The sequence below is a fragment of the Oryctolagus cuniculus genome, chromosome 20, assembly GCF_051225735.1.
Source record: "Oryctolagus cuniculus isolate XC-2025 breed Fujian yellow rabbit chromosome 20, ASM5122573v1, whole genome shotgun sequence".
NCBI classification, from domain to species: domain Eukaryota; kingdom Metazoa; phylum Chordata; class Mammalia; order Lagomorpha; family Leporidae; genus Oryctolagus; species Oryctolagus cuniculus.
In genome coordinates, this window is record NC_142886.1 from 27,303,614 (window position 1) to 27,442,027 (window position 138,414).

The following is a 138,414-nucleotide window of genomic DNA, read 5'->3' on the forward strand; positions in this document are numbered from 1 at the left end:
AGTCCTGTCTGCCTAGGGGGAGACTGAGGCACACGGAGCCGGGCCTGGAGAGGAAACACGGCTGGCACCTCCAGCATGGTCTCCCCAGTGGTCCAAGACACGCTTAAGGAGAGGAATTCTCGGGGCCGGCGCTGTGGCGCAGTGGGTTAAAACCCTGGCCTGAAGCACTGGCATCCCCTATGGGCGCCCATTAGTCTGGCTGCTCCACTTCCAATCCAGCTCTCTGCTATGGCCTGGGAAAGCTGTAGAAGATGGCCCAAGTCCTTGGGCCCCTGCACTGGCATGGGAGACCTGGAAGAAGCTCCTGGCTCCTGACTTTGGACTGGTCCAGCTCTGGCCATTGCGGCCATCTGGAGAGTGAACCAGCGGATGGAAATCTCTCTCTCTTGCTCTTGCTCTCTGCCTCTCTGTAATTGTCTGCCTTTCAAATAAATAAATAAATCCTTAAAAAAAAAAGGAGAGAAATTCTCCTGCTGTAGCTTCCTCAGAGGAGCCAGGGCTGTTTCAGGAACAGGCACAGGGAGGGGACCCAGAGCTGACAATTACCGGGGAGAGGGGCCGGTGTCGCGGCGCAGTGGGAGTACTGACTGGCTCGAGTCCCAGCTGCTTGGCTTCCGATCCAGCTCCCCACGGATTCCCCTGGGGAAGCAGCGGAGGATGGCCCAAGTGCTTGGGCCCCTGCTTCCCGAGTGAGAAAGCTGGAAGAAGCTCCTGGCTCCTGCATTTGGCCTGGTCCGGCCCTGGCTGTTGCAGCCATTTGGGGAGTGAACCAGCAAGTGGAAGATCTCTCTCTGTAACTGTGCCTTTCAAATGAAAGTAAATAAATCTTTTTTTTTTAATGGCATAATGGGTAGGCTTAGGATGCCCACATTCCATTAAAAAAGCTAACACCATGAGAGAATGAGAAACGTCTTGCGTTCACTCCTTTCCCAGCAGGTGGGTCAGCTGCCTCAAGACACGGAGCTAAGGACCGAGAAATCAGGGAGGTGGAGACTTCTGCTGTTTTCAGGACAGGCGCTTCCCCATGGCGCCCATCCCTAGGAATGCACACACACACATGCACGCATGCGCACACATGCACACACGCATACACATGCATGTGCACACACGGACACACATGCATGTACACACATGCATACACGTGGGCACACACGCATACACGCGCACACATGCACACTCGTGTACACACGCGCACACGCGCACACACGCACGTGCACACACACACTGGCCTTCCCCGTGCATGCATCCTGCATGGTATCAGACTCCCCCCATCGTGTCCAGGCTGCTGCTCTGGGTGCTGAGGATTCTGTGGGACCAAACAAAACCGTCTGGGCTGCCGATGAGCTTTTGTGGAGGAAGGGAGGTGGACAGAAAAGCAGTAAACACAGAGTGGGCATTGATCCTAGCACGTGAGCCACACCCCCGTCCCGTATCCGAGTGCCGGGTTCGAGGCCCCGCTCTGCTTCCAATCCAGCTTCTGCTGATGTGCACCCGGGGAGGCAGCAGTTGATGGTTCCTGCCAGCCACAGCCAGGCGCCTTTGGCTTGGCACAGCCCTGGCTGTTGCAGGCGTTAAGGCAGCGAACCATAGGATTGAACAATCTCTCTCCACCATTCAAATAAAATGAAAATAAATTTTGAAAAGCAATCTAACGAGAAGTACAAAATGAAAGGGGTGATTTCGGAGAGTGGCCCACGGTGGGAGGGCACTAAAGCAGAATCGTGGCACAGAACGCGTCCGGCAGAGCGCCAGCCTCGCTGAGGGCGTGACATTTACGCTGGCCTTGGGCAAGACGAACGCGCTAGGAGCCGAGGTGCCAGGACAGCCGGCTGCACCCACGTGGCCCCGCTGAGGTTTTTAGTAGCTCTGCCTTTCACTGTCAAGGGTGGCGGGGCAGAAGATCAGTTACTGCGATGAAGGCTTGAATTTATTCTCGGAGCAGCGGGAAGTCAGGGGAGGAAATGATGTAATTGATGTTTTGAGAAGATCTCACTGACTGCATTCGATGAGCAAGAGGGAGGCAGGGCCAGGCTGGGACGCGAACATGCCCAGTTCGCAGTGGGGGCCCTGGCGGGTGGAGAAGAACCTCCAACAGGCACCCCCAAGGATCTTCCCCACCCCACCCGCCAAGACTGGGCCACACTGCGGAGGGCAGCCCTCACCTCTGCTGCTCCGCGCCCCCCCCCCCCCACGCCACGGTGGGCGCCCAGCCCCTCGCAGCCCAGCGCCTCCCTGCAGGAAGCCGGCTGGCGGCGCCTGCTGCGTGACCTTGGGCTGCGAAGTCCGGCATTCGCAAAGTCAAAGCGAGCCACTTCCTCCTCCCCAGCGAGCTGGCGGGCGGGCAGCCGGCCGCCACTCCCTGCCCCCTCGCCGCTGGCGCAAGGCGGGCGCTGGCGCGAACGCGCTCCGCATGCTAAGGGCTCGCGCCCGTGCCCGGCCGCCCGGAGGCGCGTCTGTCACCCGCTGCTGACTCAGCACTTCTCGGGAAGGCTTTCCCTGCGCTTTGGAGGAGGAGGCCCGGAAATGAGGCTGCGGCTCCTCCTCCTCCTCCCCTCGGCCCGCAGGGGCACGCGCCAGCGTGTGTGTGTGTGTGTGTGTGTGTGTGTGCGCGCGCGTGCACGTGAGTATTTGCTGAGTCCTGGGTGTGTCTCTGATGTGTATTTATGTGTGTGCCTGGCCCGCACGTCTTTGCATGTGTGTCCTGGCCACCTGTGCCAGCCTGTGCGTTTGTGTGTGTCATACATGTGCCTGGGAGCGTGTGTACATCAGCTCCTTGGCGCTTCCCTCCTCTCTCCCTCAGTCCTTGCTTCCTCCCCTGTCTTCACCTTGACCCCCAAGGTGACCCTGGGGTTTCTGAGGCCACAAGCCACACATCTTCCTCCCGGGCACCTCCCGCTCCTGCCGCACAGTCTGCCCCCAGCCCTCAAATCGCAGGGGCTCAGAGGCTAAAGGCGCAGACTCTGGGGTCAGCCAGATCTGGGGGACAGGCCCAGCTCTGCACCTGCCGGCGTTGACCTTGAATGAGATGCCCACCTTTCCTGAGCCTCACGTTCCTCGTGCTTGGGGCCATCATATCTCGCTGGAACATCCTCAGAGGATGGAGTTCAGCACGGCACAGCGCGCCTGTCGCTTAGGGCCAGGGCCAGTGTCAGGCCCACAGCCAGGGTCCGGGCAGCAGCCCCTCAAGGACAAAAGTACTGCACAGCAGCTGACTTGGCTGCTGGGGACTGTGATTGGGAAAGGGGCGGGAGCTTCCTGCCTGACAGCTTCTGCCGGGAAAAACAAGTGGTGACCTGATTTAGTGTTTCTTGAGCGGCTGGGAGGGAAGTCACAGGTGAGGGGTGAGGGGCTGCCCTCGGGGCCTCCAGCTCCGCCCAGCCTGCACCCTAGAGCAGTGTGCGGTGTCCCTGGGAGAAGGTCCTTTTGTTCCGTCTGCTTCAGCCCGGGAAGGAGATTCTCAGCAGCTCCATTTTGCAGCTGGGCACAGGGAGGCCCTGGAAGGCCAAGTCCCAAGGTCACAGGGCTGACACACAGCAGATAGAACCCTGGCGCATCAGCTGTCCGTCAAGCACTCCCGGATGTGGACACCGCCCGCCAGCATCAGCATCCCGTACCAGAGTGCCTGGGCTCCAGTCCGGGCTCCGTTCCCGCTTCCAGCTTCCTCCTGTGTGCACCCTGGGAGGCAGTGGTGACGACTCAGGTAGCTGCGTCCCAGCTACCCACACAGGAGACCCCCGCTGAGTTCCGGGCTCCTGGCTTGGGCCTGGCTCAGCTGGCTGTTTAAGGCATCTGGAGAGTGAGCCAGCAAATCTGATCTCTCTCTCTCTCTCTTTCTCCCCTCTTTCTGCCTTGTAAATAAAATAAATAAATATTTAAAACAGAAGAGAAAGGAAACTGCAGTGGCAGGGCGTGCCACAGAGCTTCCTTCATGCCCACGCAGGGACCTTAGCGCTGAGCTGGAGACGGGACCAGGGTTCCCTGCTGCTCAGCTCCGGCCTGGACCCTTGGGTGAGGCCAGAGCTTTCAGGGCCTGCGCACGGCAGAGAGAAAGGGGCGACAGCGTCTCCGGCCTTCCTGAGTCACAGGGCTGCCCCGGCATGCAGTGGGGCCTTTGCAAAACAGACGTGCCCATTTCTGCCCTGACAGCGCCGGGGCGCGCAGTGGGCAGCTGTGGCCTGTCCCTACGTGGGGGTTAAAGTGGCCCAGCTACGGTGACTCACCCACTTGCCCAGCCAGCTGAAACCCTGGCCCAACCCCGCTACTCACCAAAGCCCCTGGGCCTGGCCGTCTAACCAAGAAGCATGAGAACTCTGGCTGGGACAACAGGAAATAAACAGAGGGCCACAAGACAGCCTCATTGGCAGCTTGGGAACCACCTGCCTCTGGGCTTCCGAGGGTGTGACTTTATTTATTGAAGTGGTTTGAGATAGGTCTTTTGTTCTTGCAGCCAAAAGCAACCCCCCCCCCCCAGGTGTGAAGGGGATATAGGCCTGTGGCCTGCTGGGGCTGTGATCCTTAGCTCAGGTGGTCTGCCCAACACTGGGCTCTTTGCACCTCTCCTGGAGGACTCTGGGGGCCCGGGGTGGTGGTGGGGGAGCAGAGGAAGCCTGTTGAGAGCAGGTGTGGAACCTGAAGCTGGTGGGTAGCACGCCTGAGTGAGGAGAACCCAGAAGGGGGCCTCCCCAGGAGAACGGGGCCAAATTCCAGCTGGGGTGGAAAACCCTGCAGAGCACACAGCTTCTCCAGAACGGAACTTTTCCATTACCAAAGAGCTTGCGTGGATGCGAGAGATTCACTGCTGCTATGTCCAATGCAGGCCAAAGCCAGGAACTGGGAACTCATCCAGATCTCCTCTGTAGGTAGCAGGGACCCAAGCACGCGGACCACCGCCTGCTGCTCTCACGGTGCCCGAGAGCATGAATGGAGCCGGGACTCCAACCCAGGCACTCCCATACATCTCAAGTGGCGTCCTAACCACTATGCCAAACTCACACCCCAATTTTATTTAAAAAAAAAAAAGGAAACAGAATAGGAATGAAAAAAATATATACGTGTAGGTTGCACACCGTCCAAAGGGACGTGCAGTCTGCAATGCTTCCGCACCCATCTCTGCGCAGCGGTGCTTGTCTGAGTAATGGGCTGAGATGGGAAATGCATTTCTCAGGGTGAGTCATGATTTCAGACGTGTGAAAGCTACAGTTCTGGAAAGCAGACGGATGAAGACGCGAAGTGCACCGTTTGCGAGTGTGTGATGGGGGGGGGGGGTCTCTGTCCTAACATTTAAAGCCAGCCTCCCCCCCAGTATCTGAGGGGCAACAGTCGACCTTGACCCTGACCTTCACTCTGCCAGCCCTTCACACCTCAGTGGACTCCAGTCCTTCTTGCTCCTTTCACGGGGGGAAGGCAGGCGGGTGGCTTTTCCCAGCTTCACCATCTCTGGAATATCCTCACGGTTCCCGAGAACCTCTGCGGTGTGTGTTGATCCAGATCCTTGGATTGAGTGGCAGGTGGCATCCTGTCCCCTTACTGGTCACTGCGACACAGTGGGTGGCAGCAGGAGCTGGGCAAGGCGCTTGGGTCCCTGGGAAGAAGGCTTCTGTGGATGTGTTTTCCTCCCACTTTCTGCAGTAGACAGAATCTTGGCGACCACGCAGCTGGACCAAGAAAAAGCTAGAAAGCCACCAGGGTCAGGGCGGAAGCCCCGCTGCGGTCCCAGTCCCCTGGTTCCTCCCCGCCCCCGCCCCAGGTTAGCCCCTGCTGGTCTCTTTGCAAATCCAGTCGACCCACCTGCAGGGAAACTCCCAGCCTCACCCCGGGGCAGCACTGACTAATTGCAAAACACATTTTCTCCTTTTCTGTCAGGCCCACAGTGGCAGCCCCCACCTCCCTCAAGCCCAGCCCCGCCTCCCCAGACTTCACCGCCTGGGTTCTCGCCTCTGCTCTCGGCTGTACTTTCACTTTCCTATCACTCTCACTTCTCCGGCAGCTTCTCCCCTGGGGAGCTCAGAACTCTGGCCTTTTCTCAAAGGGTTGCCAGGACGATGCCCTGGGCTTTACCCTGTGGGCCAAGGGTTGATCCAACAACAGTCCCCAACGCCTTCTGTCCCAGGCTCTAGGTGTAAAATCACAGCAAGACTAAGTTCTGTTCATCCAAGCTTCTAGAAGCCTGCGACACAGAGATACACTCAGACAGACAGCCGACAACAGTGGACAAAGGCCCGGCGTTAGAGAGGCCGGCAGAGAGGGACAGAGAAGGCAGCCTCGGGGAGCCGAAAGAGGTGCCCTTGAGGGACAGAGGTCCGGACCAACCCCTGAAGGGTGGCTTGGATCCAGCCTTAGCCAGGTAAAGATAGGAAGCGCCTGGCAAAGACAAAACAGCCTGGCGGGTGGTGCATTTTGGTGAAGTTGGTACAGAGTGGGAGGTAGTGCCGGGGCTGGGGTCCCCAAAGATCTAAGGAGAGGTGAAAAGGCCTGCTACGCCATGAGGATTTTGCCCCGAGGGTGCTGGGGAGCCATTGAAGGGTCTTTTTTTTTTTTTTTTTTTTTTTTTTTTTGACAGGCAGAGTGGACAGTGAGAGAGAGAGACAGAGAGAAAGTCTTCCTTTGCCGTTGGTTCACCCTCCAATGGCCGCCGTGGTCGGCGCGCTGCGGCCAGCGCACCGCGCTGATCCGATGGCAGGAGCCAGGAGCCAGGTGCTTTTCCTGGTCTCCCATGGGGTGCAGGGCCCAAGCACCTGGGCCATCCTCCACTGCACTCCCGGGCCACAGCAGAGGGCTGGCCTGGAAGAGGGGCCACCGGGACAGAATCCGGCGCCCCGACCGGGACTAGAACCCGGTGTGCCGGCGCCGCTAGGCGGAGGATTAGCCTAGTGAGCCGCGGCGCCGGCCATTGAAGGGTCTTAAGCCACTCTGCTGGTGCCCAGAGTGGACACAGACCAGCCAGAGGCTGGCAGGTGCAATGGAAAGATGTGGATGGCCGGGAGACAGAACACAGCGTTGGGTGGGTGGAGAGGTGAGAAAGAGAGGTGAGGGTGAGCCTCAGGTTCCACATGAATGCTCGCTCCCTTCTGTTCGTTACAGGAGGAACAGTGGACAGGAGAGAGCGGGAGCGAGAGAGAGAGAGAGAGAGGCGGCATTCCAGGTGTCTGAGGAACACAAGGCCATTGACCACAGTGCTCTGACCCCTAACAGGGGTCTGGGGTAGAGATCCACCTGCATGCGGGTGGCATTGAAGACGAGGTGTAGAGTGGGATGGTGGGAGGGCAGGAAGGCCTGGACACAGTGGAGAAAGGCAGCACGGCGGCCGCAGGCAGACAAGGAGCCCCGCCAAGGCCGGACACCCAGCAGCAGCCGGCAGAAGTGGCCACCTGGGAGCCAGGTGGTGGCTTGGGCTGGGAGGCCGGGCAGCTGCAGACAGAAAAGCCCGACTGAGGTTGAACACAAGGAAGAGCAGAAGTGAGAGCAGTTTCAGTGGTGGTGGCAGAGGGAGAAAGTGACGAAAACCAGTTCTGTTCTGAGTCTGGGAACAGTAGGCCAGGGCAGCAGCAGCCCGGGGCAGCTCACAAGCGCTGCATGGGCCCCAGGTCCTCTCCTGTGGGCTCTCCTTCATTTTTGAACAAGGTTTATTTTATTTATTTGAAAGTCAGAGTTACAGAGACAGAGAGGGAGAGAGAAAGGTCTTCCATCTGCTCATTCACTCCCCAGATGGCCACAACGGCCAGAGCTGCACCGATCCGAAGCCAGGAGCCAGGAGCTTCTTCCAGGTCTCCCACATGGGTGCAGGGGCCCAAGCACTTGGGCCGTCCTCCACTGCCTTCCCAGGCCACAGCAGAGAGCTGGATCGGAAGAGGAGCACAGGGGCCTGTCCAGCCCTCCACCAGCTCGGAGCCAGCCCAGGAGAGGCCCAGCAGCTGCGTGGCTCCCATTCTATGGGCCCTTTCCTGCCACCCTGTGCCTCCTGGGCCACACCACCCTCAGTCACAGAACTCTAAGACAGGAGGAGAGCCTGAGGTCCTCTCTGTCCTTCTAGTCAATGACCTAATTATGCAGCTAGAGTGGCCAGGTCGAGCCAAGGCTGCAGAACCAGCGACTGGCAGATGAACACAGCCCATAGAATCTACAAGCTACGGAGGACACATTCTGCTGTCTCTCAGAGAATGTGGGTTGAGGATGGAGATCTGGAATTGTGGCAGCCTTATTGTCCTATGCAGGAAGACCCTAGAACTGTGGTGAGGTGGAGGGAGCAGGGCCTGGTAGTGTGGCACAGTAGGTTAAGTCACTGCCTGATATGCCAGCATCTCATATGGGTACGGGTTTGAGTCCCAGCTGCTCCACTTCTAATTCAGCTCCCTGCTAACAGCCTGGATAAGCAGCGAAAGGTGGTCCAAGTACTTGGGTTCCTGCACCCATGTGGGTGATCCAGAGCTCTTGGCTCCTGGCTTCAGTCTGGCCCAGTCCTGGCCTTGGCAGCCACTTGGGAGTAAATCAGCAAATGAAAGACACCCCCTTCTCTGTGGCTTTCCTCCTCTCTCTGTGACTCTGACTTTCAAATAAATAAATTAAAGAAAGAAAAAAGAAAGGGGGAGGGAGCAAGCACAGAGTGGAATCCGGAGACAAAGGGAGCAGTGAGGCAGGGCTGTGGGGACCCTGAGAGGCGAGATCGCAGTCCGTCAGGTGGGCCTCACGTTTGTTTATTCATGGAATGGCTGCACTCAGGTTCTTGTCTCTGATATAAGAAAAAAATTCAAGGACCCAGGCAGAGGTTAGCAGGAAAAAAAGATGGATTTGCATGCACAGTGTAAGCACACACGGGAGAGGGTGTGCGGGTGTGCTGGAGCGTGGGCTGTGCTCGGGAGCTTGGGGGGGGTATGACCCTTTTACATGATCTGGAGGCTTAGCAGGTGGTGTCTGGGGCAGGGTTTACCTGGAGTTTGGGGCAGGGCTTGAGTATCGCCCATTTCCCTGCCCTTTGTTGAAAAATCAAAAGTGTCATGGAGTCAGGTGCATGATGGGTGTAGGAGTGTCAGCCATGGTCATTTTATTTATTTTTAAATATTTATTTATTTATTTAGGAGGCAGAGTTACAGAGAGAGAGGGAAAGATGGAGAGAGTAAGAGATCTCCTATCCACTGGTTCATTCCCCAGATGTGGTGGCTTAACCCGCTGTGACACGGTGCCCACCTCCTACCTTCACGTCCCTTTGGCCACCGTCAAACTCGGCCCCACAGCCACCTACAGGGTGGCAGCCCCAGCCAGGGTTTCCTGGTCTTCTACCTGCTTGCTCATTGCTGGCCAGAAATCACCTCCCTTTCCCTCCCCACTTTTTCTCACCTGGGGAGGCAGCAGACTTGAGGCCCAAGGAGAGACCCAGGGGATTTCAGAGTCGTTGCCCCACTGTTTACCTAGGCTGTAAGCCCCGTTCACAGTCCCCATGCACACTGGGAAAAATGCAAGGGTTAGTAATGCCTAGGCCAGCTGAGTTCTAAGGCTCTGAAGGCTTTGGGGGGACAACTGGGTATAATCCACCCATGGAAGGAGGCACGTGTTCTCAGAACTAACCATTCCTCTTTCCTCCATGCGTTCTCAGGGCTACCTGACCAGGTCCACCGGCTGCAGCATTCCTGAGAAGTGATTACAGGTGGTGGATTTCTAGGGAATACAGGAGGGGTTGGCACAGTGGCATAGCAGGTAAAGCCGCGCCTGCAGTCCGGCATCCCATTGGGCGCCAGTTCAGGTCCCAACTGCTCCACTTCTGCTCCAGCTTTCTGCTGTGGCCTGGGAAAGCAGTGGAAGATGGTCCAAGTCCTTGGGCCCCTGCACCCACATGAGAGACCCGGAAGAAGCTCCTGGCTCCTGGCTTTGGATCAGCCCAGCTCCAGCTGTTGCGATCACTTGGGGAGTGAACCAGCGGATGGAAGACCTCTCTCTCTCTCTCTCTCTCTCTCTGCCTCTCTGTAATTCTCCCTTTCAAAATAAATAAATAAATCTTTGAAAAAAAAAAAAAGGAATTACCCAAGCTGTGATTTGTGGACAGGCACAGAGGATGCAGCCTGCTATCCTGTTTCAGAAAGAAGCTGCAAAATAATACATGCTGTATGACCCATGGGTTTAAGTTTTGTACAATTATTTTTTTTAAGATTTTTTTTATTTATTTGAAAGTCAGAGTTACAGACAGTGGGGAGGAGAGACAGAGAGAAAGGTCTTCCGTCCGCTGGTTCACCCCCCAAATGGCTGCAATGGCCGGAGCTGCGCCAATCTGAAGCCAAGAGCCAGGAGCTTCTTCTGGGTCTCCCACACAGGTGCAGGGGCCCAAGGCCTTGGGCCATCCTCCATTGCCCCCGCCCCCCGGCCACAGCACAGAGCTGAACCGGAAGAGGAGCAGTCAAGACCAGAACCGGCGCCCACATGGGATGCTGGCCCCGCAGGAGCTTAACCTATTGTGCCACAGCGCCTGCCCAATTCCACAATTATTTTGAAAATTGTGTTTGTTTTCATTTTATTTCCAAGACAGAGAGAGGAAAAGAGGGGGAGATCTTCTATCTGCTGGTTCATCCCCTCAAATGCCCACAACAGCCCAGCCAGTGCCAGGCCAAAGCCAGGAGCCTGGAACTCCTTCCAAGTCTCCCCAGTGGGTGGCAGGGATGTAATCACTTGGGCCATCATTCGCTGCCTCCCAGGGTGTGCATTAGCAGGAAGCTGGATCAGAAGCAGATCCAGGACTTGAACCCAGGCCCTCTGCATGGAATGTAAGTGTCCCAAGCAGCAACTTAACTCACTGGGCTACAACACCTGCCCTCGTTTTTAAAAAATTTAGTAGTTAGGGGCTGGCGCTGTGGCGTAGCAAGTAAAGCTGCCACCTGTGGTGCCAGCATCCCATATGGCTGCTGGTTCAAGACTCGGCTGCTCCACTTCTGATCCAGCTCTCTGCCATGGCCTGGGAAAGCAGTGGAGGATGACCCAAGTCCTTGGGCCCCTGCACCTGCATGGGAGACCCGGAAGAAGCTCTTGGTTCCTGGCTTCAGATCGGTGCAGCTCCGGCTATTTGGGGAGTGAAGTGGATGGAAGACCTCTCTCTCTGTCTGCCTCTGCTTCTCTGTAACTCTGCCTTCCAAGTAAATAATTAAATCTTTAAAACAATCAGTAATTAACAAATGAACTTTTCACAGCCCAAGCATCCATTGGCCAACAGTCCCTCGTCCCTCACCTCCTCCTCCCGCTCCTTCTACCCTTTGCTGTGTTGGGACTTCAGACTGCAGAGCCCCTCCAAACCCTCCCTAATCCCCGTGGCCAGCTGCTCAAACCAGCCGCGGGCTGCACCCAGGAGGAGCTGGGCAGGGTTTCTGCCCATGATGCACGGAGAAGCAGCTGGGAGCTCGAGGCCCACGTGCCAGCCTCTGGTGTGGGCCCGGCCTCTGCTGCGCACATGCCAGCCTCTGGTGTGGGCCCGGCCTCTGCTGTGCACATTCTAAGGGCTGGGTGGGCTCCAGAGGTGCTCTTGCCCAGCGGTCTAGTTTACCGGCGTGAACACCAGGCCAGGCCTAGCCTTCGACCTGTTTGCCACCTGCATTCCTCCCAGCACCAGCTCTGTCCCTCTACAACTTCAGAGTCCGCGCGCACTCTGGTTCACTGCTCAGCAGTGCAGCCCCATCAGCAAAGCTGCCATTTCCATGCCAGCACCTTGCTCCTCGGGGGACAGGTACAAACCGTGTTACCTGACTCCTACCCTAGGGACTCTGGTTTCCTTCTTTCTTCTTCCTTTCCTTCCTTCCTTTCTTTTTCTTTCTTTCTTTCAAGATTTCTTTTTATTTATTTGAAAAGCAGAGTGACACAGAGAGAGAGAGAGAGAGAGAGAGAGAGAAAAGAGGATAAAGAGGTCTTCCATCCTCTGGTTCACTCCCCAAATGGCTGCAACAGCCAGGGCTGGGCCAGGCCAAAGCCAGGAGCCGGGAGCTTCTCCCAAACACTTGGGCCATCTTCTACTGCTTTCCCAGGTGCATTAGTAGAGAGCTGGATCGGAAGTGGAGCAGCCAGGAGGAACCTGCGGGAGGCTTAACCCACTGTGCCACAACTCCGACCCCTCTGACTTCTTTTAACCGGAGGGTGGCCTGAACAGTGGGGTTTTGTGACTTCCCAGGCCTTCCCAATGTGTAACCACAGTGAGAAGCACTACACAGTATGTGTACACAGAAGCTGATTCCATACGTTGAGGAATGCCAGAAAGTTCATGGGAAAGTGGAATTTAAATATGAATTTGGGTGCCAAAAAATTAAAATCCATGCGTAGTTTTATCATCATATACCTTTCCTACATATTAAAACCTGTTTTTTTGCAACAAAAAATCCTCTTGAGTGGGGGCAGGCATTTGGCCTGGTGGTTAAGACATCCAGATCCCATCTGAGGCCCCTGGGTTCTACCCCGGCTCTGGCTCCTGACTCCAGCTTCGTGCTCATGTGGACTGTGGGAGGCAGCGGTGTTGGGTCAAGTAACTGGGTTCCTGCCACCCACGTGGGAGACCTGGGTTGAGTTCCTAGCTCCTACCTTCAGCCCGGAGTGTGTATTGGCTCCACAATCACATCCATCTTTGGGCCCTACTGGCCTCATTTCTATCCCCTCCTACCTGCCTTGGAGGTCCCAATTCTTGTTCAGAAGCCCCCAGGCCCACCACTGTGGACCTAACAGCTCCAGGCCACAGCAGGGGAAATATCCCTGGGCCTTCCCCCGAGACTCTCAGCCCAAGCTCTCAAGCTGGAATGGTCCCCCAGTGACCTGGCCCAGGGCCCCCAAGCAGTCATGGCAGGCTGGGATGATGCCTCAGGAAAGTTCTTCCAGGGACACCTGGGGCCTGCAGCACGTGCCACAGAGGGGGCGAGAGGCAAGAACGGGTGGGCAGCGGCAGCTGGTGGGGGAGGGCCCAGAGGCTCTGGGACAGGTGGAGAGCCAGGCCACAGCTGAGAAGGGGCCTGGCAGAGAACAAATGTTCAACCAGCAGCCGCTGAATTCTACCTCTGTTCCCAGCCTCGCCAGGGACAACTGTCAGCCACCAACCGGGGCAGGAAGACAGAAGCAGGCCTCTGCTCTCTATAGTCGGAGCCTCCGTGAGAGCAAATGCGTCTCGTCTGTGTCCCCAGGGCCTGGCACAGATGTAGTAGATGCACAATAATGCCTGCTGCGTAAAGGCACCCAGTGAGCTCTATTCATTTTTTTTTTTTTTGGACAGGCAGAGTGGACAGTGAGAGAGAGAGACAGAGAGAAAGGTCTTCCTTTTGCCGTTGGTTCACCCTCCAATGGCCGCCGCAGCCGGCGCGCTGTGGCCAGCACACCGTGCTGATCCGAAGGCAGGAGCCAGGTATTTATCCTGGTCTCCCATGGGGTGCAGGGCCCAAGCACCTGGGCCATCCTCCACTGCACTCCCTGGCCACAGCAGAGAGCTGGCCTGGAAGAGGGGCAACTGGGACAGAATCCGGCGCCCCGACCGGGACTAGAACCCGGTGTGCCGGCGCCGCAAGGTGGAGGATTAGCCTATTGAGCCGCGGTGCCGGCTTATTCATTTGTTTTTACATTTATTTGAGACGCCAAGAAACAGCCAGACAGAACTTCCATCCTCAGACTCCATCTCCACGTGCTCCCAACCCAGGCTAAAGCCAGGAGCCAGGAACCCAATCCAGGTCGCCCAGGTAGGTGGCAGGGGCCCTAGTATGCAGGGTATCATTTGCTGCCTCCCAGGGTGCACATTAGCAGGAAGCTGGAACCAGGAGCAGAGCTGGAACCCAAGCCCAGGCCCTCTGACACGCATCCCAGCCGGAGGCTTGACTGCTAATCTAAATGCAGTGTCCATGGGGCTGGCACTGTAGTGCAGTGGGTGGAGCTGCTGCCTGTGATGCTGGCATCCAGTATGGCCAGCAATTAAAATCCCAGCTGCTCCACTTCCCATCCAGCTCCCTGCTAATGCACCTGGGAAAGCAGTGGGAGATGACCCACGTTCTTGGGCCCTGCACCCACAAGGAAGACCTAGATGGCGTTCCGGGCTCCAGGCTTCAACCTGGCCCAGCTCAGGCTGTTGCAGTCATTTGGAAGAGCTGTGTGTGTGTGTGTGTGTGTGTGTGTGTGTGTGTGTGAGACCCTCTTTTCTGTAACTCTGCCTTTCAAATAAATAAAATAAATCTTGAAAAAAATATTTTAAAAAATGCTTGTCCGTGAATGAACTTTAAATGCCAGAGAGGGAAACTCTCTCACAGCTGTTCACAATGGCTTTCTCGGTCTTTGGGTTTCTTGCACAAAACAGAGGGTAAGAGTGACGCTGGTGCCAGCCTTGTGGTGCAGCAGGTTAAGCCACCAATTAGCACTCAGCATCCCATGTCAGAGCGCCAGTTCAAGTCCCAGCTGCTCAGCTTCTGATCCAGCTCCCTGCTAATACCCCTGGGAAGGCAGTGGATGATGGCTCAAGTACTGGGGCCCTTGCCACCCATGTGGGAGACCTGGATGGAGTTCCTGGATCCTTCAGTCTGGCCCAGGCCTGCCTGTTGTGGGCAGGTGGAGAGTGAACCAGTGAATAGAAGAAAGCTCGCTCTCTCGCACTGTCTCTCTCTCTCCTTCTCTCTCTCTCTCTTTTTCTGTCTCTCTGCAACTCTGCCTTTCAAACAAATAAGTAAATCTTAAAATAAAATAAAATAAAATAAAATAAAATAAACTGGGAATGTGTTTACTATGGTTTTGGAAGCTGGGCAGTTCGAGACCCACACCCAGCAGGTTCACCTTTCCAGTCCACAAATGGGGCTCTCTCACTGCATTCATGGGCAAGAGCGTTCCCTGGGGCTTAGCCCATCCCCTACCCACCTCATCAAAGACCCGAACTCCTAATTCTATCACTTGGAGAGGCTATGCCAGCTGTCACAGCTCCTCCTCCAGGAGTAGATGTAGGGGTGGGACACTTGTGGAGACACAGGCATCAGCAACACAGTATCCTCCTTCTGTCTCTGTGGGTGCCTGCTTTGGAGAGCCCAGTGACCTGGGGGCTGGATCCCGTGTGTGTGTGCTGAGGGGGGGGTGCCTGTACATGTGAGGCTACAAGGACACAGATGGCCAAGGTCTGGGCCGCTCATGGGCTGACGACTGATGGCTGCCACCTTGGGAGAAGGGGGACTGTGGCTGCAGGTGAATGTGGGTGGGAGCTCTGGGGAGCTGTGTGTGTTCTAAGCAGGTGCACAGCTCACTTTCAGGCCATCTTTAATGAGCACATTGAACTGTCCATCTCCGGGCACTTGAGCCCACTCCCATCACAGCTGAGGCTCCCGTGAGAGCCTGCCTGGAACCTTACACCTGCCTGAGCACACAAAGGCATTTGGGAGGCACACACAGCCCCTCGCACCTGTGAGGATTTCGTTGAGACATGGATGTGCTCAAGGCAGATAGAAGGGGAGGGGAGGCCGGAGGTGGTGCCCACCAGAGGCTGCCTAAGAACGGCCGGTCCTGCCCCACCTCGGCCACTGCGCCCTCTCCCTGCCAGCTGCCACGGCTCCTCCCCAGGAGCAGGGATCGGGTGGGACACCCGGCAGGCGTGAGTGCTTATTACAACTCGTGGTGTTTCTGGGACGGAGATCGGTTTAGGAGAGGAAACGTTCTTTTCAGTGCCTCTGAAGTCATCTCCGAACACGCTCTCCTCATCTCGTGCAAGGCCCACCTGCTTCCTGGCCTGGACCTTCTCAGACTGGGGGGACAGGTGCACGGTGTCTCAGGACTGGGTGAGGGGGATGTGATGGGGGCCTTTGGAATAGGAGTGAGGACTGTGCTGTGACTCAGCAAGTCCAAGGGCGAGCGTTTGAAAGCTCCTCCCCGGGGGAGGACAATGGGGGAGGCGGCCGCTGCCTGCAGAGCCGGAGACCCCTGTGTCATTCTCACGGGCAGTCATCTGCTCACTGTGTAGCTGGAGAAACCCATCCTTATCCTCCGCGGGGCACTCAAGGCCCCTGAGACGCTGTGTGCCTGCGTGCAAAGTGGAAACTGTTACCTCTCCCCCCCCCCATCCCTGCTGGCTGCTGGGCCTGCCCAGGGGCAGCCAAGCCTTGGAGAGAAATGTGCTCCCTGCCAGAGGAGGCCCCACCGCGGGGCCCAAGCCGGCTGGTGAAGCCAGGCCGGGGTGGAGCTTTGCCTGGGGTCAGGCAGAGCCCGGCCAGTTAGAGTAGCAGGGTGGTCCTGGCATCCAGGAGGAACACAGCAAAGCAGAAACCAACCCTCGAGGCCGGACCTGCATGGCCTTGTTCTGTGGCCTGTCCCGCGTCCTGCTGGTGCTGTCCCAATTTCAAACCCGGCCCCGTGGCCGGAATCCAAGCTCAGGTCACTTCTCCATGAAAACCATTCCTGCCCTGAAACCTTCTGCGCAGACGCTAGAATCAGACAAATTCGGCCTGAGACTCACTTCCACCACGGTGGGCATGTGAGTAAGCCTCAGTGTCCCCATCTGTAAGGTAGGCATAGGGAGTCATCTCCATCTGCACTCGCGGCCTTGGCAGGATGGAACCCATCCAGTCGTTTATTCCACAAAGCCTCATTCCGCAGCTGGCTAAGCCGGGCACTGAAGACGCAGCTGTGGGTGCAAGACAGACAGAGGGCCGGGCTGCGTCCTCCCAGGGCGATTAGGTGGCGGTTAGCCCACAGCGACCCCCAATCTATTGACTGTGCGTGCGGCGGAGAAAAAGTGCGTGTGGGGTAGGCAGTGCTGTGAGCTCCATTTTGAAGGATAACTAGGTGTGATCTGTGTCATCGAATCGAAAACGCTATCGATTGTCTGCACCGTTAGTTTAGAGAATACAGAGAAAGAAAAACTCAGCCAATTAGCCATGACCCGGAGCCTTCTGACCCTTAGAAATGGGATTCTGTGCTCCCTGAGAGAGCGCTTCAAGACTTTCTCCAGCCACGGAGGAGCTTCCTGTCTCCCACCCAATGTAAGACAAAGAAGGGCCTGCAAGGACAGAAACCAGGAGAACCCCGCCCCCCGGCCGTGCAGCAAGCTGGCGTGGTGGGAACCCCCGAGTCTGCAGCTGACATGCTGGGGGGACTCTGGCCCCCGTGGGCAGGGGAGACAGGACAGAGGGTCATGCAGGCTGGCTTGGGGAGAAGGCTGGGGTGGTCACGCCTGGGTTTGGCCCCTGGTGGAGTAGAAGAAGGGCCAGGAGGAGAAGAGCTGAATGCCAGGCTGGGACGACCTGAGCCGCCATCCTGCTGTGAGAAAGCTACAGAAACAGGAGCACCTGCAGCGGCTCCACGCCCTGGTTTCTAAATGCCGCTCTCCGTGGAAAGGAACCAGCGCAATCTGGAGAGCTGCTAATTCCACCAATGCCCAGCTCAAGAAAAACACAAGAACACTTGACAAAGCTCGTGGAGGGGTGGGCATCTGGCACAGCAGTTCAGCCGCCAGGGAGTAGGCCACACAGGAACACCTTGGTTTCCTGCCTGCCTGCACCTCCCGACTCCATCTTCCTGCTAATGCAGACCCTGGGAGGCAGAGGTGATGGTTCAAGTGATTGGCAGCTATACTGACGCTGAACAGACTTCTTGTCTTGCCATTATCCTCTAAGCCACATGGGGTGGGAGTTTGGTGCAGTGGTTAAGGTGCTGCTCGAGGGAGCCAGCGTTGCAGCGTAGCAAGTAAAGCCGCCCCCTGAGATGCTTGCCTCCCATAGGGGTGCCGGTTGCTGGTTCATGTTCCAACTGCTCCACTTCTGATCCAGCTCCCTGTTAATGCATCTGAGAAAGCAGTGGAGGATGGTCCAAGTCCTTAGGCCCCTGCGCCCACATGGGAGAGACCTGGAAGAAGTTCCTGGCTCCTGGCTTCAGTCTGGCCCAGCGCTGGCCATTGCAACCATCTGGGAAGTGAACCAGAGGATGGAAGACCTCTCTTTATCTGTCTTGTCCTCTCTCTCTGAAACTCTGACATTCAAAAAATAAATAAATCTTTTTAAAAATGATGCTGCTTCGTACGCTGGCATCCCATATCAGAGTATCCTGGGTTCAAGTGCTGGCTTGCTCCCAACTCCAGCTTCCTGCAAATGAGCACCATGAGAGACAGCAGATGATGGCTCAAGTACTTGGGCCCCTGCCACCCTCCCACCCCCATGAGAGATCTGGATTCACTTCTGGGCTCCTGTCTCTGGCCTGGCCCAGCCCTGGTTGCTGCAGACATTTGGGGAGTGAACCAACAATAGATGGAAGCTCTCTCTGTGTCTCTACTTCTTTGCCTTCCAAATAAATAAAAATGAATGAATAAATAAAATTTAATAAATAACATAAGAGTAAAACATTTGCATAGCATTTGTATTGTATTGGCGTCACAAGAAATCTGGAAGTGATTTGAAGTAAGCAGAGGACGTGTGGGTAACACGCAAACTCTACCCCCCTTCCCGCAAGGTGCTCCAGCGTCCGTGGGTTTCGGTATCTTCAGCGGGCCTGGGACCACCACCCCCAGCCCGACCCCGGCAGATACTGAGGACAACCCTGTGTGAACATTTCGGGCAGAGGTACCTGCTGTGCAGGTGCAGAAGCCCTGAGACTGGAGGGAGCACAGGGCTGAGAGGTGAGCCACAGGGAGGAGAAGCCAGCGAGGCCCGGCCAGCGGCAGGTATGGGGACAGTGGCCTTGTTTCCATTTCTCACTCTGGCCCGTAACGGACTCTCAACGAACACTGGCCATCGATTCGGCCCTGTCTGTTGACTCCGATGGCCCCTCCCCAGGGGCCTTTCTGCTGGCTGGGCGCTGGCAGCGGCGGACAGTACCCAGGCTGCAGGTGAGTTCTGAGCATCCCAGCCCGGCCCCACCACCTTCCGTTCCCAGGTCAGACCTGTGTGAGGCCACACGGACCCGCCCCTTCCCCATCAGCCTCCTCCCACCTGTCTGGCCTTCTTATTCCTCTCACCCTGGCAGTCTCGCCTGGAGGGGGCTGAGCTCAAGGTGGAATGAATGGGCTGTCTGACGGGCATCTCCAGGGGCAACCTCCGGGCCTGGTAGTTTGAGCTGCTGTGGGCTTCCTTTTCTCTAGATGAATCACAGTTCTGTGTCTGTGACTGTGTGTGCCTTCCCCTAACAGGGCCTCGGGGGCCCTGCCTCGAGGAGTGGACAAACTGGCCATGTACACGTGACACTGACCCCAGCTCCTCCTAGGCGGGAGCACGAACCAAGGCCAGAGGGACTGGCGCCGAGCGCCGAGGCTCCGACCACACTGTCGCATCCATATAGCAGGAGGGTAAGCTGACCCTCACAAGGCCTACTGCAGTCTTCACACAGCCCATGCATCTCGGGCCCTGGGCCACCGAATCTCTGGACATCAGCATGTGGAGCATCCAGGCCACACGTGGACAGGTGTTCTAATGGCTCTGCTGTGCAGGAAGGGGTTAACCGGGATGCCCTCAGCCAGCCCTGGCTAGGTGGGAGGCGGTTGTCATGGCAACAGCCAGGTTTGGGGAGGAGGGAGGCCTACATGCAGAATCCTGCGAATGGCTGGCTGTCTGCAGGGCCCCTCTGTCTGTTCTGCGGTGAAGCCCTCCCGGTGTCTTGGGGGCCTGTGCGTGGCCACCAGGAGTGGCTGTGGCAGGAGGGGGTGAGGGCGGGGTTCCCTGGGCAGGCACAGGCCAGCCGGCCCTGATGCTGCTACGCCCTCTCTCTAGGAGTGCACCCACCAGCACTGCCCAGGCAGCCTTTTCCACCTGGAAGATTCAGGCTCCTGCTTGCAGCTTGCAGCCCCCTCGACCAGGTAGAAATCAAGAAAGAGCAAGCATACGGGGCCCTAGGAGGCGGTCAGTGTTCCATTGACCTACTCACTGACCGGTGACCCAGTGCCCACCAACAGCACACCAGTGCTGCGTCCTGGGCTGGCAGCGGTGAGCCCACCACGCTGCGCACTCACCGAGCTTCCCTTCCGCCAGGCCCCTCTCTCTGGGCTCACCTGTAAAATGGAGCCAAACATGCGCACCTTGGAGGGGTGCTGTGTGGACGAGAGGCCGTTTGGGAAGCATTTACCTGAACGCAGTAGGGTCAGATACGCAGCTTATCCATAAACAACGCTCACCTTTTCCTCCCGGGTCAGAAGGCGCCAGGCGATGGTAAGGTTCTCCATGAGTCCATACCGATCCAGTCAGGCAGGTCCAACTCTTTCATCAGCCGGCAGGCAGCCTGGCTCGGCTTGCTCATCTGTAGTACAGGGATGACCCACCAACACGTACGCGGGCGGTGCGCCTGAGCTGGTGGGCAGCACCGGCGTGGGCTTCTCTTCCTCCGTCTGAGCCACCCCAGCTCAGAAAAAGCCCGGAACCACCCGATAAGGCCCAAGGCCACGACCCCCAGCTATCTGTTGATTCAAATGTGCTTATTCCAAGCCTGGCTGCTCCCACCAAGGACAAGGTCTCATCCCTGGCCAGCTGGGGGCTGCTGTGCCCCAGAGCAGAAGGCAAGCCCGCCCACCTTGTGGAGAAAGCACTTGACTCCAGGCCCCTTGCTTCCAGGCAAGGACCCTTCAGGTCCTAGGGTTACCTCTGCACCCCAGCACAGGGCAGGCGGCCCAGCTCGGAGGGAGAGCTAATTACAGCTCCAAGCGGCGAGCACACTAAGCCCACACTCGGGGACCCAGCCAAGAAGGAGAAGCCATTGAAGCAGCTCATGTCGTGTATTTCAAATACACGGAAGACTTCAAAGCAAGCATCATGGAAAAATTCAAAATGTTGAAGGGCTTGCTCACGCTCACGAGGGCTGGTGGCTCAGAATCGACTGTATTTTGTATTGCTCATGGGGGCGGGGCGCCTTCATTTTTGCAGAGCTTAATGCCTCTGACAGTCTTAATCAAGGCTTGGGAAATGAAGTGGGGTGCACAGTCGGTGGGCTCCCCTCAAGGCTGTTCCTCGTGACAGCTCCGCCCCTGGAGGGAGGGGCGGGAAGATGTTTTTCCTCTTGCTGTAGTCTGGCACGGGAGGAGGCGAGACGAAGCTTGGCTGGAGGTGGTGCTAATGAGTTAGCCAGGATTTTCTTCTGTCTGCAGCCTTGAATTTGCTTCTCCTCAGTTGGGTGGCAGAGTACGAGTTTAGACCAGGGCAGGGCTTAGCTGGCATTGGTTTATGAAATTCCCTCTGGAAGATCAGTGGGTTGGCAGGAAGCTGCGGAACGGAGGGGCCAGGTCGGGGGCGAGGGGGTCGAGGCAAGGTTAGCATAGGGATCACAGTGACCCAGAAGCTTCCAGCTGGGCTGCCCCCGCCCCCCCGCTGGGAAATCAAAATTTGAGGCAGCCGTAGAGGCAAGGGGCAAGCGACCAGCCACTTAGGGAGCACACACGGTCATGGGAGGGCGGTCCCAACTCCGGGCGGCAAGCAACCAAGCAACGGACGCGAGGGGAGGGCATGGGGGGGCCGGCAGCAAGTCCACAGCTCTCATTTCTTCCCTTCCTTCCTGTCCTCTTCTTTGTTTAATGGAGTTTTTATTTCTAGACATTTCCCATACACTCCTCACCCCTACGCCTACGTAACCCCCCGTCATCATCCCCCAGCAGACTGGACCTTCTGCGAGATCCCCTGAACCGACACTGACACACCGTGCTCACCCCAAGCCCGTGGTTCATACCGGGGTTCACTCTGGGTGTCGTTCAGGGTCTCTGGTAAGTGTGTGATGACCGGGACCTACCACTGCGATGTCCTCCAGAACACTGCCCTAAAAGCCCTCCGAGTCCCACCTGCGCCCCCTCCTTCCCGCCGGCCCTGGCAGCCAGCCTCTCCCAGAGTGTCCTGTCGCTGGGTCCCACAGTACAGGGCCCTGTCAGACCCGCTTCTCTCGCTTCGTCACAGCCTTATGTTTCCTCCACGTCTTTTCTTCTCAGATTTATTTATTATTTACTTGAAAGGCAGAGTTACAGAGCAAGAGTGAGGGGTGTGGGGGGGCTTCTATCTGCTGGTTCACACCCTAAATGGTCGAAGCGGCCAGGGCTGGGTCAGGCCAAAGCTAAGAGCCAGGAATTCCAACCGAGTCTCCCACGTGGGTGGAGGGACCAAGCACAGAGGCCATCTTTTGCTTTCCCAGGCACGTCAGCAGCGAGCTGGATCAGAAGCAGAGGAGCAGGGACTGGAACCGGCGCTCATTCCGGATGCTGAAGTCGCGGGCGGCAGCTTCCCCTGCTGTGCCACCACCCAGGCCTCGCTCCACGCCTTTGCATCACTTCAGAGCTCATTTCTTTTTTTTTTTTTAATATTTATTTATTTATTTGAAAGTCAGAGTTACAGAGAGAGTTGAGAGGCAGAGAGAGAGAGAGAGAGAGAGAGGTCTTCCATCCGCTGGTTCACTTCCCAGATGGCCGCAACGGCCGGAGCTGTGCCGATCTGAAGCTAGGAGCCAGGAGCTTGTTCCACGTCTGCCACGCAGGTGCAGGGGCCCAAGGGACTTGGGTCATCTTCCACTGCTTTCCCAGGCCATAGCAGAGAGCTGGATCGGAGCAACCAGGTCTCAAGCTGGCGCCCATATGGGATGCCGGCGCTTCGGGCCAGGGCATTAACCCACTGTGCCACAGCGCCAGCCCCCAGAGCTCATTTCTTTTTGGGCCTGAATAATACGGCTTTATCTGGAGGTACCATCATGCGTCCACTCACCTGCTGGAGGACCCCTCGGTGGCTCCCAAGTTTTGTTAATTCTGAAGAAATCTGCTGTAAACACATGTGTGCAGCTTTTTGCGTGGACCTGAGTTTGCAGCATAGTTGGGGAAACACCAAGGCGGTGGTTCATGGCTTCTGTGGTAAGAGTATGCTTAGTTTTGTTCGGAACAACCACACCGTCTTCCAGTGTCTGTCCCACGTTGCATTTCCCACCCGCAACGCCCGAGCGCTCCTGCTGCTCCGTGCTCACCAGCACTGGCTGTGGCCGGGCTTTGGCCGGCAGCCCCTCTGGCAGACATGCCTGTGGCTCGGTGCTAGTTCAACAGCTCCCTCGGGGCACGGCACGGAGCACCCCTCCGCGGGACACCTGCTGCCTGCACTTCTCCGTTGATGAGGTTTCTTTCAGGTCTTCAGCTCATCTTCCAATCTCGTTTGTTTTTAAAAATTCATTTACCAAGTGTCAGAGAAAGAGGAAGAGACAGGTTTTTTTCATCTCTCTTTTTTTAAAAGTTTATTTATTTATTTGAAAGGCAGAGTTACAGAGAGAGAGAGAGAGAGAGAGAGAGATCTTCCATCTACTGTTTCACTTCCTAATTGGTTGCAATGGCCCAAGCTGGGCCAGGCCAAAGCTGGGAGCCAGGAGCTTCTTTTGAGTCTCCTACATGGGTGCAGGGGCCCAAGCACTTGGGCTGCCCTCTGCTGCTTTCCCAGGCACATTAGCAGGGAGCTGGGTAGGAAGTGAGGAAGTGGAGCAGCCTGGACTCGAACCAGCTCCCATATGGGATGCTGACACTGCAGGCGGTGGCTTTATCCACTGAGGCACAATACAGGACCCAATTTCTCTCCCTTTTAAAAGATTTTATGTTGTTACTTATTTGAAAATCAGAGTTTCAGAGACAGAGAGATTTTCCATCTACTAGTTCACTCTCCAATGACTGCAACAGCCAGGAGCAGGCCAGGTCAAATTCAGGAGCTCCATCTGGGTCTCCTGTGTGGGTGCAGGGGCCCAAGTACTTAGGCCATCTCCTGCTGCTTTCCCAGGCACATTAGCAGGGAGCTGGGTCAGAAGTGGAGCAGCCGGAGGCCGGTGCCGCGGCTCACTAGGCTAATCCTCCGCCTTGCGGCGCCAGCACACCGGGTTCTAGTCTCGGGGCACCAGATTCTGTCCCGGTTGCCCCTCTTCCAGGCCAGCTCTCTGCTGTGGCCAGGGAGTGCAGTGGAGGATGGCCCAAGTGCTTGGGCCCTGCACCCCATGGGAGACCAGGAGAAGCACCTGGCTCCTGCCATCGGATCAGTGCGGTGCGCCAGCCGCAGCGCGCCAGCCGCAGCGCGCCAGCCGCGGCGGCCATTGGAGGATGAACCAACGGCAAAGGAAGACCTTTCTCTCTGTCTCTCTCTCTCTCTCATTGTCCACTCTGCCTGTCCAAAAAAAAAAAAAAAAAGTGGAGCAGCCAGGGCTCAAACCAGTGTTCTTATGGGATGCCAGATATCTGCTTTAGACCTGGTGCTGGGGAGAAAATAAAATAAAAATAGAATTAAAAAAGAGAAAATAAGTCGGAGTGATGCCACAGAGAGGGACTAGGGGGTCATTTTATACTGGGAGGATGGGCAGGGTGTTTGGCCTGGTAGTGAAGATGCTGGGGGCACCCGAATCCCATGTGATGGAGAGCGCCTGGGTTCAGGTCCAGGCTCTGCTGCTGAGCCCAGCTTCCTGTTAATGTGCCCCCAGGGGGGCATCAGGTGCTGGCTCAAGAATTTAGGTCCCTGCCACCCACGGGATCCATTGCCAGCTCTCTGCTTCAGTCTGGCGCAGCCTGCCTATTGCAGACATTTGGGAAGCGAATTAATGGATGATGGAGCGCTCTCTCTCTCTCTCTCTCTCAATTAAAAACATCTTAAAAAAAAAACAACCTGAGAGATCAAGAAAGCTCCCAAACAGTGCCACCACATTGGGCTGAAACCTAGAGCCAGGACAGAGCCAGCAGCAAAGGAATCCGAGAGAGGAACAGCAGGTGTCGGGGCTGTGTGACTGAGGCAAGAGGCACCCCAGGAATGAGAGGAGCTAAGGCTGCAAAATCGTAAAGATTGGAGTGGGAGGCACATCCTGTAGACCCAAGTCAGGAGTCCGATTTATTCCAAATGCAACGGGAAGCCACTGGAGGGTTTTCCACTTAGGAGTGACGCTGTGGGATTTGCATTTTAAAAGCTCACACTGGCTGCTGGGTGGAGAACGGATTACAAAGGAGCAAGAGGTGGCAGACGGGTGGGGTGCTTTGTTGCTTTGTCCATATAAATATCCCAGCACAAATGACTTCTGCCCTGCACTGGCCGTCCTGATGGCTGGGCTGCAGAACGCCATCCATGCTCACCGCCGGCTCACACCCTACTCCCCCACACTCTCCTGCATACCTGGGCACACACGTGCATCCAGGTGCCCCACACGCATGCTCACACACACACACTGCTGGTACAAGCTTCAAGCACACTCGCTCCTACACACGACTCTGGGATATTTTCATGCACACGTAAGTCCATGCACTCCTGTTGCTACACTTTTCCACCTGCATATGGGAGACTTCATGCTCACGCACACAAAGAGCCACACTCCTCTACAGGCAGCTCCGAGGCGGGGGAGGGGCCGTGAGAAGGAGCCTAGGGGGCTTAGGAGAGGAGGGGGTCATTGCAAGCCTACTTAAAGGAAGAAAACGCTGAGTAACTACGTTACCCTAAGTTGCACCTGGTGGTCAGCCAGCCAGGTACTAGGGCGACTGCATCAAAGCCTGCACTGAGCCTGTTGAGGGCGGGGGATCTGCAGCTCCTCCTGCTTCAGTCACTGCTGCCCACCTGCCCACCTACCACTCCCAGAAATTCACAGGTGGCCCCACGGCTCAGGGGAAGGAAGGAATGGTGGAGGAGTCCTTTCATGGCCTCACCTGCCACAGTGGGCAGAGGGCAGGGTGCGGGGGACCCAAGGGTGCTGTTTGGAAACTCTGAGCCCTCCAGAAAGGACTTTTCTAGGTGCAACAGGACAGCCCCCTCTGCCTCTCCCCACACACCCACCCTTCCCTCCCCCAGGACCCTCTCCCTTCCAGCTCCAAGGCCAGCCACAGGGGCCTGCTTCAACGCACACATCCAGGGATGCATTTGGTGCAGCAGTTAAGATGCTGCTAGGGGAGCCTGGCATTATGTGGCAGGCAGTGGGTTAAGCCTCCACTAGCAACTGGCATCCCATATGAAAGCCCTGGTGGAGTTTTGGATACTCCACTTCCAATCCAAGTCCCTGCTGATGCACCTGGGGAAAGCAGTGGAAGATGGCCAAGGGCCTGGGCCCCTGCACCCACTCCACATCGGAGTGCCTGGGTTTGAGCCCAGGTTCCCTTCCTAACTCCAGCTTCCTGCTAATGCACATCCTGGGAGCCAGTGCTGATGGCTTAAGTACTTGGGTCCCTGCCATCCACATGGGAGACCTGGATGACGTTCCCAGCTCCTGGCTTCAGCCTGGCCCAGCCCAGGCACTTGGCTGGCACTTGGGGAGTGAACCAGCAGGTGGGAACTCTCTCTGGATCTCCTACCTTTTATTATTTTTATTTTATTTTACTTTACTTTTAAGATGTACTTATTATTTATTCAAAAGGCAGAGTTACAGAGAGGCAGAGACAGAGAAATCTTCCATCCACTGGTTCACTCCCCAGATGGCCGCAATGGCTGGAGCTGTGCTGATCTAAAGCTAGGAGCCAGGAGCTTCTTCCAGGTCTCCATGTGGGTGCAGGGGCCCAAGGACTTGGGCCATCTTCTACTGCTTTCCCAGGCCACAGCAGAGCTGGATCGGAAGTGGAGCAGCAGGAACTCAAATCAGCGCCCATATGGGATGCCAGCACTGCAGGCGGCGATTTCACCTACTATGACCTCGTGCCAGCCCCTCTCCCTACCTTTTAAATAATAAAAATTTCTCTCTCTCTCTCTCTCTCTCTCTGCATAAGCTGCCTTGACTGTGCTGCCTGGAACAGCTTCCTTCTCCTTCCAGACACGGCGTGGGAAAGTCTTCTCTGATTATCCCACCTGAATGACCGATCCCACCCACGCTCACCTCCACCCTCACTGCTCTACCCACACCTCCTGGCTGCACCTGTCTCCCCTTCAGGGCACAGAGCACGTCTGTTTTGTGCACTGCTTCCTGGCACATAGCAGGTGCTCACTAAATCTTTCTTGAATAGATGCATCGCCGAAGATTCCTGGACGTGCACAGGAACCAGAAAGGAGGGTGTTTGGGAAATCTTTCTTGAATAGATGCATCGCCGAAGATTCCTGGACGTGCACAGGAACCAGAAAGGAGGGTGTTTGGGAGGAGATTCCTTGCCCCTCTCACTGTCCCTGTTCCCCCAGAGTGTGCTGCTAGACCAGTGGCAGAGTGGAGGCAGGAGATAGCAGGGGCGCTTGGGGAACGGGGTAACACAGAGTGGAACGAGGCAGTGCCATCCCTAATTCCCTACCAGGTACTCTGCAGAGAGGTGGTGAACATGTGTGTGTGTGTGTGCGTGTGTGCCCGCGCACACCACTGTGAGCTGTGTGTCTGTGCCTACAGGGAGGGTCAGGCTGGGCATCTGGGGACCAGAAAAGGCTTCGGGAGGAAGAAAACCTTTCAAACAACCTGGATATGGCTGAAGCTGCTAATTAAAGGAAAGAGATGCCTGGGGCATCCACACTCCAGAGAAGTCTGTGCAGAGCCAGAGAGGTGGCTCCCTGACTCAGGACCTGGGCACTGCAGGTGGCAATGGACCCTGGACAAACACGATCCTGGCCTTGCTGACCCCAGCAGAATTCCACTTCCCTTCTCAAGAGCCAAAGAAATATGAAAACTGAGAGTCATTGTTTAGTGTCTACTACAGAGAAGATAGACACGCCTGCTGCCGCTTCCCAGTCTGCACCAGGACAGACATCACTCATCAATCACGAGTGCACCCGCCGCCCCCAGGCCAGGAGCTGGTGTGGGAATTCTGCTCAGCACCGTGCTCCGAGGAGCCACTACCGACAAATGAAATGGAAGCCAGCAAGTAGAGCGTCCCTAAGTGCCAGGTGCGCACAACAAATCCATGAGATAGGGATTATTTTCTCGACAAGAACAAGGGCTTGGCATGTTAAGGAGTTTGAATGAGTTCACGCAGGTAATGCAGGTGGGGCCGAGAACCCAGACCTTTCTGGGCCTTGGCTGGGACTCTGCTGCTTCCCCATCTTCAAACTCCCTGTCTCATTTGGGGTCCCAGCAGGGAACAGGTGCTACCCTCCAACAGGGTCATCAAGGAACCCTTGCAAAGGGAACTGTTTTACAGGGCAGGGCTCAGGGAAGCAGCGCTCAGGGAGAACAGCAAGGAATGGGTGAGGACTCTGACGGGACAGGGAGGAGGGGCTGGAGCAGAGAGAGCCCGAGCTGCAAAGGAAAGGGGGGACGGGGGAGAAATGCCCCAGCCTGCGCCCACCTGCCCTCCATCTCCTCCAGGAGCACCTTCCACTGGACAAAGTCAGCATCCAGAAGGCAGGGGGGCTGGGCCCATGCAGGCCACCCTTGAACTTCAAGATGACGGAAAGGACGGAGCCACAGACTCAAAAAGTTCCTTTCCTGTATGGGGGCTTGGAAGGGGGCCGTGTTCTCCCTCCAGAGGGTTCTTTATGCATAGAGACCCTGCCCCTCCCTACAGAAACAAAAGCTGGACATTCTGCCCCACCCCCACCTGCTGGCAGCCAGGATGTGAGCTGTGAGTTTGACTCAGCCTATCAGAAACTCTTAGGTCTGAATGTCAGAGAGAAGTCCAAAGGCAGAGTCCGTTTGGAAGTTGCTCCTGGGCTGCGGCAGAGGGTTCGGCTCACAGTGGCAGAGAGGTAGTGTCACACAGACATCCTCATCAGACTGCCCTGTGCCGCGACCTGGACGGCGATGTGGACGGCCCAGCAGCCCTCAGAGCCTGCCCACTTCCCAAGCCGGGTCTCCAGTCTTCCAGTCAATGCTGTAAGCACCCCCAAGTTCTTTCAGTCAACTCTCTCTGCTTAAGGGTGCCAATGTCTTTCTATTTCTTTTTTTTTTTTTTTTTTTTTTTAGGACTTACTTGTTTATTTGAAAGGCAATTACAGAGAATGAGAGAACCTTTTGCCGGTTCACTCCCTAAATGGCTGCAGCAGCCTGGGCTGGGCCAAGCCAAAGCCAGGAACCAGGAGCTCCATCTTGCTCTCCCACATGAGTGCCAAGGGGCCCAAGCACATTTTCAGGGAGCTGGATCAGAAGCAGAGCAGCTGGGACTAGAACTGGGTATGGGATGCCGGTGTCATAGGCAGGAGACCAATGAGCTGCACCACAAAGCCAGCCCCTCTTTTCCTTTTTTTTTTTTTTAAAATAAGCATTTGAAATTTCATTTTTTATGAATTTTTTAAGAGATACAAGGAGGGGGGATTGGAAAAGAGAAACAGAGAGAGAGAGAGAGATCTTCTACCCACTGGTTTACTCCCTAAATGCCCAAACTGGCTAGGGCTTGGCCAAGGCAAAGCCAAGAGCCAAGAACTCAATCCAAGTCTCCCACATGGGTGGCAGGAAACCAATTGCTTAAGCCATCACCACTGCCTTCGAGGGTCTGCATTTGCAGGAAGCTGCAGTCAAGAGTGAGAGCCAGGACTTGAACCCAGACACTGGGACATGTGACGTGGGTGTCCTAACCAGCATTGTCAGGGCTAAGCTAAACCTGCTGCTTGGAATGAGACCCCTGACTGATGCAAGTGCCCAGGTCAGACAAGGTGATGAACAGGGCGGTGGGTGGGAGTGCAGCAGGGGAGGGTGCATCCAGGCTACAGCCAGGAAGGGCCGCAGGGAGCCTCCACCCAGACCCCTGCAGAACCCCAGGGCTCTGCTGTTCACCAAATGGGGCAAGCTGTGCTGAGCTCAGGTGCATGCCTTCAGCTCAGCGAATCCTATTGTGTGTGCGGATCCCAGACGTGGTGGCTGAAGGGGGACAGCATACCCACCCCAGGAGTTCTCTGCAGGAAGCCCGCAGCTGCGTCTGAGCTGAGCCACCTCCTCCAGCCCCAGCCATGCACCCAGGACCCACTTGTCTCTCTGGATGTCCAATATTTGCTCAGGGAATCAGAAGGCAAGCAAAGTGGCAATTGCTGGGGTGACAGGCTAGGGCCCGAGGTAACCAGGCAACACCAGGCTGGGGTTTCCGGAGTGGGAATCTAGGAGTGCCCAGCCCCAGGGGGCAGCCTGAGGGGATAAACACGAAGTCCCAGTGGGTCTGGCCTCAGCCTGTGGTCTGCAGAAATCAATGCCCAGTGACCCAGGGCCAGAGCATGCAGTCAGCAGGCAGCACTGACAGCAAAGCACTTAGAGCAACCCTCAGGCATGCTGGGGGTGGGGGCGCAGGTGCACAAGTGCTCAGGTGGGGAGTGGAAGGGAGGCATGGGCACGTGTCAGGGCTGCCTGGAACCAGCTCCTCTTGCTGAGACTTCCGCCCTCCCCTTGCTCCTCTTCCTCAATGTAGCTCCTGCGGATTCAGAGAGGCCCATATCTGGGCGCCCATGTGTCCCCCTCGCCTCCTCCCATGCCCTCTCTGCAGGGCTGGTGATACTGGTGACAGTGCTCGGGAGATGGTGCAGTGAGACCCAGGGTGCCCCTCCCCAGCTAACAGGCTGTGTTCCCTCTCTGGGGATGGGGGCTCTCCCAGTCCCACACGCAGCCTCCTCCACACCTGGCTTGGTGGTCTTTGCAGATGAGGCATGGAACAAAGTCCCAGCCTAGAGCTAGGGAGAACAGAGATGCAGGAATCGCTGCCCCATGGTCCAGGGATCGCTGAGGGGCTGGGCCTTCTTTGACCTGGCCGCCAGCAGTAGCTATCGTGCCCAACAGGCCCGCCTCTTGTCAGAGGCCACAAAGTGGGAGCCCCAGGCAGGACACACACCTTCCTCCGGCCCTGAATCACCCAGGTCCCCCCGCCAGGCTTCGAGGCTCAGGGTGCTTCTGGCAACCAAGGAGTGAAAGCAGGCATCCGAGAGCTTCTCTCCTCTCTGGATCCCTTGAGTCAGGAGAGAGGGCCTTGGGGTGGGGGGGCCACGTGGCCCAGCGGCAGGCTCTTCTCTGGACTCTGGGAAGCAAAGCTGCCCGCAGCCCTGAGCGGGCTGGCATGGGCGTGCACCCTAAGTCTTCCTGTTGCTGCGGCTGGGCCTGGATTCTTGATAGCTGCAGGCTTGCATTTCCAGCACGCAAATATCACACAAAGGGAAAGGTAATGAAATCTCACCTCCCCTGCCAGTCCCTGTCTCCAATCTGCGGGGCTTCCCAGAGCGTGGGCGTCTGCAGCATGCGTGTGAGAGGCCGCCCTTCAACCCTGCGGGCTCCCTCCGGCAGCCCCGCTCCTGTCACTCACACCTGCACCTCTCGGTGGCCATGCACGCCCCAGACAGCCCCTCCCGCCCTGTCTGTCGCACGCACGCACATGTTTCCTCCCGGAGGCAGGCAGTTCTGAGCCGCCGCGCTCTCCCCTCGGCTCACCCTGCGCCCGCAGACGCGCCCCACGCACCCGTGCCCTCTCCCTCGCCGCCGTCTGCCTGCGTGACTCACCACCTCCCGCCCTGTCAATGAAGACGCCACACGTTCATTACCAGCCGTGTCCTCTGCCGAGGCGCATCAGCTCCTTGTCAATCGTGGATGGAAGTGTCAGCTGGCATTCGTGCCGCTCTGCCTTCCAGAATCCCCTGGGCTCTGCCTCCCATGGGGGACCCATGGGGTGGCACGTGGCGGCTAGGACATGTGGCCCTGGGCTTGACAGCCCCAGACACAGGGCAGACACAGCCCAGGCTGTGCCTGCACCCCGCAGGAAGCAGTGTGTAGGAATGCGGTGTGCAGGTCCCGCACAGGGCTACCAGGTAGAGAGCCGAGCCCCACCTCGCTGGCGGTCTGGCCCTCTGCCCTCGAGGCCCACAGAGGAATGATCAGACAGGAATGGTCTGCAGTGCAGCCCGGAGCCCACCCAGCTCACCTCCTCACAGCCCCGGTGGTGGGGTCCTGAGTGCAGGCTGCAAAACGGTGGGGGCGGGGGGCGCTGGGAGGCTGGTCTGGCAGCTCACCATTAGGAGCACGCCCTTTGTTTTTGTTTTTAAAGATTTATTTATTTACTTGAAAGGAGACAATTACAGAGAGGCAGAGAGCGAGAGAGATTGAGATTTTCCATCCGCTGCTTCACTCCCCAGATGGCTGCAATGGCCGGAGCTGGAACAATCCAAAGCAAGGATCCAGGAGCTTCCTCTGGGTCTCCCACATGAGTGCAGGGTTCCAAGCACTTGGACCATCTTCCACTGCTTTCCCAGGCCATAGCAGAGAGCTGGATCAGAAGTGGAGCAGCCGGGACTCGAACTGGCACCCATATGGGATGCTGGAACTTTAGGCGGCAGCTTTACCCGCTAAGCCACAGCGCCGGCCCCTCCTTTTTGATCTTGAATTTCACCTGGTTTGGGGTATTATTCACTCTAACCACCTGTCAATGTTCTGAAACAACTTTTATTAGATCTTTTTTTCCCTGAAATCTTTGCTTAATATCGATCTTTCTGCAAGTTGAAGCTCAAAAGTCCTCTGATTCATCCCAAGGACTCGGAGGGCACACACAGCCTGCTTAGGGGTCGAGGGTATTGATCTATGGGGGAAGGCTAAGAAGAGGGACTCTTGTGTTGATACCCTGGCTCTGCCAGTTTTTAGCCTGTAACGTGGGAGTGGTAACAGCAGCCGGCACACACAGGGCTGTCAGGAGACTCCAAGGCAGTAACACACCCAAAGTGCTTAGAACAGTGACTGACACGATGTGGGATTTTGTGCTGATTTTTCTGGAGAATACAAAGCAAGCCCCAGGTCAACCCCAGGTACTGACCCAATCAAGCCCAGGGCCCAGACCCACCCTGCCCCCTTCCAGGAGGTGTTCTGCCCGTGCCCAGCTCCAGCCGTGGGCCCCGGGTCTGGCTCTCTGGGTGAAGGCAGCCCCTCCTCTGTTTCGGGCACGGCTCCTGCGGCAGGCTCGGTGTGGCACAAGACCTTCCAGAAGGGAGGCTGGAACACGCAGACGGCACTGAGGCAGATGCAGAGGGGACAAAGATGGGAGAGCACCACTCGTTCTCCCAGGGAGGTGACCCCAGCCGCAGGCAGCAGGATGGGCAGGCGGGGGGAGAGCTGAGGCACCGGTTCAGAAGCCAGTGCCGACCGGTATCAGAGGCCCTGGGGTCCAGCCCAGTCTGCCCCTCGCTCCAGCTCCCTGCTAATGCACACCCTGCAAGGCAGCAGGTGGTGGCTTGGGTGCTCTGCTGCCCACCTGGGAAACCTGGATTGAGTTCCCAGCCCCTGCTCCGGCCTGGCCCAGCCCTGCAGGTTATAAGCATCGGGGGAGTGAACCAGAGAGTGGGAGCCCCCTATCTGTCCTTCTGTCTCTCAAAAACAGAAAAAAGTGGGTGCAGTGCAGTGAGATTATACTGGTATCCCCTGGCCTCGTCACTATCAAAGTGAGGCAAGCGGGGAGCGCAGTCGCTCCGGCAGGGTATGGCAGCAGGGGCGCTGGCGTCGTCAGGGCCAAGCCTTCTGTGGACCACTCCGTCCTCCCAGCTCCATCGTCTTCTCTCACACGCCCCACCCCAGCTGCACCGGCCTCCCTGCTGCCTGAGGGCCTTTGCACTGGCCGCTCCCTCTCGCCCCATGTGCCCATCAGGCCTCTGCTCTGACGCCCCCTTACTTTGCAGGGCCTTCCAGGGCCATCTGTATAAACTCATGCTCTCCCCAGCCTGTCAGTCACTCTGCCCCCTTCACAGCACCTGCCACACTTCCATGCACTTGTCTGTTGTCGGTCTGCCCACCAGAACGTAAGCTGCTTGAGAACAAGACCAAGTCCGGAATGGCACCCAGCACGTAGCAGGTGCCCGGTAGGAGTCTGTCCAGTAAAGGAACAGTGGACAAATGCCACTGTGGTGTCTCGGCTGCCGCATGAACAAACGCTAACGTGGAAAGAGATCCTATGGTCACCGGACACACTTTATGCTCTTCCAAAGATCCGTGCAAGATCAACGCAGCTCAGACCAAACCCCTGCAGGGCTCTGTCCTTCCTGCCACTGGTGCATCCAGTCCTGGCAACGGTGACCACGGCCTCCCCCAGGTCGGAGTGGGCGAGGACCTGTGTGCAGGCAGCGGGTTTGGGCCGGCCTCTCCCTGAGTTCCTGAGGCCCGTGGAAGCAGACTGCGCACAGTCAGACCTGGTGAACCACTGGAGGTGACCGGGAAGGAGGTTAGGTCCTGAGCCACGGAGCCAAGTCCGAGGTGCAGAAACAGCAGAGTGGGCCTCTCCCGTGTCTGCAGGGCGAGAGAGCCAGGGGTATGGTCCGGGCAGGCCAGGGGCTGCGAACAGCAGAGAGACTGGCCCATGCCCGGAGGGGGCGAGCGCTGGGAGGCCTCTCTGCCTACTGTGCCTGCCTCCCCGGCCTCCCCGCCTCCCTCCGCCTCGGGCTCCCAGCTTCCGGCGCCAGGTGGTTCAATCAGAGAGAGGATCATGGTTTGGGCCAACTTTTTCTTCTAACTGAGCCTAGGGAGGAGCTGCAGGCCTGGCCAGTGGGTGGGGCCCAGATTCCAGCAACGAGGACATTACACCGCCCCACCCAGACCAGCCTCATTCCTGAGCCCTGCTCTCCTGGAACCCCAGAGCACCTCCCACCTCTCACTGGTTCTGCAGAGACAGGCTCTTATCTCACCCCAGTGGATAAGTGAGCCTGGGGCAGTTTTTCCAGTCCTGCTCCACGAACTCCTAGTCACTTGTCAAAACCCAGGTCAAGTTACCCAAGCTACAGCGATTGCCCTTCCAATCCCAAACCATATGTTTCTGGAACTCTCTCTCACTAGCCTATAACCCTGTCAACCAGGACTTCGGCGTATTTATGATCCTGTTCTCAACACTGATTAGATGACAACAGACCCACTGCCCCAATAAAGCGAGTCCATGATTCCTGGTTCCCATTACATCCCCACAACTTGGGAGTCTGCTCGGCTAGGGGGGAAGGGCATTCCAATTTGGCAGGGATGGTTCCAGGTCTGGATGACCTGCCGCCAGCCACCAGGCTGGTCTCTCTTCCAAGCCAACGTGGTGTACACTTTGCCGGAGGCTGCCGGCAGCTGTTCAGCCCACGGCAGCCCCTCCCCCTGGAGCCCTGACACCTGCCTTGGTTTCCGGGCAGGTGCCTTCCACACCTGGTCTCCAGGCTCCAAACACCCGCCCAAGCGGACTGGTTCCGCTTTCCACTTGGGTCAAGGAGCCCCTCCTCCTCTTTGGGGCACCCTGGGGAGCAGCAGCTGGGGAGACATTGTCACCACTGTGGCTGGTCCCAGGCCTGACTCACTTATCCACAGCTTCCCTGTCCACAGCTTCCTCCCCGCCACACCCTGTGACCCTCGGAAGATGACAGCGCAAGCGCACCGCTGTCCACCACTGATCATCACATTATACTCAGGCTGGTCTCCCATCCCACTTCATCCCTTTTGTCACGCCTTTAAAAAAATGTACACATTTATTTTCATTTTATTTGAAAAGCACAGAGACACACAGAGAGATCTCTTACCTGTTTGTTCACTCCCCAAGAGAGAAGTAACAGCCGGAGCCAGGGCCAAATCCAGGAACCTGAAGCCCCATCTGGGTCTCCCACATGGGTACCAGGGACTCAAGGACCTAAGACATCACCTGCTACCTCCCAGGATGTGCAGTAGCAGGAAGCTGGAGCGGGGAGTGGAGCCGGAACTTGAAACCAGGGCCCGGATGTGGGATGCAGGTGTCCTGCACCCACCCTCTTGTCCACCTCCGCTTGGACAGAGACACTGTTGTTGCTTCCCACCTGGCAGAACAGGCATTCACAGCTCCCAGGGACCTGCCAGGACCACCACACACTCACTAGGACGGGAGACAGTGGACCCTGCTGCTGTCCAGTCCCAAGCCACACACGGCTCTGTATTTGACAGCCTTCTCTCCGGGAGTACTTGCTAAGGAGGGAAACACACACACCTTCGATCCCCCGGAAGTGAGCGGGCAAGGGGGCAGAGAGGAAGACCTCAGTCTGGACTCTGGGCCCTGTGCTCACTCCCTCTCTCCTCCACCTTACCAGAGTGGCTGTCAGTCAACTGCGCGCACCCCAGAACCCACAGCCCAAGGCTGCTGGCCAAAGGCACAAGGGGCCATGGGCGTTGGAAGAGACAAAGAAGGCTGCACACAAAGGGACAGTTGGAGTGGAACTTGGACACGGGAACCCGGGCGTCGACACTGGGCTGGGGTTAAGAGTAAGGGCCTGGGGCAGAGAGCCTTGGATTCAAATTCCACAGGCACTTCTTCCTGGGTGGGGATATAGTCCCTTAACTGCCCTGTGCCTCTGTGAAAAGGGGACACTAGTTCCCACCTCTAGGGTGCTGGAGGAGGAAACGCGCCCCTGCTCGGATGGTACTCTCTGGGTAGGGACAGAGGGACGGGGTCCAGGGCTGAGGGGCCACACCTCGTGTGCTGTGCTGTCCCGAGGCCTTCAGTCAGTTCCCTCTGCACACTGGGGGAAGCTGATGCTTGGGACACCCCCATCTCATATCACAATGCCTTGTTGGAGTCCCAGCTACTCCTCACTTTTTTTTTAAGATTGATTTTATATTTGAAAGGCAAGGTTACAGAGAGAGGGAAGGACAGATCTTCCATCCACTGGTTCACTAGCCCAAATGGCTAAAACAGCCAGGGCTGGACCAGGCCAAAGCCAGGATCCTGGAGCTCCATCTAGGTATCCCATGTGGGTGACAAGAATTCATGTACTTCGGCCATCCTCTACTGCTTTCTCACGTGCATTAGCAGGAAGCTGGATCAGAAGTGGAGCAGGGGCCGGCACCGTGGCTCACTTGGTTAATCCTCCACCTACGGCACCAGCATCCCACATGGGCACCGGATTCTGTCCCGGTTGCCCCTCTTCCAGGCCAGCTCTCTGCTGTGGCCGGGGAGTGCAGTGGAGGATGGCCCAAGTGCTTGTGCCCCTGTACCCACGTGGGAGACCAGGAGGAAGCACCTGGCTCCTGGCTTCAGATTGGTGTAGCTCCGGCCATGGTGGCCATTTGGCCACCACAGCACAGCACACGAGGTGTGGCCCCTCAGCCCTGGACCCCGTCCCTCCATCCCTACCCAGAGAGCACCATCCGAGCAGGGGTGCGTTTCCTCCTCCAGCGCCCTGGAGGTGGGAACTAGTGTCCCCTTTTCACAGAGGCACAGGGCAGTTAAGGGACTATATCCCCACCCAGGAAGAAGTGCCTGTGGAACTTGAATCCAAGGCTCTCTGCCCTGCAGTGGAAGGAAAACCTTTCTCTTAGTCCCTCTCTCTCTCTCCCACTGTCTAACTCTATATTAAATAAATAAAATAAAATTTTTTAAAATTTTTAAAAAAGAAGTGGACACAGGCACTTGGGGAATGAAGCAGCAGGTGGAGGAACTCTGTGTGTGTGTGTGTGTGTGTGTGCGCGCCTCCCTCCTCTGTCACTCTGCCTTTCAAACACGTGAAGTAGATCTTTTTCTAAAAGGACTCCCAGCCCTTCAGTCTCAGCACGGAGTATGCCTGGTGCTTTGCAGGACTGCTGGAAGGCTGGAAACCGGTGCGGGGAGGAGCCCACACGTGACTGGAGCTCCTTCCCCTCTCCCGCTCACATTGAGACATTTCCTCCTGGGGACATGGAGCCTCCCGGCTTTGGCTTCTTAGCAAGGAGGCCAAATGGCACTTGCTGGGCATTCAGTAACTGTTCCCTCGGAGGGGCAAAGGGAAGACAGGAGAAGAGTGGGCAGGGGGTGGTGAGGATGCATCCGGACTGCCTGCCGGGGAGAGTTTCAGCAGGGGGATCCACAGCAGGGCGGCGGGGGGTGGGGGAGAGGGCGGCAGCAGCCAGAACCAGGCCGGGAGGGCTCTATTCCACCTGCTCCTTGTTCGCAGATGCCCTTGTGCACACCTTGCCCGGGTCTGGCCTGTTGCCTCAGCAGAATAAAGTGCTGGCGCAGGTGCCGCCCACCTGGAATTGTCCAGAGTGCTCCGGCACAGCCGCTTTCTCCATGGCTCTCCACGACTGTGCCAAGGGGGCCTGGTCCTCCTGCTGGCCCACAGCGCCCTGCCTGCACGCTCTGGCCCCCCGTCACCGCAGCCTCCTGCCCTGTCCTTCCCAGATACGCGGCTATATCTAACCAGCGTTTACAAGCAGGATCAGCACAAGCCAGTTTGCGGATGAGGTCGTGGCCCTTGCTGGCTCCCTCCCGCACGGTAGGAGGTGCAGTGGCTTTGGGCAGTCCTTGGCTTGGATGGAGGCGGGGGAAGGGAACCTGCCCAACAGGTGTGGGTGAAGGGCAGCCGGCCTGGGTACTAACTCGGCCCAGCCGTGCTTAGCCAGCTGGAGGACTGGAAGGAGGCCCAGGCTGGCCCTGACCGCTCTGGCGGGGGATGGGGGAGGAGCCCTATTGGCAGGGGCAGAAGCAGCGGAACCTTCTGGGCTTGCCTGACGTCAACTCCCTGGCAGGGGCTGATTGGTCCAGAGCTCCCCTCTCCCCGGGGGAAGTCTCTGGGCAGAGTGGCCCAATGCCCTGGTATTGCAAGCCAGGCTTCTGCCCTGCTCTGGCACCAGGGAGGGGGCAGGCGAGGCCAGCTTACCCAACAGGCAGCTGAAGCCCGCACAGAGGCCTCCAGCAGTGAAAGGGCATCAGCAAGGTGTTTGGGTTTGCTTTTTTCAAGGCTAACACTTAGTACTTCAAAAACAGCAAGGAAGGTAGTCATCCTGGGAAAAATCAGGACTTTGTTGGACTTCCCGGTCCTTAGTTGAAGGTTTTCGGATGTCCTCTACTTTGGACTGGGGTGTGGGTGAGTGGGAGGTGCACCCTAACCTTGCAGCTCTCAGGGCTGCTAAAGGGCAAGTCAAGGATCAGAAAGCAGAGGAGGCAGCCGCTGCTCTGAGCCCACAGCGGCATCCCTTGGAGGAGAAACTTCTGGGCTAGCACAGCCAGGCTCTGCACCTCACCCCTGCTCCAGGCCTCTGCACCGACAAGGCCTCCGGCTCCCCACTGCTCTACCCAGCCTCGCAGCTCTCCACTTCTACCAGGGGCAGCTGCCGGTGCCAGCATAAAGCTTCCAGCATTTATCGTGGGCCAGGAGACAGACAAGTGCCCCAGGCCCCAGAACCAGCACTGGCTACGTCATTTTCAGGGCCCAAGGTGCAAAATGAAAATGCAGGGGCCCTTGTTCAAAATGATTAAGAATTGCAAGTTGGAGGAGCGGGAGGTGTGGCACAGTGGGTTGGGTCACAGCTTGGGATGCTGCATCCGGTATCGGAGGCTGGCTACTCCACGCTTCTGATCCTGCTTCCTGCTAATGCGCCTGGGAGGGCCACGGAGAATGGCTCAAGTACTTGGGTCCCTGCCTCCCACATGGGAGACCTGGATGACGTTCCTGGCTCCTGGCTTCAGCCTGGTCTGGCCCCACCTGTTGCTGTCATTTGTGAATGAACCAGCAGAAGAAAGATCTTGCTCGCGCTTGCTCGCTCTCTCTCTCGCTCTCTCTGCCTTTCAAATCAATCAACCAATCTTTTCAAAAAGAGCTGCAAGATGGTAACCGCTGAACCATCCTCTCTGAATATGGAACCTGCCACGCCCACAAAGCCAGCCCTGCCCAATCCACGTTATCCCCCAAAACACACTCGGAGGTCAGATATCCCAGACAGCAGTCACGTGGGTGTGGTTTCCAGGGCCCCAAGAGTCCTCCACGGAGCCCGAGGCCTCACCACCCACTGACCCATCACCTCCCAGCTTGCGGGTCGCATGGCGAGTGACCAGGAGCCACCCAGAGCCCCCACCGCCTCCCCTCTTTCTGCTTCTGACCAAGCTCACGCTCACCATTTCATTCTAGAACACAGCCTGGCCTGCTGGGAGCTCCTTCAAGGTTTGCATGGGAGGAGGAGGCAGCTGCTCTGTGTCACTTGGCGCCTGGCTTTGAGCCAGGGGTACCTGACCACACCCCTGATCTTATTCAATCCTCAACACAGCCCCTTAGGGCCTGGGGAAAGTTAAGTCCCTTAGAGTAACCTGCAGAAGGTTCCAAAGCTACAGAGTGAAAAGACCGGGGGGAGGGGCCCACAGGCACCTTTGGCTCTGCCATGCGCTGTTCCTCCATCTGCCCGCAAGGAGCCCTGGCTGGCCTGGGAGAGACCCAGAGTAGAAGCACACTGTAGCACAGGCCATCACCCCATGCCGGCCTCTTCCCTCCACTCCCAGAGCAGTGTCCTGAACCAATCCTTCACCTGTGTTTTCTGTTTTTATTCATTTTCTCAAAGGTGTATTTATGTATTTGAAAGGCAGAATTGGGGCCTGGGGAGAGATCTTCCACCTGCTGGTTCATTCCCTGGGAATGCCACGTCTCCCGTATGGGTGCAGGGGCCCAAGCACTTTTTGGGCCATCTTCTGCTGCTTTCTCAGGCACATCAGCAGGGAGCTGGATCCAAAGCGGAGCGGCCAGGACTTGAACTGGCACACTGATATGGGAGGCTGGCGTCACAGGCAGTGACTGAATCCCTGCCCACAGTGCCGGCCCCACCATGCTGTCTGTGTGCCAAGCCCCGTGCTGAGAGTTCCATGGGCACTGACCATGAATGGGCACCGTTCCCATGCCCATCGTCCCAGGGGAGACCCACGGGACCCAAGGGTGAAGCAAGTTGGCGAAGGAGCCGGGACGGGCACAAGGCAGTCTGGCTCTGAATCTGTGCTCTTGGCCAGGACACATCTCTGCAGACTCCTTGCCTGGCACGCCAGCAATGCCCTCTGTGAGCCGCGTGACTTTGGGCAGCTCCGTGACCTCTCTGCGTCTGGCTTCTTTCACCTGTGGAATGTTAGAACCCCTTCTTCACAGGGTTGCTATGGGATTGGGGGGTTCATCAAACGCTTGGAACAGTCCCCAGCACATGGTCGGCGCCCTATAAGGTAACTTACAAACATGATTTTGCCGTTCGCTGCACTGCCGTTCCCGGAGGGCGCCTACCCTCTTCAAGGCAGTCAATCCATTGCTTACCATCTCCCTTCTAATAAATGCAACCTCTCTTTCCTACCTTGCATCTAATCAGCTCTCCCCCACCCACCCCACCTCATCTCCACCTCTGGCTGCCAGGTTCTCTCCCCCCCTTCAGAGCGAAGACCCTAACACGAGCTGGTCTTCCACTGTCTCCATACTTTACCCCCTGTCCCCGTGACCCCCGGATCTGAGCTGCTGCCCCTGCCCCCTGCATTCTGCGGACACTTCTCTGATCCAGATCTCCAGGAAGCTCCCTGCTGCCCGGTCTGTGGCTATCTTCCCGGCCCTGTCTCCCTGTACCTCGCCGGCGCCCGGCCCCATCTGTGACCTCGTCGGCAGGTCCCCTTAGGCAGGTGGGTCGCTACCTCCGGTGACGGCCCTCCCCTCGCTGCTGCTGCTCATTCTTTAGCAGCTCTTCTTCCTGCAGCCCTGGAAGGTCTTGCACCTGCTCACTGCATTCTGTCTTCTCTCTATGAATGTCTCCCTCAGGGACCTCAGCCATATTCTGGCTGCCACCCACCAAGAGGACAGCACCTTGGAGCTGCCATTTGCCACAGCTTTTTTTTTTTAATAATTTATTTTATTTATTTGAAAGGCAGAGTTACAGAGAGAGAGAGAGAGAGAGAGAGAGGTTTTTTTTTTTTTTTTTTTTTTTGCTGTTGGTTCACCCTCCAATGGCCGCTGTGGCCGGCATACCGCGCTGATCCGAAGCCAGGAGCCAGGTGCTTCTCCTGGTCTCCCATGGGGTGCAGGGCCCAAGCACTTGGGCCATCCTCCACTGCACTCCCGGGCCACAGCAGAGAGCTGGCCTGGAAGAGGGGCAACCGGGACAGAATCCGGCACCCCAACCGGGATTAGAATCCGGTGTGCCGGCGCCGCAAGGCGGAGGATTAGCCTAGTGAGCCGCGGCGCCGGCTAAGAGAGAGATCTTGAATCCATTAGTTCACTCCCCAAATGGCCATAATGGCCAGGGCTGGGCTAGGCCAAAGCCAGGAGACAGGAGCTTCTTCCAGGTCCCCAACATGGGTGGCAGGGGCCCAAGCACGTGGGCCATCTTCCACTGCTTTCCCAGGCCACTAGCAGAGAGTTGGATGCGAAGCGGAGCAGCTGAGCTATGGGATGCCACCAGCGCCAGCTGTTCCTGGCTTCAGCCTGGTCCAGCTCCAGTTGTTGTAGACATTTGAGGGGTGAACCAGTAGATGGATGATCTCTCTCAGCCTTTCAAATAAAAAACAAAATAGGGCCGGCGCCGCGGCTCACTAGGCTAATCCTCCGCCTAGCGGCGCCGGCACACCGGGTTCTAGTCCCGGTCGGGGCTCCGGATTCTGTCCCGGTTGCCCCTCTTCCAGGCCAGCCCTCTGCTGTGGCCAGGGAGTGCAGTGGAGGATGGCCCAGGTGCTTGGGCCCTGCACCCCATGGGAGACCAGGAAAAGCACCTGGCTCCTGGCTCCTGCCATCGGATGAGCGCGGTGCGCCGGCCGCAGCGCACCAGCCGCGGCGGCCATTGGAGAGTGAACCAACGGCAAAAAGGAAGACCTTTCTCTCTGTCTCTCTCTCTCTCACTGTCCACTCTGCCTGTCAAAAAAAAATAAAATAAAATAAAAATAAAAAAAAAAAAATAGGAAAGCACACTCATTTCCTGCCCAGACAGTCTGGGGAGGCCAGACCTGCATGTCTACCTGCTCACCTGGTGTCTCCCCCCACCCCAGCTCAGCGGCCCATGGCACCTCAGGCTAGTGTCCAGAGCTCACGTCTTGCCTGTTAGTCCTGCCCCAGCTGTCCCCACGCTGCAGCCAAACCAATGCAGCTCCCAGCCCCTGTGCCGCACGTGGCCCTCCTGCCTCCTGGGCTGTACCTCTACCGGCAGCCCCCTTCCTCTCCTCTCTCTCTTTCTTTAGTAGGCCCAAGCTTCCGGGAAAAGTCTTTCCCCGCAATGCCCCTAGCTGTGCTGCTGTGGGCCCATGGTCACAGCTCTGGCCAACAGTAGCGCGGTTGTTTGTTGCTTGCACATCCCCTCCCAGCACTGATGGTCACGGTGGCGGGGGATCTGAGCCAAGTGAGAGCAAGGGCAGAAGAGCGGCTCACCTGGGCCAGGCACACGGTGCAGCCGTTAAGGCGCCCCTGGCAACAGGTGGGGACGGAGCTGGAAGGAGAAGGCTGCACGCTCTAATTTAGCTGGTTTCCAGGGAGAAGGGCTTGGTCTGGACCAGGCAGAACTGAGAAAAGGGAGGTGGTGGGGCCGGCACTGTGGCACACCAGGAAAAGCCACCACCTGCAATGCCAGCATCCCATCGGGGCACCAGTTCAAGTCCTGGCTGCTCCACTTCGGATCCAGCTCCCTGTTAATGGCCTGAGAAAAGCAGCAGAAGATGGCCCAAGTGTTTGGGCCCCTGCACCCACGTGGGAGGCCTGGATGAATCTCCTGGCTCCTGGCTTCAGCCTGGCCCAGCCCTGGCTATTGCAGTCATCTGGGGAGTGAACCAGAAAATGGAAGATCTCTTTCCATCTCTATCAAATAAATAAATTAATCTTTTTTTAAAAAATTAAGAAAAGGAGGTAGAGGTTGTCCCCCAGGTACAGGTGCTATGGCTGGCGGACACCTGCTGCCCCTCCCTGGGGGCAGGGGTGGGTGGGTGGTGGGGGGAGGCCAGGCCAAGTAGGTGTCACCAGCCAAAGATTCGCCCCTGAGGAGCTGCAGGTGGCCTGGAGCTGTAGTAGCTGCTTCCTGGCAAGCAGCCTGGCCAGACAGTTTAACTCCGGGTGAGGCAGGGGCCCCTTAGCGCCTCCGCGGGCTCCCTGCTGCCGCCTCCCTCTCCCACTGGGGAAATGGTCCTGGTCCCAGAGGGCCGGCACCAGAGTGGACAGGTTGGCAACTCCCCAAATCGGAGAGCGGAGCGCGGCAGGCAACAGCTGCGGGCAGACAGGGGGCGGTGGGGAGTGTGGGAGGGGTCACATGACCGTCTGGGCCGAGACCCAGGGGCACAGAGTTAATTCCCTCGGGTGCACGTGGCCCGCATTCCACAGCCGCCTCTCCCAGGACGCTGGCCCCATGTCCCCAGACACCTAAACCTGTTCCCGGATGTAGTCGGACCTCCCCAGAGCCATGGCCCGTGGCCCTGGACCTCAAGGGCTCACTTCTCCCAAGGCAGAGTCGGAGTCGGTGCTGGGGAGTGTGAGCTGGGGAGCAGGGAGTGAGGGCAGGTGTGCCTGTCCCCCCCTGGGTGGGGGAAGCAGAGCGGCCAGGCAGGGGCTGGGAGTCTCCGCGGCCTCACTGTAAGGTGGAGTCAGTGATAACAGCTCCTGGTGCATTTCCTGTCTAAGGAGAAGAACAGGCACAACCCCTGGAGAATTCACCGTGACCCAGGAGGCCCTGCACATGAGGACGCTGGCCCGCTGTCAGACTCCGAGGCCCGTTCAATACTTCCTCTCCCTCCCCCCTTCCTTTCAGCCCGGCTTCACCGGCCTACGTTTGTGGTGGGAGAGGGAGTGGGATGTGGCTGTCAGTGAGGAAGGCTCTGGACACCGCGGGGACAGCTGGCATCCAGGGCACCCTCTTCCCCCCTTTCCTTCCAAAGAACCCCAAGCCTTCCTTAAGGACCCCAGCTCACAGGTAGTGCAGGTGCACTCACTGGGCATGGCCAAGGGCACACACCCCTCCCAGCCCAGGAACCATGGCGAACAGGAGCAGATCCTTGGCTAAGGGGGAGGCTGACTTTGCGGAGTATCACCTCATGCTCCTTGATTTCTTTTTCTTCGGCCGTGCGCACGAATGCTTCTTACAAATTAAAATAGCCTCCTCCTGCCGTGGGGAGATGGTGGTGAGCTTTGCTTGCTGTGCTTGGCAATTTGGATTCTATGCTGTAGGCAGCGGGCAGCCAAGGGTATGCAGTGCTCAGATGTGCAAGAGAACTGATGGCTACACAGCCAAGGCCTGAAGTGGGCAAGGGCCAGAGTCAGCAGGACATCAGTAGGGAGGCAGGGACACTTCTCTGAGCCTAAAGTAGGGGCTCACAGGTACAGCTCCCAGGTAGAGGTGAGCTTTCCTGGATTCAACCCCAAGACAGCACACAGGCTGTCCTACCTGGTGAAGCCATGCATGTGGAAGACGTGGATGGAGTTCCAGACTCCTGGCTTCAGCCTTGGCCATGTCCAGCGGTTGTGGTTATTTGGGGAGTGAACAAGCAAATGGACGATCTCCATCTCTCTCTCTCTCTCTCTCTCTCTCTCTCTCTCTCCCCGTAACTTTGCCTTTCAAGTAACTAAAATAAAATGAATCTTTAAAAAATTTTCACCTAACATCTATGAGTAATAGTCAGAACTCTAGAAACTTCTCTGAACTTCCCCTTCCCCAAAAGTACGGCTACAAGAGACCAAGGGTCAAATGCTCGGTCCTTGTGTTCCAAAAGTAATAAAAATAATGGGCTTCACCCCACCAGGTACTCACTCTTCTTTTGTCCCGCTCATCAGCATCCCTTCTCGAAGAAGGCTCTGGTTAACACAGTGACCTTAAATTTTTCCATTACAGTTGTTTCTTAAAAGAAATCCAGCTCAGACTCCACCACTGTGTGACCAAGGTCAAGTGACTTCGTCTCTCTGTGCCTGGGAGTCCTTACCTTCACAAGGTGGTGGACTAGACTTGGGTTCTTTTGTTTGTTTTTAAAAATTTATTTGTTTATTTGAAAGGCAGAGTTTCAGAGAGAGAGAAGGAGAGACAGAGATAGTGAGATCTTCCACTGGCTGCCCCAGGCCAAAGCTAGGAACCTGGAACTCCACCTGGGTCTCCCAGAGGAAGCTCAGGGGCCCAAGCACTTAGGTCATCTTCCACTGCTCTCCCACGCACATTAGCAGGGAGCTGGATCAGAAGTGGAGCAGCCGGGATTCAAAACTGGCACCCCGATGGAATGCTGGTGTGGCAGGTGGTGGGTTAAACCGCTGTACCACGACTCCCAGGCCCTAGACTGGGGTTCTGACTTCAAGTTCCATGGATATATGTAAGTTCCTTTAGAAATTAAGCAACACTGGTTGCATCCCAGTATCCTGAGATGTTACAGTTGTACTGTCATCCCCCATTGCATCTCTTGGATTTCAAGACAAAGGGATTTATTATCTAAGTTAGAATACATACAGGGGCATTTGGCCTAGCAGTGAAGATGTCCCCCCCCCACCCTGCCCCATCCCATATCTGAGTGCCTGCTCTTCCTTCCCCAGCTCTGCCCCAGGTTGCAGCTCCCCTGCTAACGCATATCCTCGCAGGTGTGGGAGACCCGGATGCAGCTCCCACCTCCCGGCTTCTGCCCGACCCCTCTATGGCCATTGTGGGTATTCAGTGTGGAGCACAATCTCTCTGCCTCGCAACTAAATAAAATAATTTTCAAAAGAGATACATGGAATGCATATTAATGAAGAAAAAGGCATGTGCATTCACATGTATGTGGGTGCCTATATTTTCCTGGGAAAGCTGTGTAATTTCTTATTAATCCCAGGGTGTCTCCGACCCTAACAAGTCTAGAAAACACCTCACTAGATGACTGTTCCACATTTGTGGTCATCCTTCCCCGTGGACTCTGAGTGTGCCTGGGTTTGGATCACATCACAACCTGGCGTTCTTTGTTCCTGGTTCCCACTCCCTTGATTTGACGAAGTCTAAAAGAAAACCAAAGTGACTTTCAGGACTCATTCCATCAGCCAGCGCAGCCTGGATGCACACAGAATGCACCTGGAAGCCTGCGCTTCGGCCTGGGCGTGGGAGCAGCCTTTGCTGGTGTGGCCCGTGGCTCCTCCTGTTCTCTCGAAGCTGCTGGATTGAATCCTCACGGTCCCACCCCATGGCTTGGATGCGCTGCACAAACGATGCCTGCAAGTACAATGTGGGTTTTAGAACATCTTGGCTGAGCGAGTGAGATGGAGAAGAGTAGAGCCTGGGATCACCCAGAGGCCTGGCCCTGAATCTGAGAACCCACGAGACTCCTCTGTGCCCGGCGAGGAAAATGCTCCCGGAGGCTTCCAACGTGGAAACCGTCAGCGAGGGATCAAAGCAAAACTGGATCAAGCACCCAGAACATGGGCCAGAGCAGAGCAAAGTCACGTGGTTCAAAAACACGGGGAGTGGGGGGCACCACTTTTGTTCAGTGCCCCTGGCTATGGTAAACTTTAATTAACTGCACCATTAGACTTCACTTCCAGCCTGAGTTCTGCTCTTTCCCTCCCATCCTCTCCCTCCTCTCTCCTCAAGTCAGGCTTCTTCATTGAAACCCAACTGGCCACCTCTGCTGGAAGCCTCATTGTCACAACCACCCGTCTCCTGCTAAGAATAGCACCCAGCCGCAGGGAGGGGCGGACATCGCTCTTACCGGCAGGTCCCCTTCCTTACCTGTGTGTCCCAGTGGTCATGGGCCTTGCAGTCCTAGAAGCTGCTGAGCACCGTACCAAACAAAGCAAGGTGACAGTCACAGGCCAGCACCAGTCCACATGCACATGGAGGCAGATAACAAGGCAGCCTCCCAGCTGGAGCCCTCGGACACCACTCCCAGGGTCCGCTCCCAGACAGGTAACGCACACATCTGCGTTTCTCCAAACCGTTCAAGGCCATGGCTGCACCACTGTGCCCTCCTCCAGCAGTGGTTAAACAACGCCCGCCTGTGACCCCCTCTCTGATTCTCAGGCTGTTGAGCGTTCCCCATGCTCAGAGCATGTGCGCTGGGAGCATCTTAAAGGCTCTTCCAGGCGAAACAGGCTTGGTTTTTATTAATGAGCTTAAGAGAAAAGCCAACCCAGACCTTCCAGTGAAATGTGTGATTGGTAGCCAGGCGAGGATGGATTTTGGAATTAACTCTTCCGGCAGTCTGCTATGCATTATCACCCCAAGTTAATTACCCCTGGAGGATGAAAATAGGTTTCATGACTCATAAGCACCAATACAACACTTGGCAAAAGATGAAAATGCAAGGACGCATTTGCAGGAAGCTGACACGAAGATCTATTTATAAGCGGGGAGATTCTTAAAGAGGTGAGGCAGGTACCTCCCCTGCACCAGGACTAAGACTGCACACACACACACACACACAGGGGCCTGGTTTCCACCACTTGGGGGACAGTGGCAGCAAAGCAGGAACAGAAACCGAAAGGCTGTTATTAGCAGCAAGTCCCGACACCGGCCTAACTTCCACCGGTGTTCTGGGCTAACCGGTGATTTTTTCCCCAAACGTGCCTGCGCCCATCCCCAGCCCTCTCCCTCCTGCTCCTTCTGGGATGGGAGTGGGGCGGGGGCGCCAAGTTTCCTCCCTCACTCTCCAGTCTGGGGATCACCCCGCCCAATAATGGGGTGTGGCCAGGAATGGTTTCAGATAGGGTTGCCCGGTTTTGTTTGGCTTCCTCACTCTTCCGTCTGCCTCCCAGGAAAAGTCCAAGGTTCAAAACAGGTTTGCTTGCCTGCCCCTGGTTCGTCTGGGGTCAGCCCAGGGGGCACAGCCTGAGCACGCCCTGCCTGGCCCTTCCACCTGCAGCCACCAAGTGGAGTAGGTGCACAGTTGCACTTCTGCACCTGGGGGGATGGGTTTCACTGTCACAGGTAACCCAGGCTTCAAGAACTGCCTTTGGGTTTCTCCTCTTCTCCTCCCACCAAGCCTCCTGCCTCTACACTATAAGAAGCAGGACAGAAACACACTTGTAATGCACAGGTGAACACGGCTTGGCCGGTGTGGCTGGAAGCAGCTGGGACCCTCCTGGCTGTGTGCCTGCCTTGCTTCCCAGTTGCCCACACGGCTGGGGGCCTCCAGTCCCCTGGGATTCCCCTTGTAACCCTGCAGCAACAGTGAATCCTGCCATACCTGCGAGGCAAAGCACCCTGGCTTTTCTTCCAGCTCTTTCCCCCCTCCCTGGGCATCGGCGACCACTCACGCTCCCAGGTCAAGGCACCCAAGAGCACCCCCGCTGCTGCCAATCGCAGCTGGGCCTCCAAGAGTAAACAGAAACCGCTTAGTCAGCAATTGTCTCCCGGCCAGCCGAGGTGAGTGTGCCGAGGGGGAGGGGCGGCCGCCGCACAGGCCCCTGCCCGAGCCCCCCCGCGTTTGCGCTCCGCGTTGGTCGCGGGCAGGCTGTCCCCGCCGTGGGAGCTGCGCGGGCTCAGCCCCGCAAGGACAAACTTGCTGACTCGCGGCCCAATTCATATCAATTGAATTTATTACAAGTTACTAAGCTCCAAGGCACATTACAGTGTTGTGTTAACTACAGAAATGTATAAAGGACAAACGGCAGATTCTCCATGTCTAGCATTTCGCTCTACTGGTTCAAAAGCATCCGTGCATCGATAAAGCAAAAACAAAACACGGTGAGGACCCAGCACATTCAGGTCAGCAGAAACAAACCGAAACATTTCCCCCCTCCACGAACTGGCAACAGAAAACACCCATCCCCCCCAGCACCCCCCTTACCACTGTTGCAAACTAAACAGGAAAACAAAACAAAAACAGAAATGAACCAACTAAAGTGAAGACTTCAACACTTGGGGCTGGTTAGAAAGAAGCTCTCACCATTGTATAACATATATATTTTTTCTTTTTAGGCAGCAACACTGGCCTTGGCAAAAAAAAAAAAAAAAGTCTTTTTCTTTTGTGTGTTTTTCCTTTCAGAGAGTGCATAACATTTACAAAAATACACACCAGCAGCAGTCGTTGCTAAGGGCTATTAATTCTGTACCTAGGCAAACATTCTGCCACCAAATCAACGCGAACCAACGTGATGGAAATGATTCAACCGATATTATACTGCTGAACGCAAACCAGTTTATCCTCCAAATGAAGAAGCTACATACCTTTGTTTCAAAATATAGAAACAGACGACGAAAATAACGTCTATACAGAAGACTAACTTTTTGCAGTTGTTATATTCACAATTCTACACCTGGGGGGGAGGGGCGGGGCGGGGGAGGGGCCCTCCGGATCGCGAAAGAGCCGGTCTGGGGCGCAGGGGGCCGCGACCCCGAGGCTCAAGGGTCTCTTTCCTTTTTCACTTTGACATCCCCCGCTAAGATAGTCGCGATTTCGCCCTGCATGAAGGCCCACGGTACGTTCGACCCAACCAGGGGGCACTTCTCTCCGCTGGGGCAGTACACCTCGCCGGTGGCCCCCTGGGCCTTGATGCTCTCTCTGGAACAGGGGAAGCAGAACTTGTGGCTGGGGACGGATGGGCACTGAACGAAATGCGTGTCCTCCAAGCGTTCGTGGCAAATGGTACAGCACAGGGGTCCGCTGTTGGCCATGGGGGAATCCGGAATGTTCTGGGGGTGCACTTGGTCCATGCCCGGGTGGGCGGCAGGCGGCGGGGGCGCCACCTGCAAATTCAGGTCCCCGTTACGCGACGCCAAGCGGCGTTGCCCTGGCACGGAGGCCGGCGACACTGGGCTGCTGCTGTTGCGCCGCGCCGAAGCAGTGGTAGAATGCACCGAGCTGCCGTCCTTGGGCGAGTGCGCGGTGCCCAGCGTGTCGGCCACCGACATGAGGGCGGCCATGGGGGACGGGCCGTTCTGGGGGGCCGACTCGGGCGGGGTGGTCCGGTTGGAATGGGGTCCCAGGGGCGGCGGCGGCGGGGGCGGCGGCGGGGGAGGGGGCGGACCCCCCGCCGCGTGTCCCGGCGCCGCAAAGCCCCCTGCGGTCATGGTGAGCTTCAAAGCCTCGCTCTGGTTCGCCATCCACTGCTGCCTCTGCTGCTCCTCGCCCAGCTTCAGCGCGCCCTCAGCCGAGTCTGGGGGCTCGGGGGACGCCTTCCTCTTGCGAAGGCTGGCGGCTGTGCCCCGGCCCGAGGGCGCGGCTGGCGGCAGGGCCCCCGTCCCCGGAGGCGCGCTGGGGGCCCGACTCAGACTCACGAGCGCCGTGGGCAGCATGGGGCAGCTGGCGTCCAGGTAGGGCTGGGGCAGCATGTCGGCGCCGGGCACGCCCTCTTTGAAGAAGCGCACGGCCTCGGGCAGCAGGTCCCCTAGCAGGCGCCAGTCGCCAGAGCCGTGCTTCTTCTCGTACTCCAGGTACTTGAAGCCGGAGGAGAGGCCGCGGCCGAAGTCCTTCATGCAGTCCTGGTACATCTGCTTGGCCACCCCGGACGCGCTGGAGTACACGTTGCCGGAGCCCGTGGGGTACTCGATGAAGAGCTTCAGCTCGTAGTCCATGCCGGGCTTGGAGACGGCGTCGAAGGCGAAGACGCGGCCCAGCAGCGAGTGGTCCTTCTTGAAGCGCACCTCGTACGGCGTGCAGCCGGCCAGCGTGAGCAGCGTGTCGCGCACCATCTTGGGCTTGCTGGCCCACTCCTCGGCGCGGTTGCGCAGGCTCTCGCTCAGCTCGGCCAGGGCCTCGGCGTTACGCTGCTTTTCCTTGAGCTCCCGCTCCTGGTCCGTGCTCGACACCGAGCCGGGCCTCTTGGCGCCAGCGCCCACGCCCACCTCAGCCACAGACGACGAGGTCGAGGACGACGCTGAGGACGACGCGGCCGCTACGCCCGCGGCGCCGGCCAGGCAAGCGGGGCCCCCGGGGGCGCCTGGGGGCGCGGGCGTCGGGGGTCCCCTGCTGCCGAGTCCGTGGGGCGGGGGCGGCGGCAGCACGGCGGCGCTGGTCGGGCCATTAAGCAGCGTCTGCGGCAGCAGGTTGGGGGGCACGGTGAGCTGGGGCCCCCCGCCACCCCCGGGGTTGGGGAGCCCCGTCACCAGCCCACTGTGCGTGCCACGCCGAGACGCCGCCGACGCCGCCGCCGCCGACGAGGAGTTGGGGCTCTGCCGGTTCAGCTCCGGGGGTCCCTCCTCTGGCGCCGGCTTGGGGAAGCCGTTTGGGCCGCCCAGGCCGTTGGGCAGCCGCGCGGTGTGCCCGCTGCTGCCCAGGCTCACAGGCGGCGGCGGATACTCGAAGCGGGTGCGCTGTTCCACCGCGGCGGCAGCGGCGGCGGCGGCGGCGGCGCTCAGGCCGTAGCGCTCCAGGCCGGACGGGGCGGCCAGCACCGCGGGCTTGCTGGAGGCGTCGACGTGGTTGAGCTGCTGCTGTTGCTGCTGTTGCTGCTGCTGCTGTTGCTGCTGCGCGGCCGCCGCCGCAGCTGCCGCCGCCGCCGCCGCCGCCTCCTTGGCCGACAGGGCCACCGTCTTGACCCCGACGGGCGGCGGCGGCCCCGGGGAGCGGCCGTCCTGGAAGCAGCCGTGCGCCCGCTTCAGCTGGCGCGCCGTCTCGATCACGAACTCGATGCGGTCGGCGCCCTCGTAGTTGACGCATCCGCGGCATACGGGTTCCGAGAAGTCCCAGATCATGGCCCAGGGCATGCGAGGCAGGTCGCACAGGTAGCAGGATTGTCTCCGGGACGAGGACACCTGCGCCGCCGACATGATGCCGACCCTGGGGAAGGTAGGCCCCCGCCCGGGCTGGTTCCGCGGCGCCTTCTCCGGGAGGACGGGCTGGCCGGGGAGGGAGTCCGGCTGCGGGGGAGGGGGGAGGGGGGGCGAGAAAGTTCTGCCCCGGGGGCTGGAGGCAGCGCGAGTCTCCGCCGCGGGCGCTGCGCCTCTCCGTGGGGGCTCCACCGCCGGGGCGGCGGACACGCTCAGCCTGCTGCTCGCCCCCACCTCCTACTGCGGCGGTCGTGTCGGGAGAGGGGCGAGGGCGCCTTCTTCCTGGTGCCGCGGACCGAGGGTGGAAGCTCCGGGCCCGGGGGGAGGGGGCGAGGGTGCCCCGTGCTGGCCGTCGCTGCCTCTTGGCCCCCTCCCCGGCGCGGCCGCTGCGTGGAAGCTGCGAAGGGGCTGCCTCTTCCTTTCCCCCGGGGGGCCCCCCTGCGAGCCGCGTCCTCTCTCCCCGCCGGGCTCCCCGGGGCGAGGGCTCGAGGGCTGTGCCACCCGGTGCCCAGATCCAGTCTTGCTGAAGCCGCTGCTTCCCCGGAGGGCCGGGGCAGGGGGTGGCAGCCGGGCGAGGCGCTTCTCCCCTCCGCAGCGTCTGCCGTTCCGCGGGCGGCGGCTGGCTCTGTGCGCCGGAGGGAGCCGCCACGGCCACCGTTTCCAGGACGCACACGAGCCGAGGAGAGGGGCGCACGCACGCAGGCAGGCAGGCAGGCTCCCACCGCCCCCGGGCCGCCGCGGCTGGCGGCGCTCACGTCGGCTGCAGGGCGCTCGCGCGGCGCCTCGGCCCGGGTCGCATCCCTTCCCGCTCGCGCTCGCCCGGAATGTGGGGTTGTGATTGTTACTCTACGTTCCGGAGGCGCGTCTCGGCGCTCCTGCTCGGGCTGCGGCTCGCGCTGTCCCCGGCTTGGCCGCGCGGGATGCCGCCCGGGCGGAGCGCTGACGTCACCGCCATGCTCTGCACCAGTCCCCCCCCCCCCTTTACACTTCCTCTGTCTGTGGAGCCCACTTGTTGCTCTGGAAGGGCGCATGCGCGGCAGGACGCCCAGATTCCTCCCCGCCGGCCCCTCCTCCGCGCCGCCGCCCTCCCCTCCCCCTCGCCGTGTGTGTGTACGACCTCTGGGGCTGGGCGAGCTGAGGCTGCGAGTCCGGGGCTGGGGGTGGAAATGAAACAGACGATGACCTTTCCTCTCCCTGCTCGGCTTTCCCAAGTAGAAACGCCTGCAGGAACCGCAGGCGTGGTTGGCGATCCGCGTTCCCCTCCCCACCCCAGGCCCTCATTTAAATGTCCTGTTTCAGGATTTTCGCTGAGAATTTCACATAAGGTGTTACTCATTTCATCTGCGATCGAACCCCCACCCCACCCATTCCACCTGCAGTCGCCTCGCCCCTCCCTCCCTCCCTGCGCACGGGGAGCCGCCTCGGCACCACTGATGCCGAGGCACTTGTTAAATTAGCTGTTTTCCAGTCTTCCAGAAATCGCCTTTGCGATGTGTTCTTGTGCCCTGCTCTAGGAACCCGAGCTTCAGTGGTGGCGCTAAATGAATTCAGGGCGAGCCACCCCTCCCCCGAGCCGAACTATGAAAATTCTGGCTGAATGTCTGGAGAAACTACGAGCGCCCGGAGGCCTTTAAGGAAAACAGTCCGGTCCGCGGGCTGCGCACAGCTGCGCGGGAGGGCGGGGAGGGGAGGGGCCGGAGACCAAACAGGTGAGTGCCTTTTCCGGGTTTGTGAAAGCAGGTGGGGGCAGCATTTGGTAACGCTGAGAGCTTTTTTGAAGAGTAGGGCTGCAGCCTTCAAGGGCTCTCACGTGCTGCGATTTTATTCTGTAGTGCCCCAGAAGGCTGAGTAAGGCCATGATTTTTTTTTTCTTTTACAAGATCATTGCTCATCATTATTGCTTATTGCAGAAGAGATATGTCATAGCTCTAGTTAAGGCATTTCAATGGATTTTTTTTTCTAGTTATTAGGTCTGCTGTTTTTATTTCGTGAGAATTGCAATGGCCCTCCCTGCCCCCAAGCTTGGAGGAGGTGAGGCACTGTGATGAGAGTTCAGGGTCCAGAGTGTAGCCCACCTGGTTAGAATTTCCTGTCACTCACTGCCTTTGGCACTTTGAACTAGTTACTTACAGAACTCCAGTTTTCCATCTGTAGAATGGAGTGACAGCTGTCAACCTGGGGGATTCTTTGAGCTTCCAATGTGTTTCTCATCGTAAGCTTGCGGTTCAGACACTGCACTCGGGAGTTTACTTGCTTTGCCGTTAATATGCCCTCCATTGAGAGTGTATTATCTACATTATTAAGGTTCCATTATCTATGTTATTGGACCCTTCTTATCTACAAGGGAGATTGTGTTAGTAGCCCCATCTTGCAGACCAGGTAGGTAAAGAGGTTAAATAACTTGCCTGCAGCCAATGGGGATGGCTCTAAGTGCAGTAACTCGGATTTATGACATGGCTTTCAAAAGCTAGGGCTGCAGGAGGTGCTTTGGGGTGCTCAGAATTCCCATCAGCCCCCATTCTTGGTTGCAGACAGTCTTTGATAAAAAGGTATGCAAAGGCTCCTTCCTAACGGGCCCCCAGCCTCCCCTTCTGCCAGGACTGTGACATAAATATCCCATGCAGTATGTGGAGCCCAGGAAGCTGTCAGCACATTACGGTTAGTATTGGTATTGATACTGTTACTGTTACTGATTAACGCGTGAAAGTGCTTTGTTAACTGTATAAAACCTAAGAATCATTCTTACTGCTGTTGATTATAATAAAGTTAAGTTGAAGCAACAAGAAATGCTTATATTTGTATATTTCCACCCTTGACCTCTGGAGATATCCCCCTGTCCAACACTCTGCAGCACCCCCCTCCTACTCACCGCAGGGGAGGGGGGGTTAGGGATGGGGAGACAGGGGAAAGGAAGAGCCCTAGGGAGCCGCCTCTTTCCTCTCAAAGCAGCCAGACTTCTGTTTTTGCAAAACAGTGAGCTCACGGTGCACTCCCCAGCAATAATAAACTCTCCCTGTCCTGCTGGCTCAGAGCAGTGGTTCCTCTGGTAAGAGCCATGCCTCAGCCTCCCCCACCACACCATCCTGGAGCGAGTGGCAACCTGGGGCTCCTCGGCTCAGCTGTGTGACCCATTTCTTTACCTTAATATTTATTCAGCCCTTCCTTTGATTAAACCAGAAATGCTGGGGAAACGGTGAACTAGCCACAGCCCTCTAGCCAGGCTGCTAGAGAAAGCGAGTTGGAGGCTGTGTCCGTGTTATGTTTGATATGCACACACATATGTGTCTCCCTGTCTCTGTCTTCGATGTTACTGAAGGAGACACACACACACACACACACACACACACACACCAGCATCTTCAAGCAGACGTCCATGGGCGTTTAAACAGACTTTTCTTAGGCTCTCATGATCCTCTAATTTAAAAAGCACCGCTCTCTCTTTACCCTGCCCCCTCCAAGAATCCCCATCATTTCTGTTGATCAGTTGCTGCTTAGCTGCATAACCGAGGTGGAGCTGTTTGGGGATGTGTCAGAGAGATTGTGAGAGAGATGGAGCCCTCCCCCGCCAACACGCACTGATGTGGGGGTGCTCAACCTGAGAAAGCCTGGCAACAGATCTGCTCGAGGTGCCCGCACGGTGCCCCCAAGTGCCTGCTACTGCGGCTGCCTCCCTCTGCTCGCCGCCTGAGCTGGCAGCCTCACCCTGCCGTAAACTGGAGCAGGTCAGCTCTCCCTTGCCCTTTCCCAAGCGCCCTCGCTCCACGTTTGGGGTGAGAAGGTCGCTGGGCGCCTACACACTTGCAAGCTCCCTGCAGCCTCCCCGCTCTCGCCCCCCGCCGTGTTGTGGCAGAGATGGGGGCAGGGAGGCGGGGTGCTCTGGGCCTGGCATTCCCGCAGCCAGCTGGCTCAGCCTTCGAGGAGGCCCGGGCTGAACCTCGCGTCACCCCGCTGCAACGCGCGCCGCCAAGCGCTCCGGCGAGAGAAAGGCCTTTTTTGGTAACACTCAGCCCCGCGGGAAGCAAGACCCGTTCTTTGGCCTCTGAGAGCCGCCTCAGAGTGGCTGAAAACAGACGTCTGCGCTGAGCCCTCCTCTGGCCTCTCCAGGGTCCCGGATCCCCGCGCGCCAGGAATCCCGGGGCCGGCCTGCGCCCCAGGCCTGCAGAGCCGCGCAGAGGGGCTGCGGAGGAGGGTGGGGAATGGAGCAAGGTGATTTCCACTTGGACTCCTGGGCCAGGTCCCTGACGGAAGTATTTGCCTTTCCCTAAAGGATTAATCCTGTTTGGGGCTGTGTTGTGTTGTTTTGTTTTTTAAGCATTAACTTAGGCCAGGGCATAGGGTTACGCAAGTACCACTCGAGCGTGAAATCCCAGGAACAACGTGATTCGCTGAGAAGCCCGGGGGAGGGGAGCCAGCGCCGCCCGCCAGGACCTGCCCAGCCTGGGGCGCGCGGGCAGCCAGGCGCTCCGTGCAAAACTGGGTGGAAGGAAAGGGAGGGCGGGCGCAGTGGTTGGTGCTGGCACTGGGGCCGCAGCCGGCGATCGCGATCGGATCTCCGACTGCTTTCTTCCTGGAGGGGCGGGGAACAGCAAGAGGAAGAAGGGCGGGTAGGGGTGGGGAGAGTCGCGTCTGGTTCCTGCCTCCTCCCTGCTTCCTCTCCTTGCCCGCGTGCCAGGGTACCGGGGAGCCCTGCGCTGTGCTCAGCAAAAAGCTTTAGTGGTTTTTTAGGTCCAAAAATAAGAGACAGAGAGGAATAAAAAAAAAAAAAAAGAGTCCCAGAGTAAGCCGCCCAGGGAGCAGGCCTAGAGAGGAAAACGCGGGGAAGAGCAGACAGGGGTGCCATTCAGCGATCCATTCGGTTTACAACAAACACCCCCAGCCCAAGAAACCTGGACAGCGAGTAAGCGGACCCCCTGGCGGGGTGGCCGGCAGCGCCACAGGTGTGCCTATCCCCGGACCCTCCTCTCCGCCCCGCTATGCAGGGAGCAGCAGCGCCAGCCGGTTCCCACCCGCCGCACCAACGCGGGGATTTCCACTCCCAGGCTCCGGAGACCCGTTGCCGCCGGCGCTTTCCTGCTGGGGCCGGCAGAAGGCGGCACCTCGGGGCGGGAGGCCCCTCCCCGCGGCCTGGCCGTCCCTCGGTCACGGCGCGTACACTTCGTGTGCAGCCGCCGCTGCCGTGCCTGATGGGGCTGGACGAGCCCGGACTTTGAAATATTTTGATTTGCCTGGGCTGGGTATAGTTCAACCGGAAACTCAGGAGAGAGGGAGGAAGAGAGGGCGTTTATTTACATGACCTCGTTCAACTTGGACTTGGCAGACCCTAAGGAGCTGTGTGTGACCTTGAGCAAATCACTTGAACTTCAGTTTCTGTAAAATGGGAATGGTGGCCCTGCCCTTTGCCTGCATTACTGGGCTTCATGGAAGAGGCGGTGTTATAATATGCTTAAGAAAATGCAGGCGGTGGTGGTGCACAGGATAATGACGCCTTCAAGGCACGTGCCCAGACGTTATCTCACCTCATGCCAGCCCTTGTGAGGTAGGTGTCTCGGCAGAAAAGCAGGCCCAGAGGCCTGGATTACTGGATACCAGGTTGTCTGGCTGCAAACCTGTTACTCCATTTCACATCTTGCCAAGTGGCTGGTTTTTGGGGAGGAGGGAGGTTGTTCAGATGCTTCTAAGAAACTGCAAGAAAGTAACCCCCCCCCCACACACACACAGGAGTTCACAGGTTACTACCCCAGGAGATGTGAGGTTTTGCATGAATTAGCCCCCTTTGTTGTTTTGGGGTTACACATCAATGGATCACCATCCAGCTTGCAGCATTAGGTAGCCGGGTTTCCCTGGCCTCCCCTGAGACAGTCCTGGCCCTGGGCAGAGGGGCCAAGAAGGATGCCCAAGGCCTAGAACACACTCAGGTAACGGGCTGACGGAGGAAGGGAGGAAAGAGGAAATGAGTGGACTGTCTTAAAGTGGAAGGAGCCTCTTTCCAGGCCCCAGCATCCTTTCACACGAGTTAACAAGCTTCTGCCTTCACCTAATTCAGGGCACACTGCGTGGCCGCTCACCGGATGTGTGCTGTCCTTTTGGGGGGTGGGGGAGGCTGGGCCACTCAATGACAGTGCAAGCTGCTGCTTCCAAGCACCCCCAGCCTGGCAGGCATAAAGATGGGTTGCACCTGGCCTCAGCATTCCTGGAGCTACAACGCCAGGAAACATTGTGCCCAGCCCCCAAGCCTGACAGGAGCCAAGCTTACCCCTGAACTTCCTTCTCTGGCCAGACCCAGAGCTCAGCATAAATTAGCCCCCTTTGTTTTGGGGGTGTGGCTGTGGAACTGTCCTCTTGGCTTACATTTGATTTCAAAGCTGAAGCTTAAGCTGCCTGGTGACCGACCTGGTGGGGTTCCATTGCCCATCCCCATCCCCGTTCCTAGTCCCTTTGCCGTTCGTTCTGTTATCCAACTGTTCCTTTAGGGAGAGCTTTCCATCTCAGGGCTGGAGGATCTAAGGATGAACCAAGGCACAGCCCAGAATCGAGAAGCTTCCATCTCTCCTAGGTGTCCTAGTTTTCTGACGCAGTAGCCCAGAGTCATGGGAGACAGTGCTTGTTCCACACTCCCATGAGCCACGTGACTGACTTGGAGCAATCTATTCTCCAGGGACCTCCTATCCTTGCCTGCCAACTGTCAATATTCAAACCTGTTCCCCTGCTTCAGGGGCTTGCTGTGAAATTCCTTGTGGAGAGGCCCAGGGCTCCGGCAAGGCAGCGAGCCACGGGCAGGAATCACGTTTGCAGCCCTAACTCCCTCTGGGCCTGACATTAAGCCCTGCGCACCATCCTCGCCTGGGCCGCGGCGGGTTGCCTCCAGGGGTGGCCAACCTGTTGCCTCCGTGCCCTTCTGGTAGGGACACCCATGCTGCCACAGCCTAGGAGCCTGCGCAAGACACCAGCCAGCTTGGGCTGTTTTCTCCTCATCTCTCCCAGCTAGAGAGACCAGGATTTTCCCTCCCCGAGCCCTGGTGGTGAGGCTCTTAGCCCTGGGATTTATCTGGGGCTTTTACTTTTTGTTGTTGTTGTTTTGGGCAATTTGGAAAGAAAGGAGCCAATGACCTCTTCTTTAAAAAACAAAGCGAGGCAGGAAGTGCGCTGGGCCTGAGTGGCGGAGACTAAGGGTGTAATTACAAGGTTTTGTTCAGCATTTTCATGTAATTAAACCCGAAGGGAAGGGAGCCTGGTGAGGCTTCTTGGATGGAGGGCAGAGGAGCGAGCTGGGTGGATGTGTTCTTGGGAAGGAGAGGCAGGAGGTAGGAATGGGTTTGTGTTTCAACCGGAGAAGCAGCAGGCTTCTGGCCCTTATTAGTGTTTTTCCGTTCCTTTCCCAAAAGGTAGCCGCTTATCCACCTTTGATTCGGGGCGTCTGCACCCTACACCTTCCAGCAGGGCACAGCCTTCTGGGCTCCGGGTTCCCTCTCACACTGCCGCCGTTTGCCTGGCTCCCGCACGGATGCCAGGGTGCGAGCTCTGACGCAGGGAGACCGTCTCTCCCTTTGTCTGCAGCAGCCTCGGCTTTCCCTGTCCCGCTTGGCGGTATCTCCTGCCGCCGCTGCCTCGGTTTCCCCTGGGCGCAAGCGGGCTCGGCACACACGCGCCCTCCGGCCTGCGCCGCCCATAGCCTCGGGGCGCACGGGCCCCTCTCTCCTCTCCGAGCCCTCGGTGCCCCCGCGTCGTCCCCTAGACGTCGAAAAGTGGCGGTAAGAAAGAAACCAGTGTGTGCTCGGCTTCTGCAGGGCAGGCAACCTGAGCCACACCCAAACCACGCGCCCGAAACAGGGGCGCTGGCGTTTCCCGGGAGCGCAAGCCTGGCAGCCGACCCCAAGGAGGCTCCTCCCCCTCCCCCTCCAGCCCTCCTCCTCCTCCTCGGAGCGCCCCCCGCCATGCCCACAGATGACCCCCTCGGCCCCCTTCCCCTGCTCTTCCCAAGAACATATTGTTTACCGGAACGCGAGGCCAAGAAGCCTACTCCTGTTTCTGGCCCTTGCCAGAGATTAATCACACTTGGGAACCGCACAAAACTTGGCCGCGTAGGGGCGGGGCGGGGCGCGCACGGGGGAGGGGGCGGTGAAAAGGAAAGCCCCATAAATTTGACGTTTGACAAGCTGACCAAATCCGGGCTACCGCTGCCTGCCACTCCTTTATTTGAGTAAGGCTGCGCGGAGGGACCGAATGATATTTCATTCCCTCTCTCTCCGGTCCCCCAGTGCCCACAACCCCTCCTCCTCCAGGCCCCGTGTTTGATGCTTTAATGGTACTGACTGGCTTTTAATTCTGATTAACATTCTCAGCTGGGGTGTGTGTGTGTATGTGTGTGTGTGTGTGTGTGTGTGTGTGTGTGGCCTGGCGAGACACACAAACTGGACCCCCTGACAAATCCCTTCTTTTTATCCTCCTCTTTGAAATGACATCAAGATGGACTGGGGTGGGGGGTGCCGTAGGGATACAGGGAGGGAGCATGGAAAAAAGAAAGGGAGGGGGGAGTGATTTATGTGCTTTTCTAAGGCAGTTAGTAAAATTCCTAAGGGAGAACAAATGCCAAAACTGACTGTCTTGGTGTATTTTAGACGCGATGGCCAGGGTGAATCATGTCAGGGCTTTGCGCCCGACCGAAGCCTGGAAGCCCAGGACAGGCGCACAAAACACCCCTGTGGCTGGGAGGGCGCCATCCAAAGGAGGCGGGAAGTGGGTAGCTAGCTGCTCAAACCAGACTCCTCTCCACCCTGATTTTTTTTTCTCTCTCTAATTCATTGGAAGATAGATTATAAAAAAAAAAAAAATCTATATACTGGTACTGATAACAGAAAACTCAGGTTAGAAATCTCTCTGTCATACTTGACCCAAAAGAAACGGTGCAAACCCCATCTGCTCGGAGATGGCGACATCCCCACCCTAGGTACTTTTCCCTCCCCTTTTCCCTACAACTCCGCAGACACCAGGTTAGCAAAAGGTAATAAATAGTCCCTCCACAGCGGGGCCTGGACTAGTGGAACAGCTTACTGAAATTAATGGGCCTCCCTTGAACCAAAACCTGCACTTTGGAATTAATGCCAGACATAGTTTTCCTGAACTCCATCCAACCGCCTAAGCGGCAGACAATTTTTGTTCTATTTGTGCTGGAAAATAAAGCCTGAGCCCTTGATCTCAGTGTAGATTTTCGTTAAAAAAAAAAAATCAGCACAGGGAAGACTGCCAATTTCCACTTTCTGCCAGCGCAGCCCTGGTGCTCTGAGCGGTCCTGCCGACCGGGTCCAGCTATCTGGTAAACTTTCCGTTGAAAACCCTCTCCCCATCCTCCCCATCGGTGACATCTGCTGCAGAACCCGGCTCAGCTCCCAGAAACAACGCTCCTCCCCGCTGCCTAGGAAAGGTTGCATCTGAACAACACAGCCCTCGAGACCTCCGCCCCCCAGCCCGACCCACCCACCACCACCACCACCCACCCACCACCACCACCACCCCATCTGCTGCTCCGAGGGTCTGCAGTTCCGAAGCTGCTTTTGTTTTTATTTTCATCGATGCGCTTTTAAGGCCGAGGAATGCACACACGTCCACACCCAGTGGCTAGGGGCTGAGGCAGGTACAGCTGTCAGGGTCTGATCCCAGCCTGCCAGCTCCCCCGCCCCGCCCCCACCCCCTGTAATTAATGAAAGCCCGGCCGTGGGCAGCCAGCGCTCTGGTTTTCATTGTACAGTCTGCACTGGTGACACAGGACATGTGGAAAATTTTGAGAGCACTGCGGTGAATGGCGTGGGGCGGGGCGGGGGGAGCGGGAGCGGGGGAGGGGCGGGGAGCGAGTTACTTTTTAGCTTCCGCTAAGTACTTGGCTGCTCGCCAGGCCCGGAGGATGCTGGGAAGCGAAAACCTCCCCAGTATAAACTGCCAGCTTTAAGCAGCCCTGACAGTTCTGCTCCTTGCAAACTTGGCAGCCGTTCAAAGTGCTCTTTCATTTGAAATGCTGGAAGCCTGCCATGTGCAATGCAGATTTGCTGTGCCTGTGCGCAGAAGGAACTGATAAATGCCGTTGCGGTTGCCATGGGGACAGGAGGCTATCAGAATGGCCTTGTGATCCGCAGCCTCTCGGCGCGGCAGGCTCTCGCTGCCTCCCCCTCCTCCTCCCTCTAGTCGGTGAGATGGGGAAATAAATGTTCTGGAAAAAGGTTAACCCTCCCCGCTCTGGTTCCGAAGCTGAGCGCAGTCTGACCCCCGCAGCCAGCCCGGAGCACAGACCCCAGCACCCTGCGCCTGGGTGGGTCACGTCCCCCACTCCCTCCCCAGACACCGCCCCCCCCCCCCCCCCCCCGCGCGCTGCAGCCCTGCTTCCTGCTCCCTGGGGGCTTGCACAAAGCTGTGTTTTTCATAGAGCTTTGCAGCAAGCCCAAGTGTAAGTCTTTGAGTCATCAAAACCCGGATGTAAACACAGCAGCCCTACATTCTGCACAGTTTGCGTGTATTTTATCTTTTTAATAATATTTAGCTGGCAGCTTAAAACTGCAAGGATGCCAAATATTTTAGCCAGCCACTTACATCATGCTGCATCCATCAGAAGGACCGTGGCAGCCTGTCCTTTCCTTGTCCCCTGCCTCCCCCACACACCCCCACCTCCACCCCCACCCCCACCCCACCCCCCAGAAATCTGGGTCTAGCTAGAGGCTTATTGCAGGCTAAGAAACCGAATCCCTTAGAACCCTGGGCTCCGGAATGAACTTGACATCACCTTGAGCAACGGGGACAGAGGGTATTGTTCCTCTGGGTGATCCAAGGTGAGGAGATTTGTCACCTGTGCTGAGTTCAGGTGACTCTGTGAGCCTGCATCAGCCTAGACCTCCGCCCCACCCCCTGCCCCATTTTGCACAAGCTTCTGTGTGAAACAGCCTGATTCAACACACAGAAACAAAACAGCACATTCACGTCTGCTATATTTTCAGGTATATAATGCCAGCTCGCCGGGTGGCCTGTGTAATGGAGGAAAAAACCGAAATAGTCCGCTCCAGCCAAGGCCTATGGAAATCAAAGCGGGTTAGTGATTTATTTACACTGGGGCTGAAAAGGGTGAGCGGCCCTCCTTCTCAGCACACTATTTCCTGGAGCTCTCCTGATCCTGGGCCTTCATTCACATCCTAGGAAGGGAACGTATTTTTCCTGTAGCTTTCAATATTTTCTGCTAAATACATTTCAGCGCACTGTTTATCTAGGGTTTCGGCTTTCCGATCTTTTATGTACTTTTAACACCGTGAGGCTGTTCCATTGAAAAATGCGGTATGTTCATTAAAGAGGACTTTATGTGCCAGGCATGGCGGTGTGGATTTCCTTCTGTCTCAGTCTGTATGAATAATGAGGGGCTCAGAGGAGATTCAAGTCACAGGCCTGTTTGGTTTGTGGAGCCCTACACAACTCACACAAACCCTTGTGCACCATAGAAGGCTGAGCCCAATGAGGCTGTTTCTTCCAAAGTGTACATCTGACACGGAGGGAGGCCGGGACAGAGGAGAAACTGACAGTGGCCCCCCAAGTTCCTGGGGCTTAGATGCAATTTCTTTGAAGCCGCCTGTCTCTGGGTGTCTGCTCATGGTTGTCACGGCGATTCTGGCCCCGGCCACTCAGGGCGATGCCCTCCGTCTCGCTGGAGTTTCCTGATTCCAAAGTAGCCCCTTCCAAAGAAATAAATTAATCAGCAAAGCCATCTGCTTCACCTTGCCAGCAGGCACAGAGCTGAAGGGAGAGTGTTAAAACGCGATTTTTTAGGAGCAGTTGGCCCCGGAGACGTTTTGAGATGGATTTCGGCATGGAATTAAATTGGACTTGGAGGCAAAAATCAGGTGACTCGCAGAGCGACCCCACCCCCACCCGCTGGCCGCCCACCTTCCCCCTGACAATCCAGGCCGCTGGGTTTTGGCTCGTGCGGCTGGGAAGCTCTGGCCGGCCAAGGGCGTATTTCGTGGTGGTAATCCCTTTCCCAGGTTGGCGGACATGTTTCCGTGCTGAGCGCAAGGTGTGTTTCCTGGCTGTGTGAACCACGGGCGCGCCGCATCCAAGGCTCTGGTGACAGTTTTAAGCTGGAAGAACAAAGCAGCTGGGGACGTGCTCCCATCACGGGGCTCTGGAGATAAAGACTGTCCTGAGCGCTCGCCGCCCACAGCTCAGCTGGGAGTGTCTGTGTGTCTTCAGCGTGCCAGGGGCGGCCGGCAGCCCAGTGGTCCCTGTCTGCCCTCGTTGACATTTCCAACATGGCCCTTGCTCTTGCCGTGCCCTCACGGTCTTAGCTTATTTACAGGCTCTGGTGAGATTTGCAAAAGCCACTCTGGGCCCTTGAGTACCTTCCCACACCCAGACAAGCCCCAAGATTCCAAACAGGCTTGGCATGGCCCGTGCTGTGCCTGTTACGGCAAGGCTGGCAGCAGAGGGGTGTCCGGGCTGAGACGGGTCCCTCTACTCCAGGGCCTGAAGGGCCAGTGTCCCAGAATTCCATGGATTAGAAGATCTGTCCAGGGCCAGTTCAGGAGCGGCCTGGGGAACAACTCTCTTTTGTTTTGTTGTCTAGCATGTGACCAGAATGCTGCCAGCTAATTTTAACCCCACCAAAGTACTGCTGGAACACACACACACACACACACACACACACACACACTCACTCTTGCATCTGGAGAGAGGAGCGCTGTGGGCTGGATAAAAGCCTTTTCAGCTTGTGTTCCTTCCTGTTTCAGTTTCCAAACTTGCATTATCGGTAACCTGAAAAATGATGAGTTTCACCAAATTCCTGGATGTTGCGCAAGAGGACAATGAGTCTATTTCGGGTGCTGGGAGTGCGTCTGGCCCAGACCCTGGAAACCGTTGTTTTCAGGAAGGGGAAGATGTTTTGGGGTTTCCTGGAGCTTTCCTCCTAGGGTCTCAAAGTTGCAAGGGGTCCTGCTGGGTGAGGGGCAAGCTCCAAAGACCTGGCTGCCAAGTGGGTGTGGCCAGGCCAGTGGTGGGAGAGAGGGTGGCCCTGGACGTGTTAGAAGGGAGTATTTGACAAGAGGGAGGCTCTTGCTGTAGCTGGGTGGCCCCCTGGGACACAGGCCATCTCCGCTTCTACCCATTTCCCAGATCTGCTCTCAGCCCAGGAATTAATGGAGGGCGACATGGAACAGCTCACCCTGGCCACTGGGTTCTCAAAGCGTGCCTGCGGTGGTTGATGGTTGCTGTCTGTCTGCATGGTGGATGATGCCAGTGGCAAGGTACAACATCTCCAAGGGCAGGGTAAGACAGAGCTCCAAAGCCAGGTGGGCAGGCAGACTGTCGCCAACCTGGGTGTGCATGGGACAGCCCCGGAAAGGGAAGTGGTGCTGCAGACTTCCCGCGCCCTCAGCGGGGACAGTGGTGCTGCCAGCCGCTAGGGTGCGGCTGCCTAAGAGCTGTTTGCTGGACCCTGCCCTGCCTGGACCACCTCTCTATACTTAAAGGATCCTCGTTGGTCTGCGAGTCCCCCTCTCTGAACCCTCAGGCAAAGAAAGACTCCATCTTTGGAGGGGCAGGGGACCTCCTAGGAGACACTGGAACCTGCCAGCAGGAGTCAAGTTCGGCTGGCAAATTCCTGAATTCGGGGTCTGTTCACTCTGTTGTTCCAAATGCTTGTTTTGAGCAAGATGCGGCGATTTAATTGAAAAGACAGAGAGCTGCTGAGTCAGCAGCAAAGATGTTCTTGGTCCTCACAAGATGCAGTGGGGATGGGGTCAGGCAGGGCAGCACCGTCACCTCCCACCTCCGGGAGACCACTTGAAGCGCTGTCTCCAGGGTAACAGCTGGCTCTTCCGCTCCCTAGAACTGGAAAGAGAGCCCGAAGTCGGGAATGCGTTCCTGGCCAGGCTCTGTTTCCAGCCCCTGCCCCAGCCAGCCCTCAGCTGTCATTAGGACACATTCCTCCCTTACCTTTGCAGCCAGAGGATTCCTGAGTGTTTCATAATAGCCCCACAGCTGGAATGCAGCTGCGGGCTCAGCAAACCTGACTCCTCATAGGTCAGAAGGCTGGGTGGGGGGGAGGCAGGGACGCTGGCTCGCTGGGGAAGTCCTTCTCTCTGAAGTGGGGGCCTCTGGGGTGAAAGTTTGCCAGATGGGGGAGGGGAGGGAGCGTAACTTTCTGCCCTCTGGGTAGATTCCAAAACATCAGCTTTGGGGAGGCCAACCATTCTGAAACTGCCTTTAGAGAAAGCAGCACAAATGTTTAAATTGACCTGGAAAGCCCTCCTTTTTCCTTTCCCTGCAAACCAAGTCTGTTCCCTTGAACATTAATCAGCAGCTGCGCCTGCCCCAACTTCGCTTCTCCCTCACTTCTTTTTTTATATTATTATTATTATTGTTATCTTTGGTTCGGGAAGCTTTTGGAAGCTTTCCCAGGCTGGAGCTATAGCATGTTTCCAGGAAAATGCATAAGGAGTGTCTGTGTTTTGAGTTTTCTCTGGAGGGGGCTGAACAGGATTTTCAGAGACACTGCCGCGGGGAGGGGGCGGTGCAGCCAGGACTCGCGCGAGAGTCCAGCCAGGCAGAACACAGACGCTGGCGGAAAGATCTGTGAGCACCCAAAAGTGCTGAAGCAGAGGTGTGGCTGAGCCGGCCAGCCCCGGATTAGCATAGCCCCTGTGATGTCTGTGAGCCCAGGCACCCTGTCTTCCAGGGATGTGCTGGGAACAGCTGGGTGCCAGCGTTCACACTGCATTCCCGGGTTAGCAGCCCTTGTAATTTCTGCCTGCACAACACTCTGATTTAAAGATGGAGAAGCCGGGGCGGTCAGTCCTCTCCCAAAGGGCCCCCACCTAGGCGTGGAAGGCAACAAGTGTCTTGGGTTGTTGCTTCCCCTTGGTGGTGCCCACCTGTGGCCCATGCCGGCGCAGGTGCCTTTGGGCCCCGGATCACACACCAAGCTGCCTGCAACTGAATCCAGAACGCTGTGGCCCCACAGCAGCTCGGAGGACGCACCGCTGATGGCTGTGGCCTCTGAAAGCAGAGGCAGCTCACACACTCCATGCGGGCGGGTTTATAGCAATGGAGGCCATCAGGGAAGGGCTCTATCAGGAGGCTGCCCTGCAGGAGGGGAGAGCCGGCCTCCAGGGGCTCCGTCCAGAGACCTCAGGAGAAGGGGGAGCAACCAGAGGCTGGCAGGGCTGGAAGCTGGGGAACGCGGCTCCTCGCTCTCCCGCCCTCCCCAACGTGAAGACCACGGCCATGGTCTCTGCAGGAGAATCTCTTTCCTTTCCGTGCAGGACACACTGGTTCTAGAAAGCTCCTCCTGGCAGTTGGCTGGGAGGGCGCTTAGCCGCCCAGCCCCTGGAACGCGGATAGCAGCGATGACAGGAACAGCACCACTCATCAGGCACCTCTTATCTAATCCGCGGCTAATCCCGGGCTCAGTTATTATCCCGTTTTATAGGTGAAGAGCTCAGAGAGGGTCAGTAGCTTTCTCAGGACACTCAGCCCATAAGCGGTGGCCAGAGGTAGAGCGCAGAATTGCTGGACTCGATAGAGTTCTTATCAGACAGCCCTGGGTTCAAATCCTGGCTCCGCGGACTGTGTGGCTGGTGCCAGCTTCCACACCTCCTGTTTTCCTCATCTGCTATCATCCGATGAACATACTGAGCCTTGGCATTCTACAAAGCAGCCTAAACCTTCCTTACAAGCTTTGCTGTCAGAATTAAATAAGACGATGTGCTTAGAATATAGCAAGCACTCAGTGAACACTAGCTTTTATTTATTTATTTATTTAAAAGTTTATTTATTTACTTGAAAGTCAGAGTTACACAGATAAAGGAGAGGCACAGAGAGAGAGGGGGAGAGAGAGAGAAGTCTTCCATCCGCTGGTTCACTCCCCAGCTGGCTCTTGTCTCTGTCCAGAAAGGACACTTTTTCTCGCTTATTCTTTTTTTTTTTTTAAATTTGCATTTATTTATTTGAGAGGCAGAGAAATGGAGGTAGATTGAGAGGGGAAGGAAAGAGAGAGAAAGAGAGAGAGAACACTTGTGCACTCCCATCTACGAGTTCACCCCCGAATTCCTCTGTCAGGGCTGAGGTCTGGCGCTGGGAGCTCCACCCCGTGTGGGTGGCAGGAAGCCATCACATCGCTTCGCAGGGTCTGCACTGGCAGGACACCGAGCCAGGAGCCAGAGCCAGGAGTGGAAACCAGGCCCAGGGTGGGATGCAGGCTTCTCAACCACCAGGCTAAATACGCACTCCCTCTTCTCTTCTTTGTTAAAGATAGACAGATTTTACAATTTTCCAGAAAGTTCCATTTATTTGTGATGGGCAGGAGAAGGGGGAGAGACCTCCACCTGCTGGTTCACTCCCCAGATGTCTGTGGCAGCTGGGGCTGAGCCAGGCCATAGCCAGGAGCCCAGAACTCCATCCAGGTTTCCCATGTGGGCGACAGGAAATCGGGTACCTGGGCCATCACCTGCTGCTTCCCAGGATGCGTGTTAGCAGGAAGTGGGTTGCCCCAAAAATGTGGGACTCAGTCCCTGGCACTCTGATATGGGACGTGTGTGTCCCAAGCAACAGTTTAACCAGCTGCAGCATAATACCCGCCCTCATATTTCTTAACTATTTTTATTTATTTACTTATTTGAGAGGCAGAGAGTGAGGGCTCCCCAGTGCCATCAGTGGTCAGGACTGGGCTGGGCGGGAGCCAGAAGCTGGGAATTTAATCCAGGTCTTCCATGTGAGTGACATGAACCCACCCACTTGCACCATCACTGCTGTTTCCAAGGGTCCATGTTAGCAGGAAGCTGGAGCCAGTACCAAGGCCAGGAATTCCAATTTGAGAGATGGGTGTCGCCGGCAGATGGTGAGGAAGTACAGTTTAGAGCAGTCCGGAGGCAGGTGGGTGCTGTGCTGTCAATGACACTGACAATGACAATGAAATTCCAGCATTGTCTTAGCTGAGCAGCCCGATGGAACCTCCTGGGGCTGCAGCAATGTTCCTCCTTTTTTTTTTTTTTTTAGTTTATTTTTTAAGATCTTATTTATTTGAGAGGTAGAGTTACAGAGAGAAGGAAGGACAGAGAGAGAGAAAGGTCTTCCATCCGCTGGTTCACTCCCCAGATGGCTGCAACGGCCAGAGCTGAGCCAATCAGAAGCCAGGAGCCAGGAGCTTCTTCTGGGTCTCCCTCATGGGTGCAGGGGCCCAAGCACTTGAGCCATCTTCTACTGCTTTCCCAGGCCATAAGCAGGGAGCTGGATTGGAAGAGGAGCAGCAGGGACAGGAACCAGTGCCCATGTGGGATGCTGGCGCCATAGGCAGAGGCTTAGCCTACTACGCCACAGCACCAGCCCGAATGGTCCTCCTTTTTACCTCTGCCTTCACCTGCTATGGTCAGATTTAGAAGCTTCATGGACAGGCTTTTCTAGCAGTGGGCCACCACACTGGGCTGGGCAGGTGCTCCCTGATGGCCCCGTGGCATGGAAGCCCTGTGCAGGAGGGAGGCTAGGGCAAGATTTGCAGTTCCAGAAGGAGCCAAGGTTTGGAAGCAGAACTAACAAGGACTCTGCAATGGGAAGACAGCCTGTGGCTTGACGGGACATAAAACACCTTCCTTCCTGAGCCACCCCGGGAAGGCTGCCTCTGGGGACCTGGGGACCTGGGGACCGGCCAGTCCACCTGGCTCTCAGCCAACTGACCGGGCCACAGGAGTTAGCTCCCTGCCAGCCCCAGGGCCTCTCCAAACCCCACTGCTGAAGGGCTCAGCCACACCAGGGTCTGCCAGGCCCATGTGCCCTCCCATGCGCATGGGCAGCCCTGGCGGCCAGGGACAGACCAGGGTTTGTGCAAAGAGACTGTGGCATCCATAGCAGGGTGTGGACAGCTGGAGGCTTGCTTCGGCAGTAAGCCAGGAGGGCTTCTGGAGGTGGTGGCAGCAGAGCTGAAGACCAAAGGCCGATTTCACCTTAGAGACCTGTCCCAGGCCCTGACTCTGACTCTGTCCACCTAATGTCAGTCCCCAGGACCTCATGCCAGACTCCGTATTTCTGCTCGCTGTTGGCCGTGAGAGATACAAAGAACAACTAGAGGGGTAGGCGCTGTGGCTCATAGAGTTCAAGCTTCAGCTTGCAGTGCCTGGCATCCCAGTATGGATCCCGGCTGCTCCACTTCTGATCCAGCTCCCTGCTAATGTGCTTGGGAAAGCGGCAGAAGATAGCCCAGGTGCTTGGGCCTCTGCACCAATGGCCTGACCCAGTCCTGGCTGTTGTAGCCATTTGGGGAATGAACCACCAGATGGAAGATCTCTCTCTCTCTCTCTCTCTCTCTCTCTCTCTCTCTCTGTAAGTCTGCCTTTCAAATAAATAAATTAAAAAAAAAAAAGATTCAAGTAGAAAGGGCCTCCAAATGGCCTTAAACTCCCCACCCCACCCCAGCCTGCTGGGTGAGATCCAGGGCAGGGCCACACCCACGCCGCCCCCAGGCAGACTCCACAGACAAAGTCAGGAAACCCCTGGTCTAGACCAGAGTGGGAACTCAGCCCAGAGAGGTAAGCTGGCCTCCCTGAGTCCCACTGCAAGGTAATGGCCCTGGAGGACTCGAACTCCCCTGGCCCAGTGCACCCTCCACCGCCACACCCTGCCTGGGGCACTCGCTGCAGAGCTGAGCTGAGACCAGGCTGGCCGGCTAGGAGTGCAGCGTTCACGAGCTAAAGAAAGCAAGTTGAGGGGCCAGGTGTTTGGAGCAGCAGCTTAGATGCCACTTGGGACACCCACGTTCCATACCAGAGTGCCGGGGCCCATCCGTGCTCCCCTCCCAATTCCAGCCTCCTGTTAATGTGCATTCTGGGAGGAGCAGGTGACAGCTCAAGTACTTGGATCCCTGCCACCCACGTGGGAGACTTGCATTGAGTTCTGGGCCCTTGGTTTTGGCCTGGTCCAGTCCTGGCTGTTGTGGGCCTTTGGGGAGCTACCCAATGGGTGGAAGATCTCTCTCTCTCTGCTTTCCAACTAAATATGTTTTAAAAAGAGAGAAAGAGTTTCTAACTCAAGGAAGGACAGGCTCTACAGAAGTGGGGCAGAGGCTGGGCCTGGGAAAGGCCAGAGCAGGATTTGCCACGGAGCACAGCGAGGGGTGCGTTAGGAGGCTCTTCCGGGCCCCCGAAAACAGGATCTGCTGAGGGCTGCAGCAAGGCCAGCCATGCGGGGTGGGGGGGTTCCAGGCCTGGCTCCACCTTTGCCATTGGGAGCTCAGTGACCTTGGCCCGGCTGGTCCTACTATGACCTACTCCCTCCCCACCATGCAGCCCACCCCTTGGTGGGTGCCAGGTCGAGGAGGTGCCCAAGGTGCCCTCCCAGAGCTTGGGGGACCAGGGACAGACCGCAGGCAGCAGACACCAGGGCAGAACCGGGGAGGGGAGGTCTTTCCTATCCATCCATCCCTGGAGCCCCTGACCAGTCCCATGACCTGGGAGGATGGTGTGACAAGTCCCTTACCAACCCCAAGCCTCAGTTTTTGCATTTGTAATTTAGCTAAGAATCGTAGCCTGGCAACTGTTGGTGAAATTTGCTGTGGGTGCCTGTGGTAGTTGGAGGTGACAGTGGGTGCCAGGTGCCTCGCGCAGGGCCTGGGTGGGATGCACTCAGTGTGAATGGGTCCTGGCCAGGCAGAGAGCCTCTGCCAAGGAGCACCACACAATCTGCAGCTTCTGATTATCAAACGGGCTGAGTGAGAAGGACCCTCTCTGTCTCACAAACCCTGGAGTCACATCTCTTGTGATGGGGCCTGGCGACGCCAGTGGGAAGCCCACGAGAAAACAATGTGTGCACGCCCCCTGCTGGCTGGGAGCGAAAGTCCTGGCTCCTCTGCTCAGGCGGCTCTCATCCGGCACCTGTTAGCAGAACCTGCTGGGGCTGGGCCGCGGGTCAGTCAACCTGCTATTCACAGGGCACCCACCAGGTGGCAGGCACACCGCCAGGGTCTCGGTGGGCTACAGGCTACACCGTTAGATGAACTAGGTTTGGAGAGTCAGCCAGGCACAAGATCAAGCCCAGACCACCCATGTGTTCCAGCTACAGAACCAGTTGTGTGTCATGGAATTGAGCAATCAAGAAAGGTCCTGGCATCTGGGACCTGCGTGACCTTGGACATGGGACATCATCTCTCTGAGCTTCAGGTTCCTAACCTGTAACACAAAAGTCTCCTCCACCCCTTCCCCCCAAGTCCTGCGGGTGGAGACCCTGGGAGTGGATCTCAGAGTCTGTCGCCTGCATGGAGCTAACAACCACTGCCAACAGCCATCTTTTCTCACGGGAAACCTCATCCCTGTGAACCTGGGCTGCCCCCAGAGGGGTTCATTCAGAAGAGGCCCTGTCTCCCCAGGTCTCCCCCACCCCAGCAGACCCGGCCCCACTCCTCTCTGCTACAGGGCACCCTGTGGAGTCCTAACAAGAGGCTACGGGAGTGGCAGCGGCAGGTCAGCTCCTCAGATGGTGCCTGTGTGGTCCCCACCGCAGGTTCCCTGCTGCACGTTCCGGGCGACACAGATATTGCTCCTTGACTCAAGTGGACTGGTCAGCCTCGCGGTGTCAGTTGGAGGAGACCATTTGCCTTTTGATCTGTCCCCTCCCAGCCCACTAGGTGAGCCCTTCTCGCCTGGTAGGACCTCGAGGTCTCACATCAGGCAGGGAGTAGAACTTGTGTTAGCATTCACCACCATGACCACAATCCAAAGTTTCTACACCCAGCGGCCATCAGTGCAATGCAAATCTACACACGAGCACACCTACACACACACACACACACACAGAGGAGAGAGAGAGAATGGTTGGAAACCAACCAACGTTAGAGGAATGCCTTAACACCTACATCAATGCACAACCCAAGTTAGGTGCAGCTTACTATTTATTTATTGAAAGGAAGAGCAACAGAGAGAGAGCCTCCATTTTCTTGTTCACTTCCAAGATGCCTACAATAGCTGGGGCTGGACCAGGCTAAAGCCAGGAGCACGGAACCCCATGGGTGGCAGGAACCCAAGGACTTGCGCTGTCACCCACTGCCTACCGGGTGCCTTAGCAAGAAGCTGGATGAGAAGCAGAGGCAGGACTTGATCCCAGCCTCTCCAGCATGGGATGTGGTGACCCAGGCAGCGGCCCAGCCCTGCGTAGCGCAAAGTCTGCCTCAAATCTCGCCTAGTTTTGAAGAAGTCTGTGATACCATCTGAGGGTGTGTGTGTGTGTGTACTTTCATATTCATTCATCTAACGACCTTTTGTTCAGCTATTGCTGGGTATGGGGCAATAGCAGTAAACAAAACAGAAGCCACAGGCACAAGTCCCTGGCCCTCTGGTGCCTGCACACTAGCGTGTGTGGTGGTGGGGAGGGATACGTGTGCTGTTTGATGGCGATACGAGACACAGAGTGGAACAAAGCAAAAAAGGGTGTCTGTGAACAGCTTTCAGTTGGCTGCCACGGGCGAGCTCACTAAGAAGATGCTTTGGGGGCTGGGCATCTGGTGAAGTGTTGCCCCTGGACACTGCTTGGCACACTCGCATCCCACTTCAGAGAGCCTGGGTTTGGATCCTGGCTCCACTCCTGTTTCAGCCTCCTGCAGAGGGCACTGTGGAAGGCGGCAGGTGATGGCCGAAATGCCTGGGTCCCTGCCACCCACAGGATGGAGTTCCAGGCTCCCGGCTTTGGCCTTGGCTGTTGTGGGCATTCTGGAGAACGAACCAGTGAATGGAAGACCTCTGTTTCTGTCTTTCTCTACCTTTTAAATCAATAAAAAGAAGTTTTAAAAAGTGTAAAGGAAGATAGTGTTCAAGTAAAGACTAACGCAGGCAAGAGGGTGAGCCACAGAGCTCCCCGGTAGGAGAAGATCCAGGCAGAGCCAGTGCTGAACCAGGAGCCGGCCGGGTGGTCAGATAGGCCGGCCTGGTGAGAGTGGGGGGGGGCATGTGGTCCAAGAAGAAACGAGGAGAGCGGGAGGTGCAGGATGGGGCGGGGTCCGTGCTCCCGGCCTGGGAGCCTTGCTGGGGTTGAGCAGGGGAGTGGTTTCATCTGCCCCGCACTGGGACAGGACCAGGACCCTTTGCAGGAGAGCAGGGCGCAGGCGAAGAGATGGTGGCTGGGACCAGGGTGGCGGCGGCGTCATTGGTGAGAAGCGATCAGCTTCTGGATGTGCAGCAAAGGGGGGGGGCAGTCTGATTTCTAGAAGTGTCTCCTGTGCACACACGTTTTGCTATTTGTTCCTAAGGTGTTGTAGAGAGGAGGAGTAGTGCACACACACAGACACACACACAGACCACACACAAACACACACACAGAGAGACACACACACGGACACACACAGACACAGAGAGACAAACACACACAGATACACACATACATACACACACAGAGACACATACCAACACACACACCCAGACACACACAGATACACACAAACACACACACCCACAGACACACACACAAACACACAGACACATATCAACACACACACCCACAGACACACACACAGATACACACAGACACAGACACACACACAGATACACACAGACACACACACAGACACAGACACACAGTCACACACACAAACATACACACATACACACACAATGCAGCAACAAATCACAGAGTCCCCTGCAAGGCCCAGGCAGCTCCTAAGGTGACAGCACCCAGCCCTTCTCCCAAGGGGTGTGGTGGGACGATACATGCAAAGGCCTTAGCAGACTCTGGACTTGATCATGAGGAGGGTATTTTTTGATAAGCATATAATTTTTAAAAGGTACTGTGATTTTCATTTTATTTGAAAGGATTCCATACCTGTGCTAAGCAAAGGCCGGTCAGACCACATTGCCCCAGGTCTTGCGATGCACAGCCTGAAACCACAGCAGGACCCTAAGAGCAGCGGCCTCTAGGCCAGGCAGGTCAGGACACAAGCCCTTCTCTGCTAGGGCTTTGCGACCTCAGCCAATTTTTTAAAATATGCATTTGAGTCTTATTTCTTCACCTGAAAAGAGAAGAAGCCTGCTAAGCTCTTCCTCCAGGAAGCCTACCCTGATAAGCCTTTTCCCACTACATTTTTCTAAATAGGATTGTGGCATGGTTTACTTATTAGACAGGTAGTGATTTCTGAACATCAAGAAAAGGGCTGAAATTAATTATATGGATTGGAAAAAGAGTTGGGGGATCCCTGACCGCACTCTATTGATAATAACAGCTCCTGGAGCAGGGGTTGTGGCACAGCAGGTTGAGTTGCCACTTGGGATGCCTGCATCCCAAATCGGAGTACCTGGGGTGGAGTTGTGCCTCCTCTGCTTCCCATCCAGCTTCCTGTTAATACACACCCTGAGAGGCAGCACACGAGGGCTCAAGTGCTTAGGTTCTTGGCGTTTATAATTTCTCATGATTTTGTGGGTCAGAAATTAGGGCAGGGCTCAGCTGGGTGGTTTTTCTGCTCCACATGGGGTTAGCTGGGGTCACTGCGTTCAGCTGGTGGCTGTACCAGGAGGGCAGGACCAGGGTTTCTCTTACAGACCTGGCCCCTCAGTGCTCAATGCATGGCCTCCCGCTGTGGCCAGCGTTGTGGTTTCAGGACCCCATACATGGCAGCTGGCTCCCAGGGGAACCAAAGCAGAAGCCGCCAGACTCCATATTGGCTGGCTCTGAATCTGTCACATTGTTCCTTCCACTGCTTCTACTGGTCCAAGCAAGATATGAGATCAGCCCAAATTCAGAAGGAGGAGAAGGAGATTCAACCCTTTGACATGTGGGGCAGCAGGTGCATCCTGGCATGGGAGGAGATATTTGTGGTAGAACAGTTCCTGTGCCAGACTCCTCACACTAGCTCTCCTCCCATGCTTTCTGCCGAATCCTGGAAGCTTTGATGAGGATTCTTCAAAAAGTCCATGGAAAAATGGAATGAAAAGATGCATTTTTTTTTTGCAAAATACTTTCAAAGTCCATGCATAGTTTTTTTTTTAATTTATTTTATTCATTTGAAAAGCAGCGTAATTAGGGTAGGGGGAGAGAGAGAGAGAGAGAGAGAGAGAGACAGAGAGAGAGATCTTCCATCCACTGGTTAAATCCCTAAATGGCCACAATGGCTGGGACTGGGTCAGGCTGAAGCCAGGAACCAGGTGCTTCATCCAGACCCCACGAGGGTGGTAGGGGCCCAGGGACTTGGATCAGCTTCTGCCGTTTTCCCAGGCGCATTTCCAGGGTGCTGGATCGGAAATGGAGCAGCCAGAACTCCAACCTGTGTCCCTATGGGATGCCAGCGTCGCAGGCAGCAGCTTAACCTGTTATGCCACAACGCCAGCCTGCACATGCCCATGTTTTCCCCTGCCTGGTTCCCCTCATCAATGATTCTTTCATGTTCTGTGCCAGGCTCCACAGCAGTTTCACAAATATTTGCCTTTGTCTCCTTGAAGGCGAGCACCGCTTCTTTTCTACTGCTGAAGCCCCATTACCTGCATTCGCCCGAGCAGGTCTTGTTTTCAGAAACCTAAAAGAAGCTAATATGGGACTTGCAGGCGCTCAGCCCCCTGAGAGAGACTGGAGATCACTGCTAATTGTCAGCTTCTGGGAGGCTGAGGCTGGGCTGGGCTGGGCTGGGCTGATTCAGCTTTGCAGGCCAGCACTGGCACCAAGCCCATCCCAGAACAAGAGCTCAGTAACTAAGAGTTTCTGCCACCAAGGTCTGCTCATGCTTGGACCTTCAACAAAGGAAGTCTCTTTCGCAAAAAAATGTATTTATTTTTATTTTACTGGAGAGGTAGAGATTAAGAAAGGTTTTTTTTCTTAAACATTTATTTGTTTATTTGAAAGGCAGAGTTACAGAGAGGCAGAGAGAGAGAGAGAGAGAGAGAGAGAGAGAGAGAGATCCTCCATCTGCTGGTTCATTCCCCAAATGGCCGCAAAGGCTGAAGCCGGGCTGATCCAAAGCCAGGAGCTTCCTCCGGGTCTCCCGGACTTGGGCCATCTTCTACTGCTTTCCCAGGCCATAGTAGAGAGCTGGATCAGAATTGGAGCAGCCAGGATTCAAACCAATGCCGGCACTGCAGGTGGTGGCTACACCACAGTGCCAGCCCCCAAAGAGAGCTCTTTTATCCTCCAGTTCACTCCCTAAATGTCCCCAACAGCTACGGCTGTACCAGTCAAACCCAGGAGCCCGGAATGCCATCAAGTTCTCCCGTGTGGGTGGCAGGGACTCAGAAGCGCTTGAGCCATCCTCTGCCGCCTCTCAGAGTTTGCACCAGCCAGAAGCTGTGGCAGAAGCACCGTAGCCTGGACTGAGATCTGGCACCGCAGCTCAGACGCAGCGTTCCAAGCCAGGTACCTGTCCTGGAAGTCTTCTCTTTAAACTGTTATTCGTTTGCTTGCTAGGCAGAGAGACACACACAGAGAGAGAAAGAGTGGAGAGAGCCGACCTGCTGGTTCGCTCACCGGATGCCTGCAGCAGCCGGGGCTGGGCCAGACGGAAGCCAGGAGCTCGGGGCTCAATCAAGGTCTCCCCCGTGAGAGGCAGGAGCTCAGTCCCTTGAGCCATCACCACCGCCTCCCAGGGCCTGCGGTGGCAGGAAGCTGAGTCAGGAGCTGGGAATGCAGCCCAGGTCCTCCAGGGTGGGAGCCCCGCATCGGAATTGGCAGGTTGAAGGCTAAGCGCCCACCCCAGGAAGAGAGAGACTGACTTCTGGTCAGCAACAGCAGGATCACCTGGAAATCCATTTAGGAATGCAGACCGCTGCCCCCCCCCCCGCCCCCCGTCTTTGGCACCAGAACCTGCGTTTTAACAAATGCCCGAGCAACTCAAAGGCAGATTCAAGTTGAAGCCACCGAACTCAGGGGCTCCGAAGATAAAGAGAACAGGAACAGGTTGGGAAGACTGGTGCCAGCTAAGCATACCTAAAGGATAAGTTGTGGGTGCTTAAAAAAATCCTGGGGCCCAGCATGTGCCCCAGATCCATTAAGACCACTACCAGTGAGGCCATCTATGGAGTTTTCTCCAAGTCCCTCGGGTAATTTTAATGCGAGGCCAGGATTGGGAACCTGAATTATTGTGTGCAAGAATTAGAAAATAGAGATAAGTAAAAATAAGAAACAAACAAAATCACCCTACTCCTACTGCGTAAAGATGGGGTCCTTGGACAGCCATACGGGAGAAGGGAAACAGCCCCCCTGCCCTGGGAACCCGCCGCCCACCGCAGGGTCCCCACGATTTGGGCTCTGTCTTGCTGGCAGGGTGCAGCCCGTCATCCGGCCCGGACAGAATTATTGCCTCCAATTACATGGCTGATTATCAATTACTCGTGTCCATGGGAGAGCATGTGTGTGTGTGTGCGCAAGTGTCTTTGCAAATCATTAAGGGTCGTAATTCTGGATTATCGTTGATTAACGAGAGGGAGGCCTGGGCCCTCCAGCAGCCGGGATGGCAGCCCCGCAATTATGTCCCGGCTGATCAGTAATTGGCGCATCACAGGATGATTTCTCTCCCGGCTGCCTCCTCCCAGCCTCTCCCACCGGCTCCACAATTAGCACCGTTGCTCTTTCCCTTCCAGCCGGGGCTGAGCCCGGAGGCCTGCTCTCTGAGAGGGGGGTGTAGTGAGACTGGCTGGGAAGCCCACCCCCTTAATGGGGCGGTGTCGGGGGTGTGCGGGTAGCTGGGGGCGGCGCCAACTTGAGCTCCAGCTTCCTGGGCTGTCTTACCACCATGCTTCCCAGGGAGCCCAGGAGCCAGTGTGCCATTTCCCTACCACTGCCCGGACGGCGAAACTGGGTCCCCATGGGAAATTAGGAGAGGGGGGGACAAAAAAACCCGAAAGCAGTAATTCAGAACAGCACGGCAACATGAATCCAAGACAGAGAGCCCAGGAAAAAGCCAGGCTTCAGAAGGGGTCCCTGCTGGCACCACACCTAAGCCGGGGGTCGGGAGGGCCTCTGACTGTCTCAGTTTCCCTGAGCCACTAGCGTGGGCCCTCCAGGACCTGAAAGTGGAGATGCCAGGGTCCCCGCGGTAGACTGCTGGACACGAGGGTGTTCATTCAAGCAGCTGTCCGTCTTCCTGGGTTCTCCTTGGCTGCTTTCCCCACCTCTGGATGGGGTCTCCAATATACCCGTCCCCTCTGCCCTGCACGCTCAAGCCCCCACTGCTCCCAGTGTCCTCTCTGCCTGCCCGACCGGCCCAGCACACATCGCCCCTGCTCCATCCCATGCTGTCCATTGCCCAGCCTGACCCCTCTTCCCAGCCCCTGGCCCTCCTCCCGGAAGCAGTGTCTTCCAGGGGGAACAGGAGAAGGGAGAGAGGGGATGGGGCAGGGGGGGCGGGGGGGCCCGAGGGCCATCCACGTGGAAGAGCCTCCCACAGCTGCCCTGCCACCAGGTAGTTTGTTTCCAAGCCTTGCAGCTGTCTCGGCCATTTTCATTTTTATCTACTTAGAGTGGTCAGCGGGTCACGGCGAGCGGGAAACGCGCTGCTAATGATTCTGGCTCCACGTGGCGACCATTCAGGAAAAAGCTGCAGTGTTCTCTCCGCCACATTAATCAGAGGAGCACATCAAGAGCTGTTGCGTGGAGACAGCCTTCCTCCTGGTACCTGCCCTGCATACTAATCACCGCCCCTCCCGGCGTGAGTCAGCGCCATGCCAGGCCGGCTGCCAGCCAAGGCCAGGAGCGCCAGCGCCAGCCACGTGGGCGGAGGCCTGGGGAGCAGAAGCCCCACCCCCACAAGCCTGGTGTGCACCCCAACACACCGTGCACCCCTGACCCCAACACCCACTGTGTGCACCCCAGTCCCCAACATACTGTGCACCCCTGACCCCACCATGCATTGTGAGCCCCTGAACCCCAACACAGTGTACCCCCAGTCCTCCCTCCCCTCACATGCACTATGGCCAACGCCATTGAAGCTGCAGGTGAGGATGGCAAATTTTGAGAAAGTCAATCTAAACTCTAGCCTTAAGACCCTAGGCATGGGGCCGGCGCTGTGGCACAGCGGGTTAAAGCCACAGTCTGCAGTGCCGGCATCCCATATGTGCACCGATTCAAGTCCCAGCTGCTTCTTCTGATCCAGCTCTCTGCTGTGGCCTGGGAAAGCAGTAGAAGATGGCACAAGTCCTTGGGCCCCTGCATCTGCATGATAGATCTGGAAGAAGTTCCTGGCTCCTGGCTTCGGATCAGCTCAGCTCTGGCCGTTTCGGTCATTTAGGGAGTGAACCAGTGGATGGAAGACCTCTCTCTGCAACTCTGTCTTTTAAATAAATAAAATAAATCTTTAAAAAAAAAAAAAAGCCTAGGCTACCTCCTTGTGTCCAGGCCTTGCCCATATCTAGCAGAAGGAACTCTCTAGAAGCTGATCCCTGAACACAGGCTGAATTTTTTTTTGAGAAATGCCAGATGGCAGTTTTTATGGATTTATTTAAACACAAATAGAACGTGCATTGAGCGGCCTATTCATTGTCTCCGTGGCGCAGCCTGGCCCTGGGGCTGGGGACTCTGGGGACCGGCTGGGCTGCTCTCTCCATGGCGGCTCTGGAGTTCTGGGGGGGAGGGGGGGTGATGCTGCGAGCAGGCGCAGCGCAGGGCGGGCCATCAGCACCGCAGCAGGTCAGGACTCAGAGGCTGGCGGTGGGGAGGGGCGCGTGTGCTGTAACCAAGGCCGGGCATCCAGCCTGGGCCTCGAACCCCCTCCAGTCCTTGGGGTCAGCACCTCTGGGTTTTCCCCATCTACCCTTAATTTGGCCACGCTGGTCTGACTGGTACCTGATGAACTTCTTGGTTTATTTATTTATTTTTTACCATCTTGGGATCCACAAAGGATTGAGGGCAGCCCCGATGCCCAGTAGGTGATGGCTGCCCCCTCTGCGAGTAGCGTGGAGGAAGGCGGAGGCTGATGACGGCGGAGAGGCCTCCTTGCCAGGTGCTTAGGTTTGCTGGTGCTTGACCTGTGACAATGGAAGGACTCCAGACAGATCAGTCCCCCCGTCCCGTTTTTTAAAGATTTATTTATTTGAATGGCTACAAAGCAGAGTTACAGACAGAGGGAGAGGCAGAGAGAGAGAGAGAGAGAGGGAGAGAGAGGGAGAGAGAGAGAGAAAGAGAGAGAATCTTCCATCCACTGGTTCACTCCCCAAATGGTTGCAACACCCAGCGCTGAGCCAGGCTGAAGCCAGGAGCCAGGAGCTTCATCCGAGTCTCCCACCTGGGTGCAGGGCCATCCTCCACTGCTTTCCCAGGTGCATTAGCAGGGAGCTGGGTTGGAAGTGGAGCAGCTGGGACTTGACCTGGGGCTCTGATATGGGATACCGGCATCAGAAGTGGCAGCTTCCCCAAACCAGTGGTTCTCAAAGTGTGGTCCCTGGATCAGCAATATCGGTATCAGCAGTGAACTTGCTGGAAACGCAAATTCCCGAGTACCAGCGCAGACTTCACAGATCTGGAACTCCGGGGCTGAGCCTGGGAATCGGGCTTGGAGCAGCCCTCCAGAGGAGTCCAGTGCCTTCGTGAAGTTTGAGAACCACTGGCTTGTACGAAAGGCCAGAGGGGGCTGGACAGACACGCTGGGGGGGTCTCGAGGGGTCACTGGGGGCGGGCTGGTTGGCCTTGATTCTTTGAGCCGATAGAGTAATGAATTACAGTGTAGTGACACGGAAGCCGGGATAGTAAAGCAAAGTTTATTAAAGCACATTCCAACAGAGGACCAGGCCTGGTGATATGGCTGTGATGCTCATGACCGGCATTTGTGATTTGGGAATTGCACGTCTCTGGGCTCTCTGCGCATGTAGCTGTAAATGAGATTTGGCTGGGCTGGCATTTGGTTCGCCTTTTATCAGGATACTTGAACCACAAGTTCAACTGCAAAGTGGGCGGACTTGGGTGGCCTCGGGCGGAGAGTGGGGTCCTTGGTTGCTCCCCTGGAGGACAGTCTTGTGACCCTTCCCCGGTTACCCATGTCTAACTCTCGGCCTGCAGGCTGAGGCCAGGGTGCTGCAGAGTGGCCAGAGGTGGACTGGACAGGGGCTGGGCCACCCTGGCCTTGCAGGCACACAAAGCAGTTCAGCACTGCGTGGTCTGCCATGACCAGGAAGCCCAGCCAGGGGGTCCTCTGTCCCGGGAACCCTCAGGGAGGAGCAGGCCGCCATGTGTGCAAGCTGGCCGGGGTGAGAGAACAGGCTGCTGCGGTGGGGGGAGCTGCAGCCTGGCCACCTGCTCTAGATGGTGTTTTGATTTCCAGGCAGCACCAATCAGACAGGAAATGCGTGGCTGGGGAAGTGCCCTAGGCCTCCAGGCCAGGAAAGAAACCCAGGAAGAAACTCCTCCTTCTCCTCATTTGCGTTTGCAAAGGGCTTGAGGAGCCAGTTACCCCTGAGATCCAGGCTCAGGAGGGAGATGCTTTGCCCCGACAGGGGGCGCTCGAAGGTCCTCTTTAGACAAATGCATAAAAGACCCTGGCAGCAGGAAGCAGGTGTGGTCCTGCTGGAGAGGGTAATGGGAGGAGGAAACGTTGCTCCCCTCCCCGCCCTGCTCCCCGGCTGGGTCCAGACAGGCTGGGTGTGGCTGCTTCTGTTTGTTGGAGGTGTGTGCTAGCCCAGCAGTAAATCAAAGGTGCTGACAACCACACTCAGAGTCAGAAGGCATTTATAGGATACCTACTGTGTGCCAGACACTGCCTGAGGCCCCTTCCCACGCGGCAGCTCTCTGTGAAGGCGCCCAGGTTTGCAGGGCCCGCCTTCTGTCCCTCTGTCTGCCAATATGGACTGACGGTTTGCTCGGGCTCAGTGCACTGGGACACAGCGGTGAGCAGGATACACGCGGTCTCCTCCGGGCAACCACGTGGGGAAGAGAGAAATAATCAAAGTTCCAGATGAAATGTCGAGTGCTATTCATTTATTTATTTTGGTGACGGATAACTTCCTCGGGCCAGCATGGTGGTGCTGTGGGTTGTGCCGTGGGTTAAGCCATTACTTGAGTCACCGGCATCCCATATCAGAGTGCCAGTTCAAGTCCTGGCTGCTCTGCTGCTGATCCAGTTGTCTGCTAATGCTCCCGGGAAGGCAGCAGAGGCTGGCCCACGCACGCGGATCCCTGCCACTCACGTCGGAGGCTGGGATGGAGTTCCGGGCTCCTGGCCCCAGCCTGGCCCAGCTCCTGCTATTGCAGGTATTTGAGGAGTGCACCAGTGGCTGGGAGATGTGTTGCTCTCTCTCTCTCTCCCTCTTCCTCTCCCTTTCTCTCTGTCAGTCTTTCAAATAAATAAATCAATCTTCCAACAACAACAAAAAGACTTCCTTCCTTTCTTCAAGAGGGCGTTAGCGGGCGTGTGGCGAGGAGGAACAAAGAAGAAGCACAGTGGCTCGAGACATCTACACTGACCTTGCCCTCAGCTACTGGGGGCAGTGCTGCCACCACAGGGTCAAACACCCACACCCCAGAGCAGAGGGCCGGACTGGCGTGCCCGCTCGGCTTCCTGCTAATGCTACCCTGGGACGCTGCAGGTGAGGGCTCCAGAATTAGGGCCCCTGCCGCCCACATAGAGACCCAGATGGAGTTCCTGGCTCCTGGCTTTCCCCACCCCGAACCCCACCTGTGTTGCAGGCATTGTGTTCCTTTCCCAGACACATAGGCAGGAAGCTGGATGGAGTGAAGGTGTGGGTATATGTGCTCCTGTAAGGGATTTAGATGTCCCTGGTGGCCACTTAACTGGCTGCACCACCTTGTCCACCCTGGGGAGCTTTATTTGACATAGCTACACCCCTCCAGGCCCTCAGCCTCCCTGGGCTCCTTCCCGTGTGAACCTCATCCCCCGCCAGCTCCCAGTGCCCCGGTGCCATGTCTCCTGGACAACTCGGCTGCAGGACACAGACTCTGATCAGAAAGGAAGGCCATGGGCGTGAGATCAGCCCCTTAGAAGTGGCAGGGCCCTGGGTGTGGGGCCTGGTAAAGTCCAGCTCGCCTGCCCAGGGCGGCTCCTTGCAGAGCAAACACTCAGAGACCTTGGAGGGGGCGCCTCTTCCAGGAAGCAAGACACAGACTGGGGCCCCAGAGAAGGCCCTGGCGGCGAGGGAGGGAAGGGGGCAACGGACAGAGGACAGAGAAGAGAGGCAGTCCTCCCCTCCCTCCCTCCCTCACTCCCTCCCCCCTCTCTTGTTACTTATTTATTTAGTTGAAAGAGCAACAGAGGGAAACAAAGAGAGAGAGAGAGAGAATCTTCCACCCACCTGTTCACTTCCCAAATGTCTGCAATAGACAGGGCTGACCAGGCTGACGCCAGAGCCGGAAATTCCGCCCAGGCCTCCCACGTGGATGGTAGGGGCCCAAGCACTTGGACTGTCTTCTGCTGTTTTCCCGGGCACTTTAGCAGGAAGCTGGATCAGAAGTGGAGCAGCCGGGACTCAAACAGAGGCTCCAATATGGCATGCCATTGTCTCAAGCGGTGACTTAACCAGTTGCACCACAATGCCAGCCTCCGTATATTTTTAAATGATTTAATGTTTACTTCATTTGAAAGGCAGAGAGGTAGATCTTCCATATGTGGGTTCCTTCCCCCAAATGCCTACAACAGCCGGGGCTAGGCCAGGACAAAGCCAGGAGCCTGGAACCTAATTCAGGTTCCCCCATGTGGGTGGCAGAGACCCGAGTACTTGAGCTGCCTGAGTCTCAGGGCATGTGTTAGCAGGGAGCTGGAGCCAGCAGCAGAGCTGGGGCTTGAACCGGGCACTCTGATGTGGGATACAGGTGACCCCGGCAGCGTCTCAGCTGCTGAACCAAAGGCTCACCCTTCCTTCATTTTAACTTCTGCATAATATTCCATGCTGGACCCCTCCTCCTGCCCTCCCACCCCTCCTACTAAGGCTCCCCGTTGCTCAGCTCTGGGGAGCATGGATCAAAAGGTTTCGGTGGCCAGTAGTGGCTCAACACAAGGAGACGCCATCTGCATCCAGAATGCAGCAGGCCTGCGTGCTGGACAGATAAGCTTCTGTCACACAAGCAGTTGTGCACAGAGCCCGCCCACCCATGCGTCTGTGTACACGTGGGAGCAGCTCTCCCGACCTTGCTGCCTCCGGGAGGAGCCCCGGGCAGCAGCCAGGCATTCCCCATCTGCTGGTCCCCGCCACGGTGTGGGAGGGCAGCCTAGGGCTTCTACACCCCTCAGCCTCAGCCAGGCCGGTCTCCCCCCACATCAGTCACGTGGCGGCTGGCTGGACTGCTGCTTCCAGGAAATCGATTGCAAAGCCCTGCGGTTGTCAGTGGCTCATACACTGGAGGCCATCCAGGGAGTAAACTATGAGAAAATCGTACCGGGCTCAAGACTGCTCATGCTGGAGACCCATTGGTGATGTTTCTGGAAGAGTTGAGGGCACACAGGCAGACAGGCTCTCTCTTGCTCACCCTGCCTTCCAGGGGCACAGCCCCTCTGCGCTCAGCCAGGCCTGGCTGGAAGTGGGAGACCTGGTGCACGGTGCAGCCAAGGAGGCCTGTGGGGCACCTGCTTCCCCACCCTGTGGCCCCAGGCTGACCTTCAGGCTCTGGCCTGCACAAGGTCACAGAACTCACTTCTGTTCTGCTGCCCTCTTCTGCCTGGCAGGTGGCCGGATGGCAGTCCTCTGTCACCCCATCCCACTGGTGCCCAGAGCAGTGGTCACCCCCCAACCCAGACACAGGTGCAGGGTCCCACCCCCGCTGCCTCTGGTCTTCCTGCAGCCCCTGCCGTACGTCCCTGGCGTGGGGGTCCCTTCCAGGGCAGTGTGGAGGAGGGAGGAGCAGTGTGGACAAACACAGGAGAGTGACCAGAGCCTCTGCCTGGTTTCACAGTGGCCAGACCTATCAGCCCCATCCCCACATTCCTCCTCAGGATTGCCCTGCAACACCCCACCCCCTCCTCCCTAGATCCCCAGCTGCACCACACCCCCTGCAGAGAAGCAATGCACTTGGGAAGGCACATTCATTTCCCTCCCACAGCTGTCTCCAGGTTGCCCAGGGCCCCTTACCCGACACTGATAACAACAACTAGAGCGACCACTGACCGGGCAGCATGCCAAGTGTTCCTCTCCTATTATTGTAACCTGTACGAACTCTAGGAGGTAAGTCGCCGCTGCCACTTACAGGTGGGGAGATGCAGGATCAGAGAGGGTCAGTGACACAGCTGCTAAGAATCCAGGCCCAGCCAGGCACCAGGGCCCGTGCACTGTTGAGCTACCCCGGCTGTTACCTCTCTTCATTGCCTCTCCAGGCTGAGCTGGCCAACTTCACAGGCCCCTGTTGGAGGGCAGAGCCTCCCTCTTCAGCCGCCCCAACCCTGCTCCGGGCCAACAGGGCCCTGTCTGCCTAGGGCCCACTCTTTCCTCTGGGCTGGGAGAGCAGAGAGGAAGCCAGGCCCGCATTCCAGAGATGTTTGCTGCGTGGTGCGTGTGTGCGTGCGTGTGTGTGCGGGTCCCCAGGCTCAGCACCGTTGCAGCTGATGGAGGAGCCAGGGAGAAGCGGGGAGAGGAAAAAGTAGGAAAGGGAGAGAAAGGCTGGGAGCAGGAAGGGGAGAGTAACGGGAAGTGCAGGGAGAGAGCTGCGTGTGGTGTGGCCCGCGGAGGCAGAGGAAATAGCAACAGAACCAGTGTCAGCAGTCGCGGGGCAGGCACTGCCAGGGAGCCCCTTCCCAGCTACAGAGCCCCCTGTGACTGGCAGCTAGTGTTAGTTTTACAGGCGAGATGCCAGGCTCAGTCATTTGTTTAAAGGTCCCAGCTGGCAGGTGACAGCCAGGGCTGCAGCTGTCCCCCAGGACCCTGAGCTGCAGGGAGTGGGTGGAGCCAGGTCTCTCCTGCCACCTGCCTGCCTCCAGCCTGTGACCCTCCCTTCCATGCGTCTTTGCCCTCTGCTCATCTCCCCTTCCTCCAACAGCCAAGGGGTCCAGAACGTCCCCACGGTCCCTAGAGAGTGCATGCTTTTTCTGGAAGGTTCCTGTGCCTCACTGACCTTCACCTTGCCCCAGCAGTCCGAGGGCTCATGTTCAGCTCCAAGTCCAAGTGCAGGCACCCAGGTCATTTCTGCTGCGGATCAGAGGGAGGCAGGAGACAGAGTAAAGCGCTGACCCCTGGAGCTGACGGAGCCACGAACGCCGGCACAGGGGGTGTGGTTGTCTCCTGGCCTGAAGACACAGCTTCATCCATTGTCCCACTTTTTAAAAAGCGATTATAAAGCGGGGTACAGTAAGAAAACACTCTATTAGTAAAACAGAAGTGTGCTCTGTTTCTAAGCATAGAAAAAGGATATTCGCCAAGATGTTAACAGATGATTTTTATTGTCTTTTCTTGGCTTATCTGTGTGTTCTTTTTTTTTCAATGAACATCGATTATTCACGATTTTAAACAGCAATAAAAATAAACCAATCTCAGCCTGATTGTGCTTCTTGTCCTTGTCCTTATCCCCTCTGAGCTCTGGGGGTGGGGAGAAAGGACAGGAAAGGGAGGGAGAGCGAGGGGAACCTCAGCCCACACTCTGGCCACGGGGAGGGATTCTATCTGTTCCAGGAGGCCTCCCCAAACCTGTGGGGAGAGGCAGGCGGTGTCCTTGGGGCCTTCCCTCCTCAATGCCCCTGAAGGCCCTCTCCCTCCCTGCTGAACGCTAGAGGTGTCCCCTCCCACACAGGTCAGCCCCGCTCCCTGCGGTCTGGAGGCCCGGGACAGAGGCAAGGCAGGGTCCCCCGTGCACTGCCAAGTTAGTAATGGTAGCACCTTGTTCAAACATAGAAGAGAAGTGTCTCATCATCCATGAACGGAAGAGGGCCCCGCTGGCCCCTTCCAGGAGGCTCCAAGGAAACTCGGAAGAAGACAGGGACTGGTGCTTCCTGAGCGTCTACTCTGTGTGTGCCCATCACAGACGCAACTCACCCCCACCCCTCCCATCCCGCCATACACGCAAGGCCGCTGGGGCACAGAGGCCCAGAGCCAGGCTGCAGGAGGTCGGCTCAGCGTCCTGAGGCTGGGCGGTTTCTTCTCTTCCCGTGTTCTACACAGCTCAGGCTCCCCAGAGGACAGGAGGCCTCCTGGAACCACAGAGACCCTCTCCGCAGGCCCCGTCGTTGTCCAAGCAGGCTGGCTCTCCGGAGCTTCGCTGGTGTCACAGTGAGGGCTGTGGATGCTGATGCACCTGCCAGGAAAACCTCAGTGCTCAGAGAGGCGGCCTGCAGAGCTAGGACCCAGAGAACAGGCACCTTGGTCCATCCTCAAACCACTCCCTAGGGACCTAGAAACAAGAGCTGCCGCCTTTACCCAGCTTCTTCCGTGCAGGACGGATGTCGGGGGACGGAGGGAGTGCCCTTAATTGGGACACCAGAGATCCAGGTGCTCTTCCTGCCTTGCCCGGCCACTTGGGCCACCTTGGCCAGGTCACTCCTCTCCAGCCAGGCTCCTCCTGCTCCTTGAAATGGAAGCCAGGTTGTCAGTCCCATGTCTTGAGCATCCTGGTCTGGCAGCAAGTCCTGGAAGTGTGATTGAGAGCGACACCCCGTGGACACCATGGGGCACTGCACCCGCAGGGCGCCCTCCACCCTCTCTTGCTGGGTGAACGGAAGCTGACCTCGGTGGGTCACAGTCCTCACCTGCGCTGGAGCTGTCCTGAGGGTGAAAGAGAACCCCCAAGTCAGAGAGCGGCCGGCCAGCTGCAGGTGTCCCAGCTGCCAGCCTCCAGCCGCGCACCCATGTTGTCTACAATTGCTCCTTTTCAGATGCCAGCCTGATGGAGTCTTGTGGCCGTGGAGGGACCTGAGTGCCTGTGATACAGCCAGGACCAGACGGCTTTCAGGGCTGTTCACTCTTGCCTAGAATTTCACACGCACGATCCCCCTGAGTCTTCCCAACAAGCGTGGGAGGGGCACGCTCTCAGCGGCAGTTTTCAGATGCGGGTTTTGAGGCTTGGTTCAGAAGGCGGAGCTTAGGTTCCGAACCTGGGGTCTGGCCTCAGATGTTGGTCTCTACCATGACCCCCTGCTCTGCGCAGCTTCACCACTGCCCACCCCGTGCCCCTGGTGACCCCTCCAGGCTGGAGAAAACCCCTCTTCCAGGAACCCTGGCTTCAGTTCTCCCAGTGCCCCTGGGCCTTTTGTGGTGGCGAGGGATGCGTGGACAGAAGGGGCTTTAGGGTCAGACAGGTCTGGGTTCAGGTGCGTGTATATGTGTGTGTGTCACTCCGCTTTTCAAACAAATAATCCTTTTTTAAAAAAAGAATATTACAAATTGCTTTTTTATGAAATGGTGAGCATTCTTTTTTATAAAGATTTATTTATTTATTGGAAAGACAGAAGACAGAGGGAGTCACACACACACAATGAGAGAGAGAGAGAGACAGAGAGAGAGAGGAGAGAGAGAGAGAATCTTCCATCCACTGGCTCACTTCCCCAATGACCACAATAGCCAAGTCTAGGCCAGGGTGAAGCCAGGAGCCAGCAGCTCCCTCTGGGTCTCCCACGTGGGTGCAGGGGCCTAAGCATACTGGCCACCTTCCGCTGTTTCCCGAGTGTCTTAGCAGAGCAGCCGGGACTGAAATTGACACTCAGGTATGGGATGCCAGCACCGCAAGCAGCGTCCCCACCCACTGCCTTACAGTGTCTGCCTGAGACGGGCACAGTGTGACTGAGGGGCCAGCCTGGTGGATTTCATCAGGCAAAGACAGAGTTATGGAGAGGCAGAAGCAGAGAGAGAGAGAGAGAGAGAGAGAGAGAGAGAGAGAGAGAGAGAGAATCTTGAATCTGCATTCACTCCCCAAATGGCCACAACTGCCAGAGCTGGGCTGGTCCAAAGCCAGGAGCCAGGAGCTTCTTCCAGGTCTCCCATGAGGATGCAGGGGCCCACGGACTTGGGCCATCTTCTACTGCTTTCCCTGGCCATAGCAGAGAGCTGGATAGGAAGTGGAGCAGCTGGGACTTGAACCGGCGCCCATATGAGATGCTGGCTCTGCAGGTGGCAGCTTTACCTACTACGCCACAGCACTGGCTCCTGACCAACTCTTCAAATGCCGCCCCCACTAAGGGGGAGGTGAGGATCAGCCTTCTCACCCTGGGCCCGGGAGTCTCCAAGGGGCTGCAGAGATGTTGTGGCTCAGAGGATCTCCCAAGGGAGAGTTCATGAGCCAAGATGGCCGGTGAGGCCCCAGGCTCTTTTAGCAACCACATCGCATAGAGAGGAGGCCATACTCTTGCAAAGTGGACAAAGGCAAGGGGCTTCCTGGAACCTGGATCATGTAAAACAGAGGTGGGCAGGCTTCAAGGCTTCGAACGCCACGGTGGCAGCTATGTGGAAAGAGCGCAGTACAGACCCGGGGCAGGTGCGTCCTAGCGGACAGCGTTGCCAGTGCCACCTTCCACAAGGGCCGTTTAAGAGCCGCTAATTATTTAGACTCCAGTAGGAGCAGTGTCTTAGAAGTGATTCTGAACTGACTGCAGCTGTAAGGTACAAAGACAAGCATCTAAATAAAAGCGGAGAATCCTTTGATCCAACACAAAAGGACTCCTTCAAATAGAAACACCATTCTCTGACATACACACATAGCTGTCTCACATGTGTAAACAAGTGATTTCTACACGTCTATTAAACAGACAGGCACCTACCCCAGGACCTGCTGTTCCCCGAGACAACACTTGCTCCTTCTTAGAATTCCTTACGCTGTCTAGCGTGGTATCTGGCACAGAGAAGATGCCTGCAGAATGGAATTTAATTGCAGCAACTGCTGTATTAATGCTTTGATCAGATGATTGTCATTTGCTACAATAACGAACGATTATAAAATGAATACTAGGGGAAAGCAACACAAAAGGCCATTTTAATAGTCTCAAATTCAGGACAACCTAACTTATTTTTCTGGAAACCCGAAAGAAATATGCAAATGATCGCTGCTGAAAGCAAAGGCAGCCACTCTACATTCCGCAACACAGACCGTGGGGATGGCGCCCGGAGAGTTGCTAGGCAACCACTTGGTAATTCCCCAGGTGAGAGAGATGAGCGTGTCAGCTGCTCTCCTGGCCGTACGTGACACAAGGAGACAACAGGTAAAGGGCAGCCAAGAACACCTGCACCTGGATGACACAATCACTCCTGCTGACATGGGATGCCAGCGGGGAAACCGCTGGAGGCAGAATCTCCCGAAACCATTAGCACAAGACAGGGAGGTGAATTTCTTCTTGGATTTGCCCTGTGGGTAATCCTGCTCTCCCTGTCCACAAAGCAGGAAGCCAAAAGCACTGCAGTTGGGCAGGCGGGTAGACAGCTGTCCATCCAACAAGGGCTGCAGATCAGTGTGTCCCGTGACTCCCGCTGGGACGAGGCTTTTCCAGGGAAAAGCAGCCTTTAGAAGCCTTTAGAAGGACCTCCAGCACCTCCAAGAACCCAAGTGTTGGCTGAGCAAGCTACCTGAAGGCACTGCTCTCAGTGCTTCCTCCTCCGCTTCCACGGGACTTCAGGGCACTGTAGGCAAACAGGCTGCTTCCAGGACGCAGGCTTCCGGGACAGAGTCCTGGACAGGGAGCCAGCAGGGTCTCAAAGCTCCTCTGACATGAAGAAAGAACTGCAACATTTCACTTCGAATTCGGAAGCCTAAGAGGAGTCATCTTTTTTCATTCAAATTTACTAAAGAAACTCTCTTATTAAAAATAAATCCCCTCCCTCCTGCCCCAGTGTCCTATCAGTATCATCTTTGGAAATCGCTTGCTTTTTAGTCTCCTGTTTGGGATTCAGTTTGTGATCAGGCAATCAGCTGGCGAGAAGGCAGATTCTGAGTCGAGGTCAAATCCAGCAGGCGGCTGGTGAACAGGCGGTTTCCTTCCGTGTAGCACCCAGCGCCAGGTGCTGTTTATCCCACCTGTTGTGACGTGGCCACCAAGCCCGCGAGCATGAAAGGAGGCCTGGCCCTGCGTCCCCAGGCTGGGGGCTGGAGCGCAGCCTCTGTCTGCACGGCGGCCAACACATCCTCATCTCTACTGGCTGCACGGCTTCGTGGAATTCCTGTCAGCCATGGGCCCAGCATAAGGCAGGAGGACTCAGTGGCACGTTTTTTTTTAAGGCATAATTACATAGAAAGAGAGGTCTTCCATCTGCTGGGCCACTCCCTAGATGGCCACAACAGCTTGGGCTCAACCAGACCCAAGCCAGGAGCCTGGAACTCCACCAGGATCCCCCGTGTGGGCACGAGGGCCCAGGCACTTGAGCAATTTTCCACTGTTTTCTCAGGCACACTAGCAGCGACTTGAAGGGGGCTGGCACTGTGGCACAGCAGGTTAAGCTGCCGCTCACGGCACTGGCATCCCATATAGGCATGGATTTGAGTCTCAGCTGCTCCACTTCCAATCCAGCTCCCTACAAATGCACCTGGGAAAACAGGGGAAGATGATCCTAGTACTTGGGCCCCTGCACCCACACAGGAGAGAGGGAGGAAGCCTCTCGCTTCTGGCTTCGGCCTGGCCCAGCTTTGGCTGTTGCAGCCATCTGAGTCATGGACAAGCAGATGGAAGACCTCTCTCTCTCTCTCTGCCTCTCCCTTCTCTTCACTCTGTAACTCTGCCTTTCAAATAAATAATTTAAAAAAAAGGGGGGGGCAACAAGGACTTAAACAGATGTTCATATGGGATGTGGGCATCTTAGGTGGTGGCTAAACCCGCTATACCACAATGCCAGTCCCTCAAGGGAATTCTTGAGCAAGTGCTCAGACCAGAAAGGACTCTCCAGTGACGTGAAGGGACAGGAGGGACAGGTAGGCTCTGGAATTCCTTTGCCACAAGTCCAAGTGTGGAGCAAAGCCTGCTGGAGTCAGTAGCTGCTTCCTCCCTTCTTTAACAGACCCCAGTTGCACACTCGTGTGCAGAGGGCTGGAGGTGGGGAGGGCAGAGCACCGTCGGGGAACGGGCAGGGCAGGAAGCCCGCGTCTGGCCTTGCATTAGTGACCGGGATTACTCACTCCCCTGCGTGCTGGCTCCTCTTCCTTCTCTGGAGCCGTCAGCGATGTGAGGCCGCTGCTGACGTTCAGCAAGTCTGGGTCCATTGCTGCCAAGCTGGCTGGACACCTCCTGTGCAAAATCTTTGTGGGGGGAAACCATCAGCTAACCCCAGTCCTTACGGAACTTGCTCTGCAGTGGGGCAGAGCGATGGCTACGCAAAAATGCCCGTGCAACCCAGTGTAGATGAAGCTGTGAGCACGCGAGTGCTGTGTCGAGATGATGGATTTCTCTGCACAGGCCACTCCTGGTCCTGGACTTTGTAGCCAGCTTCCTACTACTGAGGCGTGAAGCTGCACTAAGAGGCTCCAGCTCCATCTGGCTTCCCGTGGCCGTGGCTGTTCTGTGTTTTGGTCAGTCCCATGCTGCTGAACTCAGCTGGGATCCAGAGGCTGTCACGGAAGGCAGGGAGGCCAAGGAAAGCCTACAAACTGAGAATCTAATGCTTCCACACCCGGGGCAACTGGGCAGCCTTCTAGATCACCTAGAGAGAGCTGTAGTAGGCTCAAATCAGACTTACCAGGCAGTGGGAAAGCCGGGCCTTTAAAAACCTTTCCAGAGAAGACTGTAGGTGCTGCGCTGTGCTGCAGCAGACGCCCACAGCCTCCGTGTAGTGCCTGGGTCCAGCCTGCCTCTGCTTCCAACCCGGCTTCCTGAGGGTGTACATTCCAGGGGGCAGCAGACGATGGCTCAAGAACTTGGGTCCCTGCGACCCGTATGTGAGACCTGGTTGGAAAGTCCAGGCTCCTGGCTTCAGCCTAACCCAGTCCCCGCTGTTGCAGGCATTTGGGGGAGTGAACCAGTGAATGGAAGACCCTTTCTCTCTCTGCCTTTCAAATAAAAACTAATAAACCTTTTAAAAAAATGTTCTAGCTGTAGATCCAGTAAGTACCAGGCAGCTTCTGATTGGTTTGGGAAGAGATGTGGGTTGAATCAGCACGTACCACACACAGAGACTCTCTCCCAGGTGCAGAGTGAAGGGGAAAGACCAGCTGGAGACGTGTTCCGTGATGTCTGCTTCCGCAGTGCCCACCTCCATTCCCGGCATCCTCCCCAGGCAACTGCCTGCACCTGGTGCTCTGGCTCTCCATTCGGACTCCATGATTCACAGGAGAGTGACCATGACCAGGGACTCCAGAATTCAAATCCTGGCCCCATTACCTGTCGCTGGTGACCGTAGCAAGTGACATGGCCTCCGTACCTTGTTAGTTGCCCCCTCCATAAAAGGAACTCCGTGACCCTGCACTCTCTTGATAGGATACAGGAGGATCCGACGAGTGGGTCCCAGCAAATCACCTGGAGCAGGGTCTGGCAGACAGGAAGCCCTCGGCCCGAGTTATGAAATCAGTAGCGCATCTGAGTGTCAAGCAACTGTACTTAAGGGAATTTCAGGTATGCGCAGGAAGCTGGAGGGTTTTTTAGGAGGGGTTCCCATCACCCGTAAAATTGAACCTATGCCTACACATCAACAGCCTGTCTCCCGGGGAGCCTGCTAGTGCTCCCTTTCTTCCAGATACTCCTGTGAGGACCTGAGCTGAGAAGCAGCCTGGCTGGCGGGGCCTGTCACTCACGGGAAGAAAGGCCTTGCACTCTGTTGTCATCGACCTCTGCCTCTGCCAGCCCAGGGCCCACACTCCCCTGCAGCCACACAGCCTCTCCTCTCGCTGACTCACAAGCACCCAGAGCCTCTGAAAGAGGGCTGTGACGCGGTGGGCACCAGCTGCCTCGGCGCTCATGTGGGATCGCAGGGTAACTGCTCTCCAGATGGCCCTGTGAGGTTCAGAAAAACGAAACCAGTGTGTCTCCAGGGCCGCTCCAAGAGCTGACCAAGGCCAGTCCTCAGCGAAACTGGAGAAATAACAATGCAGCGAGTTTTCAGAAAGCTGAAATTATTCAGATGGTGAGGCTGCGTCTCATCTTCCTTCCAGTGTGTGATTTCAAAATCCTCTTAATTTATTGAAAGGCAGATAGCGAAAGCGTGTGCCCACCTGTCGGCTCACTCTCCAAATTCCTGCCAGGATCAGGACTGGGCTGTGGCTGAAGCCAGGAGCTGGGAGCATAATCCAGTCTCCCACGTGGGTGGCAGGCACACAAGTCCTTGAGCCACCACCACTGCTTCCCAGGGTCTGCAGTAGCGGGAAGCTGGAGTCAGGAATTGAACCAGGTGCTCTGATGTGGAACACAAGTATCTTTTTTGGTTTTTTCATTAATTTTTATTTTTTTTTACAGGCAGAGTGGACAGTGAGAGAGAGAAACAGAGAGAAAGGTCTTCCTTTACTGTTGGTTCACCCTCCAGGGGCCGCTGCGGCCAGCACACTGATCTGAAGCCAGGAGCCAGGTGCTTCTCCTGGTCTCCCATGCAGGTGCAGGGCCCAAGGACTTGGACCATCCTCCACTGCACTCCTGGGCCACAGCAGAGAGCTGGACTGGAAGAGGGGCAACCGGGACAGAATCCAGCACCCGGACCGGGACTAGAACCTGGTGTGCTGGCGCCGCAGGCGGAGGATTAGCCTATTGAGCCGCGGCGCAGGCCTTTTTTTTTTTTTTTTTTTTTTTATTTATTTATCTGAAAGGCAGAGTTACAGAGAGGCAGAGGGAGATAGAGAGGTCTTCCATCAGCTGGTTCACTCCCCAAATGACCACAAAGGCTGGAGCTGGGCTGATCTGAAGCCAGGAGCCAGGAGCCTCCTCCAGGTCTCCCATGTGGGTGCAGGGCCCCAAGGTCTTGGGTCATCTTCTACTGCTTTCCCAGGCCATAGCAGAGAGCTGGTTTGGAAGCGGAGCAGCCGAGTCTCAAACTGGTGCCCATATGGGATGCCGGCTCTGCAGGCGGCGGCTTTACCTCCTACACCACAGCACCAGCCCTGAAATGTTCCTTCTTTTTAAAATATTGATTGGAGTTGGGATTTGAGCTAGGTCTTTTTTGGAAGGTAGACCTTTTCACTGCTTCCTATTAACACTATTCCAATTATTTTAAAATTAATTTTAAGTGAAATCCTGAATTTTAAAATAAACACTGAACAATGATTTATGGATGTGTCAGATTACACACTATATAGTATACTTGGAGATGCCCTCAGGGCTGAAATCTAGCACAGTGGTTAAGGCCCTGCTGGGGGTGACCATGTCCCAAGGCAGAGGGCCTAGGCTCAAACCCAGTTTTGTTGTTTTTTTTTTTTTTTTAAGATTTATTTATTTACTTGAAAGTCAGTTACACAGAGAGAGGAGATGCAGAGAGAAAAAGAGAGAGATCTTCCATCTGCTGGTTCACTTCCCAGTTGGCCGCAACGGCTGAAGCTGTGCCAATCCAAAACCAGGAGCTTCCTCTGGGTCTCCCACATGGGTGCAGGGGCCCAAGGAATTGGACTATCTTCTACTGCTTTCCCAGACCATACCAGAGAGCTGGATCGGAAGTGGAGCAGCCAGGACCTGAACCGGTGCCCAGATGGGATGCCGGCACTGCAGGCAGTGGCTTTACCCGCCACGCCACAGCGCCGGCCCCCATCAAACCCAGTTCTGCTTCACACCCCAGCTGTCTGCCAATGCACACCTTGGGAAGCAACAGGTGAAGGCCCAAGTGGTTAGGTCCCTGCCACCCACACGGGAGACTCAGACTGAGTTCTTAGTCCTGGCTTTGGCTTGGTCCTGCCCTGTCTGTTTTGACATTAGGGGTAGTGAAGCAGCGGATGACAGATCTCTATTCTCTCAGATCTCTTCCCAATAAATAAGCATTCAAATAAATACCTCCTGAAACTCAGCACAAACTTAATTCTTCATGGCATCTTAGGCAGGGTTAAAAACTCAAATCCCCATGTGCACATACAGCAACCAGATGAAGCAGGCTGGGTGGAAATGTGGTTTCAGATCTGGCTTTCCACCACAGGAAAAAGGAAAAGAAACTTCCCTGCAAATTCCCAAGCACAGCATTTAAGGGAGCATGGCTCCCCCTGGTGGTAGTGGGAGGTGGAAAAATTGTCTTGAACCACAAATGGAGCTGGTGAGAACGACTTTGTAAAGGACCTTACAATTCACAATTCTACAGCCGAAGAAATGGTGCACGCCCACTCTCCATCACAGGGACCCCAGTAAAACCAAGAATTCACGACTGAAGATTAGAACTCGCGGCACCAAGGAATTGTCAAGAGATGCTAGTTAATAACTCCTGGAAAGTCAGAGAGGAAGAAAAATATGGCTGTACAAAAATATGCATGGCCCTCATTTATGAGCTGCTTATTCATGTCTAATTATATAGAATCACAGTAAACTCATCATAAAAATTATGTCTATCAGCAAATCAGTCTGATTTGTTTGGTTCTGCGACCATACTCGTCTCTGAAGTTTACATCACTGAGACAGTATGGGTGTCTGCTCAAACAGTAGACCCCAGGAAGTCTGACTTACTTGGCTCCTTGGAGACCACGACAAGGTTGCCCTCACACTCCTCATTCATTTATTCTTTTCTGTCTAGTATGCAACATGCCACTTGCGGTAACTCCATTAAAAAAAAAAAAAAAAAAAAAAAAAAAAAAAAAAAAAACCTCTGATAGGCAGACAGAAAGCTATCATCTGGTTTACTCCCCAAACGCCCACAATGGCAGGGAACTGTTTCCTGGGAACTCAATCCAGGTTTCCCACGAGGGTGGAGGAGACTCACCACCTGCTGTCTCCTAAGGTCTGTGTGGCAAGAGGCTGGAATCAGGAGCCAGAGCCAGGGACTGCTCCTAGGCACTCTGAGAAGGGACCCCGGCATCCTAACTGCTAAGCCAAATGTCTGCCCCAAACCCAGCTTTTTTTTTTTTTTTTTTTTCTTTTTTGACAGGCAGAGTGGACAGTGAGAGAGAGAGACAGAAAGAGAAAGGTCTTCCTTTTTCTGCTGGTTCACCCCACAATGGCCGCTGTGGCCGGCGCACCACGCTGATCCAAAGCCAGGAGCCAGGTGCTTCTCCTGGTCTCCCATGCGGGTGCAGGGCCCAAGGACTTGGACCATCCTCCACTGCACTCCCTGACCACAGCAGAGAGCTGGCCTGGAAGAGGGGCAACCGGGACAGAATCTGGCACTCCGACTGGGACTAGAACCCGGTGTGCCAGCGCCGGAGGTGGAGGATTAGCCTATAGAGCCGTGGCAACAGCCTCAAACCCAGCTTTTTTAAAGATTCAGTTATTTATTTGCAAAGCAGTAAGACAGAGGTTGGGAGAGGTAAGAGAGAGACATAGGCGGCATCTTCCATTTGCTAGTTAACTCCCCACATGGCTGCTACAGCCCATGTTGGGCCAGTCTGAAGGCAGGAGGCCGAACTTCACCCTTGTTTCCCACACAAGGGGCAGGCACCCACGTACTGGCCCATCTTCCAGTTTTACCAGGCACATTAGCAGGGAGCTGGACCAGAAGCAGAGCAGCCAGACCTGCAATCCAATACGGAATCCTAGCGGCACAAGTTGGGGCTTAACTCTGTTGTACCACACCAGCCCTAAATCCAACTTTTATCTGTCCCATTAAAATGTTTTTTTTTTTTTTTTTTTAAAGATTTGAAAGGCAGTTATATAGAATCAGAGGCAGAGATGAGGGAGAGGTCTTCTACCTACTGCTCACTCCCCAAATGGCCACAAGGGCTGGAGCTTCTTCTGGTCTCCCACGTGGGTGCAGGGGCCCAAGCACTTGGGCCGTCTCCCACTGCTTTCCTAGGCCACAGCAGAGAGCTGGATCGGAAGTGAAGCAGCTGGGACTCGAACCCGCACCCATACGGGATGCGGCACTGCAGTCAGAGGCTTTACCCACTGCATCATAGCTGCCCCCCACCCCCTTAAGTTTTACCTGCCTGTTCTACCTTGTCCAACAACAAAATCTGAACACTTTTTCCTGTTCTGATTCTTAAAGATTTATTGCCTGCAACAGCCAGGGCCCCAAACTCCATCTGGGTTTCCCACGTGCAATGGAGTGAGTGTGGCTAACAGCTAATTGCAGATCTCTTGCTTCTGTACATATTAGCTCTGCTTGCTCTACGGCTAAGGGTGGATCTTGCAAAACTATGTGGGCCCAAATTCCAAGGAACTGAGAAAGGACACAACCCAAGTGTTCTGCCTAAGATGACAGAAGCGCGCCCTTCACTGTTATCTCACAACCATATCTTGAGTTTGTCATTGTTCCTGGGTTTGTTATTAACTGGTATCTTACCACCGCATTCTGGGATTTTTATTGTTCACTGCATACTATAAAAAGCTGTGTATCTCGCTGTTGGGTGGCCAGGCTGATTGGTTGCCTTGCCTCTCGTTTTCATTAACATGCACGCGTGACTCACTGGGTCTGTAACGTTCTATTTTAGCTGACGCCTGGACCAACAGCAGGACCCAAGCACTTTCACCCTCTTGCTCCCCAGGTCCCGCCCCGCCCTTGCTCACCAAGGGATGTGAAGGCAAGCACTTTCCTGCCGCCTCAGCGCGGAAGCCGGCCTTCAGCTCCCTCACCTAATCTGCACGCTGGGAACGGTGTGACGTCATCAGCTTGTAGTAAGAGAATGCACAGACAGCTGCCCAGCGACTAACGACAATAAACTTCACTCCCTCCAACCCCAGAGCAAAAGTCTCAAGGGCTGTAGGCTTTTTCTCCGTTTTTAGTTACTTTTTTTTTAATGTAAGCTGTCAATCATTTATTGGCGGAGCTTAAGCTAAGCAGACACCCTCATACTCAGGACTACAGTAGCATCGTCGGTGTCGGGGTCTTTCGTGACCAGGACCTAGTAGCGCTTAACAAAGCGTGGGTGACCACCACAGGACAACTTCCCAGCACCTGGGTCCGCACGTAGCCAACCTAACTTTCTGCCATGCTGGGAACGTGAGCTCTTGAGACGCGGCGGGTGCTACTGAGAAACGGAAATTCTGCATTTTCAGCCGTTTCAGGGCTCCCCGTGCTTAGTGACTACCGTATTTACTGGACGAGCGCGGCCGGCACCGCCTCGTCCCGTTCTCCCCGCACCTGCGAACGGCTTCTTCTCGGCTAAGCCACCCTCGCTGACACAACACACCCGAACTCCCGGCGGCCTCAAGCCCTCTTCGCTTTGGCCGTTACACGTGTGCTCGCACTAACACCGGGGGCTGGCCGGAGAAGCCGCATCCCTGGGAAGCCCGTCTCGGGCAGCCGCACCGGACAAAATGAATCAAATTGTTAGGGTCGAGAAACGTCCACCGCCCCAGGAACGACTCCAAGAGACACTCGCATGCAATCAGCAAGGGGTTTATTCCGACCAGCGTGCTGGGGCTCTCTGACCACGCAGGAACAGAGCAGCCCCGAGAAGGCAAGGGTCAGGGTTTTTATAGGGTTTTCAGAGACCTATTCCACCTCACACCGCGGGAAGCTCATTAGCAAATCAACTCACACCGCGGGAAACTCACAGCACGTGCGGGGAGTTCAAAGGACATCTAGAATTATTAACGGCTATTAACGGCGGGTGAGGCAAGGGTTACACAGCTTCGGCCCCTTATCCTCACACAGGTGCAGCTGTAAAGATAAGGAACCGAAATTATACAACCCCCGCCCCACAGGATTTCAGCTTTGGGGAAGGAGGTTTGGGCCTGCAATTTTCTAGCTCAATTTCTTCAAAATATCCAACGACACGATCACGCAGTGAGAAGCCCCTCGAGAGTAGGTCTCGCGAAGCATGGTCACAGGGGTGGACGGGAAGACAAAACAACCCCTCCGACAGGCCTGGCAAAAACGTGAGCCGCCCGCGGGGAGGTGGGGACCGCCCCGTCACCCCACCCGCCTGCTTACGCCGGGCGCGCCCTGTCCGGCCCCCAACAATAACAACGTCCTGGCTGCACATACTACAGGGGAATGAGCCCTTGGTTTCCCTCGGGAGTCAGGCATCCCGCCATAACCGGCCCAACCCCGGCTCCCCGGAATCCCGTACCACAACCACGCCAGAGCCGCGAACGGCTCCACGCCGCCGTACAAAATGGCGGTCGCGCCTCAGGAACCAACCATAGAGACGTCCGCCCGCCGCGGAGAGAGCGGCGACGTCCCCGCGCGCCTTCCGGCAGAGGCGGAAAGTGAGTTCGTCTCCAAGGGCTCTTCTAGGAAGGTGGCGCGCAGTCTCTATGGTGCCGGGTCATCCGAGCCGAGTCACGTGGTGGGGAAAGGCGTCGCGGAGGCGCGGGGAGGAGAAAGGGGCGGGAGGCCGGGGGGATAGCAGGAGACCCGGCGACGACGGGGTTGTCATGGAGCCTTGGGGCCGGATTCGCGCATGCGCCACCTCACGCGCTGGGCCGGTCGTGGAGCGACCCTGGCCCTAGGTGAGAAAGGGAGGGCTGGGCCCGCGGGAGGAAGGCGGGGATGGCGCGGCGGGGGAGGGTTTGGGCGAGGAGAGCGGGGAGAGAAGGTGGAGGTAGAGGACAGAGGAAGGGGCGCGAGGTAGGCGCGAGGGCGAGCCGGCACTTCGGGGGTCGGAGGGTGCGCCCCCGCCCACGTAGTTGGTTTCGCTGCGAGGGGCGGGGCCTGCGAGGAGGGAGCCGTGTGCGGGGAGGGGGCTGGTGTGCGGGCCCAGGGGTAGCCCTAGGCGTCCGGAGCCCGGAGGCCTGTCGGGCTCTGAGCCGCGGGCCAGGGATGGACTGGGGAGTGGGTGGCAGAGCTGCAGCCTGGGGAGGGGGCTGGGCCTCCAGTGTGGAGCTGGGGGCAGTGCCCGTTCGGGTTCCAGGGCGCCGCCGGTGTTCTGTCTGTCTCGCAAGGACCGGCTGCCGCCCACTGTGCTGGTTACTTCTCGGGGTGGCTGGCTAGCTTGCCAGTCGTGGTGCCAGGAGTAGGGGCGTGGGGGAGGTGGGCAGTGCGGAGGAAGGAGTTGGTGGTGGGCTGGAGGGGACCCAGGTCCCGACTGTTGCCGGGGCGTTTGCCGTGGGAGGCTGGTGTGCCAGTCGCAGCACAGTCGCAGGGTCTGCCCAGTTCTGCCCTGCGGAGCTGGCAGGCTCGTGGATGCCCGGAGGGTGCACATGCCGCCTGGCACAGCCGCAGCGTGGGCCGCTGCGAGGGGAGAGGCGGCGAACCGCCCGGCGCGGGGTTGGAGCGGTCTCCCCTTGGACAGGTGGGCGTGGAGAGCAGTTGTCTGGGCTCGGGGCTCAGGGTCCCTGAGCTTCCAGCCCGGCTGGAGAGTTCAGTGAATGTGGTGGTGTAAGATTTAGGTAGATGGGGCTTTTCCACCAGTAAAACACGTTCTCTCCCAGAACGGGTGTCTCGGAGCACGCACGCGGAGAGAACTGGAACGTCCTTAGAATACTAAGCCGTTTTCTGGGTGGCAGCCTTGTTGAAGGTGGCTTTGTCACTTTATTGTGTTTAAGCTTGGGCTCTCACCCCACACTTCTGTCCATGCACGCATGTTATACACGTGACGCGTCTTAAAGGGAGCTCGCACTCCGAGGAGCCCTGCCAAGAGTCTATAAAAGGAGAGATCTGAAAGCCGCATTTCGGGCCCTTTCCTTGTAACCTCGGGTCTCCCTCTCGTCCTGAGCTCACGTCTCCTCGGAGATGAGGAATGTAGATCGGAGGCTTTGTTGCCGAGGTCTCACTTAGGAGGAAGGGGAGGTGAGATTATGTTTCCTGCGGAGGACAGGACCTGGAAGTTGGGTGTGGAAGTGACCGTGGGGCTTGGACAGGCAGGATCTTGACCTTCGAGCCGTGTGAGCATTTCAGGGAGCCAGAGTTACTGTGCTGTTGGCTTCCTCGCACGTTCGTGCTGGGGGCTGAGCTCGCCACAGTGGAAGAACTCCGGAGGTTGGGGAGATAAACAGACCAGTGTAGGGAGTGCATGTGGCATGGACGCACGAGCCTGTGTGAAGTGTGTGTATTTAGGAACCTGTTCTGTGCCCTGCATCGCGCTCGTGGACTGTGGTGGCCGTGGTTTTGTTTGGGAACGTGTGTTACTTGTACACACACAGGAGCCCGGTTAGGGCTGGTGCTGACAGCGTGGGAGCGCCAGTCCTTGGGACACGGAGTCCCGTGCATGGGGCGTGGGATGTTTGGAAAGCCATGTGCGTGCCAGGAAGCAGAGGTGACACAGGGTGAGAGCTTAGGAACCAAGCCATCTCCAAGCACCTGACTTTGAAGTACTGCTGAAGAGGGAAGGCTTCGGGTGTTGCCATTTGCCCTGCCCGGGGATTGAGGGCACCGGCAGTGACCCCTGTGCCCAGGGCGTCACGTGCTGCCAGGTGTGCGTGGGTCCTTGTTCCTGGCTAATTGGCACCCTCAGCCCACTGGAAGTGCCGCTCCTGCCGCTCTGAGCCCACGGGAGCCGCCCTGGCTGGCACTGAGCACCTCTGCTGCTCGAAGAGTCGTCAAAACAGCGCTTTCCTATTTTCAACCATTTTCCCATCTGAAATCACCAGTTTAGCGCTCTGGAGGAGATTATACCTTGTTTGTTTCCAGCTGCCCAGGCTCTACAATTTTAGCATCTGTTCTCCACTTAAGCGGTTTGTCAGCATTTCAGAATTTTGATTTCACGATCAGAATTAACCTGCAGGTTCGCAGTGAGCCCCAATGAACTCCTGTGTCTTTTCTATAGCTCTGTAGGCTGCACTTCAGTAACAGTAGCGGGACGTTATTGACAGTGAGACTTACAGAAGACGCTTTATCTGAAACACCTGTAAGATAGCTCATGATTATAATGTGAAATTTTACCGGGTTCTTTTTTATTTTCTTTATTTGAGAGACAGAGAGGGGAGACAGAAAGAGAGACCTGCCATTTGCTGATTCCCTTCCCAAATGCCTGCAACAACCAGTGTGTGGCCAGGCTGAAGGCGGAAGCCAGGGACTCTCTGGGTCTCCCGCAGGGTGGCAGGGACCCAAGTGCTTGAGCATCACCTGCTGCTCCCAGGGTGTGCATTCTCAGGAAGCTGGAACCGGGGGGGGGGGGGGGGGCTGGACCGGGACCTGCGCTATCCAGTGTGGGTTTTGGGCATCCCACCTGGCAGCTTCACCACTGGGCCAGAGGCCCTCCCTGTCGCTTTCTTAATGGGTTGCAACTAACAGGCGCCACCTTCCTAATCTAAATCCACAGCATAGTCAGACTCGAACGGCCTGAATGCCTGTCCAAGGCCACCTCTCCTTCCCCTTGGAGGGAAGCGCCATCCGCTGTTGACAGTGTTATTTCAGGAAAATGACACCATGCCGTTTGTTGGGTCTCTTGCAAAAGGATCCTGATTTAATTAGCGTTTGGTACGTCATCTGCCTTTTAGACTGGGTCGTCCGTGCTGTTTAACTTCACAGCTGTCAGGGAGAGACACTGCTTTTGCAAAATGCTCTGCAAGCTGCGACAGCACCATTGTCTACCTTCTCTGCACGTAGGATTAAACGTGTGGCCTGCAGGAGCCTGGCCCCTTGAGTGAGTGAGACACGGGACAGAAGTCTCACTTGGAATTATATTTACAGCTCACTCTCGTTCGGATCCGTCTGTGTTCCCTTCCGTCCAGTCCTACCAAATGCAAAAGTAGGAGCGAGAGGGATGCCTGAGGTTGCCGTGAACAGCCTCATCTCGTTTCATTTTGTTTCGAAGCTTCCTCTGCCTCTGAGTCGCCGGTGCCCTTCCCCAGCCCCTGCGCCAGCAGTGTTGGGGCACCTGGCGCTGCCTCAGACGCAGCACTGTACTCACCTGCAGGGCCTCGGGCTTCTCTCGCTCAGAGGACCCCAGGCTGGAGCCATGACGGGACTGTGATGAAAACCGCCCAGGCCTTGCCCACACCGCCCATCCAGTACTGTCCCCAGCGGCCCTGCTGGCCCCTGCCCTCGCCTTGCAGTAGCACAGGTGTCCTTCCCATGCCGGTGCTCGGTGACTCAGATACTTACTGAGATAGCTGAAATGTTCTTGGCCTCTGCTCACCTGCTGCAGGGCTCTCTGTCTCCCTTCACTATTGGCCTACATCTGGATCTGCTGTGGACCGGCAGGTATCACTGGGGCCAACCAGGCTTCGCTCCAGGCCTCCAGTCTTTCATGTGACTGCCTACCCAGCATCTCAGCTCGGATGACCCAGGTCACTTCAGCCTCTTTGTGACCAAAACTGAAGTAGCCCAGCCCCTCCACCCTGCCGACCCCACACAATCCCCTCCTGAACTCTTCCTGGCCTCCCGAGCTTAGAACTCGGTACCACATCTCCTCCTCTCTCATTTGCAGTAACCAGTCCTGTTCGCGTCTCCCGTCTGTGCTGCCATCAGCTTCATTCACCTGCGCTGGGGTCATAGCATCCAGATGACCCAGTGTCCTCTTGCCTCTTTCCACTTCAGTCTTGATCCAGAACCCAACAGTTTTTAAAACGCAGATCTGATCCTGCCACTGTTCTGGGTGAAATCCTTCCATGCCTTCCATTAGCCTTTAAGCTAATCGCTAACATCTTTCCAACATGGATTTCAAGGCGCTGCCTGTCTGTTGGCCATGCCGTAGCCAGTGCCGGTGCAGAGCGCCCTGCCTTCAGAGGTATACCCTGCACACCGCCTCTCACCTGGCCGACTCCTGCTCACCCCTCACCCTGCAGGTCGCAGCCACGTGGCGCTTCCTCAGTCCCTCAGACTGCCAGCCTCTCGTCTTCAGGGCGCTCCTAGGTTGTGTGGCTGCTTCATTAGTGTGTGTCTGTCTCTAGATCTCAGGCTCCAGAAAGGAAGCAGGTGCATCCTGTTTTGCCCCATACCCCTGTCTTAGCACAGGGCCTGATTTCCGAGTGAGCACCTATAAGGGCACTTGTCTGGGCCTCAGTCTTCATCTCTGTAAAATGGGTATTGATGAGGAGGACACAGGCTCATTAGCAGCAGTAACCGGTACAGACTCCTACGTAGCACAGACATCTCACTATCCGTGATCTCCTGTGCACGTCGGTGCTACTTAAGCCAAAAAGGAGCCCTCGTGTATAAGGAGTTGTTTTCACCCCATTCATCCAAAGAACCGCCAGGTTAACTTGAGAAAGTCTACACGCTGGAAGGCGGCCATAGGTCATGAGCCAGCAGACAGACACTGGGAGAGCAAGAGCGAGCCTGGTCACTCAGGGTGGCCCTCCTCGCCCCTGCACTTTCCCCAGGGAGGAGGGTGAGTTGATTGGGTTGTGCACTAATCAAATGTGCCTTTGTTAGCATCTTACAAAGCTCCCTCTGACTCTGGTCTGAGTGCCTTGAATTTTTAATGGAATTGGGGGTGGGGAGGGCAGCAAAAGGACTGAGTCTCCTTTTGGGTGGAAACCACTCTGTGTGGTGAACTTGAAGCCTTTGTCGGTTGAGCCGGCTGAGGGGAGCTTTTGCCCGCACGCCAGTCCCCGCTTGGCCCAGCTGTCTCACTGTCCAGCCAGTGACTTCTTCCGCCACGGTTGTATTTCACAGGGAGGCCCAGATGAAGAGTGTCCCGGTCAGGCCGCCTCCAGCCCCAGCCCCCTGAGACATGGAGAGGAAGATCCCACCCAGGGAGAGCCCCAGAAGACTCCCGGCCAAGCTCGGCAAAGGCCCCGAGATGAAGGCGGCCGCCGAGTCAGACAAGGACTCCGGATTCTCAGGTACTGATACTTTATCCTGTGTGCGTTGCAAGGGCTGCTCTGCCTCGCACGCGGCCCCCGACAGCCGTCTGTGAGATGGGGTGAGGGGCTCTCTGACCTCCTGGAATGGTGCCTCCATGGCTGGTGGTTCTGAGAATGAGCTGGCGTCTTCTCTGGTTTCGACTCTTGGAAGCGGTTACTGGGGGAACCGTTTCTATACTGTCCTGTTGGATCCTCTCGGTGGGACAGTGGAACGGTGACATTGCAGGGGCAAAAACACACCGCGTGTTGCCTTCTGAAATGTGAAAGCTGCCAGCTAAGTAAAAGCAGTCTGTCATTTGTTAAGATGACCTTTTTTTTTCTTGCTAAGAAAGTAATTTTGCTGTGTTAAAAGTTCCCACTTCTCCGATGCCTGCCCACCCCCACTCCCCAGTGTGTGCACTTTGCACTTGGATTGTGAGCCAGCTGGGCCACTCCTCAACTTGAGTCTCAGAACCCTTTCCTACTGGCTTGGTAAAGGCTTCGCTGCCTTCCCCAGGAGGCTTGTGTTTTTAATCTCCAGGTCTGAGGGTCCTGTCAACATTTCTGCCCCACGGAATGCCGGGGGTGATGCCTGGGGACTCTGGCTGAGTCAGCATCCTGAGAGTAGAACTGTGTTGAGAGGAAGGTTTCTATTACCCCAGTTCCCAGGGACTAATCCATCAGTTTTGTCAACTTACGGATTTATAGAGGGAAGCGCGCTGTTGGCACCCTCAGTCTCTCCTGTCCCGAGACTGGTGTATTTTCCCCTTGTAAGCACGCTGGATGAGAAGCCAAATTATAAATAGACGTGGCTGGAGAGCACCAGGGCACCGGCGGGGATTAGAGCGAGAGGCATTAGCTGTCCTGTGCTGCCCTGGGGCAGCTCGGGGAGGGGCAGTCGACCTCTGTGGCTTCGGGTTTTCTGCTGTCTCAGTGCAGCTGCCCAGGCTTGCTTCACATGAAGCTCACCCGCCATGTCTGAGGGAGAGACAGAAGGCGGCCTCCTATCCACCAGCTCACTCCCCAAGTGGCCACAATGGCCAGGGCTGGGCCAGGTCGAAGCCAGGAGCCTCATCCAGGTCTCCCTCGTGGGTGCAGGCGCCCGAGCACTCCGGCCGTCTGCACTGCTTTCCCAGGCGCACTCGCAGGGGCTGGATCGGAAGTGGGGCGGCCGGAGTGAAGCCGGTGGCAGCCTGAGCCCTTGCGGGCTGGCCCTCGTTGACTGCCGTTGTTCTGCGAGGGAGCACTTTCCCGAGTGCCTGACGGATGGAATTCTCTCCTCATTCAGCTGTCAGCCCCTTAGCATCACCATCCCCGATGCTCAGATTGAGCCACATTTGGCCAGTGGGGGTCCCTTCTGGGTAGCCTGGTGTCTTTCTGACGTGTCCCCGTCAGTGTTGAGGCGCTCCCTCGCCTGCTGGGACCGCAGATCGTCCAGGCTGACCTTGTGCTCTCCCTGCCAGGATTTGGAATCAGCTGCCTCTTCAAGGAGCCCCGGGTTCCTTTTTGTGCCGACTGGTGTTTGGAAACCAAGGTGCGGCACCAGCCATGCACATTGCTTCGTCTGTTTGGGCCTAGTGGTTCTTAACCAGAGGTGCGCGTTTGGATTATCTGTGCTCCCCGGCACCAGGTAAATCGGTGCCATTGGTTTGGGGAAGGCCCACAGCAGCCCTAATTCTTGAAAAGGTTCACTGGAGATTCTGAGTTAGACCTCTGCTGATGAGCGCCTTTCTGGTCACACAGTCCTCTCCAGGTGGAGAACGTACAGTTGCTGGCAGTGACATTCCAGTCATGCCTCGTCCAGAGAGCCATTTTTTAAGCAAACAGTGTTTTCATTTTATTTTTGTTTTGAAAGACAGTAGCAGATCCTCTATCCACTGGTTCACTCCCCAAATGCCCGCAATAGCTGGGGCTAGGCCAGGCCAAGCAGGAGCTGGGAACTCAACCCAGATTTTCCCACGTAGTGGCAGGGTCCCAAGTACTTGAGCCATCAGCTGCTCTCCCCTAGGGTATGCATCGGTGGGAGGCTGGATCAGAAGCAGATATCTGATATGGGATGTGGGTGTCCCAAGAGGCATTTCAGCTGCTGTGCCAAACACCCGCCCCTTCGCCTAGATTCTTGGTGAGCAGTAGCAGGGTGCACAGTCTCTTGGTTTGATCCAGCAGGTATCTAATTCCACCCATTTTGGATGGAGTTTCTATAAGGCAGTGTTATTGTCTGCCTTGGAGAGCATCTTCCTACCGCCCATCGTGCAGGCATGCTCCTGCACAAGGACGACAAAGAAGCTGCTTACAGAGTGAAGGGAGCAACAAAGAGGAACACTTAACCTTGAGCTTGATGGAGGGATCGAAAGCTTTGTAGTTAGAAAATTCAGGAAGAAGCTGTGTGGATTCCAGCAGGAATGTGTATTCTAGGGCTCACAGCTGGCTTTGTGTCGTGTTTGTGGTGCCCAGAGCCTGTCAAGGTCTGTATCCTGGCTCAGCCCCCATCCTGCCTCCCCTCCCTTCTCAACCAGGTCCTGAAACTGTGGGAGTAACTGAGAAGCCTTCAGCTCATTTCTGCTGTAGGTGTGTTGATTACTTTCTCGTGAGCCCTGATGGTACCGGTCTTTATGGGAGAGTTAAAAAAGGAAGTCGAGGGGCCGGCACTGTGGTGTAGCAGGTAAAGCCGCTGCCAGCAGCGCCGGCATCCCATATAGACACCGGTTCAAGTCCCGCCTGCTCCACTTCTGATCCAACTCTCTGCTGTGGCCTGGGAAAGCAGAAGATGGCCTTGCACCTTGGGCCTTTGCACCTGCTTGGAGACCCAGAGGAAGCTCCTGGCTCCTGGTTTCAGATTGACACAGCTCCAGCTGTTGCAGCCATCTGGGGAATGAACCAGCAGACGGAAGATCTCTCTCTGTCTTTCCCGCTCTGAAGCTCTGTAAATCTTTTTTTTTTTTTTTTAAGGAAGTTGGACTGTCCTAAGGCAGTGATTCTTTTTTTTTTATTTTCTTTTTTAAGGTATATTTATTTATATATACACTTTATATATAAATATATAAATAAGCCAGGAACCAGGAGCTTCTTCTGGGTCTCTCACATGGGTGCAGGGGCCCAAATACTCGGCCCATCTTCTATTGCTTTCCCAGGCCATTAGCAGCTAGATTGGAAATGGAACAGCCAGGACTCGAACCGGAGCCCATATGGGATGCCGGCACTGCAGGTGGAGGCTTTACCCGCTACGCCACAGCGCTAGCTCCTAAGGCAGTGATTCTTAATCTTTTGGGATGAGATGGATAATTATGGATCGTTTTGTAAGCCCCATGAAAGCCAAAGACCGTCTCTAAAATTCTCAAAAGCACCTGTGAGAAGTGGTCCTTTCCATTTCAAGGGAGCCAGGTTAAGGCCCCTGTTTCGGTCCTGAGACTGAGTAATTTATGAAGCAGAGGGTTTCCCTAGCAGATGGTTCTGGAGCAGGGAAGTTCAAGATCAGGCAGCCGCAGGTGGTGAGGCCTCCCGCTGAGTCCTGATGTAGTGCATGAGAAGATGTGTGCAGAGAAGAGAGGAGGGCCCCAGGGGCCAAATGCCTTACAAAAACCTGTCCTCTGAAAGCTAATCCATCTCAGGGGGGGCATATTCCTCATTTATGAGCGCCCCCCCACCCACCCAAATGCCTTTCACAGGCCGCCCCCTCCAGTGCCTTGGAGAGAAGAAGCCTAGGCCCCCGCCTAGACCCTCAGTGACTGACTGTTGTTCTGCCCTCCAGATGGGAGCTCGGAGTGTCTGAGCTCCGCGGAGCAGGTGGAGGCCGAGGACGTGCTGAGCGCCTTAGGATGGAGCAGACAGGCCAGGCGCAGGCCGAACTCCAGACCTGCAAACCACGCCTTCCCCACGCTGTCCCCCATGGTCGTCATGAAGAATGTGCTGGTCAAACAGGTGAGACTGACCGTCAGGGCCTGGAGTCTGCCCGTGGACACTGCTGAGCGTCCTGTGTGCAGGCGCTCCCTCTGCCAGGGAGGTACTTCAAAGCGGCTGCCGGCCCCACGCCGGTGCACACTTCCTTCCTGGGCCAAGGATGGCACCGTTTGGCTGCCAACGTTATTTTGAAAGGAAGTCCAGGAATCACAGTGTGTGCGCTGCCTTTTGAGAGACTGTTACCTCTGTAGTTGTCATGTGTCGTCAGGGTCCTTGCAGTGCCTGCTTCAGCCGTAGGTGAGCACACGCGCAGAAGTGGCATCGTTTCAGCGGTGCGTTCGAACATGTGGCGGAGTTTAGGGAAGATACAGAGAATCTCTTTAATTTGAGTTGCAGGGAGCTTTTGTTTAATTTTACTTGAGAGTCAGAGAGACAGAATTCCTACTGGTTTACTCCCCAAATGCCTGCAACACCAGGGGCTGGGCCACGCTGCAGCCAGGAGCCGGGAACTCACTTCAGGTTTCCCACGTGAGTGGCAGGGGCGCAACTACTGGGCCGTCATGTGCCGCCTCCCGGGTGTACCATCAATGAGACTGCTACCGGGCCGTCATCTGCCACCTCCCGGGTGCACCATCAACGAGACTGTAGTTGGAGCGGAGCCGGGACCCAAGCCCAGCTGCTCTGATACAGGGCAGTGTCCGAGCTGGCATCTGAACTGCCAGACACCTGCCTGTGTGGCACACTCGGATTTGTGCCAGTGGAGGCAGTTTGTGTGTCTCTTCTATTACATTCTTTTTTTTTTTTTTTTTTTTTGACAGAGTTAGACAGAGAGAGAGAGAGACAGAGAAAGGTCTTCCTTCTGTTGGTTCACCCCCCAAATGGCTGCCTCAGCCGGCGCACAGCGCCGATCTGAAGCCAGGAGCCAGGTGCTTCTCCTGGTCTCCCATGCGGGTACAGGGCCCAAGCACTTGGGCTCATCCTCCCCTGCCTTCCCGGGCCACAGCAGAGAGCTGGCCTGGAAGAGGAACAAGTGGGACAGAACCTGGCGTCCCAACCGGGACTAGAACCTGGGGTGCCGGCGCTGCAGGTGGAGAATTAGCCTAGTGAGCTGCGGCGCCAGCCTCTTCTGTTACATTCTGAGTGTTTCTTAGTAATCAACCCAGAGCCACGTTATTAGACAAAGAGGCGTTTGGTGTGGGGTGGCTGTGCCAGCAGCACCCACACAGCACTGTTGGAGGTGGAAAATACCTGCTGGGGGCTTTATTCTGCAGCTCTGCGCGTTGCATGATTGCTGTCTGGGTGGGGAAGAAGACTCAGACGGAGCCTGAGCCGAGCTCCGGTGTTTGACGCTGCGACGTCTATCAGGGGACCTGGACTGAGCCAGGATAGGGCGGTGTGAGGGACAGACAGCATTGACGTGAGCCAGAGTGGCCCGCTCGCCCTCCCGTGCTCTGAGAATGCGCCGCGGCCCTCCCGTGGGGGCACTGGGGTGCTGGAGAAGACTGAAACTTGAAGTTTGCTGGGGGCAGTTGACCTTCCCATCCTAGGTCAGAGTCAGAGCACATGGCGGCCGTGGCTGCAGGAGAGCTCCGTGCCCTCACCATGGCCGTGATGGCCGAGGAAGGCAGGTGCACTCCCAAGGGGCTGCTGAGCTCTGAAAGGGACTGAGGTGTCTGGTGAGCCCCATCTCAGCCAGAAGCACAGCTCTGCTGACTGAGAGGAGCCCTGGAGCCTCTGCGGCCTGGCCAGCGTGCCTGTGGCCTCCCCGGGCTCCTCCTGCTGGCCCTGGCTCCCTGCCTTCGCTCTGGCTCCCTTGTCGTTGCTCTTTTCTGTGTGTCTGTTTACTTCCGTTCTTTGTTGTAGGCGAGGCTGGTGGCTCCCGCAGGCTGAGGGCACTGGCGGTTAGGGCCCGGGAGTGTTTCCCGCAGACGCAGTCCTCAGGGCAGGCCGCTGAGCTTGCTCAGGGAGATGGGGGCTTGGGGGACCGACTGACTGATGAAGTAGTCTAGGGGTTTTGCTTTGCCTTTTTAATCATGCTCGAATCCGGCACATTCTAAAGTTAAAATAATTAGGTGCTTTAAAAAGCCTCGGCCTTTTGTGCGGTGTCTTGGCTATTGCTGCTTGGTTCTGACTAGTGTTCTGTCCAGGGTCTGGTTCTGGTTCTGCCACTTGTTCGGGATTAATTTGCCACCATGGACTTGAGTTTCTCCATCCTGAACACGACGGCTTTATGTGAAGTGATTCTGAGGACCTCTCCAAATCTCAGGTGGCTTTGACATGAATGATTTAATTGTAAAATCTAATCACTGGAACAAAGAAGCTGTATGTCTGTTAGGAGAGTGGGCGGCGGTGCAGCATTCGGAAGCACGCAGTGACGTCACCTTGGGAAAGTGGGCATTAGCTTGTGGGTCCATCCACCTTGTGGCCAACCTTTAAGACAGTGCACTTGAGGGGGAGCTAAAAGTTTTGCTATTTTTTAAAAAATATTTATCTATTTGAAAGGCAGAGGTAGAGAGGGGGAGAGAGAAAGATATCTCTTACTTTCACTGGTTCACTCCCCAAATGGCAGCAATGGCTGGAGCTGAGCTGATCGGAAGCCAGGAGCCAGGAGCTTCTTCCGGCTCTCCCAGGTGGGTGCAGGGGCCCAAGCACTTGGACCATCCTCCACTGCTTTCCCAGGCACCAGCAGGGAGCTGGATCAGAAATCGAGCAACCAGGACTTGAATTGGCGCCCACATGGACTTAGCCTTCTACTCCACAGTGCCAGACCCAAAAGTTTTGCTTCTGACTGAGCCAGTTTTTCAAGACCTGTGATTGTCACCCTCCGAATCTTGGACCTGGGATGAGTTTTCAGAGTGAGGGAGGGTGAGGCAGTCTCTGGCTTACGCAGGTTTTTCTACCCTTCAGACGTGTCTGTTCTGACTTAATCCAGTTCACGTGACCGACTTGTTGCTCTCACACACTGGAGCTCAGCTTAGGCTCCCTTCTAGATGTCGTCTTTCCTGTCTAGACAGCGATCACACGCATTGGAGGTCGGGGCAGTGTGCCTCCGAGCCTGGAGCACTTGCTTTTTTGTATCCCAGAGTACATTTGAACACCAGGAGAGCTCCAGAATGGACCGTCCAGACCGTCCCACCCAGGCACAGGGGTGAGTTAGTGCTGGCCTCGAGCTCCTAGCCCTGCAGCCCAGAGGCTGGCACGTGGCAGAACACGTGTAGGTGTGGGAGACAGCCCGTAGAGTACTTCCGAGGAGCCAGGTGATCCAGTGTGACTCACGGGCTGAGAACTGGTGGCTTCTGTCCGCCTACCTTCATCTGCGTTCTTAACCTTTGGCTGGAACTGGAATGGCTTTCCAGTACTGGAGACAGCTGGCCACACCCTTTGTTACTAGATTTCATAATAGAACAAAAGCAGTTCAGTAAGTTGGGTTTTAGAATCAGGCTGGAATCCTAGCTGCTTCACTCGCGCTTGGTGACTGAAAGCAAGTTTTCTAAGCCTCAGTCTTGGGCTGGCACTGTGGCGTAGCAGGTAAAGCCGTCACTTGCAGTGCCAGCATCCCAGATGGGTGATGGTTTAAGGCCTGACTTCTCCACTTCCAATCCAGCTCTCTGCTATGGCCTGGGAAAGCAGTAGAAAATGGCCGAGTCTTGGGCCCCTGCACCCATATGGGAGACCCAGAAGAAGCTCCTGGCTTCTGGATCCTGGCTTCAGATCAGCCCAGCTCCGGTCATTATGGCTATCTGGGAAGTGAATCAGCAGATGGAAGACCTCTCTCTCTCTCTGCCTCTGCCTCTCTGTAACTCTGCCTTTCAAATAAATAAATAAATCTTAAAAAAAAAAAAAAAAAAGCCTCAGTCTCCCACGTATGAAGAGAACTGGTAACCACGTCATGGGGTGGCTGTGGGGGGTAAGTGTGAAGCACTGCACTGATGCCAGTGTGGTGACCGCCGTCCACATCTGAATGGGCGTTTGTTTGGTAGGTGTTCCTGCCTTAGAAACAGGTACCCGACTCCAGATAATAGATGACTTTTCAATGAAGAGCTGGTGTCAGGTAAAGGAGACTCTGGGTGTCACTGAAGGAAGGGAGACTTTGATGGGAAGTCGCATTTAACTGCCTCGCGATTAGCGCGTTTGACTTCACACCAGGAAGTCGTCCCAGCCATGTTCTTATGCCTCAGCAGTGACCCTCACTGCCATTCCTTCACCTACCTGCAATTGTTTTTTTAAGGTTTATTTATTTGAAAGGCAGAGCTGCAGAAAAAGACAGAGATCTTCCGTATGCTGGGTCACTCCCCAGGTGTCAAAACTGCCATGGCTAGACCTGGCCAAAGCCAGGAGCTGGGACTCCACCCGGGTCTCCTGCAGGGTGGCAGGGGCCCAGGCACTCAGGCCATCTTCTGCGGTTTTCCTAGGCACATTGGCAGTGAGCTGGGTCAGAAGTGGAGCAGCCAGGACTCAAACCAGCGCTCACGTGGGACGCCGGCATTGCAGGTGGCGGCTTAACCTGCTGTGCCACACAGCCGGCCCTTGCTTTTCAGAGTAACAGCACTTGCATAAAAACACAATTCCTCCAGCTTTCCCTTAGGAAAAGTGAAAAAAAAATCAATAATTTGGTGGTGTCGACACAGGTGGCTTTTCCAGCCCCTTCTTAGGTCGTGGTCTCGACAAGCCTAGCAGTCTGTGAGGGAAGCCGTGCACCTGAACTTGGAGCGTCTGCTTCGCTCGCCCCGCAGTGGGTAACGCGCATGTGCCTCTCTCCTCCTCTGTCTTCAGGGCAGCAGCTCGTCCCAGCTCCAGTCCTGGACGGTCCAGCCCTCCTTCGAGGTAATCTCAGCACAGCCACAGCTCCTGTTCCTGCACCCGCCCGTCCCGTCTCCCGTCAGCCCGAGTCATGCTGGCGAGAAGAAGGCAGACTCCAGGAACTACTTGCCCATCCTGAACTCTTACACCAAAATAGCCCCCCACCCAGGCAAAAGGGGCCTCCCCCTCAGCCCAGAAGAGAGAGGAGCACGGGCAGTGCAGAAGAAGGCCTGCACCGAGAGCCTGGCGTCCAGCCCGTCTTCCAGGGAGCCGACCAGGACTGGCGCGGCACCTGCCAGCCCCTCCGCTCCGGCCCCTCCCAGCGCCAGGCTCGCCGAGGACTCCGCTCTGCAGGGGGTGCCCTCCCTGGTGGCAGGTGGAAGTCCACAGACTCTTCAGCCCGTATCCAGCAGCCACGTGGCTAAAGCTCCCAGCCTGACCTTTGCCTGCCCCGCCAGTCCTGTCTGCGCCTCTGACAGCACCCTGCACGGGCTGGAGAGCAGCGGCCCGCTGTCCCCGCTGTCAGCCCACTACAGCTCGCCTCTGTGCGCCGCCGAGCACCTGTGCCGCAGCCCCGAGCTCTTCCCAGAGCAGCGGCAGAGCAAGCACAGGCGCTTCCACAACACGCTGGTTGTCCTGCACAGGTCCGGCCTGCTGGAGATCACCTTGAAAACCAAGGAGCTGATTCGGCAGAACCAGGCCACCCAGGTGGAACTGGACCAGCTGAAGGAGCAGACGCAGCTGTTTATAGAGGCCACCAAGAGCAGGGCTCCGGAGGCATGGGCCAAGCTGCAGGCGTCCTTAACGTCTGGGTCCAGTCACGCCAGCAGTGACCTAGACGCGTTCCCTGACCAGCCAGATATCTAGCGCGGCCGGCCTGCTTCCCGAGTGGTTCTGTGGCTGCAGCTGTTAGCTCCCCCTGCTTCCCGAAGCTTCCGTCAGCCCTTCTGAACCCTGACTGTATCGCAGTTCTCTTCCGAAGCCACGTGCCAATCCCAGGCTGCTGTCCTCACCTGTGGCCTCCACACAGGCGACGTACGTCTCGTTGCACTAAGGACTCCCATTCGAGGCGACCTCGTGTTCCTTTTCCTTGGCCTCCGGGCTCTCTGTTGGGTCACAGGGTAAGGCGAGAGAGAGGACTGGGCAGGGGCCGGGGGCTCTTCCAGCTGCCCAGCCTCCGCCCCCGCTCACTCACTGCAGTCAGGGCTGCAGTGGCGTGAAGAGAGACCTGTCAAGCTGGGGAGTGGGTCCTCCCCTGAGTGGGTCAGAGAATAAAGCACAAGGCGGAGTGTTTGCGTTGCGCCAGGCACCGCGCCAGCCAGTGAAGCCTGCCGTGCCCTGGGCACAGGCTGCTCCTGGGACGAGCGCTTACTCACGGAAGCTGTGTTTTCTTTGACTCAAAAGGCAAGGGGAAAGGGTAGTACCATTTGACTCAGACACTCTTCAGGCAAAAGAGCTCAGATTTTTAAGACAGGGAGTGGCTCCAGTACCATCTGGAACTGGAGCTGATGAATTGCTTTTGGAATCTAGAGACCGAAGGAGTAGACAAGGCCAGCGTCTCCTGGTCAGGGCCGGGAAGATTCTGGCGACGCAGGCTGTTGTCCTCGCTTTTGTCCCAGAGGACCTCTCAGGTCTGAGAAGCTGAAGGACAGCCTCAGGCTGCTAAGGCGGCCTGCTGCCACCCCCTACCCCCCCTCCCTCACTTGTTTTTATCAAAGAAGGAGTGCTCATTATGCCCGATAAACTTTGAATTAAATAAACTCATCCTGAGGTTACGATAAGTCCACAAAAAATTGGAAACAAATCTTGCCCGTTTTCTCTTCCCACCCTCACTCTTCTCGTGTCCCGCTCGTGCCCCGCGTCATAGCGACTGCAGAGCCGCCGTTGTGTGTTGGCTTCAGCAGCAAAGCCAGAGGTGTGCATTGGTCCCGCGAGGCTTATGCTGATGTGGGGGCCCGGGAGGGTTCCCAGAGGGCACGCCTTCTCTACAGCTTCATCCTACGCGGCACCCGCTTCCTGAGTAGTAGACCTCCCAGTTGCTGACCCCTCATTTAAAAACCGCACCCTCTTACAAATCCTCATTCCGCATGACCAGCTCCATCTTTCCGCAAGGAAGATGTTCTTGAGGTTTCATGAGAACCAGGAGTCGATCATAATCACGAGGTGGTTGTAACTCTGACAACTTGAGAATCGTAAGGCTGCAGATTGCCTGGCTTTGTTTACAGATGTGCAGGATTTAAATGTACCCTACTTAGAAACTAAACAATTCCACAAAAATCTCCGGGCGCCCCTGACCAGTGCAGTTACTATTACCTGTTTGCTCGCTGAAAGAATCGCAAAAGCCAGAGCAAGTGTGTCTTTAAGCAGACCTGGCTCCTCTTAGTTACTGTTTGTCTTTCGGCCCGTTCCCTTGCCTCCCCTGGGTCTGTGGGGTCCGACAGCCACTCCGCTCTGGGCACCATGGTAGGAAGCTTCCTTTCTGGCAGAGTGTGTTTGGCATCAAAGCTATAGAAACAGGTGCAGCCGGGACAGCCCTGGCACAGCCACGCGGCCCACTGGGTATCAGAAATCTGAAAACACTGCCGAGAACCCGACTGGGCCCACTGGCAAAACTGCAGCGCGATACGCCTCTTGGACTCCTCTTCCAAGCCAGGAGCTGCTTCTGGGTCTCCCATATGGGTGCAGGGGAAGAGGAGTTCCCTGCCTGTCACGGTGAAAGCACACAGGAGCCAGCCTCGCCCCGCAGTGCTAAGTGGCGAGGAGACGCAGCACCAGCCCTGGCTCTTCTTAGCACTGGAGCCTCTCCGGGCCGTTAGCCCTGCTGCCCTTCCCCTCGGGAGCTGTAACGTGGAGAAGCCGGAGCTTGGAGGGACAGATCCATCACGGTCAGCGGCCTGATCAGCAAGCGAAAGAACCTCGGAGGCGGCAGGAAGATCTTTGCTGGGGGCCCAAGGCCGTGAGCAGCAGTGGCCTTGGCAGTGCCTGGTGTCGTTTGGTTTGCAGTGCGGTGAAGCTGTGGTTTTCTGAAAGTGAGAAGCCAGCTTTAGTCCAGACCAACCCTTGAGAGAACTTTTCAATAGATTTTATTGGCACTGGTGAGACACACCTGGGAAAAGTCGCTGCTTGATTTGGCGTGGGAATGGAGCTTCGTGACTTTTGTGATTTACTGCGCTCTCGTTGCTTTTCATGGACCTGGTGTCGTCCGACGTCCTGCCCTGACTCCCGTGCGTACGTTGAAGTGGTTTTCCAGCTCTGAGTTCTTTAGGGTAGAAGTTTCTTTACCAAATGTGAATTCTTTTAAGAACGTATGAAGTTTTGTAGAAATTGACTGTGAAATGTCAGAGAAAATAAAAGTCACTTACTTGAAAACTATTTGGCCCTTTTGCTTGATAACTGCTTAAGCATACGCAGTGCAGTTAGGGGCAAACATTTGACTTCAGTCTCAAACATAGGGACGCATGTCACTTGGGAATGCTGGGATTAGCGCCTTAACCTGTGGCAGTGCCCTGGTCAGACCCTGGCTGGCGTGGACACGGGAGGACCCGCAGGCAGGCTCAGTCCTGCATCCCCCGAGGTCCCGGAGCTTCACGCTGAGCATGCTGGGAGGAGTGAGAGAACCCGGCCCGGCAGTTTCTTCTTTGTGGTCCCTTCAATATAACCATTCGGTAACGACTGCACGTGTGCCTGTCTAAAGCCACAGGAAATGCAGTTCCTACAGCACATGCACTTCCCAGCCTTCCTCCATCTTCCCAAGCTCTGCTCCCTGCCGGCATTCCCCTCGGGAATCTGGACAGGGAGACGCAGGGCCCGCTCTGCCTCCCACCCCAGACCGTGGGAGAGAGGGCTTCTGACTGTCACAGTCGAATTCTCACAGCCCCATTTCTGCCCTGCACACCAATCTAAGTGACTTCTGAAAATACGGCTGTGAGGCCACTAGCAGGAAACAGAAGTAGGTAAAGCTGGCTGGAGCTGAAGTAAAGGGAGGCGCCCTTCCCTAGAAGTGGGGGCCGGGGAGTGGGAGCACAGAAAGCATGCAAGGCCCGGGAGAGCCCGGCCTGGGTGTGGAGCCACCTGCTCTTCCAGGGCCATCCGTGAACTTGCCTGTTGGGTCCTCGCTGAGGGCCTCACCGTGGGCGGCAGCCTGGTGCCAGGGCGTCTCACGACCCCTGCGTTCACGTGTCGTGCCGGTGACTCATGGACAGTGACTGAGAACGTCACTTCACCTCTCATCTCAGCGGCATAGTAAAGAAGTGACCCAGCTCCCTCTACCATTCCTTCTGGCGCCATCATGTTCGTTGATTGAATTCAGAGAAGAAAAATCTGGGGGCTGAGAAAAGAGGGTCCCCGTGCCCTGGGAGGAGGGCTCCTGTGGGATCTTCGGCTTCTTCCAGCTGACCCTGGGAGAAGCATTTCACCTTCCCTTGGGTAACCTGCTTTCAGCTAGCGTGGGTTCACCAGTCCCCTCATGAAAACCAAAAGACAGCTCTCAAGAAGGAGCCCAGAGGACAGTAACGGGTGTGGCTTGCTGGCTGGCCATCTGCAGAGAGCTCTGCTTCGATCTGGGGTGAGGGGCGGGTCTGCTTTCTTGCAGAGTGTGCAAGTGAGCCTTCTCCCCACAGGCAGGGAAGCCGCTTCCGCCTGAGTCCCAGGTGCCCTCGCTGGGTTGACCGTGATGTTCGCCATACGCGGATTTTTTCCTTACTTTCCCTTTCATCAGAGACTACACAGATGCAGTGTGCTGGGTGAGGTTTCAGCTCTGGTCCCAGCCTGCCGGCGTCACCTTTCATCCACACCCCAGGAGACATGAGATGAGACGGGGTGCAGTCGGGTGACTCAGGGCTGTCACAAAGGCCGAGAGAGGCAGCGGGAAGCTCTTGCAGCCACCCCCCTTTCCTTGATCCAAGGAGGAGGGCAGTGACCCCTTCTGTACGCTCGACACCCTGGGGTTAGGGTGCGGCACAAGCAGATGGCTCCCCTGCCCCCTGTGCACAACCCAGTGATGCCATTCGGGCAATGCCGCTCAGCCTGGGAAAGATGGCACTCGCTTGGGAGAACTAAGACTGTCTTCTACCCATATCGCATTGACAGCTAACGGGAAGGGAGCAGGTGTCACGCCAGCACGGCTAGTCTTCGACCGCCTCCTGGGAGGGGGTGTCCCGTGCACCCGTGTGTGGCCCGCCCCCGGCTTGCTCCTCTCAGCTTCCCGCCTTCCTTCTCAGACACGTGGCCCCTCTGTCTCCATCTGAAGGATGCTTATGCAAGACATTAGCGAGCCAGCTAGCGGCTGCAAAGGACTCTCGGCAGGCGTCCCGCCTCCTCGGCTGGCAGCTGGCAGAGATGAGCGGGGAGGGGACACAAGCCCAGGGAGTCTGCGATCTTAACCCAGCGAGTGGGTGGGAGCTGCTAGGAAATAAAGGAGAATAAAAAAACCTGAAGCAGGATCCCAAGGAGGTCCCGGCCTCAGAGGCCGGCGCCCGGGAGCAGGAGGAGGAGCCATAGAACAGCTGAAGTCGCGGCCTGGGGAGGGCGCTTGCTCACTCTGCTGAGCGGTGGCGGAGCAGAGGGGAGCGAGGCCCTGTTCCCTGGCAGCAGCCCGCGAGCCCGCTGGGTGGGCAGATGGGAGTGCTTGGCTGGGAGCCTGACCTTCCACCTGGGGCTGAGAGTGGAAAAACCAGCAGCCCTAGAAAGTCCGGGCCTGTGACCCTGCCGTGGATGGTAAAAACCACAGTCAGGCCTCTGCTCCCTGCTGGACAGAGGGCCAGAGCAGCCCGGCGCCCTGTGCAGGCTGGCTGGAACCAACCGACAGCAGGCGACAGCAGGGAGCAGGGAGAGCAGGCGCAGGCACGCAAACCTTCTAACGTGCAGGGGGGCCATGGATGAGGGCGAGAGCAAGGCTCAGGTGCACAGAGCCCCTCCTTCCCGGTGAGAGGGGCACTTAGCCAATGTCAGAGGTGGTAAATGATTTCTAGGGGAGATGAATGGACAGTAGCTTGGGACAAAGTCCGTCCAGGCCTGGTGACAGCGCTCAGCCTGCCTCCTGCAGCCTGGGTGCAATGAATGAAACTCAGGGAGTGACCGAAAGCGACTCCTTCCCTCCTTGACAGGTAAAGCCTCTTCCGGCACCTGCTGGTCTCCAGAGGCCTTTCATTTTAAATAGCCAGCATATCAGGGGCAAAGAAGCAGCTTGTGGAATCCCACCCAAACGGAGCCGCACACCCCAGCAGGCCATGCGGCACTGGAGCCCACACAGGGCAGCCCGGCTCCCCAGGTGGCTGGGGGAGTGCAATTCTGATTCCCCTCTGTTCTCCCACAAGGCTTCTGAGGCCCCCTTGCTTATCGCAAGTAAGCATTCCCTTGAGCAAAACCCACAGAGGAAGACCCTGGCCACAACAAACAGCCCAGGATCCCCTCCCGCTGCAGACACAGGCCTGGCTGACCGTGTGTTGTCACCGCTAGGTCCCGGCTCCAGCAGGCCCAGTGCAGGTGGGTGTGGGGGGCAGGAGGTGGGGACAACCTTAAGGGAAAAGCCTTTTTTTCTTAAGACACCCACATGGCTGCTTCCCAAAGTGAACTTAGAAGCAGTGCGTTTTCCAGGCCCTGCCGATTTTACAAGGGTCCACTGTGCTGCGACTCTTTCAGCGAGTGAGTCGCTAACGTTGCTGGCTGTACCGGGTGGGCTGGGCCACGCTGCTGATGTCACTTCCGCTCAGCCTGGCCCTGCCGACCTCAGGGGCATTAGGAAATGTGGGAGAGTACGCCCAGAATGCTAGACATCTCTGCCTGTTTGTTGGTCTCTAGTAAAGGGGGAAATGGTTCTGGGATCCACAGGGTCAGAGGTGAGCTCGCCCCAGCCAGCACAGGGCAGCCACAGGGTAATCCCACTTTGGGCACCTTTGAAAATCCTGGAAACGTGATCCCCGCCACGCGTTTGTTCGCGCCTGTGTTCTCACACCCAATCTTTTCCACTTATGGCCCTTGTAACCATTCCCGAAGCTTCTTCTGCAGCCAAAGCGTTGTCATGGCAACCTCAGGGTAACAGCATGCCTTAAACTGTCAACACCTTATGGCCAAGGCACTGACCCGGCTGTCACGTAAGAGCCAATGACTGACACACACATGGTCCTTGCTTCTCGATGGCCACCAGCCAGCTGTCACGCGGTGGTCTCACTGGCTCTGAGACATCCGGAGTTGGGAGAGTGAGCTGGACAAGGTCAAGTGTCCTGCTCGCTTCTACTTGGCCTTCAAAAACCAAGGCTTCGAGATCCCCTTTGGGCGAGGGCAAGAGTCTCCAACCATGAAGTCAAGAACAGAAGTGTTGGGATGGACGGGCACAGTAAATCAGTGGGTACATCCATGCGTGCAGGAGAGAGCTCTTGGACCCGGCCTGTCCTGCGGTCACCTTCAGGCCTCTGTGTTCACCCACAGCAGCACCTGCCGCTGCTTCCCGAGGTCACTTGGCCCACAGGACCCCTCCCCTGCCTCACTATAGACCCCGCACAAAACACTTGTAAAAGTTCATGGCCAACATGGAGGATACGTGTGGTCCCGTGTCCTGGGGCCCTGGTATCCGAGCCATGGGAAAAGCAGTAACTCTTGATGCGCCTGGTGCCCGGGGAGGGTCACAGACCAGAGCAGCAGGAGGTCTCCCAGGCAAGCGAGCGGAGATCTGGGCTCAGCCCTGGCAAGTGGTGGAGCTCGGAGAACTGGGAGGAGGGGAACAGCAGTGTAGCCAAGGGGACGAGCGTGGGTTCAGATCTTGATCTGGTCTCCGAATGGTCCTAGCAGTTACGCCATCTCCCAGGAACTTCCTGGCCTACGTGACTGCTGTGCCTGCACGTCAAGTGTCCGGAGTGGTGGGCGCCCAGCAGGAATCCTAAGTTGGCTACTGTGGGTCAGCCATGCCATGCGGGGAATTAGGACCTGGCTGGCCGGCCGAGCTGGTCCAAGTCCAAGGCCAGCTTTCCACCCTGTCCTTACAGGCAGTGGCCAACAAGTCAGCCCAGCTCCCCGCCTGCCTCTGCCACCCTGCTGCACCCAGGACAGAGCCACTCCTTAGTACACACCCTGCAGAACACCTGCCAAGCATGCTCTGCCACTTTCCCCAGCCCGTCCCAGGCCTCACCCCTCCTGAGGGCGTTCCACCAGCAGGATCGGTGCAATAGAGGAGCTGGGAGTAGACCGCCAGCCCCTCCCTAGCTGGGATCCTAATCTCACACCTGGCCCTGCCTGCCTGCTGGTGACTCAGGCTCCTGCACAGTTTGTCCTACCTGTACCAGGAGAACTCCTCAAGCCCCCACTCCCTTGATCACATGTCTGCCCTCCCCCACATCTCCCGGGCAGGGACCTGTGAAAACCTTGATGCCCAGGCCACGCCCCCTCCATTCTATCAGCCTCTCTGGGCTGTGGAACCTCCCCCACCACTCCCCAGCCCGCAATTTCTGCAGCTCCCACAACGCTGGGAGCCAGTCGGTTGGAATTGGGGACAGTAAGCAATCAGCAGCACCCCATCTCCTGGGGGCTTGGCAGAAATGCAGAGGCCCAGGCCCCCGCCCATTCGGATTCCGCGCTTAAACAAGGTTCCCAGTGACTGCCCGTTCAGCAGCACTAAGTCAATGCTCGCCGCGGGCCGGGTGCAGTGCCAGGGGTCCTGCCCACACCAGCTCACATAATCCCCACCCAGCTCTCGGCCGTTAGCACCGCCTTCCACAAGGACACAAAGTGCCATTCCTTCCACACACCCTTGCCGGCGCGGAGGGCCAGCGCAGAGCCCGATGGGGCGTGTTTCACCCGCGTCGCCCGCCCGCTGTGCGCTCCTGAGACACTGCCTCAGCCTCTCTGCGCTCCCGCAGACCAGGGCTGCGGCCAGAGTGCGGGGCGCCCCCTCAAGCCGAGCCCTCGCCCCGACCGGATCTAGCAGGGCTCAAGAACGGAGGTTAGCGCGACGAACACAGGAACCCACCCGGCGGGGTCGTGGGGGTGGCGGAGAGAAGCGGGGGTCGTGCGCACGAGCAGCCTCCGCGGGGCGCGGGCGCGGGCGAGGCGTCCCGGTCCCCGCGCTCCCTGACGCCCCTCCTCGCCAGCGGGCCGTGTCGGCAGCCCCGGTCTGGCCCCAGATGTCGCCCTTCGAGGATGGGCGAGGCCGAGCCGGGGTCACCTGTGGCGGCGCAGCCCCAAGCGCGGCGCTGCGGCGCCCCCTTCCGGCCGGCCCGAGCCGCTGCAGCGGGCGTCGCCGTCCCAGACGCAGGCTTAGAAGGGTCTTCGAGGGTGGTTCGGTGGTTCGTGCTCCTCGGGGCGCATGGTCCCTTCCAGAAATTGAATTTTCTCTCGGGAAAGCGTCGCTAACCCAGTCCTTCCTCGCGCGGGCCAGGCCCGCCGCCGCTGCCGCTGACCTCTGCGGGCCAGGTGCATCAACTTCAGCTCCGGGTCCTTTCACTGAGCCGCATCGTCCGCTGCGTTTCCCCTGGAAGCAGGGCGCCTGCTTCCCCCTCGGTCCTCTGAGCAGCCCGCAGGGGAGGTGTGAGGGTCTGGGCTGGTGGCTAATAGCAGGCACAGCCGGGACGAGAACGCAGCTCCCCCGAAGCTGGGCCTTTCCGGGGTCACAGACTCAGAAGCTGTGGGGGCACACGGGCACAGCACGGGCTGGGGGTGGGGCACGAGGCGGGATGGGGGCTGCCTGTCCCCTTGGGGGTCGTTCAGATGGCTCAGAACCACACTCTGGACTCAGCGTGGTGACCTTTCAAAGATGCCGCTCACTGAGCGGGGACTTGGGAGGGTCCGCCCCCCCCCCCCCCCCCCGCCTCCCCCTACCCTCACCCCGGGTTCCAGGTCAGTGCCCTGCTGTGGGTCTAAGGAGCCTGGCCCCTGGGTGTGGACGAACTCCACATGAGAGCCCAGGTCGCCAGGGCCCGTTGGCCTCTCTGGAAGCTTCTCTTTCCCTGACTGTCCTCGCTGAGCATTCGCGGATGCCTGCTTCCAGGGCTCCGCTGGGCTGGCCTCCAGCTGCCTCAGCCCCTCCGGCAGGCTCAGTTGTCTCTGGCACTTTATCACCGTTGGGCCCTGGAGCAGGGCTCCCAGCCTGTGCTGTCCTCAGAGGCCCCAGATTCTCCTCCCCCAAGAACACCTGCTCCATCCAGTGCACCTGGCTCATAGCCCTTGGCCTGGGAGGGGTCCAGGGCCACCTGTTTCCACCTGCAGAGTCCCTGCGAGCGGCCGACTGTCGGCTCCACAGAGTGGGGAGCTGAGCCTGGGTCCCTTCTCTGTGCACCACTGCCTGTTCCGTGGTGAGTGCTCTGTCACTGTGTTGAATGAATGATGACTCAAGGAATTAATGTGTGAGTACTTGACCCCTTGTTAATGTTCAGCAGGGAATTTACTGGGTGTCTACAGGAGTCCACGACAGGCAGACTGCAAGAGGACAGACTCTGGAGCCGACAGCCTGGGTTCGAGCCCCAGTTCTGCTGCTTAGGAGCTGTGAGGCTTTGGACAAGTTACATAACATCACTGTGCATCTGTTTTATTTTTGTGTTTTTAAGCTGGAGAGTAGGAGTTGTAATAAATCAGGGTTGCTAGGAGGAACAAATGACAGGTGTAGTGTGTGTGTGAGAGACAAGGGGCTGGCGCATACAGGATGCTCAGCCGGTGTTGACCATTATTACACAGTAGTAGAGTTATTGCCTCAACAATGCTGTCAGGGCCCTCCCCCAGCCTGAGGTCCCCAACCCCCACTCCTGCCCCTCCTCCCGGGTTTGCAGCACAGCTGTGAGGTGAGACCCACGGGAGGGAGGGAGTTGGAGTGACAGCTGCTGAGGGTGTGGGAGTTTGAGATGGACACTTCCCTGAGAGGGGCAGCGTAGAGAGGCTGGGAGAGTCCTGAGGGGCTGATGCCCACCTGGGTGCAGAGGGCCATGAAGGGGACTGCTTTGCCAGTCAGGAGGGGCGCAGGCCCCTGCCTGCATTTCCAAGTCCACTCTTGCTTCTGGAAGCCGTCTTGGTTGGAATGGCTTCCCCCAGCCCCATTTGCTGAGGCTGTGCAGGAAGGAGAGAGGTTTTTTTTTGGGGGGGGGCAGAGGACCCACTTTGGGTCCAGAGGTCCAGGGGTCTCTGAAGTTCCCAGTGGAGTGCACCAGCAGCTTCAGGCTGATTCCCTGGAAAATGAACATAGCATAGCCGTGGCCTTGGCTCTCCCGCCTATGGCACCTGTGGGTCATCTGGAAAAACTACACATGAATTCATGCGCCACTCACCTGAGTGGGACCCCGTGGGCTGCAGGGGCCAGGGTTTTGTGGGAAGAGGTTGGAGGAAGGAGGCAGGTCCTGGGGCAGCACAGCCTGAGGGGGCGGGATGCAGCCGCACCCTGGCTCTCCTAACACAGCCTTGTGGTTCCCGAAAGTCAGCTGGCGTCTCTGCCGCCTCACATCCTCCCTGCCTCCACTCCCACCCACAGCTCTGCTTTCCTGCCGGCCGATACCTGTACGTCGTGCATGACCCAGACGTTGCCTCCTCTGGGAAGTCTCCCCATCCACTCACAGTCCGGCGAGCGCCCTGTCCCCACCCCGTCCCACTGTCTGCGATTTGTCCTCTTCCCGGTGAGCCCCAGAGGCCAGCTGCTGGGTCCCATTCATCCTTGCATTCCTGGTTCTTGGCGTCATGCCTGGCACGGAGTCTGCACCAGTGGATGTTTGAGGAATGAATGGAGTTGCTGAACCGGTACCATGCGTAGGGAGGGGAAGGGGGCAGCAGCAGGAGCAGCCAAGCCACCCCAGCCTCCTCGCCCTGGCTGGAGTTCAGGCCCAAGGCCTCGTCTCTGAAGCATGGCAGATCACATGGGAGCAATGCATTCCGCTCCCTGCCCATTCCCACTCCCCAGGCATCCTTGCGGCAGGGCCAGAGGTGGGTGAGAGGAAGATGATGGGGGAGCCTGCGGGGCAGTGAGGCCAGTTGGAGGACACAGGGTACAGAGAGGAGCCTGGGCAGCTGGGGGACCAAACGCATGGACAGTGACAAGGGCAGTCGTCTTCCTAGGGACCTGAGGACTGACTGGCCATAGCCAAGGCGTCTGGGTTCAAGTTGGCTCAAATCTGTCCTCTTCCCAGAGCTGCTCAGGTTCCTGAAGCCTAGAGGGAGACAGCTCCTACTTTTCAAATCTGACAGGAGGGTGTGGGCCAAAGCAGTAGGGGCTGGAATGCTGAGACACTGCTGGGAGCCAAAGTGTCTCACTCCCCCTGACCCTGGGCACAGGAGCCAGGGGACCGATGACCCCCATTGCCACATGCAGGTGACTGCACCCCGACTCTGGAAGGCAGAGAGTTGTGGTGCAATGGCCTGTGGGTGTCCCGAGCCCCTTCTTCCACAAAGGTGGCAGAGTGGTCACCTAATGGGACAACATCGGCTGCCAACAGCCAGGCCAATGACGGTGCTGAGCCCAGCCCATGACCCCTCCCCACCCCAGTGCTCTGGACACCCTGTCCTTCGGCCGGATCATCTGAATCCCCCGTCTCAGCCTTCAGCATCATCTCTGGGCCCTGCTGCTCACCCACCCCCTCCCAGCCACCATCACCCCAGACCCTCGTCCCCTCTCAGGCGCAGCCTCCACCTCCAGCTTCTCCCACTCCAACTATTCTCCAGGGCGCCGCTTTCTGCAATCCAGCCCCAACGGAGCCGTTTGTTCCCTTGCTCAGAACCTTCGATGGCTCCCCATTGCCTGTGGGATTCACTCCAGATTGCTTAGGTTGGCATTCAAACCCTCTCAGCTCAGGGCCAGACCTCATTCTTCACTCCCTCTGCCTCTCCATGAGGTTCCCCTATGCTCCGAGGGGCCAGGCCTGTTTCTTCTGCCCGGACAGTCCTCCCTGTCCCCCTCCCCCTGCCGAAGACCCATCCATCCATCCCTCCAGGTCCTGCACGAACTGAGCCCCCCAGTCCTGACTGCAGGATGTGCCCTGTCTCCTGTGAGCACTCCCAGAAGCCTTTTTGGGGACAGCAGCTCCTTGAGGGCAGAGCTGAATCAACTCTTCTCTGGCCCCACAATCTGCAGGGCACAGTGCTGGGCGTGTGAAGTGGACAAGAGAAGAGGAGTAAGCAAATGAGCACAAAATCCATGCATCCACGCCATCAATGTTTATTAAGCACCTACTGTGTGCCTAGCCCCTGCTGGGTGTCAGGGATACAATGGGAGAGAAGGCAGGTGTGGTGCCTGCCCTGTCCATGCTGAGGAGTGGCCACAGCCCCATTCCCCCATTCATCCGGCTCCCCCAGCACTTCTGGGGACTTTCCTGCTGGTGCCCCCGGGCGTGTGTTCTGGGACTCAGACCAGCAGGACACTGGGCTCAGCAGTGTCTTTGACAGCCCAGTCAGTGCTACGCAGCTGCGTGCTCTGCAAGTCCCAGCCTGCACATCCTCAGGATGCCTCAGAGGCCTGCCAGTCACCTGCATGGGGCCCACTTTCTACAGAGCTGGCCCTCTCCAGGCCACCCCACAGCGGGCTGCCCAGGGTCTCCAGATGTCACAGGGCTCAGAGTGCCCTGGCTGGTCCCTGGGGGTGGCTGGCTCTGGCGGTGATGGGGAGCAGATGGACTCCCTTCCGTCTCCTCTTCCCCACCTGCCCTCTCACAAGGAGGAGAGGGTGAGGAGGTAGAGAAGAGTGGCACAGGAAGGTGGGAGAGGAAGTCCCCAGGTAAGATGCTCCACCCCTGGTCCCTGTGGGCCCACAGACCCCAGCACTGAACCTGCTCCCTGCCAGCACTGGCATTCACATATTGGTCACCAGATGGCATGACCCTGGCCAGTCACAGCAGCCTCTGGCTGGGGACCAGAGTCAGGCCTGGGGGTAGGAAACCTGCAGGTGGCAGGCATTACCCCCTGGAGTTGCTAGATTGTGGAGTGAGCCAGGGGTCCTGGGTCACTGGTCCAGGGTCACTCGGGAAATCAGCTGTGGTATTTGCCAGCTGGGGCATGGGGACAGAAGTGTTTTCAGTCTTTGAAGAGCTCCTGTAACTGCTTCAGCGCATGCCAGCCCTGTGACCAGCCACAGGGGCCATTCGAGCCCATCAGATCCAGCTGAAAACCTCATGCTTTATTCATGTTCTGCGTCGACAACAGGCCCATGAGCACCGTGCTACTCACTGCCCACACCTGGCCTCCACCTCCCCACCGTCCTCTCCCACTGAGCAGTCTGCAAGGAGCCCCCCCTCCCACCCCGTGTCTCCCCTTTGCCCCACCCTGGGGTGCCAGGCTGTTCTGCCTTCCAAGCTTGAGCTCTGGGCTCAGGAGAGAGCCGAGGCCTGAACTGCTCAAGCCATCCCCCTCCCTCCCACTCCGCCCACTCCCACACTGGGAATGAGATGTCCCCGGCGTCTCCTCCATCGAGGCAGCCTGGGCTCCCCTTCAGCCAGCTCTGCCACATTCTTCTCCTCTAAGTGGCCCACGCTGTGGACCATCGAGATGGCAGAGCGGCCACTTCTGGGGATTTCTCTGTCCTGCTCGCCACTGTACTGTCAGTGCCTGGAAGAGACTTGGCACACAGCTGGTGCTTAATAAATGCATGTAGGGTGAGTGAATGAATGTGGGAGGGAGAAGCATGAGCAGGTCAGGCCATTACTTCCTGGCCCCTCTAGGGGACATGAAGACAGGACCAGGGTAGGGTTCCCCAAGCTCTGTTCAAGAACTCAGGGCAGTGTGCACTAACCACTGGGGATCACTGTGCCATGGGCTGGACACTACAGGGCATAGGCTTCAGCCCTGCTTCCTGCATGGAAGTCAGAAGGGATTGGCTTGAGGCCCATTCAGGAGGGGACTCTTGTGCTGTCCCTACTCCCTCATATGCCCCAGGGGTCTGGTCCTCTGGGTCCCAGAACAGAGAGCAGTGCCCCCATGCAGGGGTGGTCTGGCAATTGTACCCTTATGTTCTAGTTATCCCCATCCCCCCACTGTCGCTCCCTCAACCTCACCCCTCAGGGCTAAACGTGAGCTTCCAGCCTTTCTCTCCCCTCCCGACCCTGCACTGCTGCATCTCCCCATCCTCACAGAGCAGCCCCCTCCACCAGGCAGCCCTCTCCTCAATGGCTGGATCAGGTCCTGGAACTTTGCCTTGTGATTTCCAGCTCCTCCCATGCCTGCTCTGCCTGCCATGAAGCAGATAACTACTGGTCATCTCTGCAGGTCTTGCCTCTGGGCCCAGCAGGTGCAAAGAGGAGACCAGAATCTCAGGGTGGAGAGGGATCTCTAAGCTGCTCTAGAACAACCCCGGGCAGAAGTCCCTCCCACTGCACGCCTGGCAGAAGGCCACCGGAAGACCATGCTGGAATACCCCAGAGCTGGTGCACTCACTACCTCCCCAGGTAGCCATCCAATGTTGAACAGCTTCAGCAGCTAGAATGTCCTTTTCTGTAGGACATAAATGAGCCACCAGCCCTCCTGCCTCCCCCTACCCTAAACATTCTTCCTCTGTATTCATACAATGCTGCTTACGATCAGTCCACTCTCTCCTCCACCCCAAACACAGGCCTCCTTCATTTCTCAGCATCTCCCCTCTCCTTCTCCCTTCTTCCTTGCCTCTTAGCATCTGGCAGAAGCCCTGAGGCTGGAGACTGAAGAGTGGGAATGCCAGAGAGAGGAAGCTTCTGGGGCAGGGTGGACAGGGAGCTGCAGCTGGCGATGCCCACAGAAGCTGACTCCCACAGAAGGAGCCTTGACGCTTGTGAGACAGACAGCAAGCTACCAAACTCTTTCCCTCTCTGCTATCCACAATCCCACAGAGGGGTAAGGACCCCCCACTCACCCCTTCCCCACTTTCCTGGCTACTGGCAGAGCTGGCTGGGCTGCCTCACACACATGGTAACTTAACATTTCCTGGCCTCCACGTTCTGGGAGCCTCACGCCAGCAGCAGGATTCCACTCCCCACCCCACCATGGGTGCTGAGAAGAGGGGCTCTGGCACACGGTGGGGTGGATGACCAGGCAGTGGGGAAAACAGGGGTCCCAAGAATGAGACACAAAAGTAGAGACATCCTAAGAGTGAGCAGCCATTGGCAGATTTGTGAGTACCCCAGCAACGCCTGGGTGGCCATTATTCTTTTTTGTCACAACCCACCAGCCAACTGCTCTCCATGGGTGTTATTAGGACTTGACCGGCCCCAGGTTGTAGTGGGTCATGGGTGGAGACAAGGATCTTACGTTCAGGAGGAGTGGGGACACACAGAGAGGCAAGTGATGGGAGTGCCTGCTACTTGTCCCATTGCTTAGAGCTCTCACTTCCAACATTGAACATGGGGACCAGGAGGCCTAGCAGCCACCTCTTTCCAAAGACCTCCTGTAAGTTCTTGCGCCAGGGCCGCGCCCTCACTGCCACCCCCTTCCGCAGCTGGTGGCGGGTCTGCCCTCGGAGGATCAACAGCAGCTGGTGGCAGCAGAAGCCGGCGCAGGCCAGGCCGATGGCAAACCAGAGGTAGAGCATGAGGATGACGAACATTTCAGAACCGAGGACAGCTCCTGCGGGTGGGGGGAGGGGAGCCGTCAGAGCCACTCTGCACCCAGGCCACGTACAGAACCGCCATCCAGCCAGGCGCCTTCCGCTGGGAGGGATGGAGATTAATGAGACTGAAGCCACATTTTGTAGCAATCTCAGCGTTTGCAGAAGGTGAGGAAGGAGGAAACAGTTGTCCTAACTTTTTCTTAGGGCTGATGACTCCTGGGACGAGAAAGGAGCCCTGGTGATGTGGGAAGAGAAGGGGATCCAGCTTGAACTTGGCGAGGAAAGCCTCAGATCCTGGGAGATGGCACCCAGATGCTTAGAGGAGACCCTCTCCCTGCCTTCTCTTTCCGGGCTGGAGGCAAGGAAAGGGGTTGTTCTCAGAAGGACAGGGGAAGAAGCTAAGGACCCTCAAGACAGAGGTGGCACAAAGGCAGCTGTCTAGACAGCAACGCCTCCTTCCTGCCAGGCTAGGAGCTCTGGCTGGGAGGACGCAGGAGAGTGACAACGTGATGGAGCACGGGACCTAGTTATCAGGAGGAATAAGTCACGAGCTCAAGCTCAAGGGCAGCCCAGAGCACCGACAGAGAGAATAATTCAGCCATCAATGTTAGCAAGAGGACAGCGTGGCCACCGGAACAATCAGCCAGAGCTGTCCTGCCACTCAGAGCTTGCTAAGGCTGGGAGAGGCCCTCAGGTCATTGGTTCAGCCCCCTGCTGTGGGGCAGGACCTCCCCTCAAACCCTCTTAACCAAGCGCTCCCCATTCCTAGTTTTAAACATCCACTGAGTCAGGGATTTTGTGTTCTGCCTCAGATCTTGGGTGGTCGGTCCATTCTAGGTTTGATCCCCAGTTATGTGAACTTGCACAGGTTTCTTAAGCTCTCTGAGCTACACGCATTTGCTCATCTGTAAAATGGGTATAACAATAGAGATGATTAACCTGGACTTCATAGGGTTGCAAGATGCAAGGAAATGAGGCGTGAGATGGCCGCATTCTGGTTCACGCTCAGTGTGTCACTCCCCAAGGGCCATTTTACAGACAAGGAGACGACATTTATAAAGGGTGCAAGTTTAACTCCTAAGACCCCAAGCTTTCCAGGGCTTGCTGTCTGCCTGAGCTGCAACTTTGGCAACTGTGGTACAAACACCCATCAGCCAGGACAGCGGGTCCCGCAAGTCCAGGAGAGACTGCAGACGCCTCCCTTAGCCTTTCACTGCCTGCATGGTACCCACCCCACCTCCACCAGGGACCCACCCTATCCTATTCTCTGTCCCCAGCCACCATGAGCCTTAGCCCACCTCCTCCTGGGTCCCCCTGGCCTCCAATTTCCAGCCCCTTGAGGGAGGAGTGGACTCAGTGGCCAGCGAGGGCGTGGATCGCACCAGCAGCCTCCTCTCACCCTCACCCCTAGGAGCTTTGGTAACAGGTTTTTCTTTGCAAAATGGGAGAAATACAGGTCCCGCTGCCAGGGGATTGGAAGCTCGCTGCCCCAGCTGGCTTTTAGAGCAGCCCCTCCATGGGCCCGGGGCGGCAGTGGGACAGGCCTTGCATTGGGCTCTGCCATCCCCTGACCCACTTCTTCCCTGTCAGCACACATTAACTTGGGCAGCCGCCTGCAGGCGGGAGGATCCTGGGGCCGCGGTGCCCTGTGGGCTCAGGCAGTGCTGATAGGCAACGGCGGCCCATCAGAGCTGTCAGGCCCAGGCCTGCCTTGCAACTCAGCCCCAGGGACGAGCCTGGGCTGATGGAAGCTGATTCCCGCAGACTTCTTTCTGGCGCTACATCAAAGCATTGAAGAAAAGACATTGTGGCCTTTTCCTGGCCCCCTGCAGCAGCTCCAAAGGGCTATTCTGGGACCTGCTCTCTCTCCCAGTGTTTGAAGTTACCTAGCCTGGTTGCTTCAGCTCCACTTAACTGTTTCGTAAAATAGTTATGCTCCTCTTAGAATACTGTAGAATTTTCCTAAGGGGCCTGGAAGGTCATAGCACACACAGTCCCCTGCCCCCGCCTCCCACCAAGCAGCAGTGACATGCTAGACAGATGGTCACCCAGCATCTTCGTTCACACATCCAAGGACAAGGAGCTCTCCTCCTCCTGACATGGGTCCTCCCTCAAGAAGCAGCTTCTGAGAGGCAGTCCCGGGAGGCAGTGTGGAGTAGCAGAAAGGGCATGCGCCCAGGTTGGGATGCTACCATCGGGGTGGCTCTGAAGCAGCTCCATCCTGCTATGCCTCCCGATCCTGAGCCTTAAAAATGGAGGTGGTGACACCTGCACTGCAGATTGGCCTTAAGGACTGGATGGAATGAGACACACATGGCAGGTGGCCTGTACAGTGCGAGTCCCCTTTGCCTCCTGGACTTCCTGGTGGCACCTCCTTCACTGGTCCACCTCTCCAAATGCCACGGCACCTGTCACATGGCGTCACCTCCATATCCCAGGTAATAGTGAGGTTCAGAGAAGTGACAAAACCTGCAGGACCTGCACCAGTGCCACAAAGCCAGGAGAAAGGACAACTTCCAAAACCTAACTGGCCAGGCTCTCCCTCTGCAGCACCAGCCAAGCGCCTCTGATCAGCAGCCATCTGCCAGCAGAAGACCCTCTCGGGACCCCCACTCACTACCAGCCCATGCCCTGGTGGCAGATCTGACTCGGGCGTCAGTCCCAGAGCTGGGGGGACAACTCAAGCCCTATTAAACAGCTTGTGCCTGCTTGCGCTCCCCTGGCCTCCTGGGCAGACGAGACAGGGTGTGCTCTCATCCACTCAGACTGCCAGTGAGGGAAGAAGCGATGGAGAGGAGAAAGTCGAGCAGGTGGGGTGTAGCTGGCGGGGGACGTGCTGGCAGGGGGAGCAACGAGCAGTTGGCAGAAAAGGAAGATGAGAGGAAGAGTTGGAGACGGGAAGTCTTGGCCTCCTTCTCCTGGTGGATGTGGTGAGGAGGTGAAAGCTAGGGGGACCCATCCTTATGCCAGAACAGGGGGCTGGGCTCCACGCTGGCCCAACTGCCCCCGTTCCCCCATCAGATGAAAACAGGAGGCCCTTCCTTCCTCCCGATCCCACAGTCTGGCACATATGGACAGGCCTCGAGCCCAGACTCCCCTCAGATCAAACCATCTCAACCTCCTCCTCTGGAGCCCTCACTTCCACGGCTGGTGAAATCGCTTAGAACAGAAAGTGTGCCCAGGCCTCTGGCTCGCATCCCTCCACCTGCCTGTGCTCACACCTCACCCCCAGCCCTCCCACCTACCCTCCCCCGGCCTGCTTATTTTGGTCCCAGCTGCCTCTGGTGCCAGCACCAGAATCCAGAAGGCCTGGAAGCTCTGGGTTCTGGGCCCAGCTCAGCCACCAGCCTGGCAGGCAACCCTCAGAGTGAGATTCTGTGTCCCCACTGCCAAATGGCACGATCACTCTGTGCCTGGGATGGACCAGGCTACAGCCACATGCTAGACCCCAGTGGTGGCTTCCCACACAGTGGGGCAGAATTCTCACCCGTGCCCAGCCCCAGCACATCAGGGCAGTCCTGGGCTCCCCCACGGAAGTAGCTGCATCCTGTCCGTCCCTGGAAGGTCACCAAGTGAGGGACCATACTCCAGTCCCTATGGCCTAAGGACGTGGCAAGCAGGCCTGTGGGAGCAAGATCCTGGGCGAGTCACTGAATCCCGCCTGACAATGCAGGGCACACACATGTGGGCACATGCTACCAGTCAGGGCCAAGTCGGTCAGAGTCCAGGCCAGGGGGAGATGGAGTGGGAGGAAGGACAGAGGGCTGAATCTGCAGGTACAGTGGCAAGAACTGCCACCTAGTGCCAGGTAGTGGGGCATGCTGTTCACAGTACAGGTTCCACCAGGGTGCCCAGCTGGACACCAGTTTGAGAACCCACACGCCTGGCTCCTGCAGGTGCCAAAGCCTCCCAAGAGAGGGCGCTCCCACAGCGGACCCAGGCTCTGTACTGAGAAGGTGGAGCCCCGACCCCCAGGGGCAACCCGAACCACAGGGCCTCTTGGTCTGAGCCACCCACAGGCTCAGGAACAGCCAGGTGTGGTCAAACAAAGTGGACAGGGACTGCGGCTGAGCCTCCTGCTGGGGCTGGGCCAGGCCAAGTGCAACCTGGCTGCCTGGTGGTTGGCAAAACTTCTGGAGGGAAAAGTCTTTGGGGTGGGGGGAATGTGTGAGCTGCACTGGGTCCTGGCAGAGGAAGGCACAGCCTGGGTGTACCTCCCAAGGCCACATGGAGGGACGTGCCTGGCACAGGGCAGGATCATGGTGGGTGAGGAGGGGTGTGGGGGGAGGGGGGTCTTAGTTGCCACATACAGGGGGCCCACTTCACTGAATTTCTATTAGTCTAAGTATGTCTCATGCCGTACTGGGGACGTACGAAAACACTGCTTATCTCAAATTTTAACTTAGCTGGGCCTCCTGTATTTTTGTTCACCCATCTGACAATCTTCGAGCTTGGGGTGGGGTAAGGGTGCCTTGCGTAGGGCCCCACCTCCTGCCAAGGGCACTCACCCGCGAAGAACTGGCTGATGGCCGTGGGCAGGAGCGTGAGGAAGGCCAGGGGGTGGGCGAAGGAGACGGAAAGGACGGCCGAGATGTAGGCCACGCCGGCCACCATGGAGTAGAGGCAGGCGAGGGAGGTGTAGAGGCAGAACAGGACGAAGTTGCGCATGTTCCGGCCGCCGATACAGTTGCCCGTGAAGAAGCAGTGATGGTCGTGTCTCAGCGTGACGCGGGCACACACCCGGCAGAAGTGGGTGCTGGGCGGGGGGCACGGGGCCCTCCTGGCCGGGGTGCCCTGGCAGGCGCCCAGGTCGTCCGGGGAGTTCTGGATGACCAGGACGTAGTTGCCCAGGGCGTTAGCAGAGAGGAAGAGGAAGAGCGCCCCGTGGAGCAGGGCGGGCGGGAAGAGTGGGGCGGCCGCGGGGTCCTCCCGCATGCTGGGCAGAAAGAGGAAGAGCTGCAGCGCGAAGGTCACCAGGGAGAGGCACAGGAAGTAGGCGGGGGCCACCACGTTGAGCAGCCGCAGGGCCAGCATCCTTGCTTACATTCCTGCGGGGCGGGGGCGAGAGGAAGGCCAACTTACCGCGGGGCCCAGGGGGCGCCCTTGCGCGCTGCTCCCGCGAGCGAACCCCGGCCCCCGGACACCCTCTCCCCACTGCCAGCACCTGGGGCCTTGCAGGCGAGAGGCCCTGCGGGCTCTGGTGTCCCAGGCCCTAACTGGGAGGGTGGGGCCCCCCTTGGGTTTTAGGGAGGGACTTGTTCATGGTCTGTAGGGGCGGCAGGAGCTGGGGAATAGAGCAGCGCCTCTCTCTGGCAGGCAAAGGGTTGGGGGTCTCAAGCAAGGGGCGGGCTCCTCACTAGCTGACTTACTGCAAGTCCTGCTCCGCCTCCCCTTTCTTGCACCTCGCACCCCCACCCATCATGATGGGCCGGAGACAGGGATGGCGCCTGGCACCAAGCTCTCTGGGGGTTCTGTAGGGGGCAGCGGGCGTGGGGGGTGCATGCATGCAGTCCAATGCGCCTGGAGTCTGTGTTAGTGTTTGTCTATCTGTGTGCACTCACACGTAGCCACTGCCACCTGGCTTTTTTTTTTTTTTTTTTAAATCGATTAAACCATCGGTATGCTCACGAGCTCGCTCTGGCTCTCTGTGAGGTGGGCACATCAGGAATACCTGTGTCTGCGGATCCTGCTCAGTCCGTGTCTCCCACGCCGGCTGCCCCGGCTGTTTCTTTGCCAGGAGCGTTGATATAGGAAGTGAGGAAATTAAGATTTCCCCCTCCAGCGCCCTGCTCCCTCTCTCCTGGTGGGAGAAACCCAAGCCAACCCCAGGGCGCCCAAGCCCTTTCAAGGCCAACGAGCCCACCAGGGGGCAAGAGCCGATACCCGCCAGCCTTCCCTGCGGTGGGCCCGCCACTGGGCACAGCCCCCACATCCCAGGTTCAGGCCAGTCTGGGATGGTACCAGGAAATGAAATTCCGAGGGCCAAAGAGAACTTTTCCGGGGGCCAAGGAATCAGCCAGGCGGAGGCGCAAGAAAAGTTCTGCACCCAGAATGGGCGGGTGCCACCGGGCCCCAGTCTAGGCTGTCCCATTAGACCAGGCGATTGGTCACCTTGGGATCCCCTTGGCAAGTGCCAGTGGCCCCGTGGCCCGCGGCCGCCTTGGGGAGCGCAGGCCTCTGTGCGCCGCTGGGGCGCAGCGCAGAGCACGCCCGAGGGTGGTCGCTGGGGCTCGGATCGGATCCGCCCCGGGGCCGTGCGCTCCCCAGCTGCGGCGGCGCTGCCCACCGCAGGGAGCCCTCGGTCCGGGGCTCCGGCGAAGCAAGTGTCTTCCCCGCGCCAGTCGCCAGGGGGGCGCGGGAGCAGCCTCCAGATGCGCCGCGGCGCCGCGAAGGCGAAGGACAGGGGCTGCGAGAGTGAGGGGCGCTCGGCGGCGCCCGCAGCCCGGGCCCTGCGCGGGAGCCGGAACCGGGGAGGCCGCCTGAAAGGCTGCGGGCCCGGGGGAGCTGTCCGTTCAGCACCGGCTCCCGTCTCGCCCGCCCAGGAGCGCGGCACAGCGGAGGCAGGCGGCTCAAACGGCCGCCGGCGCCTCGGCCAGGGGTTCCCGGGCCCGCCGCGCCCGCCGCACCGCTGCAGAGGGGTGGGGAAATGAACTCACCGCGCTCCGGTCGCCGACAAGGGGAGCCTCGGACGCCGGCTCGCGCCCTCCCCGAGGCTGGAAAGTTGTGGGCTCGG

At 57.1% G+C, this 138,414-nt stretch overlaps 3 protein-coding genes and 2 long non-coding RNA genes across 14 annotated transcripts in view; 1 reads left to right on the forward strand and 4 right to left on the reverse strand.

Annotated features, from left to right (window-relative positions):
* Window positions 1-16,497: 16,497 nt before the first annotated feature.
* On the reverse strand, window positions 16,498-21,070 carry LOC149120118 (uncharacterized). Its single transcript, XR_016226819.1, has 2 exons — window positions 20,054-21,070; window positions 16,498-18,035 (listed from the first exon to the last, which is right to left on the reverse strand). It is a non-coding gene; the product is annotated as an uncharacterized LOC149120118 (long non-coding RNA).
* A 24,719-nt stretch (window positions 21,071-45,789) lies between these two features.
* LOC138847170 (uncharacterized) lies at window positions 45,790-47,427 on the reverse strand. Its single transcript, XR_011384817.2, has 2 exons — window positions 47,077-47,427; window positions 45,790-46,560 (listed from the first exon to the last, which is right to left on the reverse strand). It is a non-coding gene; the product is annotated as an uncharacterized LOC138847170 (long non-coding RNA).
* Window positions 47,428-48,866: 1,439 nt separating this feature from the next.
* Window positions 48,867-52,056, reverse strand: IRF2BPL (interferon regulatory factor 2 binding protein like). Its single transcript, XM_008272001.4, has one exon. It carries the CDS (start codon window positions 52,054-52,056, stop codon window positions 49,690-49,692), a length of 2,367 nt encoding a protein of 788 aa, XP_008270223.3. The 3' UTR covers window positions 48,867-49,689.
* CIPC (CLOCK interacting pacemaker) lies at window positions 51,942-118,585 on the forward strand. Of its 8 annotated transcripts, none has more exons than XM_089322421.1 (5): window positions 101,358-101,414; window positions 105,917-106,059; window positions 106,347-106,516; window positions 110,265-110,434; window positions 115,187-118,585. In XM_089322421.1, the coding sequence occupies exons 3-5, from the start codon at window positions 106,405-106,407 to the stop codon at window positions 116,078-116,080; spliced, it is 1,176 nt and encodes a 391-aa protein (XP_089178547.1). In that variant the 5' UTR covers window positions 101,358-101,414; window positions 105,917-106,059; window positions 106,347-106,404; the 3' UTR covers window positions 116,081-118,585. The 8 variants fall into 8 exon arrangements, with proteins under 8 accessions (XP_089178548.1, XP_051681954.1, XP_008270219.1 ...); XM_070065031.2 differs by lacking the exon at window positions 101,358-101,414 and adding an exon at window positions 102,465-102,575; XM_089322422.1 differs by lacking the exons at window positions 101,358-101,414; window positions 105,917-106,059 and adding an exon at window positions 51,942-52,075.
* Window positions 118,586-129,413: 10,828 nt separating this feature from the next.
* The window catches only part of ZDHHC22 (zDHHC palmitoyltransferase 22), a 10,472-nt gene continuing 1,471 nt past the window's right edge, over window positions 129,414-138,414 (reverse strand). For 2 of the 3 annotated variants that reach the window (XM_089322423.1, XM_008271995.5), the window contains 3 exons: window positions 138,338-138,414; window positions 136,190-136,729; window positions 129,414-131,698 (listed from right to left, as the gene is read on the reverse strand). The exon at window positions 138,338-138,414 is cut by the window's right edge. In XM_089322423.1, the coding sequence (XP_089178549.1) occupies window positions 131,433-131,698; window positions 136,190-136,715 (792 nt within the window). In that variant the 5' untranslated portion in view covers window positions 136,716-136,729; window positions 138,338-138,414 and the 3' untranslated portion in view covers window positions 129,414-131,432. Of the gene's footprint in view, window positions 131,699-136,189; window positions 136,730-137,352; window positions 137,976-138,337 lie in introns of those variants that run through there. The other variant, XM_089322424.1, reaches the window with a different exon arrangement.

Coding starts and splice junctions, on each gene's coding strand:
- IRF2BPL (XM_008272001.4), bottom strand. CDS start 52,056: ATGTCGGCGGCGCAGGTGTCCTCGTCCCGGAGACAATCCTGCTACCTG.
- CIPC (XM_089322422.1), top strand. CDS start 106,405: ATGGAGAGGAAGATCCCACCCAGGGAGAGCCCCAGAAGACTCCCGGCC. Junction 106,517..110,264: donor CAAGGACTCCGGATTCTCAG/GTACTGATACTT, acceptor TCTGCCCTCCAG/ATGGGAGCTCGGAGTGTCTG. Junction 110,435..115,186: donor AGAATGTGCTGGTCAAACAG/GTGAGACTGACC, acceptor CTCTGTCTTCAG/GGCAGCAGCTCGTCCCAGCT.